Source organism: Mobula birostris, chromosome 8 (assembly GCF_030028105.1).
Source record: "Mobula birostris isolate sMobBir1 chromosome 8, sMobBir1.hap1, whole genome shotgun sequence".
Lineage (NCBI taxonomy): Eukaryota > Metazoa > Chordata > Chondrichthyes > Myliobatiformes > Myliobatidae > Mobula > Mobula birostris.
In genome coordinates, this window is record NC_092377.1 from 3,498,375 (window position 1) to 3,609,217 (window position 110,843).

Consider the following 110,843-nt stretch of genomic DNA (forward strand, 5'->3'; position numbering starts at 1 on the left):
TATTTTACCATTTGAGTATTTCTTCATTTTTGGAATCCACATGTTCTGCACCTTCCTCATTTTCCCCAGAAATGCATGACATTGCTACTGTGCAGACATGCCTGCCAGCAGCTCCTTCCAATTTACTTTGGCTAATTCTTCTCTCATACCACTGTAATTTTCTTTACTCCACTGAAATACTGCTACATCAGACTTTACTTTCTCCCTATCAAATTTCAAGTTGAACACAATCTATTGTGATCACAGGTTCCTAAGGGTTCTTTTACCTTAAGCTCCCTAATTACCCCTGGTTCATTGCGTAACACCCAATCCAGTATAGCTGATCCCCTAGTAGGCTCAACAACAAGCTACTCTAAAAAGCCATTTCTTAGGCTTTCAACAAACTCACTCTCTTGAGAACCATTAACAACCTGATTTTCCCAATTGACCTGCATTTTAAAATCTCCCATGATTATCATAACATTGCCCTTTTGACTCGCCTTTTCTATTTCCTGTTGTAACCTGTGATCCACCTCCCAGCCACTGTTGGGAGGCCTGTATATTACTACCATCAATGTCATATAACCATATAACCATATAACAATTACAGCATGGAAACAGGCCATCTCGGACCTTCTAGTCCATGCTGAACTCTTACTCTCACCTAGTCCCACCGACCTGCACTCAGCCCATAACCCTCCATTCCTCTCCTGTCCATATAGCTGTCCTTTTACCCTTGGAGTTTCTTAACTCAACCCACAAGGATTCAACATCTTCTGATCCTATGTCACATCTTTGTACTGATTTGATGCCATTCTTTACCAGTAGAGCCAACCACCCCCTCTGCCTACGTTCAATATAACGTGTAACCTTGGACGTTCAGCTCCCAACCACAACCATCTTTTAGCCATGATTCAGTGATGGCCACACATCATACCTGGCAATCTGTAAAATTGCAACAAGATCATCCACCTTATTTCTTATACTACGCGAATTTAGATACCCCTGAGTGTCAGGTGAAGTAGTGATCATTACACAGATACCCCTCTGGGCGAGGTGAGGGGGTTTTCCCACACACAGTGGTCATCGTATAGATATCCCTTAGGGTGAGGTCAGCTGTCTGTACAGAATAATTATGGGATTGACTCAAGATTCAAGATTCCCACTCTCCTACACACACACACACACACACACACACACACACACACACACACACACACACACACACACACACACACACACACACACACACGCCACCCAACCCCAGGATCGGCCACCTTTGGGCCTCTAGTTCTTGGCCCTGGACTCGCAAACTTGCAGCTGTTGAGACTCCAACCTCTATCCTCTGGACAGGCAGAACCAGCTTTCTGGGCCACACATTCTGGTGTGTCTAGCTGGTGAGTTAGTTAAGCCCCATCACCCCTACTGGGGCATAGGCTTCCGACAGCAGCTCCCCATGGACCTCTCTCCTGGGCCAGTATTTCATGTTGTTCCCAGGTGTATCCTTCCTCTCCCAGGGATGTGGTCTTTGGAGCTTCTGCTGGCGTTTCTGTAGCTCTGGGTTTTTAGGGGATGAGGTTGCTGGTCCCATGTCCAAACCCCCTCCATTCGCAGATCGTGTCAGAATTCAGCATGAACATGGGTGGTGGTGTAGAGGTACGTCTCTGCTAAAGGAGCTGTAAGGTGCTTCTTCCATCCACTAGTCTGCAGGTCACCTCTGGGCAGGGAGTAGCACCTGCTCAGTCCCTGATCAGGGTCACATGAAGCCATGGGAGTAGGTGGTGGATGGTCGTATGAGAAGCTGATGCATATCACAAGCCCTGGTTATGTGACCACTGACACCAGGCAGACAATCCCTGAAGAGTATTGATAATGGCTGGGGTCACCTGTCTTGTAAAGACACTGGCCAGAAGAAGGCAATGGCAAGGCACTTCTGAAGAATAATTTGCCAGGAACAATCATGGTCATGGAAAGACAATGACCACTCACGTAATACAACACGGCGTGTAATGATGATGAGAGGTTGAATAAGCTTGGGTTGGGAACCAGAGAGGTTCCCGAAGTTTCACTTAATGTATCAGATGAAAGACATTTAATCAGTGAGAAAACAAAGGTTAACCCTGCTCCTCTCTCCACAGAAGCTGCCTGATTGGTCGAGTGTTTCCTGTTTTACCAGAAGTTGTGAAGTCTGGAGGGTTCGGGCTGTGAAAGAGTTAATGCTGTCAAAGTGATGAGCTGTGGTGTCAGGGTCAGAGCGTTCTGCGTAGGCGGTGGACTCCCCTGCAAACAATCTTATTCCATTGGCTGCCTTTTGCCAAGCTGGCTGCTTGCTGAGGCTGGTTAATCTTTACACTTGGAGGGAAGGAGGAAGTGAGAGATCGGCTGGTTTGTCGACCAAAGGTTGGTGTGCTGAAGTTGCAGCAGGTCTGTGCACAGCTGACGATAAACTCTGCCCGGAGCTGTGAGATGTGGAGGCATCATCTTCGCCCATGTCCTTCCCTGCCAGCGACTTCGGCTGCCCACCCCTGAGGAGGAGTTTCGGACTCAGTTACCCCCCCCCCATCCTGGTCAGTGAGTGCAGATTGGGGTCTCTCAGTGGGTTGGTGGCAGGACCTGGGGGAACAAAAGCCAGAGAGAGGCTGGGAGGGGCTAGGGAATAACGTTGAGGGGACTTGGTATGTCAGCAAGACTCAAGCAAATTCCTACAGATGTCCGGTGGAGCATTCCAACTGCTCGTATCACTGTCTGGTATGGAGGCAGTGCACAGGATTAACAAATGCTGCAGAAGGTTGTAGACTCAACCAGATCCATTGTGGGCACTCCTCCCCTCCCCTCCCCACCATCGAGACTATGTTCAAAGGGCAGCGCCCATCATTAACGACCCTCGTCACCCAGGACATGCCCTCTCTCATTGTTACCATCAAGGAGGAGGTATCAGAGCCTGAAGTCACACACTTACTGTTTTAGGAACATCTTCTTCCCCTCTGCCATCAGATTTTTGAATGGAAAATGAACCCATGAACACTACCTCACTATTCCTCTTTTGGACATTTTTAAACTTTGTAATTTGGAGTGATTTAATGTCCTTACGTTGTCCTGCTGCCACAAAACAACAGACTTCACTTCACATCATGCAAAACACTAGAGGAACTCAGCAGGTCAGGCAGCATCTATGGATATGAGTAAACAGTTGACATCTGGGGCCAAGACTCTTCATTAAAACTGGAAAGGAAGGGGCCAGAAGCTGGAATAAGGTGGGGGAAGGGGAGGGGTACAAGCTAGTAGGTGGTTGGTGAGAGCAGGTGAGGGGCAAGGGTTTGAGTGGACATTGACAGTTGTTTATCCATCTTGTTGTGTGTGGTTTTTCATTTATTCTTTTGTGTTTCTTTGTATTTACTGTGAATGCCTGCAAGAAAATAAACACCAGGCTTGTGTATGGTGACATATATGTACTTTGATAATAAATTTACTCTCAACTTTGATTATTTCCCTCCATAGACACTGCCTAACCTGCTGAATTGCTCCAGTGATTTGTGTGTTGTTTTGGTTAACCTGCTGTAGAAACGTTGTCATTAGTCGGAGAATTAAGAGCTAGAGAGTTAAGGTCAATGGGGAAAGATTTAATAAGAATGTGAGTGGCAACTTCATGGGGCATATCAGAATCGGATTTATAATCACTGACATGACGAGAAATTTGTTGTTTTGTGGCAGCAGTACAGTGCAATATTTAAAAATCTCTACAGGTTACAAGATAAATCATGCAAACGAGATTAACCAGGTGTTCATGCATTCACTGTCCATTCAGAAATCTGAAGGCAGAGGGGAAGAAGCTGTTCCTGAAATGTTGAGTGTGTGTCCTCGGGATCCTTCCCCTCCTCCTCGCAATGTGGAATGAGATGCCAAGAGGCAGGTACAGTAATGCCCTGGCACTACCTGGGGTGGCAATGCTATACAGTGCAGACGACTGGGGTTCAATAAGGAGTTTGTACACCCCCCCCGCCCCCAAGACTGCCTGGGGTTCCTCCCACAGTCCAGGTGGTAGGTTAATTTTACATTGCAGATTGTCCTGTGATTAAGCTAGCGTGAGTTCGGGGATTGCTCGGCGGCACAGCTCACAGGGCCAGAAAGGCCATATCCCAATAAATAAACAACATGAAAAGACATTTAGATTGTGCACCATCAGCTCGGGTGTGCCCCAAGCTTGTGTGCTTCGTTCTCTGCTCTACTGATGACTGTGTGGCCCAGCACAGCTCCAACACCATAGTCACGCTTGCTGACCACACTACAGCCATTGGCCAAATCAAAGGTGGTGATGAATCAGCATATCAGAGGGAAGATTGAAAATCTGGCTGAGTGGTGTCACAGCACAAACCTCTTGCCAGGCGACCAAGGAACTGATTGTAGACTTCAAGAGGAGGGACCCAGAGGCCCATGAGTCAGTCCTCATCAGGGGATACGAGGTGGAGAGGGAACTTTACATTTCTCCATGTCATCATTTCAGAGGATGGCTCATAGGCCCAGTGTGCAAGTGCAAGTAGGAAGTATGGCAGCACATCTACTTTCTTGGAAGTTTGCGGAAATGTCATCTAAAGCACAGCGGAGAGCATACTGACTGGCTGTATCACAGCCTGGTATGGGAACACCAACGCCCTTGAATGGAAAATCCTACGAAGAGTAATGGATACAGCTCAGTCCATCATGTGTAAAGCCCTCCCCACCATTGAACACACCTGCACAGAGCAGTATCGCAGGAAAGCTGCATCCATTGTCAGGGGCCCCCGCCACCCAGGTTATGCACTCTTCTCACTGTCGCCATCAGGAAAAAGATACAGGAGCCTCAGGACTTTCACTGCCAGGTTCAGAAACCATTATTACCCCTCAGCCTTCAGGCTGTTGCACCAGTGGGGATAACCCCCTGGAGCAGGGATCCAATCACAGACCCAGTACTGTGCACACAGTGACATTAATTGAGTAACAAATCCCAAGGTGCAAACAAAGTCAGCATCAAAGTTCAGGCAGAGATCAAAACATCCAGAGAAATTCAAAAACTAGAATCAGGAATGGCCAGAGTTGATATTCAGACAGACAGAGTACAGTTACAAATGCTGGAAAGGCTCAGGAAAACTCAATGGCATAATCTGGCAACAAACAGGTGAAAACACAGGACGGAAATACACCGAGCAATAAACAGACAGGCGGATGATAGGTGGAGCACAATGAGACACAATACAGGTAATAGTGAGAAACAGCTGAGAGACTGACTACTCAATAATACAGGGGCCAGCGTAGAGCAGGAGTGGGGACAGGAGCACATGGCAATACAAAACCACAGACTGACAGCTAGGGGGAAACACACAAAAAGACAGAGTTCAACTGGAGGTACTGACACCACTCAACTTAACTTGCCCCATCACTGAAATGTTCCCACAACCAATGGACTCACTTTCAATTCTCTTCATGTTCTCAAGCCAAGCACGCTCATTTGTCAATAGCTAGGAACTTTTGGACTATTCTAGTGGTGTTTAGTATTTTCTGAAGATCTACATAAATATTACTGTGTAGACCCAATTGTTTAATGCTATTGTGTAGTCACTTTGGGATCATACCAGTTGTAAATATTTCTATTGGGACAATGAATAATGCAATCAGATTGTTAACCTGCTACAGGTTCCTGTAATGTGTTGGATTGTTTCTGGTTTTTTTTTGGTATTTTCTACATTTATCATTTGGAATTTGTTGATCTTTTATGATTATTTTAAATAATTTTTGTGTTAAGTGCCTGATCCTGTATTACCACAAGGAACCCCTCTGTGTGTGGGAAGAGTTCTCCAACTCTGTCCCAGGTGTTTGAGGCTTCCTTGTCAGCATCTAGTCTGCTCAGATCGTGGGGCCATCTTCCACAGAGGGTCATCCATTGCCTCTCCATTGGTTAACTTTCTCTTCTATAGTGATAATTTCTTCATTTTTCTGGGTTGTGCTTTCTGTACTTCTGATCAGAATTGCGTATGCTTGCATGGAGCACTGATTATTGTTTCACCATTATTATTATTGTTACACTCACAACACGCTGGAGGAACTCAGCAGGTCGGGCAGCATCCGTGGAAATAATGAGCTGACATTTCGGGCCGGAACCCTTCGTCGGGACTGTAGGGGGAAGGGGCAGAGGCCCTATAAAGAAGGTGGGGGAGGGTGGAAAGGAGAAGGCTGGTAGGTTCAGGTGAAAAACCAGTAAGGGGAAGGACAAACACGATGCAGATTGGGGGACCGCTTCGTTGAGCACCTCCGCTCCGTCCACCACAACAGACAGGATCTTCCGGTAGCCACCCACTTCAACTCTGCTTCCCATTCCCATTCGGATATGTCCATACATGGCCTCCTCTACTGCCATGATGAGGCTAAACTCAGGTTGGAGGAGCAACACCTCATATACCGTCTAGGAAGTCTCCAGCCCCTTGGTATGAACATAGAATTCTTCAACTTCTGGTAATTCCCTCCCCCTCCCTTCCCCTATCCCTATGTCACTCTGCCCCCTCCCCCAGCTGCCTACCACCTCCCTCATGGTTCCGCCTCCTTCTACTACCCATTGTGTTTTCCCCTATTCGTTCTTCACCTTTCCTGCCTATCCCCTCCCTGATTCTCCACCCCACCCCTTTATCTTTCCCCTTACTGGTTTTTTACCTGGAACCTACCAGCCTTCTCCTTCCCACCCTCCCCCCACCTTCTTTATAGGGCCTCTGCCCCTTCCCTCTACAGTCCTGACGAAGGGTCCGGCCCAAAACGTCAACCGATCTTTTCCACGGGTGCTGCCTGACCTGCTGAGTTCCTCCAGCGTGTTGTGAGTGTTGCTTTGACCCCAGCATCTGCAGAGTATTTTGTGTTTATTATTATTGTCATTTTCTTGTTGTATTTGCACTGCTTGTTGCTTTTGGAACAGCGGTCGTTTGCCCTGTTGGGTGTGCTCTTTCATTGATTCAATGGTATTTACTGTGAGTGCATGCAAGGATTGTATATGTACTTTGGTAATAAATTCACTTTGAACTTTGAAGTGAAATACGTACACAAAAGGTGCTTAGAGGGATATTGGCCAAGCGGGACTAGTTTAGACAGGCATGGATGAGCTGGACTGATGGGCTTGTTTCCGTGGTGTGTCCCACAGTGTGGAAATGGGGTATGAAGGACACCGGCCTGCCCGATTGTACTTGCCGCCGATCACTACTGTTCAGGTTACTGGACAGGCCTGTTCCTCAGCTCGCTATTTTCCACACACTAACATCAGCGCTTGCCTGGTCCTGCATTTCAGATGCGCTAAGGACACCACCTGATGGCTCCACCTTCAATTCTGGGCGTAGAGACCTGGGCCGCGAGTGCTGGGGCTTGCGTGGTGACCCTGGACGTGTTCTGTGCCCTGAGTCTCCTGCTTCTAATCCTGCTTGTGATCTCCTGTGGAAACTGCATGAGGTAAGACGGGGGCGATGGCTGGTACAGGGTAACATTACACAGGGCAAGGTTCTCAGGCTGTGTATAATGTCAGCGGTTTTTGGTCTTTTATCTAAGAAAGGATGTGCTGGTGTTGGAGAGGGTGCAGAAGGGGTTCTAGACAACGACCCTGGGAAGGGGCATGGGAGTCCTTGTGCAGGATTCCTAAAGTGTTAACTTGCAGGTTGAGTTAGTGTTGAGGAAGGCAAATGCAGTGTTAGCATTCATTTTGAGACAACTACAATATCAGAATCAGGGTTATTATCACCGGCATGTGTTGTGAAATTTGTTAACTTAGTGGCAGCAGTTCAATGCAATACATAACAGAGAAAAAAAACAGAAAAAAACCCAAAATGAAATAATAATAAATGAATCAATTACAGTATACATATATTGAATAGGTTAAAAAATATGCAAAAACAGAAATACTATATATTAAAAAAAGTGAGGTAGTGTCTAAGGGTTCAATGTCCATTTAGGAATCGGATGGCAGAGGGGAAGAAGCTGTTCCTGAATCACTGAGTGTGTGTCTTCAGGCTTCTGTACCTCCTCTCTGATGGTAACAGTGAGAAAAGGGCATGTCCTGGGTGCTGGAGGTCCTTAATAATGGACACTGCCTTTCTGAGACATTGCTTCCTGAAGATGTCCTGGGTACTTTGTAGGCTAGTACCCAAGATGGAGCTGACCAGATTTACAATCCTCTACAGTACAACTATAGAAGTTTTTGAGTGTACTTGTTGACATACTAAATCTCTTGCAGCTCCTAATGAAGTGTAGTTGCTGTCTTGCCTTCTTTATAACTGCATCGATATGCTGGGACCAGGTTAGATCCTCAGAGATCTTGACACCCAGGAGCTTGAAACGTTCACTCTCTCCACTTCTGATCCCTCTATGAGGATTGGTATGTGTTCCTTCATCTTACCCTTCCTGAAGTTCACAATCAACTTTTTCATCTGACAATTGACACAACAATTGTAGGTCGTATCTTGGGTAATGATGAGTTTGAGTACAGAGAGGAAATTAAGAACCTGGTGGCATGGTGTGAAGACAATAACCTATCCCTCAATGTCAGCAAGACGAAGGAATTGGTTGTTGGCTTCAGAAGGAGTAGCGGACCGCACAACCCAATTTACATCGGTGGTGCGTAAGTGGAACAGGTCAAAAGCTTTAAGTTCCTCGGGGTCAATATCACAAATGACCTGACTTGGTCCAACCAAGCAGAGTCCACTGCCAAGAAGGCCCACCAGTGCCTTTCTTCCTGAGAAAACTAAAGAAATTTGGCCTGTCCCCTAAAACCCTCACTAATTTTTATAAATGCACCGTAGAAAGCATTCTTCTAGGGTGCATCACAACCTGGTATGGAAGTTGTCCTGTCCAAGACCGGAAGAAGCTGCAGAAGGTCGTGAACGCAGTGCAGCACATCACACAAACCAATCTTCCGTCCTTGGACTCACCTTAAACTGTACGCTGTCGGAGCAGTGCTGCCAGGATAATCAAGGACACGACCCACCCAGCCAACACACTTTTCATCCCTCTTCCCTCCGGGAGAAAGCTCAGGAGCTTGAAGACTCGTACGGCCAAATTTGGGAACAGCTTCTTTCCAACTGTGATAAGACTGCTGAATGGATCTTGACCCAGATCTGGGCTGTACCCTCCAAATAACCGGACCTGCCTCTCGGTTTTTTTTTTGCATTACCTTATTTTCCATTTTTCTATTTTCTATTTATGACTTATAATTTAAATTTTTATATTTACTAATTTTTACTATTTTTAATATTTAATATTTGTAACCAGGGAGCGGGAAGCGTAGAATCAAATATCGCTGTGATGATTGTACGTTCTAGTATCAATTGTTTGGCGACAATAAGGTATAAAGTATCTTACTGACATTGAGTGCCAGGTTGTTGGTGTGACACCACTCCACTAGTTGGCATATCTTGCTCCTGTACGCCCTCTTGTATCCATCAGAAACTCTACCAACAATGGTTGTATCATCAGCAAATTTATCGATGGTATTTGAGCTATGCCTAGCCACACAGTCATGTATATATACAGAGTAGAGCAGTGGACTAAGCGCACACCCCTGAGGTGCGCCACTGTTGATTGCCAGCGAGGAGGATATGTTATCACCAATCCACACAGATTGCAGGCTTCCGGTTAGAAAGTCAAGGTTCCAATTGCAGAGGGAGGTACAGAGGCCCAGGTTCAGTAACTTCTCAATTAGGATTCTGAGAATGATGGTATTAAATGCTGAGGTATAATCGATGAACAGCATCCTGACATAGGTGTTTGTGTAGTTCAGGTGGGCTAAAGCAGTGTGGAGAGCCATTGAGATTGCGTCTGCCGTTGACCTATTGTGGCGACAGGCAAATTGCAATGGGTCCAGGTCTTTGCTGAGGCAGGAGTTCAGTCTAGTCATGATCAACCTCTCAAAGCATTTCATCACTGTTGATGTGAGTTCTACCGGGTGATAGTCATTAAGGCAGCTCATGTTATTCTTCTTAGGCACTGGTATAATTGTTGCCTTTTTGAAGCAAGTGGGAACTTCTGCCCATAGCAGTGAGGGGTTGAAATTGTCCTTGGATACTCCCACCAGTTGGTTGGCACAGGTTTTCAGAGCCTTACCAGGTACTCCATCGGGACCTTCTGCCTTGTGAGGGTTCACTCTCTAAAGACAGCCTAACATTGGCCTCTGAGACAGAGATCACAGGTTCACCAGGTGCAGCAGGTAGTTATATTCACAGCTGTAGTTATATTCTTCCTTTCAAAGTGGAAATCGAAGGCAGTGAGATCTTCTGGTAGTGAAGCATCGCTGACATTCATGCTTTTGGGTTTTGCTTTGTAGGAAGTAATGTCTTGCAAATCCTGCCAGAGCTGTTGTGCATCTGATGTCACCTCCAACCTTGTCCAAAATTGTCCCTTCGCCCCTCAAATTTCTCTCTGCAAGTTATACCTGGTTTTCTGGTACAGATCTGGGTTGCCAGCCTTGAAAGCCACAGATCTAGCCTTCAACAGATAATGTAGCTCCTGGTTCATCCACGGTTTTTGGTTTGGGAATGTACAGTAAGTCTTTGTGGGCACACACTCATCCACACAGGTTTTAATGAAGTCAGAAACAACTGCAGCATACTCATCCAGGTTCGAAGATGAATCCCTGAATACAGTCCAGTCCGCTGATTCAAAGCAGTCCTGTAGGCGCTCCTGTGCTTCCCTTGTCCATACTTTCTTGGTCCTCACTGCTGGTGCTGCAGTCTTCAGTCTCTGCCTATACTCAGGGAGTAGAAGTACAGCCAGGTGATCAGACTTCCCAAAGTGAGGGCGTGGAATAGCATGGTAGGCATTCTTGATGGTGGTGTAGCAATGGTCCAGTGTGTTCTTTCCTCTGGTGTTGCAAGTGATCCATTGATGGTAATTGCTTAGTGGATTTTTTTTTTCCCGACTTGTCTGGAATCCCCCAAAACGATGGTGAAGGCGTTAGTGTGCGCTGCTTCGTGCATGTTGATCCCATTGCTCAGATCATCTAAAGCCTGACTGACATTGGCCTGAGGTGGAATGTAAAAGCAAGGATATGATGCTGAGGCTTTAAAAAGCACTGCGAGGCCTCTCTTGGAGTATTGTGAGCAAGTCTGGGCCTTTTATCAAAGAAAAGATGTGCTCATGTTGGAGAGCCTTCAGAGGAGGTTCACGAGAATGGTTTCAGGAAAGAAAGGGTTGTTGTGTGAGGAGCGTTTGATGCCTCTGGGCCTGTACTCCAAAGGTTCGAAGGTCCAATTTAATATCAGAGAAATGTATACAACATACATCCTGAAATGCTTTTTCTTCACAATCATCCATGAACACAGAGGAGTGCCCCAAAGAATGAACAACAGTTAAATGTTAAAACCCTAAAGTCCCTCCAGCTCCCTTCCCTCCCGTGTGTGTACGGCAGCAAGCAACAATCCCCCCTCCCCCCACTGGCAAAAAAATCAAGCTGAGCAAAGCAACAGCAAAGACACAGACTGGCAGCTGCCCCAAAGACTTCGCGTTTCACCCGGCATTCAACGTACCACAGGTTCTCTCTCTCCCTAATAAGGGAGAGGGAGCTGTCTCCATTTTCCCAGCGAGCAGGGAGACATAATAAACAACTCATTGGTTTATGATGTTAAAAATCCATTTCGTCACTTTGTTCAAGCTCTGTGCCTGAAGATCTCAAAGATCCCCAGTCTTTGGGCCCACAGCAGTAGATTTTCCGGCTCCCCCGATGACACACGGGTCTCCTGCTGTGACACCGACTCGCGATCCACCCGTCTCCAGAGCCCGGAGATCCTATGCTTCCAAATACGAGCCGGACTCTCCGGCTGAACACTTGGTGTGCCAAACAACGGCCAGTCCTGAAATCCCTGGGAATGATTCAGCCCTCCACCTTTCTGAATGCTCCATGAACCCAAGAACACTACCTCACTATTTTTGTTCTCTTTTTGCCCTACTTATTGTATATTTTGTTACCACAAAGCTGCAAATATCACGACGTACACCATGCCACAGATAGTAAAGTCGATTCTGATTCCGACTCTAATCCCACTGCACTTAGAGGATTTCCTGCGGACACCCACGTGTCCTGCTTCCTGAGCTGGGACAGCAACAGCAAAGACACAGGACATCCTCGGTGTAGGGATGTCACTGTCCATTCCCAGGAGGTTTGGTAGCCCTACCACTAACCTGCTGGTTGTCTCCTGTAGGTCTGCTCTGCCAGTCCGGGCTGAACACCAACTGGACCTGATGTGGAACTGTCTCCTGGTGACTGGTGCCTCTGTTGGTGACACAATGGTAGAGGTGGCCAGCTAAGCACCCTGCTGGAGTCAATATCCTATCTCCGCATTGATAGTGCCCTTCCTCATGTTGTACAATACAAAAACAGGCTCTTTGGCCCATCTAGTCTATGCCAAACTGTTAACCTACCCAGTCCCATCGACCCGTATTCGTATCATAACCCTACATACCCCTCCCATTCATGTACTGATCCAAATTTTTCTTAAATGTTGAAATCGAAAGTCAGCTCATTCCACACTCTCACCGCCCTCTGAATGAAGAAGTTCCACCTCATGTTCTCCTTAAACAGTTCACCTTTCACCCTTAACCCATGGCTCCTGGTTCTAGTCTCATCCAACCTCAGTGGAAAAAGGCCTGATTACATTTACCCCATCAATATCCCTCAACATTTTGTATATCTCTATCAAATCTCTCATTCTCCTACCCTCCAGGGGATAAAGTCCGAACTTTTCTCTATAAATCAGGTCCTCAAGTCCCAGCAAAATCCTTGTCAATTTTCTCCGCACTCCTTCAATCTTATTGATATCTTTCTAGTAGGTAGGTGACCAGAACCGGACACAACACTCCAAATTAGGCCTCACCAATGTCTTACACAATTCCAACGTAGCATCTCATCGCCTGTACTCAATACTTTGGTTTATGAAGACTAGCTTTCTTTAAGACCCTATCAACCTGAGTAGGGTTGGGTAATAAAATGGATGCGTTCACGGCGCTAGCCAGGCCTCAGAGAACATTTTGGGAGTGCAGTGTTATGTGTTTCACTGGAACAGGGCTGCACGAGGACATACCCGATCAAATCTTTTCCATGGACGGCTTCCAGACCGTTCGGGCTGACCGGAAGTGCACTGAGAGCAGTAAGCGTAAAGGAGTTGGATGCTTACTGTTCTGGTGCAATCCGGGTCATATTACGATCAAGGAACGTGTTTGTAGACCAGATATTGAACTTTTTGCTGTTGGACTCCGGCCATATTCCACTGAGATACAACACTGGGCTTCACGGGAGGTTGTTCCTGCCTGTGGCCATCGAACTTTGCAGCTCCTCCAGTGGAGGGTCAGACACCCTGAGCCAATAGGCTGGTCCTGGACTTATTTCCATCTGGCATAGTTTGCATTTTGTTGTTTGATTGTTTGTGGGTTTTGTATTGCTATATTTATGCTCTATTCTTAGTTGGTGCGGCTGTAACGAAACCCAGTTTCCCTCGGGATCAATAAAGTATATCTATCTATCTAACCTGTGCTGCAACTTTCAATGAAGTACAGACCTGTATTCCAAGATCCCCTTGTACTATGCCATTCCTCGCTGCCCCACCGTTCAGTGTGTAAGACCTACCCTGGTTTCTTTATGACCTGATCTACCTGTGACACCACTTTCAAGGAATTATGTTGTGAGGCTTTGCAGTTGTGCTGAATGGGACAGACTCAGAGTGGATCGGACAGATGACACTGGGATCTCCGTGGACTATCATCACCAGCAGAAACGCACCCCCTTAACCTGTGACCTCCATTACTGGTAGGGGCAGTAGCAGGCAGTCAAAGTCAACATTGAGTTTATTGCCATACGTTTTTTGGCACTTAATCACACATTGCTCTAGTCTGTGCGAGGAGTGGCGCCCCACACAGACTTCCAATCTGCGCCTTGGAAGGCATGAAAATGCCCGACGCAGACCTCTCATGGTCTGAGTTGACATTCCCCTTTTATGCCCGGTGCAATGAATTATGTTTTCCCTCATATTTCATCTCTTCCCTTCTTATGGCTTTTTTAGTTGCCTTTTGTTGGATTTTAAAAACTTTCCAATCAACCAACTTCCCACTCACTTTTACTACATTATATGCCCTTTCCTTGGCTTTTATGCCATCCTTAACTTCCCTTGTCAGCTGCAGTTGCCTACTCCATTTGAGAACTCCTTCCTCTGTGGGACATATGTATCCTGTGCCTTGTGAACTATTCCCAGAAACTTCAGCCACCTCTGCTCTGGTGATGTGAGACTTCAGGTTTTTGTACCTCCTGCCCAATGGATGTGATTGGTTGACAGCTCAGTGAGATTGCAACATAAAGTATTTCTCATCGTAAACACTCATAATTACTTTCTCACTGTAACAGGCTTATTTTTGGAGTAGCATCTGCACCTGCACTCTGGCGGAAGGCCATGGACCAGGTGTTGCAAGGCTGCTGAGGCACTCAGTATTACCTGGATGACATCATTGTAACCGGCAAGGATAACAAGGAACCTCTCCAAAACCTCCAGTCAGTGTTAGAAAGGTTAAATTATGGGATCAGAGCATGACGCGACAGGTGTGAATTCTTTCAAGCAAGCATCACCTACTGTGGTCACGCGATTGACGCACAAGGATTACACAAGTGCACTGAGAACATTCAGGCAGCGTTGGATGCCCCAAGGCTAATGGATGGGTCACATTTGCAGCTCTTTTTGGATTTGTCAATTATTACAACCAGTTCCTACTATTACTGCAGATTGGGAAGGAATGGCAATGGATAAAGAGAAATGAAAAGATGATGTCAGGCACTGTCCTAACACATTGTGATCAACATTGTCCAGTGACACCTGGCTTTATGGTACAGGTTCAGTCATGTCACATCTTGTGAGTGATGGAAGTGAACATAGTCCTTGCATCATGTTCCCTTACCACTGCAGAGAAAAATTATGCCCACATTGACAAAGAGGCTTCGAGTCTCACTTGTGATGTAAGATACTTTAAATAGTATTTATCTGGGAGACAGTTTACCCTCATTACTGATCATCAGCCACTAGTGTCAGTTTTCAATCCACAGACAGGTGTTCCACCCACAACAGCACAAATTCAGAGATGGGCTCTGTTTCTCGGAGGACACAATTACAAGATTGAATTCAAGAGGACAACTAATCATGCAAATGCTGATGGATTATCCCGTTTATTCTTGGAAAAGGAAATACTGGAAACATTTACAAAAAACGACACTGCTTTTGACGTATTCTCCCTAACGCAAATCGGAAGTCTTCCGATTACAGCAGAGGTGACCCAAAGGGAAACCAGAAAATACCCTACACTATCTCAGGTCTCCATCACCACCCAGAATGGCTGGAATATGCAACAGAATGCCCAGTTGCCGCATTTTTACCAATGCTGATGCCGATCTAGGCATCGTTAAAATGAAAGCTGGCTTGAATCTTTGTCTGATGGTCTGGAATAGATCATCAGCTTGCCAAGCATTGTTTGAGATGCCAACGCATCCAGAAGATGCCTCTCCATCCCTGTATTGCCCTGGCAGAGGATTCATGCACTATTTGGGATGCCAACACATCCAGAAGATGCCAAGAGTAGTGCCTCTCCATCTCTGGGAATAGCCTGCATTGCCCTAGCAGAGGAATCAAATTGATTTTGTTGGACTATTCATGGTACATATTTCTGGGTAGTAGTGGATGCAGCTACAAAATGGTCAGAAATGCTCCCAAAAGCCTCCACTACAGCCACACACACTGTTGATCAGTTGAGAAGTCTATTCACAAGGACTGATATTCCAGAACACTTAGCTGGTAATAATGGACCACGGTTTGTTGCAGACCAGTTTCAGTCATTTCTCAAAATGAATGGACTGGAACATATAACACTGACTCTGTACCACCCAGTATTTCATTTGCCACTTCTTTGCCCATTCCCCTAAACTATCTACATTTCTCTGCAGGCTCTCTGTTTCCCCAACACTACCCGCTCCTCCACCTATCTTTGTGTCATCGGCAAGTTTACCCACAAATCCATTAATGCCGTAATCCAAATCGCCCGTTACAATGCCAGAATCTATTGATTCTTGAAAGATCGTCGTTAATGCCTCAGCAATCTCTCCAGCTACTTCTTTCAGAACCTGAGGGTGCATTCCATCATGTCCAGGAAATTTATCCACCCTTAGACCATTAAGCTTTCTGAGTACGTTCTCGGTCGTAATTTTTATTGCACAAACTTCACTTCCCTGACACTCTTGAATGTCCGGTATACTGCAGATGTCTTCCATTGTGAAGACTGATGTGAAATACACATCCTCTGCCATCTCTGCATCTCTCATTACGATATCTCCAGCATCATTTTGTATTGGTCCCATATCTACCCTTGATTCTCTTTTACCCTTTATATACTTAAAAAACCTTTGATATAAGTCACCAGCTTCCTCTCATAATTCATCTTTTCCTTCCGAATGACCTTCTTAGTTTTCTTCTGCAAGTTTTTAAAAGCTCCCCAATCCTCTATCTTCCCGCTAACGCTGGCTTCCTTGTATACCCTCTCTTTTACTTTTACTTTGGCTCTGACTTCACTTGTCAGCCATGGTAGTGTCCTTCTTCCCTTTGAAAACAACCTCTTATTTGGAATATATCTCTCTTACACTTCCCTCATTTTTCGCAGAAAGTCCAGCAATTGCTGCTCTACTGTCCTTCCTGCAAATGTCCCATTCTGGTCAACAATGGCCAGTTCCCCTCTCATGTCATTGTAATTTCCTTTATTCCACTGAAATACTGACACATTGGATTTTATTTATGTGAACTCAATCATATTGTGATCATTGTTCCCTAAGGGTTCCTTAACCTTAAGCTCTCTTATCATCTCTGGATCATTGCACAACACCCAATCCAGCACAGCTGATCCCTTAGTGGGCTCAATAACAAGCTGTTCTAAAAATCTTTCCCTTAGACGTTCTACAAATTCTCTCTCCTGATGTCCAGTACTGGCGTGGTTTTCCTAATTCACATTCATGGTAAAATCCCCAACGATATCGTTGCAATGTATTCTCTATTGAGTTGGAGTTTATAGCTAAGCAGGGAGGAGTGTTGTGTATTTAATATTTCAGTAGCATTTGAGTAATCTTGTATATACAGTGCATTGTTTAATTAAGCATTCTTGTTCATTTAAATAAGTCATTAGAGGTTATATGTAAAAATACGTCAATTGCATACATCATCGCGCTATCATGTGATACGTGTGCACCTCACTTAACGTAAACACCAAGTTAGACTCACATTTCTTCCTTTGAATTACTTTAATGTTTTGAAGGTATTGGCGATGAGGCAATTTCAAAATGAACCCGAAATGGCTATTGGCCTGTTGAAGCGCAACAAGATGTTTGAACTAAAAAAAAATGCAGCTAGGAACAGCAAGTAAAAAACATGGTCCAGCACGTGCAGGGCAGTCGAGTGAAAACAAAAGCAACACCGCTCGTGTTCTTTGGAAGGGAAGACACAATCAAGTTTTTAAAAATGTCAGAAAACGGAAGAATTCACAGTTTCATAAAGAATGAGTACTGGCTGATAATAATCATAAAAAAGAGCAGAAATGGTTGGCTACGTTGGAAGGATTGGCACTTTTGATTCTATGAGATAACTAGATCATGTACACTGAGCTGATTGAATAGTATTTTCAAGTGAATGAAAACAATAAATAAATCAGCAATAAATATCAAGAACATGAGATGAAGAATCCTTGAAAGTGAGTCCAGTTCAGTTCAATGATAGGGTGAGTAAAGGCGAGTGAAGGTTGAGTTGGATGTTAATGCAGTCGATGCACTGCCGCATGTTTCAATGTATATGAATAAATCCGAATCTGATATCAGGGTCGAGGATGTGGGTAATAGTGACAGGCTAAGGACACTAACATGGTTCCCAGTCACAACTGTGGAGTGGGTGATCCACACTGGCTCCCTTTGAGATCCTCATCATTACAGGAGTGGTCTCCAACTGATTCCATTCACAAGATGTGAGGAACAGGCTAAGAGCCCAGTATACAAGAAAGGTCATGGGATCAGACAATGTCCCTCCTGTGGAAATGGAGAAACATATCTAGAAGGGACCAGAGTGCGGTACTGGAGCCCTGTCCATAGAACTGGTTGTGTCTCTGGCCAAGATGTTTTAAGGCCAGGTACAATGATGGTATCCCCTGGAGAATGTGGAGAATTAACCACATACGCCCAGTACACACTGGACATCACAAACACCGTCCAACCAGTCAGTCCACTCTCAGACACATCATTGACAGAGCCAGCGCAATAAGTACAAAATGCTGGAGGAACTCAGTAGATCAGGCAACGTCTACAGAAGAGAGTAAACAGTCAATGTTTCAGACCCAGTCCCTTCATCCAACATTTTGTGTGTGTTGCTTTGGATTTTCAGCATCTGTAGATTTTCTCCTGTTTGTGACTGACAGAGCCAAGAGGGACGCAAAGGCAGCATTAGACCAGGTGTAGCGTCATGGAGCCCTGGTAAATATCTCAGAGGTTTGAGCCATTTATCTCCTGACGATTTTGTAGGAAGGACATACTCTGTTGGGAGTTGCACAGATGTCACAAAGATAAGTGGAGGGGCAGGGAGTCTGCAGAAGGACTGAGACAAATTGGGAGAATGGGCAAAGAAGTGGCAGATGGAATATAGTGTTGTGACGTACATGGTCATGCATTTTGGTAGAGGGAATAAAGGTAAAGACTATTTTCTAAACATTCAAAAATTAGAGGTACATAGGGCTTGGTAGTTCTCATGCAGGATTCCCTAAAGGTTAAATTGCAGGTTGAGTTGGTGGTGAGGAAGGTAAATGGAATAGAATATATAACCATATAACAATTACAGCACGGAAACAGGCCATCTCGGCCCTTCTAGTCCGTGCCGAACTCTTACTCTCACCTAGTCCCACCGACCTGCACTCAGCCCATAACCTTCCATTCTCTTCCTGTCCATATATCTATCCAACTTAACTTTAAATGACAACATCGAACCTGCCTCAACCCTCAACCACTTCTGCTGGAAGCTCGTTCCACACAGCTACCACTCTCTGAGTAAAGAAGTTCCCCCCTCATGTTACCCCAAAACTTTTGTCCTGAAACTCTCAACTCATGTCCTCTTGTTTGAATCTTCCCCACTCTCAATGGAAAAAACCTATCCACGTCAACTCTATCAATCCCCCTCATAATTTTAAACACTTTTATCAAGTCCCCCCTCAACCTTCTACGCTCCAAAGAATAAAGACCTAACTTGTTCAACCTTTCTCTGTAACTTTGGAGATGAAACGCAGACAACATTTTAGTAGATCTCCTCTGTACTCTCTCAATTTTATTGACATCTTTCCTATAACTTGGTGACCAGAACTGTACACAATACTCCAAATTTGGCCTCACCAATGCCTTGTACAATTTCAACATTACATCCCAACTCCTATACTCAATGCTCTGATTTATAAAGGCCAGCATACCAAAAGCTTTCTTTACCACCCTATCCACATGAGATTCCACCTTCAGGGAACTATGCACCATTATTCCTAGATCCCTCTGTTCTACTGCATTCTTCATTGCCCTACCATTTACTATGAATGTCCTATTTTGATTAGTCCTACCAAAATATAAGAGCAAGGTTGTAATTCTGAGGCTTGGTCAGACCTCACTTGGAGTATTGTGAGCAGTTTTGGGTCTCTTCTCTGAGAAAAGATGTGCTGGCATTGGAAAGAGTCCAGAGGAGGTTCAGGGGAATGATTTTGGGAATGAAAGGGTTAACATATGAGTCGTGTTTGATGGCTCAGGCCTTTACACATTGGGATTTAGAAGAATGAGAACCTGTTGAATATTGAAAGGCCTAGATAGAGTGGATGTTTCCTATATGAGCCTGAGTCTCCGGAGGGTTCCTGTACTGTGGAAGATGTCCTGCCTCGTCCCTGTGCAGAAGATGCCGCGCCCCAGCGGCCTCAGTGACTACAGACTGGTGGCATTGACCTCCCACATCATGAAGACCCTGGAGAGACTTGTTCTGGAGCTGCTCCGGCCTATGGTCAGGCCACACTTAGATCCCCTCCAGTTCGCCTACCAGCCCCGACTAGGAGTTGAGGATGCCATCGTCTACCTGCCGAACCGTGTCTAGGCCCACCTGGACAAGCCAGCGAGCACTGTGAGGGTCATGTTTTTTGACTTCTCCAGTGCATTCAACACCATCCGCCCTGCTCTGCTGGGGGAGAAGCTGACAATGATGCAGGTGGATGCTTTCCTGGTGTCATGGATTCTTGATTACCTGACTGGCAGACCACAGTACGTGTGCTTGCAACACTGTGTGTCCGACAGAGTGATCAGCAGCACTGGGGCTCCACAGGGTACTGTCTTGTCTCCCTTTCTCTTCACCATTTACACCTCGGACTTCAACTACTGCACAGAGTCTTGTCATCTTCAGAAGTTTTCGGATGACTCTGCCATAGTTGGATGCATCAGCAAGGGAGATGAGGCTGAGTACAGGGCTACTGTAGGAAACTTTGTCACATGGTGTGAGCAGAATTATCTGCAGCTTAATGTGAAAAAGACTAAGAAGCTGGTGGTAGACCTGAGGAGAGCTAAGGTACCGGTGACCCCTGTTTCCATCCAGGGGGTCAGTGTGGACATGGTGGATGATTACAAATACCTGGGGATACGAATTGACAATAAACTGGACTGGTCAAAGAACACTGAGGCTGTCTACAAGAAGGTTCAGAGCCATCTGTATTTCCTGAGGAGACTGAGGTCCTTTAACATCTGCTGGACGATGCTGAGGATGTTCTACGAGTCTGTGGTGGCCAGTGCTATCATATTTGCTGTTGTGTGCTGGGGCAGCAGGCTGAGGGTAGCAGACACCAACAGGACCAACAAACTCACTCGTAAGGCCAGTGATGTTGTGGGGATGGAACTGGATTCTCTCACGGTGGTGCCTGAAAAGAGGATGCTGTCTAAGTTGCATGCCATCTTGGTCAATGTCTCCCATCCACTACATAATGTACTGGGTGGGCACAGGAGTACATTCAGCCAGAGACTCATTCCTCCAAGATGCAGCACAGAGCGTCATAGGGAGTCATTCCTGCCTGTGGCCATCAAACTTTACAGCTCCTCCCTTGGAGGGTCAGACACCCTGAGCCAATAGGCTGGTCCTGGACTTATTTCATAATTTACTGGCATAATTTACATATTACTATTTAACTATTTATGGTTCTATTACTATTTAACTATTTATAGTTCTATTACTATTTATTATTTATGGTGCAACTGTAACGAAAACCAATTTCCCCCGCATCAATAAAGTATGACTATGACTAAGTCTAGGTCATTTGTACAGGGCCCTGGTGAGACCACACCTGGAGTATTGTGTGCAGTTTTGGTCTCCAGGGTTAAGGAAGGACATCCTGGCTGTGGAGGAGGTGCAGCGTAGGTTCACTAGGTTAATTCCTGGGATGTCCGGACCGTCTTACGCAGAGAGGTTAGAGAGACTGGGCTTGTACACGCTGGAAGTAAGGAGATTGAGGGGGGATCTGATTGAGACATATAAGATTATTAAGGGATTGGACAAGATAGAGGCAGGAGATATGTTCCAGATGCCGAGAGAGTCCAGTACCAGAGGGCATGGTTTAAGAATAAGGGGTAGGTCATTTAGGACAGAGTTGAGGAGGAACTTCTTCTCCCAGAGAGTTGTGGAGGTGTGGAACACGCTGCCTCAGAAGGCAGTGGAGGCCAATTCTCTGGATGCTTTCAAGAAGGAGCTAGATAGGTATCTTATGGATAGTGGAATCAAGGGTTATGGGGTCAAGGCAGGAACGTGGTATTGATAGTAGATGATCAGCCATGATCTCAGAATGGCGGTGCAGGCTCGAAGGGCTGAATGGTCTACTTCTGCACCTATTGTCTATTGTCCATTGGGCACAGCCTCAGAACAGAAGGACATTCACTTAGAACAGAGATGAGAAGGAATTTCTTTAGCCAGAGCGTGGTGAATCTGTGGAATTCACTGCTAAAAACAGCTGTGGAGGCCAAGTCATTGGGTATTTTCAAAGAGGAGGTTGATAGATTCTTGATTAGTAAGGGTGTCAAAGGTTATACGAAAAAGCAGGAGAATGGGGTTGAGAGAGGTAATAAGCCAGCCATGATGTAATGGTGCAGCAGACTCAATGGGCTGAATGGCCTTATACTTGTGCACAGTGGAATGGTGGATGAGGTGAGCTGTATTAGGACTATGGCTGCATGGCTCTGAGCGTGGAATCCTGTACTGGTCCTGGGAAGATCTGCAGGACAGAAATCCCACGCAGACATGGGAGTTTTCTAACATCTGCTGTTCCTCCCTCTTGTAGGAATCCATCTCAGTTCTCAACGGACAGGAACTACACGGAATATACAGAGGGCGAATCACAGCTGATCCGGGTGGTGAGTGTTAAAAGGAGGGACATGGATGTCGTAGTTTTGGGGGTGGAAGGAGGAGGGGATATGTTCCTGCTGCCTCTATCTCTAGCTGGTTCAGTGGACCTCTGGCTGAGAAACCAGTGGGTGGGAGCTAAGGGTCAGACAATGAGGTGGGGCTAATTGGTTTACTCTCACACAGCTACCGAGATAAGGCTGACGTTGATAGATTCTTGGTTACTCAGGGCGTTACAGGTTACAGGGAGAAGGCAAGAAATTGGGGTTGAGAGGGATAGTAAATCAGCCAGACTTAATGGGCTGAATAGCGTAAAATTGCTCCTATGTCAGAGGTTACAGGTATTTGTTTTACACAAGGTACGTGGAATGCACTGTCGGGGGGTGGGGGAGGAGGGTAGAGGCAGGTACATTAAAAGTTTCTTAGCTAGGCCATGGATGATAGAAAAATGGAGGTCTCTATGGGAGGGAAGGGTTAGATTGATCTGCAGTAGGTTAAAGGTCAGCACGACATCATGGGTCGAAGGGCCTATGTTCTGTGGTGCACAAATGTGTCAGTGATGTCCCAGTTCTGGAAACCAGACCTGGAATATCTCGTGATGAAGTGTTGGCCATTTTACCTGACGCAGGAGATTTCAACGATCATTTTGGTAGCGGTATAAATTCCACCTCAGGCCAGTGTCAAACAGGCTTTGGATGATCTGAGCAATACCATCATTCCAAATAAACGGATTCCTAAGCTCCGGAACCTGGGCCTTAGCACTCAGATCTGCAGCTGGATCTTCAACTTCCTCACAGACAGGACCCAGGCTGTAAAAATAGGGGACAAGCTCTTCTCTACGACCACGCTGAGCACCGGTGCCCCACAAGGCTGTGCACTCAGCCCCCTGCTGTGCTCACTGTACACCCATGATTGTGTAGCCAAGTTTCCATCAAACTCAATATATAAGTTTGCTGATGACACAACAATTGTAGGCCGTATCTCGGGTAACGATGAGTTTGAGTACAGAGAGGAAATTAAGAACCTGGTGGCATGGTGCGAAGACAATAACCTATCCCTCAACGTCAGCAAGACAAAGGAATTGGTTGTTGACTTCAGAAGGAGTAGTGGACCGCACAACCCAATTTACATCGGTGGTGCACAAGTGGAACAGGTCAAAAGCTTTAAATTCCTCGGGGTCAAAATCACAAATGACCTGACTTGGTCCAACCAAGCAGAGTCCGCTGCCAAGAAGGCCCACCAGTGCCTTTTCTTCCTGAGAAAACTAAAGAAATTTGGCCTGTCCCCTAAAACCCTCACTAATTTTTATAGATGCACCGTAGAAAGCATTCTTCTAGGGTGCATCACAACCTGGTGTGGAAGTTGTCCTGTCCAAGACCGGAAGAAGCTGCAGAAGATTGTGAACACAGCCCAGCACATCACACAAACCAATCTTCCGTCCTTGGACTCACTTTACACCGCACGCTGTCGGAGCAGTGCTGCCAGGATAATCAAGGACACGACCCACCCAGCCAACACACGTTTCGTCCCTCTTCCCTCCGGGAGAAGGTTCAGGAGCTTGAAGACTTGTACAGCCAGATTTGGGAACAGCTTCTTTCCAACTGTGATAAGACTGCTGAATGGATCCTGACCCGGATCTGGGCCATACCCTCCAAATATCCGGACCTGCCTCTTGGTTTTTTGCACTTCCTTACTTCCCATTTTTCTATTTTCTATTTATGATTTATAATTTAAATTTTTAATATTTACTAATTTAACTATTTTTAATATTTAATATTTGTAATCCAGGGAGTGTGAAGTGCAGAATCAAATATCGCTGTGATGATTGTACGTTGTAGTACCAAGTGTTTGGCGACAATAAAGTATAAGGTATGCATTCAAATGCACCAAAAAGGCCACACTGTTGTCTTCATCATCATTCTGGGGGATTTTAACCAGGCCAGCCTGAGAAAAATTACTAAATAATTCCCATCAATAAATAACACACACGAAAAATGCTGGTGAACGCAGCAGGCCAGGCAGCATCTATAGGAAGAAGTACAGTCGATGTTTCGGGCCGGGTCCCTCCACCAGCATTTTTTGTGTGTGTTGCTTGAATTTGCAGCATCTGCAGATTTCCTTGTGTCCCATCAATAAATCACTTGTCACACCAGAGGAAACAACACACTGGACCACTAAGGTCTGAAATTCCTTCCGTGCTCTTCCATGCCCTCGCTTAGGAAATTCTGATCACCTGGCTGTACTTCTACTCCCTGAGTATAGGCAGAGACTGAAGACTGCAGCACTGGTTATGAGGACCAAGAAGGTTTGGACAAGAGAAGCACAAGAGCACTTTCAGAACTGCTTTGAATTGGTGGACTGAACTGTATTCAGGGATTCATCTTCAAACCTGGATGAGAATGCTGCAGTTCTCACCGTTTTCATTAAAACCTGTGTGGATGAGTGTGTGCCCACTTACTGCACATTCCCGAACCAAAAGCCATAGATGAACCAGGAGGTATGTCGTCTGCTGAAGGCTAGATCTGTGTTATTTAAGTCTGGCGACCCAGGTCTGCACCAGAACGCCAGGTATGACGTGCGGAGGGCTATCTCAAGGTCAAAGAGACAATTTCAAACGAGATTGGAGGTGACGTTGGATGCACGGCAACTCTGGCAAGGTTTGCAAGACCTACAAAGCAAAACCCAATAGCATGAATGGCAGCGACGCTTCACTACCCAACGAACTCAATGCCTTTTATGCCCGCTTTGAGAGGAAGAATACAGCTACAGCTGTGAAGGTCCTTGCTGCACTTGTGGTCTCTGTCTTGGAGGCTGAGCAGGCTGTCTTTCAGGAGGGTTAACCCTCGCAAGGCGGCAGGCCCTGATGGAGAACCTGGTAAGCCTCTGAAAACTTGTGCCTACCAACCAGCGGGAGTATTCAAGGACAGATTCAACCATTTGCTGCTACGGTTGGAAGTTCCCACTTCCTTCAAAAGTGCAACAATTATACCAGTGCCCTAGCAGAGTAGAGTGAGTGCCTTCAATTGGTTTCAATAGGTACATTTAATGTCAGAGAAATGTATACAATATACATCCTGAAATTCTTTTACTTCGCAAACATCCACAAAAACAGAGGAGTGCCCCAAAGAATGAACTGCAAGTAAACATCAGAACGCCAAAGCCCTCCCAGCTCCCCACTCTCACACACACAAGCAGCAGCAAGGCAACGATCTCTCCTCCCCCACCAGCAAAACGGCATTGGCACCTCCCACTGAGCTGCAAAGCACCTGTGAAGACACAGATTTACAGTAACCCAAAGACGACTCGTTCACCCGGTAATTCGACATACCACAGGCTCGCTCTCTCCCTAATAAGGGAGACATAACAAACAACTCGCTGGTTTACAACGTTAAAAGTCTGTTGCGTCGCTTTCTCCGAGCTCTGTGCCCGGAGATTCGGCCCCAGAAAGGCTCAGGTCTCTAGACACACAACCCCTGCAGCTAACCCACCGCTCCTGATGTTCCGTGTTCTCCCACAATGCTTCGGTCAGCAGCACCGGCCTATCATCAGCATGCCCTCAGAGCCACAAAATCCCAGAACCCTCAAGGCATGCTCGTCTTCCAGTCTGCGCCCTTGGGATACCAAAAAGCAGCCGGTCATGAGGCTCTGAGAACGGGTCCCATTCCTGCAAAGAACCAACGTCAGAGTGTAACTCCTGGTCAGGGTCTTCAAAAGAACCCCCCACACCCTGAAAAGGGAAAAAGAGATATCTAAGATAGAAATAGAGCTGTTTCTGAAGATGCAAGGAAAGGAGTCGCCGCTTAGCATCATCTTAACTTCACCCTGCCTTCTGATGACTATTAAACATAGAAACATAGAAAACCTACAGCACAATACAGGCACTTTGGCCCACAAAGCTGTGCCGAACATGCCCTTACCTGAGAAATTACCTAGGGTTACCCATAGCCCTTTATTTTTCTAAGCTCCATGTATCTATCCAGGAGTCTCTTAAAAGATCCTTTCATATCTGCCTCCACCACCATCGCCGGCAGCCCATTCCATGCACTCACCACTTTCTGCGTAAAAGAGACCCCTGACATCTCCTCTGTACCTACTTCCAAGCAGCTTAAAACTATGCCCTCTCATGCTAGCCATTTCAGCTCTGGGAAAACACCTCTGACTATCCACACTATCAATGCCTCTCATCATCTCATACATCTTATATTGTCCGGTAGCACTCACATCTGCAGTGAAGAAATGCTTTGAGAGGTTGTTCATGGCTAGAATAAATTCCTGTCTCAGCAAGGACCTGGACCCACTGCAATTTGCCTATTGCCACAATAGGTCTACGGCAGATGCAATCTCAGTGGGTCTTCATGTGGCCCTAGATCACCCGGACAATACAAACACTTATGTCACGATGCTGTTTATTGACTATAGCTCAGTGTTTATCACCATCATTCCCACAATCCTGATTGAGAAGATGCAGAACCTGGGCCTCTGTACCTCCCTCTGCAACTGAATCCTCGGCTTCCTAACCTGGAGACCACAGTCTGTGTGGACCACATATCCTCCTCACTGATGATCAACACTGGCCCACCACTCGACTTTCTCTACACCCATGACTGTGTGGCTAGGCATAGCACAAATGCCATCCGTAAATTTGCTGATGATACAACCATTGTTTAGACTATGAAGACACGTAGTCCTCTTTTATTGTCATTTAGTAGTGCATGCATTAAGATATGATGCAATATTTTCCCCAGTGTGATATCACAAAACAGAGGACAGACCAAGACTGAAAAAACTGACAAAACCACATAATTATAACATATAGTCACAACAGTGCAACAATACCATAACTTGATGAAGAAGTCCATAAGCACAGTAAAAGTTCAAAGTCTCTCAAATGTCCCACATCTCACGCAGACGGGAGAAGGAAGAACTCTCCCTGCCATGCCGACCACAGTCCAACTCTGAGTCATCCGAAAACTTCGAGCTCTGATCAGCTCTCCGACACCGAGTACTGAGCGCCATCTCTGTCCGAACGATTCGACCTCAACCTCGGTCACCAACAGCAGGCAAAGCCGAGGATATTGAGGCCTACCCTCCGAAAGATTCCTGACCACGCAGTAACGACAGCAGCGAACTGACCTTTCAGAAATTTCTCCAGATGTCCCTCTGTGCTTTCACGTCCATTCTCCATCAAATCCGAATTGTCATTGTTGGTAGAATCTCAGGTGGCGACGCGAGGGTGCAGAGGATTTCTGCTCTATTTTTAATTTAACTATATATATACTTGCCATAATTGTTCCACTTATTTTTGTCTACATTATCATGTACTGCTGTGGCTAAGTTACAAATTTCATGACACCTGCTGGTGATACTAAACCTGATCCTATGTGCTACGCTCAGAATTATTTTGAACGTTGAGGTTGTACAGGGGAAAACTATGAAATCATGCAGAATAAAATGTCACAGTTACAGAGGAAGTGCAGGGAGATGATAAGCTGCAAGGACCACTATGTGGTAGATTGTGAGGACAGGGAGACCATTCCATATTCTGAGCCTGCTGGGATGTGGTTCCCAGCTGTTGTATCTTCTGTCTGATGGGAGAGGGGAGAAGAGGGAATACCAGGGGTGGATGGGGTCTTTGATGACACTGGCTGTTTTACTGAGCCAGTGAGAAGTGTAGACATGGAGGAGAGACTGGTTCCTGTGAAGTGCTGAACTGTGTCCACAATTACATGCGGTCACGAGCAGAGCAGTTTTTAGATTATGAGGACATTCAGTCCTCGCTTATTGTCATTTAGAAATGCATGCATGCATTGAGAAATGATACAATGTTCCTCCAGAGTGATATCACAAAAAAAACAAGACAAACCAAAGACTAACACTGACAAGACCACATAATTATAACATATAGTTACAACAGTGCAAAGCAATACCATAATTTGATCAAGAGCAGACCATGGGAACGGTAAAATAGAAGTCTCAAAGTTCTGATCGACTCCCGATAGTCCCTGATAGCAGGCGGCAGAAGGGAGAAACTCTCTCTGCCATAAACCACCAGGCACCGACAACTTGTCGATGCATTGGAAGCACCCGACCACAGTGGACTCTGAGTCTGTCCGAAAACTTCAAACCTCCGACCAGCCCTTCGACATCGAGCACTGGGCACCGTCTATGCCAAGCGTTTCGACCCCGCCCCGGCCGCCGAGCAACAAGCAAAGCCGAGGACTCGGGGCCTTCTCCTCTAGAGATTCTGGATCACACAGTAGCAGCGGCAGCGAAAAAGGCATTTCAGAAGTTTCTCCATACGTTCCTCTCCGTGCTTTCAAGTCTGTCTCCATCAAATCAGGATTGTGCACGGCACCCTACTTGACAGCTTACAGATATCATTCACTGGAGTGGCTGCGCAAGCTGAGATGTATCCGGATAGGATGCTTTCTATGGTGAATCGATAAAAGTTGCTGAGGGGCAACGGGGACATACTGAATTTCTTGAGCCTCCTGAGGAAGGGTATAACAGTGAGGGTGTGGACCCGGGAGCACCAGCCAACCCGAGGAGCAGACTCACATCTGGGAGTGTGGGGGCTTATTTTCTGTTGGGACAGGGTGGTTGGGGGGATATGGGGAATCCGACCATGGTCAAGCCATAATTAGATGCTCTGTCCTCTTTGCAGGTGAAGCTAGATGATGATGAACAGGCAAAGATCACCTGCAAACCGACGATAAGAGAAGGTACAAGCCTGAGAGAAGGTACACTCTGGTGAGATGTGGGTATTTCTGGTTTGTACTTATAATTATTCTATTTATTTAGATATACAGTGTGGAACAGGCCCTTCCAGGCCTTCGAGCTGTGTTACCTGGCTGCCGATTTAACCCTAGGCTAACCATGGTACAATTTACAATGACCAATTAACCTGCTAACCAGTAGAATTTTGGAGTGTGGGAGGAAACCGGAGCACCTGGAGGAAACCCACGCATTCCATGAGGAGGCTGTCCAAGCTCCGTGTACGTGTAGCTGAGATTACACTCCTAGCTCTGACACTCCGGGTTGAAATAGCCTCGTGCTGATAGCTATTTGACTGTGGCACCAGCATATAGCGGACATTAAGAGGAAGTACAAGACTGGGGTGTTCAATCCAATGTGGCCAACCCCGACATGGCGGGTTTGTGTCTCACCCTCTTGGCTCACGAGGTGCTTTTTTCAGTCCCAGTATCCAAGTGGTGAAGGTACTCCTGAAGAACCAGTCGCAGGACACCCATTCAGGGACAGGACGTAGCTGGGAGGGGAACTGTGGGCGGTGGTGGTCTCCTGGGTGGGAGAGGTGGTGGGTTTGGAGGGACTGCTGGAGTGATCGTGGTGTGTTTCTGTAGATGGCGCCCGTTGCGTTCAAGTGGAAGGAGGGAGTGTTTAAGGGGGGGAAGCAAGGATGTAATACTGAGGTCAGACTGCAATTGGAGTATTGAAAGTGTTTTCGACCTCTTATCTAAGAAAAGATGTGCAAGCATTGGAAAGGGTCCAGAGGAGGTTCGCAAACGTGATCCCAGGAATGAAAGGGTTAACATATGAGGAACATTTAATGGCCCAGGGCCTGTACTTACTGGAGTTTAATAGAACGGGGGCCGGGGGGGGAGGGATTTCATTGAATATTGAAAGGCTAGATAGAGCAGATGTGGAGAAATGTTTCAATAGACAATAGGTGCAGGAGTAGGCCATTCGAGCCAGCACCGCCATTCACTGTGATCATGGCTGATCATCCACAATCAGTATCCAGTTCCTGCCTTATCCCCATAACCTTTGATTCCGCTGTCTTTAAGAGCTCTATCCATCTCTTCCTTGAAAGCATCCAGAGACTTGGCCTCCACAGCCTTCTGGGGCAGAGCATTCCGTATATCCACCACTCTCTGGGTGAAAAAGTTTTTCCTCAACTCCGTCCTAAATGGCCTACCCCTTATTCTTAAACTGTGGCCTCTGGTTCTGGACTCACCCATCAGCAGGAACATGCTTCCTGCCTCCAGCGTGTCCAATCCCTTAATAATCTTATATGTTTCAATCAGATCCCCTCTCATCCTTCTAAATTCCAGAGTATACAAGCCCAGTCGCTCCAATCTTTTGACATATGACAGTCCCGCCATCCCGGGAATTAACCTTGTGAACCTATGCTGCACTCTCTCAATAGCAAGAATGTCCTTCCTCAAATTTGGAGACCAAAACTGCACACAGTACTCCAGGTGTGGTCTCACCAGGGCCCTGTACAGCTGCAGAAGGACTTCTTTGCTCTTATACTCAATTCCCCTTGTAATGAAGGCCAGCATGCCATTAGCTTTCTTCACTGCCTGCTGTACTTGCATGCTTACTTTCAGTGACTGATGTACAGGAACACCTAGATCTCGTTGTGCTTCCCCTTTTCCTAACTTGACTCCGTTTCCTATAGTGGAATGTCCATTTAGAACAGAGATAAGGGTGAGAGGGTGGTGAATCTGTGGAACTTATTGCCACAGACAGCAGTGGAGGACAAGTCATTGAACATATTTAAAGTGGAGGTCGATAGGCTGTTGGTTAGTCAGGGAGACAAAGGGCTAAATCAGCTATGAATGAATGGAGGGGCAGACTTGATGGGCTGAATGGCCTAATTTGCCCCAATGTCTTATGGTGTTATGAAGGGGGGAGCTGTTCGAGCAGGTTGCTCTGTCCTGGATTGTGTTGGACACCCTGAGAGTTGTTGGAGCTGTAATTATCCTGGCTTGTGGGACACAGGGAGTGGCCCAGGCCTGTGCCGCGTAGACGGGGTAAAGGGTTTTGGGGGGTCAGGAGGTGAGCTCCTCGCCAGAGGATCCCCAACTCTTGTAGTCACGAGGCCAGTCCAACAGTACCTGGTGATGGGGAGCCCAGGTTTTCAGACTCTCTGCTGAAGGTGGCAGTGACACGATGTGAGTGCAGTGCTCAGCTGGGGCTGCAGAGAGATCTGAACTCAGTGAACCAGCCCAGTCCTGGAATGTTGGGACTGTCAAGGCACGGAGAGTGCAGAGTCAGCGGATGCAGTGCCGGGCGTGGGGAGGGGACACGGTGAACTGGAACCCGGTTCACTGCTTTGTTCTGTGGGTTTTAACTGTCAGCATCAGATAAAACACTTCCCCCCTCCTGCTGATGTCAACTCTCAGCTCACAGGTAGCTGTCTCTGTGCAGGTGTGCGGGTGTGCGCGTGCGTGTGTGTGTGTGTGTGTGTGTGTCTGAGTTCACCTGTGATTTTGTGTGTGAGTATATGAGTTCATATGTGTGTCTCTGTGTGTACATGTGTGTGAGTGTTTGTGTGTACGCACGTGTGTGTGCGTCTGCGAGTGACAGTGAGTTTGTGTATTCATGTTTGTGAGTGTGTGTATTAATGTGTCTCCCAACCGGGCTGCAGAGGGAGTGTGGTTAACCCAGTCCGTATCTCCCAACCGGGCTGCCGAGGGAGTGCGGTTAACCCAGTCCGTATCTCCCAACCGTGCTGCAGAGGGACTGTGGTTAACCCAGTGTGTATCTCCAACCGGGCTGCAGAGGGACTGTGGTTAACCCAGTCCATATCTATAACCGGGCTGTAGAGGGACTGTGGTTTTCCCAGTCCTTATCTCCCAACCACGCTGCAGAGGGACTGTGGTTAACCCAGTCCGTATCTCTCAACCGTGCTGCAGAGGGACTGTGGTTAACCCAGTCCTTATCTCTCAACCGGGCTGCAGAGGGGTTGTGGTTAACCCAGTCTGTGTCTCCAACCGGGCTGCAGAGGGACTGTGGTTAACCCAGTCCGTATCTTCAACAGGGCTGCAGAGGGACAGTGGTTAACCCAGTCCGTGTCTCCAACCGTGCTGCAGAGGGACTGTGGTTAACCCAGTGTGTATCTCCAACCAGACTGCAGAGGGACTGTGGTTAACCCAGTCCATATCTCCAACAGGGCTGCAGAGAGAGTGTGGTTAACCCAGTCCATATCTCCCAACCGGGCTGCAGAGAGAGTGTGGTTAACCCAGTCCGTATCTCCCAACAGGGCTGCAGAGAGAGTGTGGTTAACCACCGTTGCATCACAGTCTGACTGACTCACTGAGAATTTGTCACTGTTTTCCAAAACGTTTGACACTCATGACTTGTTTCATCATCTGATCTTTTAGCTGTCTCTGACTCATTCATTTCATTTATGAGTAACTGTCTGTAAGGCCTGGGAGCCTCCCCCATTTAGACTATAAGATACAGGACCAGAATTAGGCCATTTGTCCCATTGAGCCATGGCTGATCCATTTTTGCTCTCAGCCCCAATCTCCTGCCTTCTCTCCCTACACCTTCATGCCCTGACCATTCAAAAATCTATCAAGCTCTGCCTTAAATATACATAAAATTTTGGCCTCCACAGCAGAAATTCCATAGATTCACCATCCTCTGGCTCAAGAATATCTACCTCATCTCCATTCTGAAAGGATGCCACTCTATTCTGAGGCTGTGTCCTCTGGTCTTAGACTGTCCCCACCACAGGAAACATCCTCTACACATTCACCGTATCAAGGTCTTTCCCATTTGATAAGTTTCAATGAGGACACCCTTCATTCTTCCGAATTCTGATGAATACAGACCCAGAGCCATTAAACACTCTTCATATGCCAAACCATTCAATCCTGGAATCATTTTCATGAAACTCCTTTGAACCCTCTCCAGTTTCAGCACATCGTTTCTAAGATAAGGGGCCCAAACCTGCTCACAGCACTCCAAGTGAGGCCTCACCAGAACTTTATAAAGTTTCAACATGACAGCTTTGCTTTTATATTCCAGTCCTCTTGAAATGAATGCTAACATCACATTTGCCTTCCTCACCACAGACTGAACCTGCAAATTAATCTACAGGGAACCCTAGATGAGGACTCCCAAGTGCATGACCGTACACTTCCCGACACTGGATTTCATCTGCCGTTTCTTTGTCCATTCTCCTAATCTGTCTGTCGTTCTGTAGCCTATTTCCTCAAAACTACCTGCCCCTCCAGCTATCTTCTTAACATCTTCAAACTTTTCAATAAAGCCATCAGTTCAATTTTCCAGATCAGTGACATCGTAGGTAAGAAGTATTGGTCCTAAAACAGACTGCTGTGGAACACCACTAGTCACCAGCAGACAGTCAGAAAAGGGTCCCTTCTTTGTCTCTTGCCAATCAGCCACTGCTTTATCCATGCTAGAATCTTTCCTGTAATTCCATGGGCTTATAGTTTATTAAACAGCCTCATGTGCAGCACCTTGTCAAAGGCCTTCTGAAAATCGAAGTAGACAACATCAACTGATTCTCCTTTGTCTATCCTGCTTGTTACTTCTTCAAAAAATTCCCACAGATTTGTCAGGCAAGATTTGCCCTTGAGAAAACCATGCTGATAATGGCCAGTTGTATCTCCTGCCTCCAAGTACCCTGACACTTCACCTTTAATAATCGACTCAAACGTCTTCCCAACCACTGAGGTCAGACTGACTGACCTAACAGACTTCCTTTCTTCTGCCTCTCTCCCTTCCTGAAGAGTGAAGTGACATTTGCAATTTTCCAGTCTTCCAGAACCATTCCAGAATCTAGTGACTCTTGAAAGGTCACTACGAATGCCTTCATAATCTCTTCATTCACCTCTTTCAGAACCCTGGGGTGTACGCCATCTGGTCCAGGTGACTTATCTACCCTCAGACCTTTCAGTTTCCCAAGAACCTTCTCCATAGTTATGGCAATTTCACACACTTCTGCCCTTTGACACTCTTGAACTTCCAACGTACTGCTGGGGTCTCCCATAGAGAAGACTGAGGCAAAACACTCATTCAGTTCATCCGCAGTTTCCTTGTCCCCCATTAATACTTCTCCAGCTTCATTTTCCAGTGATCCAATATCCACTCTCACCTCTCTTTTACTTTTTATATAAGTGAAGAAACTTTTGGTATCTTCTTCAATATTACTGGCTAGCTTGCCTTTGTATTAAAAGCTCGTGTACAAAGTCGCATAGAGTAGTGGGAGACTGGAGGATTGGGAAAACTTCAAAAAGCAACAGAGAACAACTGAAGAAGAAATAAGAAAAGGGAAGGAAATAAGGAAAGGGAAGATGGAGTATGAAAGTATAAAAACAGACAGGAAAAGTTTTTATAATGTCCTAGGGGGAGCGTTTGCTACTGTTGCTCAGGAGGATTTAAACTAATGTGGCAGAGGGATGGGAACCAGTGCAGAGAGACAAAGGGGTGTAAAATGAGGGTAGAAGCAAAAAGTAGTAAGGTGAAAAATAAAAGTGGCAGGCAGGCAAATCCAGGGCAAGAATCAAAAAGGGCGACTTTTTAACATAATTGTATAAGGGCTCAGAGTGTTGTAAAAGCGCGCCTGAAGGCTTTGTGTGTCAAGGAGCATTCATAACAAGGTGGATGAATTGAAAGTGCATATAGTTATTAATGAATATGATATAGTTGGGATCACAGAGATATGGCTCCAGGATGACCAAGGGTGGGATGGGATCTCAACATTCAGGGATATTCAATATTCAGGAGGGATAGACATGAAAGAAAAGGAGGTGGGATAGCATTGCTGGTTAGAGAGGAGATTAATGCAATAGAAAGGAAGGGCATTAGCTGGGAGAATGTGTAGAGCTGCATAACACTAAGGGGCAGAAAATGCTGGTGGGAGTTGTGTACAGGCCACCTAACAGTAGAAGTGAGGTTGGGGATGGCATTAAACAGGAAATTAGAAATGCATGCAGTAAAGGAACAGCAGTTATAATGGGTGACTTCAATCTACATATAGATTGGGTAAACCAAATTGGTAAGGGTGCTGAGGAAGAGGATTTCTTGGAATGTATGTGGAATAGTTTTCTGAACCAACATGTTGAGGAACCAACTAGAGAGCAGGCCATTCTAGACTGGGTATTGAACAATGAGGAAGGGTTAATTAGCAATCTTGTCATGAGAGGCCCCTTGGGTAAGAGTGACCATAATATGGTGGAATTCTTTATTAAGATGGAGAGTGACATAGTTAATTCAGAAACAAAGGTTCTGAACTTAAAGAAGGATAACTTTGAAGGTATGAGACGTGAATTAGCTAAGATAGACTGGCAAATGACACTTAAAGGGTTGATGGTGGATATGCAATGGCAAGCATTTAAGGATCGCATGGATGAACTACAACAATTGTTCATCCCAGTTTGGCAAAAGAATAAATCAAGGAAGGTAGTGCACCCGTGGCTGACAAGGGAAATTAGGGATAGTAATCATTTCCAAAGAAGAAGCATATAAATTAGCCAGAAAAAGTGGCTCACCTGAGGACTGGGAGAAATTCAGAGTCCAGCAGAGGAGGACAAAGGGTTTAATTAGGAAAGGGAAAAAAGATTATGAGAGAAAACTGGCAGGGAACATAAAAACTGACTGTAAAAGCTTTTATAGATATGTGAAAAGAAAAAGATTGGTTAAGAAAAATGTAGGTCCCCTACAGTCAGAAACAGGTGAATTGATTATGTGGAACAAGGACATGGCAGACCAATTGAATAACTACACTGGTTCTGTCTTTACTAAGGAGGACATAAATAATCTTCCGGAAATAGTAGGGGACCGAGGGTCCAGTGAGATGGAGGAACTGAGGGATATACATGTTAGTAAGGAAGTGGTGTTAGGTAATTTGAAGGGATTAAAGGCAGATAAATCCCCAGGGCCAGATGGTCTGCATCTTAGAGTGCTTAAGGAAGTAGCCCAAGAAATAGTGGATGCATTAGTGATAATTTTTCAAAACTCTTTAGATTCTGGACTAGTTCCTGAGGATTGGAGGGTGGCTAATGTAACCCTGCTTTTTAAAAAAGGAGGGAGAGAGAAACCGGGGAATTATAGACCGGTTAGCCTAACATCGGTGGTGGGGAAAATGCTAGAGTCAGTTATCAAAGATGTGATAACAGCACATTTGGAAAGCAGTGAAATCATCGGACAAAGTCAGCATGGATTTGTGAAAGGAAAATCATGTCTGACGAATCTAATAGAATTTTTTGAGGATGTAACTAGTAGAGTGGATAGGGGAGAACCAGTGGATGTGGTATATTTGGATTTTCAAAAGGCTTTTGACAAAGTCCCACACAGGAGATTAGTGTGCAAACTTAAAGCACATGGTATTGGGGGTAAGGTATTGATGTGGATAGAGAATTGGTTAGCAGACAGGAAGCAAAGAGTGGGAATAAACGGGACCTTTTCAGAATGGCAGGCGGTGACTAGTGGGGTACCGCAAGGCTCAGTGCTGGGACCCCAGTTGTTTACAATATATATTAATGATTTAGACGAGGGAAGTCCAGAACGAGGGGTCACAGTTTGAGGATAAAGGGGAAGCCTTTTAGGACCATGATGAGGAAAAACTTCTTCACACAGAGAGTGGTGAATCTGTGGAATTCTCTGCCACAGGAAACAGTTGAGGCCAGTTCATTGGCTATATTTAAGAGGGAGTTAGATATGGCCCTTGTGGCTAAAGGGATCAGGGGGTATGGAGGGAAGGCTGGTACAGGGTTCTGAGTTGGATGATCAGCCATGATCATACTGAATGGCGGTGAAGGCTCGAAGGGCTGAATGGCCTACTCCTGCACCTATTTTCTATGTTTCTATGTTTCTAAATATATAAAGCGGAAGAGGGTGGCTAAAGTCAACGTAGGTCCCTTGGAAGACGAGAAGGGGAAATTGATATTGGGTGATAAGAAAATGGCTGAGGCATTAAACGACTGTTTTGTGTCGGTCTTCACGGTAGAGGACAAAGAATGATGTTATGGACAAAATGGGAGGTGAGGACCTCGATAAAATCGCTGTCACTAAAGAGATAGTGATGAGCAAACTAGAAGGCCTGAAGGTAGATAATTCCCCTGATTCTGATGGGATGCATCCCAGGGTGCTGAGGGAATTGGCGGAGGTTATAGTAGATGTGTTGGTAATCATTTATCAAAACTCTCTAGACTCTGGGTAGATCCTGGCGGATTGGAAGACAGCAAATGTCACGCCACTTTTTAAAAAAAGATGTAGGCAAAAGATGGGCAACTCCAGACCAGTTAGCTTAACATCTGTAGTCGGGAAAATGCTTGAAGTTGTCATTAAAGAAGAAATAGCAAAACATTTAGAAAGGAGTGGTTCCATTAGACAGACACAACATGGATTCAGAAAAGGCAGGTCCTGTTTGACAAACTTACTGGAATTCTTCGAGGACATAATGAGTGCAGTGGATAGAGGGGAACAGGTGGATATCGTATACTTGGATTTCCAGAAGGCATTTGATAAGGTGCCACACAAGAGACTTATAAATAAGATACGGATGCATGGAGTCAGAGGAAGTGTATTGGCATGGATAGTGGATTGGTCAACCAGTAGAAGGCAGAGAGTTGGTATAAATGGGAGTTTCCCCGGTTGGCAGTCAGTGGTGAGTGGGGTGCCGCAGGGGTCGGTGCTGGGTCAGCAGCTGTTTACCATTTACATTGATGATTTGGAAGAGGGGACTGAGTGCAGTGTAGCAAAATTTGCTGATGACACTAAACTGAGTGGAAAAGCAAATTATACAGAGGATGTGGAGAGTCTGCAGAGGGATATAGATAGGTTAATTGAGTGGGTCAAGGTCTGGCAGATGGAATACAACATCGGTAAATGTGAGATCATCCACTTTAGAAGGAATAATAGAGGAGCAGATTATTATTTAAATGGTGAAAGATTGCAGCATGCTGTGTGCAGAGGGACTTGGGAGTGCTTATTCATGAATTGCAAAAAGTTGGCTTGCAAGTACAACAGGTTATTAAGAAAGCAAACGGAATGTTGGCCTTCATTGCTAGAGGGATTGAATTCAAGAGCAGGGAGGTCATGCTGCAACTATACAGGGTACTGGTGAGGCCACACCTGGAGTACTGTGTGCTGTTCTGGTCTCCATACTTGAGGAAGGATATACTGGCTTTGGAGGTAATGCAGAGGAGGTTCACCAGGTTGATTCCAGGGATGAAGGAGTTAACCTATGAGGAGAGATTGAGTCGCCTGGGACTATACTCTCTGGAATTCGAGAGAATAAGAGGGGATCTTACAGAAACATACAAAATTTTGAAAGGGATAGAAGTAGGAAAGTTGTTTCCATTGGTAGGTGAGACTAGAACTAGGGGACATTGCCTCAAGATTCAGGGGAGAAGATTTAGGACGGAGATGAGGAGAAACTGTTTTTCCCAGAGAGTGGTGAATCTGTGGAATTCTCTGCCTAGGGAAGCAGTTGAGGCTTCTTCACTAAATATATTTAAGATACAATTGGATAGGTTTTTACATTGTAAGGGAGCTAAGGGTTATGGGAAAAAGGCAGCTAGGTGGAGCTGAGTGTACGGACAGATCAGCCATGGTCTTATTAAATGGCGGGGCCGGCTCGATGGGCCGAATGGCCTACTCCTGCTCCTTGTTCTTATGTTCTTATGGATTCTATCTTTTCCTTTTTTATGACTTATCAGTGGCCTTCTGTTGGTTTTTAAAAGCCTCCCAATCCTCTAACTTCCCTCTGATTTTTGCTCTATTATATGCCCTCTCTTTTTATGTTGGCTTTGACTCCTCTTGTTAGTCATGATTGTGTCACCTTTCCTTTAGAATGCTTCTTCCTCTTTGGGATGTATATATCCTGTGCCTTCCGCATTACTTCCAGAAATTCCAGCCATTGCTGCTCTGCCTTCATCCCTGCCAGTGCTCTTTTCCAATCAGTTCTGATCAACTCCTCTCTCAAGCCTCTGTAGTTCCCTTATAACCACATAACAATAACAGCATGGAAACAGGCCATCTCGGCCCTTCTAGTCCGTGCTGAACTCTTACTCTCACCTAGTCCCACCGACCTCCACTCAGCCCATAACCCTCCATTCCTTTCCTGTCCATATAGCTGTCCAATTTAACTTTAAACGACAACAAACACTTCTGCTGGAAGCTCGTTCCACACAGCTACCACTCTCTGAGCAAAGAAGTTCCCCCTCATGTTACCCCTAAACTTTAACTCTCTTTAACTCTCAACTCATGTCCTCTTGTTTGAATCTCCCCCACTCTCAATGGAAAAAGCCTATCCATGTCAACTCTATCTATCCCTCCTCATAATTTTAAACACCTCTATCAAGTCCCCCCTCAACCTTCCACATTCCAAAGAATAAAGACCCAACTTGTTCAACCTTTCTCTGTAATTTAGGTGATGAAACCCAGGTAACATTCTAGTAAATCTTCTCTGTACTCTCTCTATTTTGTTGACATCTTTCCTGTAATTCGGTGACCAAATCTGTACACAATACTCCAAATTTGGCCTCACCAATGCCTTGTACAATTTCAACATTACATTACCACTCCATTGAGGATTACATTATCTCCACTGTAATCCTGATACATCTGACTTTAGCTTCTCCTTTTCAAGTTTCAGGGTGAATTCAATCATATTATGATCACTTCTCCTCTGGGTTCTTTTAGCTTAAGCTTGCTAATCACTTTCAGTTCATTGCATAACACACAATCTAGAATAGCTGATACTGTAGTTGACTCAACCATGAACTGCTCTGAAAAGCCATTTTGTAGACATTCTAGAAATTCCCCACCTTGGAATCCAGAACCAACCTGATTTTCCCAATCTATCTGCATATTGAAGTCCTCCATAACTATTGTAACATTACCCTTTTGGCATACATTTTCTATCTCCCGTTTTAATTTGTAGACCTCATAGAACATAGAAACATAGAAAACCTACAGCACAATACAGGCCCTTCAGCCCACAATACTGTGCCGAACATGTACTTACTTTAGAAATTACCTAGGGTTACCCATAGCCCTCTATTTTTCTAAGCTCCATGTACCTATCCAGGAGTCTCTTAAAAGACCCTATCACATCTGCCGCCACTACCATTGCCGGCAGCCCATTCCACGCACTCACTACTCTCTGCATAAAATACTTACCCCTGACATCTCCTCTGTACCTACTTCCAAGCACCTTAAAACTGTGCCCTCTCGTGTTAGCCATTTCAGCCCTGGGAAAAAGCCTCTGACTATCCACACGATCAATGCCTCTCATCATCTTATACACCTCTATCAGGTCACCTCTCATCCTCCATCGCTCCAAGGAGAAAAGGCCGAGTTCACTTAACCTGTTTTCATAACGCATGCTCCCCAATACAGGCAACATCCTTGTAAATCTCCTCTGCATCCTTTCTATGGTTTCCACATCCTTCCTGTAGTGAGGCGACCACAACTAAGCACAGTACTCCAAGTGGGGTCTGACCAGGGTCCGATATAGCTGCAACATTACCTCTTGGCTCCTAAAACTCAATCCATGGTTGATGAAGACTAATGCACCATACACCTTCTTAACCACAGAGTCAACCTGCGCGGCAGCTTTGAGTGTCCTATGGACTCAGACCCCAAGATCCCTCTGATCCTCCACACTACCAAGAGTCTTACCGTTAATACTATATTCTCAGAGAGTCAAAGGGTTAAAAAAAAGTTCGAAGTGAATTTATTATCAAATTACATATACATCACCATATACATCCCTGAGATTTGTTTTCTTGCAGGCATTCACAGTAAATACAAAGAACGCAAAAGAATCAATGGAAAACCATACATAACAAAGACAGACAAACAACTGTTGTACAAAAGACAATAAACTGTGCAAATTGAAAAAGGAAAGATGCATAAATAAAGGAATTAAAAAAAAACTAAGTAATGAATCTTGAGAAGCTGAGATGAAGAGTACTTAAAAGTGAGTCCATACCTTGTGGGAGAGTTCAGTGATTGGGCAGGTGAAGCTGAGTGAAGTTATCCCCTCTGGTTCAGGAGCCTGATGGTTGAGGGGTAATAACTGTTCCTGAGCCTGGGGGTGTGAGTCCTGAGTCCTTCCTGAGGGCAGCAGGGAGGAGAGAGCCTGGCCTGGTGGTTCCTGCTGGCTGCTGCTTTTCTGCAACAGTACTCTGTATCGATGTGCCAATGGTGGGGAGGGCTTTACCCATGACAGACTGGGCTGTATCCACTACATCCACTATGTTTTTGGTAGGATTTTCCATTCAAGGGCATTGGTGTTTCTCTATTGGCATGGGAACATCCTCTGTAAGAAGCTAGTACGTCCTCCTTGTCAAATACATGGGTTTCCTCCAGGTACCCTGCTTTCCTCCCACAGTCCTGTTTGATAGTGACTGTAAACTGTCCTGTGATGAGGCTCGGGTCATAGAGGGGGGCTGCTGGGCAGCAGGGCTGGAAGGGCTCATTCCACACTGTATCTAAATAAATCCCAGATTAAAACACACAACTGTGTTTCAGAGCAACACACACAAAATGCTGGCAGAGCTCAGCTGGCTGGGCAGTGTCCGTGGAAAGGAGCAAACAGTCAACGTTTCGGGCCCACCCCAAAGAACCCATTCCGGGCACCCTGCCTCGCCTGCAACACACCCCAAGCTGAAACGACACATTTCAATGTACATGGGATGAATAAAACAAATCTGAAAAACCTGAAATCTGTATAAAAGACCCATCCCACACATCTCATTTCAACTTCCCCGTTCTCACCAGTTGCATTCCCTCAGTTATTTGTATTTCTACCCTTGGAGAGAGATTCTGACTGACAAAGAAAACACAGAACATAGAAAACTTCAGCACAGTACAGGCCATTCAGTCCACAGTGTTGTGCTAACCTTATACCCTACTCCAGCATCAATCTAACCCTTCCCTTCCTACACAGCCCTCTATTCTTCTACCATCTACAGTACAAGACTTTGGTCTGGTAATATATTTTCACTCTGGTGAAAAGCCTCTGACCAAACACACAAGCTCAATAGATGCTGAGTATTTCTCTGTTCCCCTGCTCGGTTTTCGGTAACTCTGCTGTGGTGAAGAGATCAATTTGTTTAATCGGTTTTCGCCGGGGCCTCCGGTTTTAATCGTAAATAGTTAAACTGTCCTATTTATTATTGTCACTGGCAAGTGAATGGGCTCAGATTCCAAAGAAACAGAGCAGCTTGGAAGAGCCAATGGGACTATTAAACTGCTCGGGCGATTGATATATTGGTCAGCCGATTTACTGCGGTCACATGTACCAAGAGACAGTGAAAAGCCTGTCGTGCACATTGTTCACTCAGATCAGTTCACTACACAGTGTATTGAGGAGCGTTACAGTGTCAGAGAGAGTGTCAGGGCCAGAGCCAGGTAGATTGTGTCAATGTTCCCTTGAAGGTGTGAATGTGTGTCTTTTGTTACCAGCACACACAGGAATTTAAATTGCGCACAAAAGGTTGTCACCTTCCACCTCGTTGGCATGTTAAGTATATTTCACGATCGTACACAATCGCATTTTAGAACTGGCTTATTTATACTGTTTGTATTGAAGAAATTATTGATTTATTATGTTGAATTCCAAAGAAGCAAAAGACGTGAAGCTCAAAAGAACTGCGACTTCATTTAAAGCAGATTGGGGCTTAGAAAACTTTCAGGTTTACTTCCATTTAAAAATTCAGAACGCACATGTTGTTATCATTGGGCAAAATATTGCACAGCACAAGATTTTTGTGCACACTGGTCTTTACAAATCAGAGGGAACATTGTCGGGAGCCATACCGGATCTTGTAGAGGCCATAAGTAAAAAGCAAGAAGCTGGGAGCCACAGGACTTTCTGAAAACGTACTTTCTTGGGCCCTTGGCTCCCAGTGGAGCATAGGCCATCCATGACCTCCTGTCTTCATCGTCCCCTGAAGTCAATAGCATGGTTGGAGCTCATCAATGCTTCTGAAACTGTTTGCGTCAACTGTACAGAGGATTGGCATTTTCAGCTTCACCACAGCCCTGTAAACTAGCCTCCCCTGTTTCCACCTCTCACAACAGGGATGTAGGGTTGGACTTTGAGAAGCACAGGAACCATCATCAGTTTCCAGTTTTAATGAAATATTACTAAAATATATAAATGAAACTGAAACAAATATATGTAATTTATTTGGAACCCAGATTGAAATGAATGGGAAAATATGCTAGATGATGCAAGTGAGGCAGCAAAACGCATGTGTGTGTGTGGTTGGGGGGTTAGGGTGCATCAATCGTTATCTTTTCTCCTCCTTGATCGCACGCAAATCACCGTTCACACTCTCCTTGATCACACGCGAATCACCGTTCACACTCTCCTTGATCACACACAAATCACCGTTCACACCCACCTTGATCGCACGTGAATCACCGTTCACACCCACCTTGATCACACGTGAATCACCGTTCACACCCTCCTTGATCACACGCAAATCACCGTTCACACCCTCCTTGATCGCACGCGAATCACCGTTCACACCCTCCTTGATCACACGCGAATCACCGTTCACACTCTCCTTGATCACACGCAAATCACCGTTCACACCCTCCTTGATCACACGCGAATCACCGTTCACACCCTCCTTGATCACACGCAAATCACCATTCACACCCTCCTTGATCACACGCGAATCACCGTTCACACCCACCTTGATCACACGCGAATCACCGTTCACACTCTCCTTGATCACACGCGAATCACCGTTCACACCCACCTTGATCACACGCGAATCACCGTTCACACTCTCCTTGATCACACGCGAATCACCGTTCACACCCACCTTGATCACACGCGAATCACCGTTCACACCCTCCTTGATCACACGCGAATCACCGTTCACACCCACCTTGATCACACGCGAATCACCGTTCACACTCTCCTTGATCACACGCGAATCACCGTTCACACCCACCTTGATCACACGCGAATCACCGTTCACACTCTTCTTGTTCACACACAAATCACTGTTCACACCCTCCTTGACCACACGTGAATCACCGTTCACACCCACCTTAAATCACACGCGAATTACCGTTCACACCCTCCTTGACCACACGTGAATCACCGTTCACACCCTCCTTGACCACACGTAAATCACTGTTCACATCCTCCTTGATTGCATGTGAATCACCGTTCACACCCTCCTTGATCACAGGTGAATCACCGTTCACACCCACCTTGATCACACGTAAATCACTGTTCACACCCTCCTTGATTGCATGTGAATCACCGTTCACACCCTCCTTGATCGCACGTGAATCACCGTTCATACCCTCCTTGACTACACGTAAATCACTGTTCACACCCACCTTGACCACACGTGAATCACCGTTCATACCCACCTTGATCACACGCAAATCACCATTCACACCCTGCAGGGTCGCCGCTGAGCCCCCTTCCACAGGGGCGAATGAAAGTCACAAGATGGCCGAGAGCAGAAGGCGGCTGAGAACCACTGTACTAGAGGACCATTCAACAGTCTTATAACAGCAGGGATAGAGCTATCCTTGAGCCTGGTGGGATGTGCTTTCAGGCTTTTGTATCTTCTGCCTGATGGGAGAGGGGAGAAGGGAGAATATAGGGGGTGGGTGGGGTCTTTGATGATGCTGGCCTCATTACTGAGAGAGAGAGAAGTGTAGACAGAGTCATGGAGGGGAGGCTGGCTTCTGTGACATGCTGAATTCTGCTTAGAGCTGAGGATCAGAGGTACAGTCCTGACTGAATGAATGGGTGTGGGGCTAATCTGAAGGGCTGAGTGGCCTCCTCCTGACCACACACCCTCCTTGGGATAGGTTCGAGAAAGCTAATGGCATGCTGGCCTTCATAACAAGGGGAATTGAGTATAAGAGCAAAGAGGTCCTTCTGCAGCTGTACAGGGTCCTGGTGAGACCACACCTGGAGTACTGTGTGCAGTTTTGGTGTCCAAATTTGAGGAAGGACATTCCTGCTATTGAGGGAGTGCAGCGTAGGTTCACAAGGTTAATTCCTGGGATGGCGGGACTATCACATGTCAAAAGATTGGAGCGACTGGGCTTGTATACTCTGGAATTTAGAAGGATGAGAGGGGATCTTATTGAAACATAAAAGATTATTAAGGGATTGGACACGCTGGAGGCAGGAAGCATGTTCCCACTGATGGGTGAGTCCAGAACCAGAGCCCACAGTTTAAGAATAAGGGGTAGGCCATTTAGAACGGAGTTGAGGAAAAACTTTTTCACCCAGAGAGTGGTGGATCTGTGGAATGTTCTGCCCCAGAAGTCTGTGGAGGCCAAGTCTCTGGATGCTTTCAAGAAAGAGATGGATAGAGCTCTTAAAGACAGCGGAATCAAAGGTTATGGGGATAAGACAGGAACTGGATACTGATTGTGGATGATCAGCCATGATCACAGTGAATGGCGGTGCTGGCTCGAAGGGCCGAATGGCCTACTCCTGCACCTATTGTCTATTGTCTATTGAGGAACCAAGAGAGGCCCATGTCCCAGTTGTAGATTCGTGGCCCCTAGGATGCAGAGGAGATTTATCAGGATGCTGCTTGAAGTAGAGAGTGTGTCTTATGAGGAGAGGTTGAGTGAGCCTGGGCTTTTCTCTCTGGAGTGAGGGAGGATGAGAGGTAACTTGGTAGGGGGGTACAAGATGATAAGAGGCATCGATTGAGTGGGCATTCAGAGACATTTTCCCAGGATGGAGGAGGGAGGACATAATTTTAAGGAGATGAGAGGAAAGTATGGGAGGGTGGGATGTCAGAGGTGGGTTATTTTACACAAGAGTGGTGGCTGTGTGGAATACCCTGCTGGGGTGGTGATAGAGGCAGATACATTAGGGACATTTAGATAAAGTTCTTAGATGGGCACATGGCTGAAAGAAGACAGTAAGACCATAAGTCATAGGATCAGAATTAGGCCATATAGCTCATCATGTCTGCCTCACAAATGGAGGGCTATGTAGGAGTGTTACGTAACCAGCAACAGTGAATATCAACCAAGTCAGGTTATATAAAAACAACCAAACATTTATTAAACACGGATAAACAATAAAAAAAACAAACAAAAACCTTAACCGGAAGTTAACCGCTGTGCAACCGTTCAACAAGTCACCACTCGGTACTGGTTCTTAAAGTGATAAATGCGAAAACAGTTTTTAAAGCAGTCAAGTCAAACACAGTTCTTAAAATGGTGAATTCAAAAGTTCAACAGATTTTAAATTCAATTGGAAGAGACTTCTGGAGAAGGATTTCTTCATAGACGTGACCTTCCTGCTGGTTCTGTCCAAAGGATTCATGGTGAAGGAAATAAACGGCTTGAAACAACTGACCTTTATTTCTAGAGCGCAAACTTTGCATGAACTTCCCTGCTCTTTCGGCAAGAGTTATCTTCGATGCAGGTCGCTACTTCTTCAACGAAGACTCAATAAGGTCGATCTTTCGTTAAACTGCCGAACGATACCAACTCCTCTCAATCCTTCAGGTCCTGTACTTCGATAAAGTCTTCGCTCTCCAATACTACTGAAAAGGTACATCAACAAATCTGGCAGAAATGGGTAAACTGCCAGTCCAGCACTATTGTACCTTACAATAGAACGTAACACTCTGTTTTAAAAATGAAGCTGCGTCATAAAAAAACATGCAACGGAGCGGAGCCTCAGGCTAATGTTGTAGCTGGAAAAAAACTAAACTGCGTCACCAGGGGTCTTCCCTTTTATACCCGTGGTGAACATGTCATCACGTGATCTCACATCGGCGGGAAAATTACATCAGCTGACCTCCAAAAGACCATTACATCATTCTCACAAGAAAGTCACAAGATCTCCTTGAGGTATGTAACAAGGAGGGAAGGGTTAGACTGCTCCTAGAGTAGGTTAAAGGGTCATCAGAACATCATGGGCTGAATGGCCTTTACTGCGTTGTACTGTTCTATATTCACCCTTCACGCTTTCTCCTCAAATCTCCATAGGTTCCTTGCATTCGCAAAAGGTGAGCTGGCAAAATGATTTGCAGGTGCTTGGGTCCCCGTCCCCTGAACTTCCTCATGCCCCTGCTCCACAGAGCAGGGCACTCCCGGACATTCCCACAGGCCCTGTCGGCAAGGAAGACACCGAGGGGAAGGGAGACCCCATCTACCAGACAGCCAGTGAGTTGGACGCCCCCAGCCAAGGTGCAGAGGAGGACCCAAAGGAGCAACCGTACATGGACTCCAGCCAGCCGGCTCCCGATGTGCCAATGACAGATCTGATCATGGAGGAGGAGGAGGGTGGTAGGTCTGCCTCGGGGAAAGTGACGGCTGTCTACGCCCGAGTCAGCAAGAAGGTGAAGAACCCATCGGACGTGGCGGCCTTGGCCCCTTGCCCTCCACCTGGGGAACTGGAGCAGGAGGAACTGCCCCCTCCCATCCCAGAAAAGCTCTTCAGCGATGGAGACATTGGCGGTTCACCAGGTGACCAGGTGAGGCAGGAACTGGTTCAGAGGACCACACCTACACACCCAGGATCAGGTGAATGCAGAACAGCTGGGGAAGGTTTATAAGTCAGTGGTCAGACTACACAGAGTATTGTGAGTAACTTTGGCTCCTTATCTTAGAAAGGATATGCTGGTATTGGGAGACAGTCCAGAGGAGGTTCATGAGAATGATTCCAGAAATGAAAGGGTTAATGTAGGAGGAGTGTTTGATGGCTTTGGGCTGGACTTTAGAAGAATGAGGGAGGATCTCATTAAATATTGAAAGGCCAAGATTGGGTAGATGTCCAGAGGATGTTTCCTATAGTGGGGGAGTCTACAACCAGAGGGCACGGCCTTAGAGAGAGGAACATTTATTTAGAACAGAGATGAGGAAGAATTCTTTGTCCAGTGGGAGGTAAATCTGTGGAATTCATTGCCACGGATGGATATGGAGACCAAGTCAATGGGTAGATTTAAAGCAGAGGTTGAAAGGTTCTTGATTAGTCAGGGTGTCAAAGATTACAGGGAGAATGGATAATAAATCAGCCATGATGGAATGGTGGAGCAGACTCGATGGGCCAAATAGCCTCATTCTGCTCCAATATCTTAAGGAACACACAAAAACACATTACTAGGCACAAAGGGTGGGTACTGGTGCTGCAAGTGGCCGCATGGGATCTAGGGCGGTGGAGGGGTTACAGCCTGCCTGAACAACACACACAATACGTTGGAGGAACTCAGCAGGGCAGGCAGCATCAATGGAGGGGAATAAACAGTCAACGTTTCAGGCCGAGACCTTTCTTCAGGACGGGAAAGAAAGGGACAGGAATACAGAATAAGTCAGTGGTGGGGGGGGGGGGTGCAGAAGGGAGAGTAGGACAAACTGGCAGATGACAGATTCTGCAGATGCTGGATATCCCATGCAACACACACAAAATGCTGAAGGAACTCAGCAGGTCAGGCAGCATCAATGGAAAAGAATAAACGGTTGACATTTCAGGCTGAGACCTTTCACCAGGACTGAGTTCCTCCAGCATTTTCAAAGGTGCAAAAGTTCATTTATTCTCAGAGTATACAACTCTGAAATTTTTCTTCCCCAGATAGTCACGAAACCAAGAAAGAAAAGAACAGCAGCACGATCTACAACCCCCAAATCCCTCCTCCCCGTACCAAAAAATTGGGTGAAAAACTCAAAATATAAAAAACAATAAGACTGAAAAAAGTCTACAGTCCAAGTCCATATCCAAAATGCAGAAAACCTAGGTGAAATTCTCCAGGTATAGCTGCAGGCCTTTCCCTAGTAGAGCGATCTTACCAGCGAGTATTGTTTACAGTCCTGGTTGCCCCACTACAGGAAGGATGTTGAGGCTTCTGAGAGGGTGCAGAAGAGGGGTACCAGGATACTGCCAAGTTTAGAGACCTTGTGAGGCTGGACAAACTTGGGTTGTTTTCTCTGGAGTGGCAGGGGCTGAGGAGAGATCTGATAGAGGTGTACATGATTATGAGAGGCAAAGATAGAGTGGACAGACAGTATCAATTTCTGAGGGTTGAAATGTCCAATACTAGAACGGATGCATTTAAGGTGAGATGTGAGGGGCAAGCCATTTCACACAGAGGGAATTTGCTGCCTGAGTGGTGGTGGAGACAGATTTGACAGAGGCGTTCTAGAGAGGAACCTGAATTTGCAGGGAAAGGCAACTGGAGCAGTTAGAGGGACCCTACACAGTCACAGGGAGGACTTCCTACAGACACCTGCGCGGATTGAATCCAGGCCACTGGCACTGTGATAGCTAACCCAATGCCCCTGATAACATCCCCAGCAGGTTCTCGAACTGTGGTCTCCCGCGTGACAAGTGGATATACTTATCACTGTGCTACCAAGGGCCAGATACTTACCACATCATCACCAAGAACTACAGACCACACTACCACCAGCAACTAGAGACTTACCACACTACCACCAGCAACCAGAGACTTACCACACTATCACCAGGAACTAGAGATTTACCACACTGTCACCAGGAACTAAAGACTTACCACACTATCACCAGGAAATAGAGACTTACCACACTATCACCAGGAATTTGAGCCTAGAGACCATACTATCAGCAGGAACTAGAGACCACACCATCACCAGGAACTAGAGACTTACCACACTATCACCAGGAACTAGAGACTTACCACACCACCACCAGGAACTAGAGACTTACCACACCATCACCAGGAACTAAAGACTTACCACAACCAGGAACTAGAGACCACACCATCACCAGGAACTAAAGACCACTCTATCACCAGGAACTAAAGACTTACTACACTATCACCAGGATCTAGAGACTTACCACACTATCACCAGGAACTAGAGACTTACCACACTATCACTAAGAACTAGAGACCACGCTATCACCAGGAACTAGAGACTTACCACACTAACACCAGGAACTAGAGACCACACTATCAGCAGGAAGTAGAGACTTACCACTAAAGTACCAAGCACTAGAATCTGTGTTTCCTGTTGTGTTCTCCAGGGCTGGGGTGTGAATGTCCCCCAGTGTCCTGCCCTGCTACTCACTCTGTCCTTCCTTTGCAGAGCTGGGGACCGGACAACTGATAACCCCTCCCAGGGGCAGGGTGCGCATGCTGACCCCCTTGAGGAGGGGCGCCATGGATGAACAGGTGCGGCGATTGGACTGGTCAGGCGGAAGGGCTGACTGATGAGGACAGGAGACCAGCACTGCAGGACGGCACCTCTCTCTGGGCTCCTTGTCATCAGTCATCTTGGGCCAGCTCACACCCCCGGCTAACAGCTTCCTGCAGACTTCAGCTCACACACGTCCCTTCCTACATATTATTGGGTTGGGGTGAGCAAGATGGGGGGGGGTAGGGGTTGGAACCCACCCTTTAATGCTCCTTCACCAGCGTGGCTGGCACCATTTGAGAAGGTTGCCAAATCCCGTGTGGAAGAGATCGCCAATGTCCACTGGATAGCACCTTGTGTTATGCTTTCCAGTGCCAGGGATCGAGGTTCGATTCCCACTGCTGTCTGAAGGAGTTTGTACGTTCTCTCTGGGACCGTGTGGATTTCCTCCAGATGCTCCGGTTTCCCCCTGCTCTGTGGGTGAACCTACCCCTGAACTGTCACCTCGGCAACCTGTGCGCTGTTCAGTCCCGCTCTGGGGCAGAGGAACGTCTGATGTGCTGTAACTGTTGGTTACAGAATGGCCTGAAGCAGTTATGTATGGGTTAGATTACAAACGTTTGTGGATCAGGGTCGCTTCTCATATGTACCTCGAAACTTAAATGAAATGCACCATGTGTATCAATGACCAAGAATGTGCAAAACTGTGCTGGGGCAGCCCGCCACGCTTCCTGCCCCAACACAGCTGACTGACCCTAACATGTACATCTTTGGAGGAAACCAGAGCACCCAGAGGAAACCCACGTGGTCATGGGGAGATCGTACAAATTCGTAAAAACAGCAGCGGGAATTGATGCAGCGTCCTGACGAAGGGCCTCGGCCTGAAACGTCGACTGTACCTCTTCCTACAGATGCTGCCTGGCCTGCTGCATTCACCAGCAACTTTGATGTGTGTAGCGGGAATTGAACCCTGATTGGGATAGCTCGCACTGAGAGCGTTACGCTGACCGCTATGCTACCCCGCTGCCTGTGTATCGATGCAGAGCAGAGCCTCGGTGTATAACAGGCAGGGAAACTGGAGGTAGGGAGATGTGTCTATCCCAGAGTGATCCCAGGAGTGCACAGCTCCCTCCCATTTGTCCAGCATTTCCCCCGTGCTTGTCGGTGGTAGGCTGACACAGCGTCACGGAGACAGAGCTCGAGGGCACTGGAACCCAGCAGCAGGACGGGGAGTAATCAGCAGCCCTGACTCCTCATCCTCCAGGCAGTGAATGCTGGTTGTGTGGCATCATACAGCGCAGGAGGCCATTTGACCCGCAGAATCCATTCTGGCCCCATTCACTCCAATCCCATTTCTTCCTTTCCACCAACTCGTCACTTTGCTCTGGTACACCCACATGTCATTTACCCCACTGATGCGCATGTCCTTAGGATGTGGATCGAAACCAGAGCACCCGGGAAAAGCCAATTCAGACACTCCACATAGACAGTACCTGACTTGGGTCCCTGGATCTGTACCAACAGCGTCACCCGGTTGCACGGCTGCTGAGTGTTATTTTTAATATTGTACCAACAGTAAAAAGCATTTACCATTTGTTGAGGGCAATGTCTCAGTCCAAAACATCGACTGTTCATTCCTCTCCAGAGACGCTGCCTGGCCCACTGAAGTTCCTCTGGCATTTTGTGTGTGTTGCTCTGGATTTCCAGCACCTGCAGAATCTCGTGTTTGTAATCTTTTTTTAATTCATTAAAATAAAAGGCAGATATGCAGATGCTGGTGTGTCGAGGGACTGTACAAACACTGAATGTTACAGCAGTGTACACCCACCATGATGTGCTGAACTTTTAACCTGTTCTAAGATCCATCGAACCCTTCCCTCCCACATAGCCCTCCATTCTTCTATCATCCACAGGCCCCAAGAGTTTCTTAGATAACCTAATGTATCTGCCTCTGTCACCACCCCCGGCAGCGCCTTCCACACACCCACCACTCTCTGTAAAGAACTTTCCTCTGACACCCCCTCCCTGACACTTTCCTCCAATCACCGTAAAGTTAAAGTTCAGACGTTCAATTTAGTGTCAGAGAAATGTATACAATATACATCCTGAAATGCTTTTTCTTTGCAAACATCCACAAAAACAGAGAAGTGCCCCAAAGAATGAATGACAGTTAAATGTGAGAACCCCAAAGTCCCCTCCCACGATAAGCAGCAGCAAGTAACGATCTCCCCTCCCCCAGCAAAAAAAAACACACCCGCTACCGAGCACCAAGCGTGAGTTGGGCGATAGCAAAGACACAGACTTGCAGTTACCCCGAAGACTATCGCATTTCATCCAGCATTCGACAAACCACAGGCTCTCTCTCTCCCTAATAAGGGAGAGGGAGGTGTCCCCCATTTTCACAGCGAGCAGGAGACATAACAACAACCCTCTGCTTTACGATGTTAAAAAGTCCGTTTCGTCGCCTTTTTCGAGCTCTGTGCCTGATGGTCGCAAAGATTTTCCAGCCTCCCCGACGACACACGAGTCTCCTGCTGTGACACCAACCTTCGATCCGCCTGCCTCCAGAGCCCCGAGATCTTAGGCTTCCGAATTCGAGCCGGACTCTCAGGCCAAACCCTTTGCATGCTGAACAATAGGCAGTTCTGAAACCCCGAGAGTGGGTCCCATTCCCACAAAGAACCGAAGTCTGCGTGTAACTCCAGGTCAGGGTCTTCAAAAGAGCCCTGAAAGGGAAATATGAAGATATTAAAGATAGAAATCGAGCTGTTTCCGAAGATGCAAGCGAAGGAGTTGCCATTTAGCGCCATCTTAACTCCGCCTCCTTGTATTAGCCCCCTTGTCTCTGACCATTCACCCCATCTCTGCCCCTTATCACCTTGTATACCTCTATCAAGATGCCCCTCATCCAAAGAGAATTGACCTGTCCTGAAGGCCTCACACACAGAAGGATTCTTTTCTGGGAGGTTCATCATCTGAGCAGAGTAAGGGGACAGGTACCTGGCATCATTCATCTTATCATAGGCAAAGCTCCATGGGATCATGGTTCTTAAAGCATGGTGGTTATCACGCAAACTACTACCACTGCAATGCTATCACATATTTTCTAGCACTAGGGGTGTATACCTTGCCAAAAAGCACTATAAGAATTATTCCCCCCAGACGGTACCGGCAGCCCAAATTTGGGGTCCTGGCTTACGGACTATAAATCTCCTCTGCACCCTCTCCAAAGCTTCCACATTTCTCCTATAATGAGACGACCAAAACCGAACACAATATTCCAAGTGTGATCCCACCGGGGTTTTATAGAGCTCTCGAACTCAATTCCCCAACTAATGAAGACCCACACACCACACGCCTTCTGAACGACCCTATCAACTTGCATGGCAACTTTAAGGGAAGCAGTTGGGGTGGACACGGGCCATCACGACTGGACACGGTCAGGCAGCATCACTGGGGAGTGACACAGAGCCAGCGTTTTGGAACAAGGATCCTCCATTGGAACGGGGGAGAAGATTCCACAACTCGCCTGAATTTGAAACAGCCAGGACAGCGCAGGCTGCTCAATCACTACCCTAAATGTCATGGTAGCAGAACGGTCAGCAGGGGTCGGAGTTCAGAGTTCAGGGTTCAATTCCAACATTAACCGTGAAGAGTCTGCATGTCCTCCCTGTGAATGTGTGGGTTTCCTCCAGGTGCTCTGATTTCCTCCCACAGTACAATGAGTACCGGTTGGTCATTGTAGATTGCCCCGTGATTACACTATTGAACATTTTCAACAATTCATGTTCGGTGCGTGTCTGGAGTGGGAGAAGACTGTTGCTGCTGCAGTGACGAACTCCGTATTTCCCAATGACCTCATCCCAGGAGGTGTTGTCACAGCCTACTCTTGCATTGCAGCCTCCGAGGATGATAAACTTGTCCATTTTGGGAACAGTGGCAATAACTGAGTGCACTTCTTCATAGATTGCTGCCTGTGCCTTGCGACAGCGAGGACAGGATGAGAATGAGGTAGCTGATAAATATGTGGCTGAAGAATTGGAGCAGGGGACAGGGATTCGGATTTCTGGATCTGAATCTGGGGCAGGTGTGACCTGTACAAAAGAGAAAGGTTGCACTTTAATCCAAGAGGGACCAAAATCACAAAAGGTTGGTTTGTAGGTGCAGCAGGCTGTCAAGAAGGCAAATGGAATGTTGGCCATCATTGCTAGGGGGATTGAATGTAAAAGCAGGGAGGTCATGCTGCAACTGTACAGGGTACTGGTGAGGCCACATCAGGAGCACTGTGTACAGTTCTGGTCTCCTTACTTGAAGAAAGATATACTGGCTTTGGAGGTGGTGCAGAGGAGGTTCACCGGGGGTTAGACTATGAAGAGAGATTGAGTCGCCTGGGACTGTACTCACTGGAATCCGGAAGAATCAGAGGAGATCTTATAGAAACATATAAAATTATGAAAGGGATAGATAAGATAGAGGCAGGAAAGTTGTTTCCACTGGTAGGTGAGCCTAGAACTAGGGGGCATAGCCTCAAGATTCAGGGGAGTAGATTTAGGACGGAGATGAGGAGGAACTGCTTTTCCCAGAGAGTGGTGAATCAGTGGAATTCTCTGCCCAATGAAGCAGTGGAGGCTACCTCAGTAAATATACTTAAGACAAGGCTGGACAGATTTTTGCATAGTTGGGGAATTAAGGGTTATGGGGAAAGGGCAGGTGGGTGGAGATGAGTTCATGGTCAGATCAGCCATGATCTTATTGAATGGCGGAGCAGGCTCGACGGGCCAGAAGGCCGACTCCTGCCCTATTCGTTATGTTCTTATGTCCTTTCTGGCAGTGTTACGAGAGTTATTGGGAGTGGTTTAATATGGCAGGGAGATGGGAACCAGGATGATAGAGCTGAGGATGAGCCAGCAGGTTTACAAGTAGATGATGGGAGTAACATGAATGTAAGGAAGGATAAGCCAATGATTGGGTACAAATACAGACAGAGCAAAGAGTTCAATTGTACCACAGAGGGAAAATTGAAAAGGGTGACGAATGCAGGACTGAATTTGCTGTATTTAAATGCACGTAGCAGTTGGAATAAGGTGGATGGATTTGTGGCGCATTTAGAGATTGGTCAGGATGATGTTGTCGGCATCACTGAGTTGTGGCTGAAAGAAGGGTCACAGTTGGAAGCTTAATATCAAAGGAAATACTTTGTAATTAAAGAACTGGCAGGAAAACATAGACGGTGGTGTGGTCCTGTTGGTAAGAGATGGAATTACATCTTTAGAAAGAGGTGACAGAGTCAGAAAATGTTGAATCTTTGTGGGTGGAGTTAAGAAACTGCAAGGGTAGAAAAACCATTATGGGAATCATATATAGGCCTCCAAATACAGTGGCATGCAAAAGTTTGGGCACCCTGGTCAAAATTTCTGTTACTGTGAATAGCTAAGTGAGTAGAAGATGAACTGATCTCCAAAAGCCATAAAGTTAAAGATGAAACACTCCTTTCAACATTTTAAGCAAGGTTAGTGTATTACTTTTGTTTTGTACAATTTTAGAGTGAAGAAAAGGAATGGAGCACCATGCAAAAGTTTGGGCACCCCAAGAGATTTGAGCTCTCAGATAACTTTTGCCAAGGTCTCAGATCTTAATTAGCTTGTTAGGGCTATGGCTTATTCACAGTCATCATTAGGAAAGGCCAGGTGATGCAAATTTCAAAGCTTTATAAATACCCTGACTCCTCAAACCTTGTCCCAACAATCAGCAGCCATGGGCTCCTCTAAGCACCTGCCTAGCACTCTGAAAATTAAAATAAATGATGCCCACAAAGCAGGGGAAGGCTATAAGAAGACAGCAAAGTGTTGTCAGGTAGCCATTTCCTCAGTACATAATGTAATTAAGAAATGGCAGTTAACAGGAACGGTGGAGGTCAAGTTGAGGTCTGGAAGACCAAGAAAACTTTCCGAGAGAACTGCTCGTAGGATTGCTAGAAAGGCAAATCAAAACCCCCGTTTGACTGCAAAAGACCTTCAGGAAGATTTAGCAGACTCTGGAATGGTGGTGCACTGTTCTACAGTACAGCGACACCTGCACAAATATGACCTTCATGGAAGAGTCATCAGAAGAAAACCTCTCCTGCGTCCTCACCACAAAATTCAGCATCAGAAATTTGCAAAGCAACATCTAAACAAGCCTGATGCATTTTGGAAACAAGTCCTGTGGACTGATGAAGTTAAAATAGAACTTTTTGGCCACAATGAGCAAAGGTATGTTTGGAGAAAAAAGGGTGCAGAATTTCATGAAAAGAACACCTCTCCAACGGTTAAGCACGGGGGAGGATCGATCATGCTTTGGACTTGTGTTGCAGCCAGTAGCATGGGGAACATCTCACTGGTAGAGGGAAGAATGAATTCAATTAAATACCAGCAAATTCTGGAAGCAAACATCACACCGTCTGTAAAAAAGCTGAAGATGAAAAAAGGATGGCTTCTACAACAGGATAATGATCCTAAACACACCTCAAAATCCACAATGGACTACCTCAAGAGGCGCAAGCTGAAGGTTTTGCCATGGCCCTCACAGTCCCCCGACCTAAACATCATCGAGCATCTGTGGACAGACCTCAAAAGAACCGTGCATGCAAGACGGCCCAAGAATCTCACAGAGCTAGAAGCCTTTTGCAAGGAAGAATGGGCAAAAATCCCCCAAACACGAATTAAAAGACTCTTAGCTGGCTACAGAAAGTGTTTACAAGCTGTGATACTTGCCAAAGGGGGTGTTACTAAGTACTGAACATGCAGGGTGCCCAAACTTTTGCTTCAGGCCCTTTTCCTTTCTTTGTTATTTTGAAACCGTACAAGATGGAAGTAAAAAAGTTTTCTTGCTTAAAGTATTAAAGGAATGTGTCATCTTTAACTTTATGCCTTTCGGAAATCAGGTCAACTTTTACTCGCTTAGCTATTCACAGTAACAGAAATTTTGACCAGGGGTGCCCAAACTTTTGCATACCACTGTAGTAGCCAAGATGTGGGGTTGAGATTGCAAAGGGACCTGGAAAGGGCATGTCATAAGGGTAATGTCACAATTGCAATGGGGAACTTCAATATGCAAGGGGATTGGGAAAATCAGGTTAGGGTCCAATCGCAAGAGAGGGAATTTGTTGAATGCCTATGATATAGCTTTTTAGAGCAGCTTGTGCTTGAGCCTACTTGGAGAAAGCCTATCTTAAATTGGGTGTTCTGTAATAATCCAGAGTTTATTAGGGAGCTTAAGGTAAAGGAACCCTTAGGAGCCAGTGATCATAATATAATTGAATTCATACTGAAGTTTGAGAGAGAGAAGCATAAGTCAGATGTATTAGTATCGCCAAGGAATAAAGGGAATTACAGAGACATGAGAGAGGAGCTTGCTCAGGTGGATTGGAGGGGGATACTGCCGGGGATGACAGAAGAGCAGAAGTGGCTGAAGTTGCTGGGAATAGTTCAGCAAGGCTAGATTTGTCCCACAGAAGAAATTATTCTCAAATGGCAGGGATAGGCAACCATGGCTGACAAAGGAAGTTAAGGACTGTCTAAAAGCTAAGGAAAGGGTATATAAGGTAGCAACAGTGAGTGAGAAGTTAGATGCTTGGGAAGTTTAAAATCCAGCAAAAGGCAACTAAAAAGCCATAAGAAGGGAAAAGATGAATTATGAGGGCAAACTAGACAATAATATAAAGCAGGATACTAAAAGTTTTTTTCAGTTATATAAAGAGCAAAAGGGAGGTGAGAATTGATACTGAACCACTGGAAAATGATGCTGATGAGGTATGTATCTCTTGCTTTGGCTTGCGGCCTAATATAGGGGATGGTAGCCCCCTGACCCAGTCAAACTTAAGAAATCTTGTTTGGGTGGACACCACATGATGTGTCCCCTGTTACAAATCAATACCACGACATAACAAACAGTACACAATATGCAATTAAACGATTGAGCTTTATAATTCTTAATTTGACTCTATGGTTAATAAAAAAAAACAAAAAAAGAAAAACAGCTCATTCTCATGAAACAGTCTATTGCGCAATGTTGGAGCTCACTGATAAGGCCGTTCGTCCACCATCGACCTCCTCCGATCGTCACTGACCTTCAGACCCTCGCTCCAAGTCCACTCCGTCAAAGGCCTACCAACTCTCTGCATTCGCGTCTTCTCTCCTCATCTCTCCCCGGCAAAAGACCGCGAATTCCCAGCTCCCAGACACACAAGAAGGAACAACATGCTGCTCATTGGCTAACATGCCCCGTTATCTCTAGTCATAACCCAAACATTGCTGCTACAGAGAAACCATTACCTTAGCAGTGGAACATTACAGAGAAGCCATTACATTAGCAGTGAAACCTTACAGCGTGTTACAGGTACTAATGAGGACAAAGAAATGGCACATGAATGCAATGGGTGCTTTATATCAGTCTTCACCAGGGAAGACACAAGCAGTGTGCCAGAGATCTGTGAGTATCAGGGAGTAGGAGTGAGTGCCATTGTTATTACAAAGCCAGAAGTGTTAGGGAAACTGAAAGGTCTTCAAGTAGACAAATCGCCTGGACCAGATGGACTACGTCCCAGAGTTCTGAAAGAGTTTGCTGAATAGTTAGCAGATGTATTGATTCTGATCTTTCAAGAATCACTTGCTTCTGGCATGCTTCCAGAGATCTGGAAGTTTGCAATTGTCACCCCATTCTTTAAGAAGGGAGGAAGGCAAAAGAGGAAATTATAGGCCAGTTAGCCTAACCTCAGTGGTTGGGAAAGTGTTGCAGTCTATTATTAATGATGAGGTTTTGGGGTACTTGGAGACTAATGATAAAATACGCCAAAGTCAGCATGGTTTCTGTCAAGGGAAATCTTGCCTGAAAAATCTGTTAGAACTCTTTGAGGAAATAACAAGCAGGGTGGACAAAGGAGAGACAGTGGATGTCATTTACTTGGATTTTCAGAAGGTGTTTGTTAAGGTGCCACACATGAGGCAGTTTAACATGATAAAATCCTATGGCATTACAGGAAAGATACTGGCATGGATAGCAGATTGGCTGACAGGCAGGAGGCAGCGAGTGGGAATAATGGGGCCTTTTCTGGATGGCTGCCGGTGACTAGTGGTGTTCCTCAGGGGTCAGTACTGGGACCACTTACTTTTCACATTGTCAATGATTTGGATAATGGAATTGATGGCTTTGTGTCAAAATTTGCAGATGATACAAAGAAAGGTGGAGGGGTAGGCAGTGCTGAGGAAACAATGTGATTGCAGAAGGACTTAGACAAATAGGAAGAATGGGCAAAAAGGTGGAAGATGGAATACAGTACTGGGCAATGTATGATAATGCATTTTGGTAAAAGGAACAGAAGTGCAGACTATTATCTAAATGGGAAGAAAATTCAAACACCAGAAGTGCAGAGGGACCTATGAGTCCTCGTGAAGACTCACAGAAGGTTAATTTACAGGTTGAGTCTGTGGTAAAGAAGGCAAATGCAATGTTGACATTTATTTCAAGGGGAGGGGAATATACAAGTGAGGAGATAATGCTGAGGCTTTATAAGACACTAGTCAGGCTGCACCTGGAGTATTGTCAACAGATTTGGCCTCCATATCTCAGAAAGGATGTGTTGTCGTTGAAGAGAGTCCAGAGGAGGTTCACGAGGATGATTCTGGGAATGAAGGAGTTAAAATATGAGGAGCATTTGGCATCTTTGGTCCTGTACTCACTGGAATTTAGCAGAATGCAGGCGATCTCATCGAAAACTACTGAATGTTGAAAGGACTAGACAAGGTGGATGTGGAGAGGATGTTTCCTATGGTGGGGGCGTCCAGAACTAGAGGGCACAGCCTCATAATTGAGGGAAACCTTTTAGAACAGGGGTAAGGAGGAATTGTTTTAGCCAAAGAGAGGTAAATCTGTGGAATGCTCTGCCACAGACTGCGGTGGGGGCCAATACCGTGGGTATATTTAAAGCGAAAATTGATAGTTTCCTGATTGGTCAGGGCAAAGGATACAGTGAGAAGGCAGGTGAATGGGGTTGGATTGAGATCTGGGATCAGCCATGATGGATTGGTGCAGCAGACTCGATGGGCTGAATGGCCTAATTCTGCTCCTATGCCTTATGCTCTTACTCCTATTCTAAAGGGACATCTTTGTATTCTGAGGCTGTGCCCTCTGGTCCTTGACTCCCCATCTGTAGGGAACATCCTCCCCACATGGACTCAGTCTAGGCCTTTCAATACCGGGTGGGCTTCAATGAGGCCCTCTCTCATTTTTCTACACTCTAGCGAGTACAGACCCAGAGCCATCAAATGCTCCTCCAACAGTCACTTTTTCATTCCTGGAATCATTTTCGTGAACCTCCTTTGGCCTCAGTCCAATGCCAGTTTTATTAGATAAAACTCCTCACAATACTCCAAATGCTGTCTGACCAACGTCTTATAAAGCCTCAGCAATACATCCTGGCGTTTGTACTCTCAACAGGAATGTTCACTTTGCATTTGCCTTTCTTACCACTGACACGACTCGCAAATTAACCTTTGGGGAATTCAGCACCAAGACTCCCTAAAGGTTAACCTGCAAGTTCAGTCGGTAAGAAGCAAGGTGCAGAGATACACGATCATGTACACACAGATATTCTGTCTGTCTGTCTCTCTATCCCTCCCCCACCTACCACACACTCACATTCACACAGACTTTCTCACTCACCCCCTCCTCGCCCCGCAATCAATCACACACACACACACACACACACACACACACACACACACACACACATAAACACACACACACACACATAAACACACACACACACACACACACACACACACACACACATAAACACACACACACACACACACACACACACACACACACACACAAACACACACACACACACACACACATAAACACACACACACACACACATAAACACACACACACAAACACACACACACACACACACACATAAACACACACACACACACACACACAAACACACACACAAACACACACACACACACACACACACATAAACACACACACACACACACACACACATAAACACACACACACACACACACACACACACACACACACACACACACACACACACTCCCCCTGCCCCTGCTGACTACAGGAGGCGGGGCGGCTGCTCGGGAATGTGAGCTCTGTCACGTCCGCGGGCGGCGTCGGGGAGATCGTGTACCAGGGAACGTACACGGAGAGAGCCCGGAGCCTGCTTGCCGCCAGAACCGCATATGCTGCAGCCAGCGGCCGCTGTAACCTAGACACAGAGCACAGAGCCCCGGCAACACAGTTAAAACCGTCCCGGGCGCGGTGCTCCGGTCCGATACTGTAACGACCTGTCAGTGTTTATGGCAAAATAACCCCCCGCCACCGGTGTCCCGGGTCACATTCCATCCACAACGCCCACATTCCCAATCCATCCTCCCTTTCCCAAAATCATTGCCACAGTATCTCTGTCCCAATCACCCTCTCCCACGCACTCCTACCCTCTCATCCTTCCAGCTCCCCCTTTCCATTCCCTCTCTCTCTCATCCTACTAGCTCTCCCTACTCCCAATTCTCCCTCAGTCTCGACCCTTCCCATTCCCTGTCCCCCCCTTACATTCACTCCCTTCCCAATCCCTCCTTCACTCCCGCTCTCATTCTCACTCCCCGCGTTCCTATTCCCCCTCTTGCATTCCTATCCCCCATTCCATTCCCATTCCACGTATCTATTCCAAACATGCACTCCCATTCCTCCTGCATTCCCATTTTCTCCACTCCCTGTTCCCATTCCCTCCCGCATACCAATTCCGTTCCCCATTCCCATCCTTCCCCATTCCCATTCCTTGCCCACATATCCAGTCCATTCCCATTCCCATTCCCATTCCTTCGCCGTTCTATTCCGTCCCCCCGATTCGGCACACGCAACCTCGTGGTTCTGCTGTTCACAACCGGAGTTGGACAAATCGTAATCGTCCACAAAAGCAGGGACAGAGTTTTCACAATACATGGAGTCATATTCAAAAATTGATTTTACTTGAAATTTATGGAGCAATTTGAAAGCAGCCCTTTGTCACGGGTTTGGATGGGGTGACAATGAGTCAGATGCCGTGGTTAACTCACGCCACCTGACAAGTGAACCCTTGGTTGCCTTAAGTAATTCCGGTATCGTTCTCCGGACGTTCGTAACTGTCTCTATCTCGGGCTCCAGTTAGACGAGCTGAACTCCCGGCCGATTCAGAACGAGTGGGGCTGTCGTGTAGAGAGATAAGAGACAGATAGATAGATAGATAGATATAGAGGCAGAGAGAGCGAGAGAAGACAGAGTGAGTGAGACACACACACACAACGTGCTCTATCCGATCAGTGAGAGTGGCTGGAGATGTGAGAGGTGATCGAACTGTGGCTGGAAAGGCGACGGAACCGATCTCGGAGAGGTGACCGGACAGCGCTCGGAGTGGCCGGAGAGGTGACCGAAGACTGACCGGTGAAGTGACAGGACTTTAGCTCGGACAGTGGCCGGCGTGGCGATTGGAGCGTGGTCAGAGAGGTGACCAGGCAGAAGTCGGAGAGGTGACCGGACATTGGGCAGGTCTTTGCTGGAGCCAGTGCATGATGCCCGGTGGAGAGAGGTATGTCTGAGAGAGAGAGTGCCCAGCGCCGGCGTACTCACCCCGACCCTCCCGTCTCCCACTTCCCCACCGTCCGGGCAACATGTGGGTGCTGGGAAGCCGGCTGCTGCCACCCACAGTCCGAGATGGGTCCGGGCAAGCCCCCGAGCCCACACTCGCAGCTGATCCACACGGCCCCTGCCCTGTCAGTGACCCGGCCCGTCTCTGCCTCCACACCCCCCGCCCCAGCTTCAGTCAACAGTCAGCAGAACAGGTCGCAGCTTGTGTGCTGGAGGTTGTGTTGAACAAACCCTCAGCTCTCTAGACACCAGGTCTGTGTTGTAGCACCCACAGCAGCCGTTTGTCCTACCCTGTGGGTCACTCCACCCCCTCAGTGTGCCCAGTCCCTCCTGGGCGGGAGGGGTCTGTCCTATCTGTGTGACCTCTTTACCCACTCCCTCCCTCCCCTGCCTGTGGAACCTCTGAATTCCACCCCCACACCCCTTTCTCCCATGGCCCACAGTCCCACGGCTTCTCTTCACCTGCCCATCACTTCCCCTTTCTCCCATGCCAAATGAAGTCAAGTGAGGTTATTGTCATTTAACTACACACTGTATATAATGTATATAGAAATGAGAATGCTTCTCCCGACCAGGGTGTAAAACGCATAAACACACATAACACACGATAACTTATGAAGATAAAGATAAAATCTACAGATGAATCACACACAAATAACAAACTAAAATGAATTAATATTAAATATCGTGAGGTACAGAACAGATTAACCAGTGACACATCGACTACCATGCCGCAGGGAGTTCAGAAGCCTATTGGCCTGTGGGAAGAAACCGTTTCTCATCCTGACCGTTCTTGTTTTTATGCATCGTAGTCTCCTGCCGGATGGTAGAAAGTCAAAGAGGATGCTGGATGGATGGGTGGGATCCTTGATAATGCCAAGGGCCCTGCGAATGCAGCGCTCCTGATAAATGTCCCCGATGGATGGTAGGGAGCCCCCTATGATCGTCTCAGTCGTTCTCACTGTGCGTTGTAGGGACTTCTAGTCTGCTGCTTCACTGCTTCTGGACCAGGTGGAGATGCAACTTGCCAGGACGCTCACGCTCCAAACGGTGCTCCGGTAAAACACAGTTAAGATGGTGGGGGGAGCTTTGCTTTCCTCAATGGTTTTAGGAAGTGGAGGCACTGTTGTGCCTTCTTGTTCAGGGAGGTGATATTAAGGGACCAGGTGAAGTCAATAGTGATGTGAACTCTCCTCTCCTACCAGTTTCCTTCTTCTCCAGCCCCATTACCTGCCGGTTTGCACGCACTCCAACCCCTGCTTTCAGCTTCTTATTCTGTCCTCTTCCCCCCGGCTGTCCTGATAGGTCGACTGTTTATCCCGCTCCCTGGATGCTGCCTGACCAGTTGGGTTACTGTAAGGGTCAGCACAACACCCTATAGCCCCAGTGGTTGCAGCTGAATTCTCACTGCTGCCCGTAAGGAATCTGTATGTTCTCCCCATGACTGCAGGAGTTCCCTCCAGGTTTTCCCGTTTCGCCCACATTCCATGGATGTCCGGGTTACGGTTAGTAAGTTGTGGACGCACCATGTTTGTGCCGGAAGCATGGCGAAACTTGTGGGCAGCCTCCAGCACATCCTTGGACTGTGTTGGTTGTTATACAAATGACACATTTCACTGTATGTTTCGATGTACGTGTGACAAATAAATCCCCCTCCCTCCCTCCCTTCTAACCTCTCATCATAAGACACAGGAGCAGAATCAGGCCATTCAGCCCATCGAGTCTGCTCTGCCATTCCATCATGGCTGATTTGCTATCCCTCTCAACCCCATTCTCCTCCTATCTCCCCCATAGCCTTTGATGCCCTGACTAATCAAGAACCTCATAACTTCTGCTTCAAATATGCACAAACACTTGGCCTCCACAGCTCTCCTTGGCAATGAATTCTACAGATTCACCACCCCCCAGCTAAAAAAATCCATCCTCATCTCTGTACTAAATCGACTTCCCTCAGTTCTGAGGTTGTGTCCTCCGGTCCTAGACCTCCCCGCCATAGGAAACATCGTCTCCACATCCACTCTGTCGAGGCCTTTCAATATTCTATAGGTTTCATTGAGATCCCCACCCCCTGATTCTTCTAAACTCCAGCGAATGCAGGCCCAGAGCTATCAAATGTTAACCAGTGCGTTCCTGGGATCATTCGCGTGAACTTCCTATGGGCCCTCTCCAATGTCAGCACATCCTTTCTTCGACAAGGGGCCCAAAACTGCTCACAATACTCCAAGTGTGGTCTGACCAGTGCTTTATAAAGCCTCAGCATTATATCCTTGTTTACCATTCCACCACTGGCACACAGTGTGTGTCATCTACAGAACACACTGTGGTTGCTCACCCACTCTACTCCTTCCAAACTCACCACCACTCTGAATTTTCTCCCCACTTTGAAAATAATCTACACATTTATCCTTTCTGCCGCAGGGTATGTTTTTCCTACACGATATTCTATCTGCCACTCCTTTGCCCATTTTCTTAATCTGTCCAAGCCCTTCCGTAGATTCCCTGCTCCCTCAGCACCATCTGCCCCTCCACCTATCTTCGTGTCATCCACAAACTTGAACACAAAGCCATCAATTCTGTCACCCAAATCTTTCATCTCAGTTCAAGATTGTTTAATGCTATTTTCAGTACACAAGGGTAAAGGAGATTGAAATAATTTACTCTGGATCCAATGCTGTGCACAAAAAATCCAGAAAAAATATATTACCCAACAATAATAAAAAAAACAGTAAATAAAAATACATAACTTATATATGGAGATTGCTTGTATGCCCATGAAGTGACGTTAGGCACAGGACTGTCTGTACAAGGTGACTCTGACAGGAAATGATGAAGTAGTGTGTGGTTGGGGGTGTGGAGGGGTGGGTCAGTGGGTGGAGGTGTTGACCAGTCTTACTGCTTGGGGAAGTAACTGTTTTTGAGTCTGGTGGTCCTGGTGTGGATGCTACATAGCCTCCTCCCTGATGGGAGTGGGACAAACAGTCCTTGAGCAGGGTAGGTGGGATCCCTCATGATGTTACTGGCCCTGTTCCGGCACCGTTCTGTACGTATGACCTTGATGGAGGTGAGGCTGGACATATAGCATGAAAAGAAGCGGTCCCAACACCAGAGGGTCACGAGAGTGTGGAACGAGCTGCCAGCACACATGGTGTATGCGAGCTCGGTTTCAACAGGTACACAGATGGGAGGGGTACAGAGGGCTCTGGTCCAGGTGCAAGTCGATGGGAGGAGGCAGATTAAATAGTTTGGCATGAACTAGATGGGCCAAAGGGCCAGTTCCTGTGCTGAGCTTTTCTACTGCTCTATGATTCTAACTGATCATCTTGTACACCTCTATCAAGTCACTTGTCATCCTCCTTCGTTCCAAAGTGTAAAACCCCAGCTCGCTCACCCTATCATAAGACAAATTATTTGTTCTTCACAAGTTTGTTATAGAAACATAGAAAATAGGTGCAGGAGTAGGCCATTCGACCCTTCGAGCCTGCATCGCCATTCAGTACGATCATGGCTGATCATCCAACTCAGAACCCTGTACCAGCCTTCCTTCCATACCCCCTGATCCCTTTAGCCACAAGGGCCATATCTAACTCCCTCTTAAATATAGCCAATGAACTGGCCTCAACTGTTTCCTGTGGCAGAAAATTCCACAGATTCACCACTCTCTGTGTGAAGAAGTTTTTCCTAATCTCAGTCCTAAAAGGCTTCCCCTCTATCCTCAAACTGTGACCCCTCGTTCTGGACTTCCCCAACATCGGGAACAATCTTCCTGCATCTAGCCTCTCCAATCCCTTTAGGATCTTATACGTTTCAATCAGATCCCCCCTCAATCTTCTAAATTCCAACGAGTATAAGCCTAGTTCATCCAGTCTTTCATCATATGAAAGTCCTGCCATCCCAGGAATCAATCTGGTGAACCTTCTCTGTACTCCCTCTATGGCAAGGATGTCTTTCCTCAGATTAGGGGACCAAAACTACACACAATACTCCAGGTGTGGTCTCACCAAGGCCTTGTACAACTGCAGTAGCAGCTCCCTGCTCCTGTACTCAAATCCTCTTGCTATGAATGCCAGCATACCATTCACCTTTTTCACCACCTGCTGTACCTGCATGCCCACTTTCAATGACTGGTGTATAATGACACCCAGGTCTCGTTGCACCTCCCCTTTTCCTAATTGGCCACCATTTAGATAATAATCTGTTTTCCTGTTTTTGCCACCAAAGTGGATAACCTCACATTTATCCGCATTAAATTGCATCTGCCCTGAATTTGCCCACTCACCTAACCTATCCAAGTCACCTTGCATCCTCTTAGCATCCTCCTCACAGCTAACACTGCCGCCCAGCTTCGTGTCATCCGCAAACTTGGAGATGCTGCATTTAATTCCCTCATCCAAGTCATTAATATATATTGTAAACAACTGGGGTCCCAGCACTGAGCCTTGCAGTACCCCACTAGTCACTGCCTGCCATTCTGAAAAGGTCCCGTTTATTCCAACTCTTTGCTTCCTGTCTGCCTACCAATTCTCTATCCACATCAATACCTTACCCCCAATACCGTGTGCTTTAAGTTTGCACACTAATCTCCTCTGTGGGACCTTGTCAAAAGCCTTTTGAAAATCCAAATATACCATATCCACTGGTTCTCCCCTTTCCACTCTACTAGTTACATCCTCAAAAAATTCTATGAGTTTCGTCAGACATGATTTTCCTTTCACAAATCCATGCTGACTTTGTCCGATGATTTCACCGCTTTCCAAATGTGCTATTATCACATCTTTGATAACTGACTCTAGCAGTTTCCCCACCACCGATGTTAGGCTAACCGGTCTATAATTCCCCGGTTTCTCTCTCCCTCCTTTTTTAAGAAGTGGAGTTACATTAGCCACCCTCCAATCCTCAGGAACTAGTCCAGAATCTAAAGAGTTTTGAAAAATTATCACTAATGCATCCACTATTTCTTGGGCTACTTCCTTAAGCACTCTGGGATGCAGACCATCTGGCCCTGGGGATTTATCTGCCTTTAATCCCTTCAATTTACCTAACACCATTTCCCTACTAACATGTATTTCGCTCAGTTCCTCCATCTCACTGGACCCTCTGTCCCCTACTATTTCTGGAAGATTATTTATGTCCTCCTTAGTGAAGACAGAACCAAAGTAATTATTCAATTGGTCTGCCATGTCCTTGCTCCCCATAATCAATTCACCTGTTTCTGTCTGTAGGGGACCTACACTTGTCTTAACCAGTCTTTTCCTTTTTACATATCTATAAAAGCTTTTACAGTCAGTTTTTATGTTCGCTGCCAGTTTTCTCTCATAATCTTTTTTCCCCTTCCTAATTAAGCCCTTTGTCCTCCTCTGCTGGACTCTGAATTTCTCCCAGTCCTCAGGTGAGCCACTTTTTCTGGCTAATTTGTATGCTTCTTCTTTGGAATTGATACTATCCCTAATTTCCCTTGTCAGCCACTGGTGCAGTACCTTCCTTGATTTATTCTTTTGCCAAACTGGGATGAACAATTGTTGTAGTTCATCCATGCAATCCTTAAATGCTTGCCATTGCATATCCACCATCAATCCTTTAAGTGTCATTTGCCAGTCTATCTTAGCTAATTCACGTCTCATACCTTCAAAGTTACCCCTCTTTAAGTTCAGAACCTTTGTTTCTGAATTAACTATGTCACTCTCCATCTTAATAAAGAATTCCACCATATTACGATCACTCTTACCCAAGGGGCCTCTCATGACAAGATTGCTAATTAACCCTTCCTCATTGCTCAATACCCAGTCTAGAATAGCCTTCTCTCTAGTTGGTTCCTCGACATGTTGGTACAAAAAACCATCCCGCATACATTCCAAGAAATCCTCTTCCTCAGCACCCTTACCAATTTGGTTCACCCAATCTACATGTAGATTGAAGTCATCCATTATAACTGCTGTTCTTTTATGGCACACATTTCTAATTTCCTGTTTAATGCCATCCCCAACCTCACTACTACTGTTAGGTGGCCTGTACACAACTCCCACCAGCGTTTTCTGCCCCTTAGTGTTATGCAGCTCTACCCATATCGATTCCACATCTTCCCGGCTTATGTCCTTCCTTTCTATTGCGTTAATCTCATCTTTAACCAGCAACGCCACCCCACCTCCTTTTCTTTCATGTCTATCCCTCCTGAATATTGAATATCCCTGAATGTTGAGCTCCCATCCTTGGTCACCCTGGAGCCATGTCTCTGTGATCTCAACTATATCATAATCATTAATAACAATCTGCACTTTCAATTCATCCACCTTGTTACAAATGCTCCTTGCATTGACACACAAAGCCTTCAGGCGCTCTTTTACAACACTCTTAGCCCTTATACAATTATGTTGAAAAGTGGCCCTTTTTGATTTTTGCCCTGGATTTGCCTGCCTGCCACTTTTACTTTTCACCTTACTACTTTTTGCTTCTACCCTTATTTTACACCCCTCTGTCTCTCTTCACTGGTTCCCATCCCCGTGTTGTGAACTAACCTCCTCTCTCCTAGTCTCTTTAATTTGATTCCCACCCCCCAACCATTCTAGTTTAAAGTCACCTCAGTAGCCCTCGCAAATCTCCCTGCCAGGATATTGGTCCCCCTAGGATTCAAGTGTAACCCGTCCTTTTTGTACAGGTCACGCCTGCGCCAAAAGAGGTCCCAATGACCCAAAAACTTGAATCCCTGCCTCCTGCTCCAATCCCTCAGCCATGCATTTATCCTCCACCTCATCGCATTCCTACTCTCACTGTCGCGTGGCACAGGCAGTAATCCCGAGATTACTACCTTTGCAGTCCTTTTCCTCAACTCCTTTCCTAACTCCCTATATTCTCCTTTCAGGACCTCTTCCCTTTTCCTACCTATGTCATTGGTACCTATATGTACCACGACCTCTGACTCCTCACCCTCCCACTTCAGGATATCTTGGACATGATCAGAAATATCCCGGACCCTGGCACCAAGGAGGCAAACTACCATCCGGGTCTCTGGACTGCGTCCACAGAATCGCCTATCTGACCCCCTTACTATTGAGTCCCCTATTACAACTGCCCTCCTCTTCCTTGCCCTACCCTTCTGAGCTACAGGGCCGGACTCTGTGCCGGAGGCACGGCCACTGTCGCTTCCCCCGGGTAAGCTGTCCCCCCCAACAGTACTCAAACAGGAGTACCTATTGTCAAGGGGCACAGCCACCGGGGTACTCTCTATTACCTGACTCTTCCCCTTCCCCCTCCTAACCGTGACCCACTGGTCTGCCTCCCGTGGCCCCGGTGTGACCACCTGCCTGTAACTCCTCTCTATCAACTCCTCACTGTCCCTGACCAGACAAAGGTCATCGAGCTGCAGCTCCAGTTCCGTAACGCGGTCCCTTAGGAGCTGCATCTCGGTGCACTTGGCGCAGATGTGGACGTCCGGGAGGCTTGGAGACTCCAGGGCCTCCCACATCCGACACCGAGAACAACAAACTGCCCTCACACTCATACTGCCCCTCTCCTCAAATAACAAAAAAAATGAATACCAAACCTTCCTTGCCTCGCCCGTTTCCGCCTAAGCCCATTGAGCCGAAGTCCTTAAGCCCCAGTTGTTTACAATATATATTAATGACTTAGACAAGGGAATTAAATGCAGCATCTCCAAGTTTGCGGATGACACAAAGCTGGGCGGCAGTGTTAAATGTGAGGAGGATGCTAAGAGGATTCAAGTTTGCCTCTGTAATTGGAGTTGGTACTGGGGTAGAGAGAGAAACTTCATTTTCTACGCCATCCACACACATCACTCCTTCTCGTCAGTGTAGCAGGGTAGTTCCAGGGAAAACAGTAACAACGTAGAGTGAAGTGTAACAGCAACAGAGAAAGTGCAGTGCAGGCAGGCAAAAAGGAGCAAGGCCATAATGAGGTAGATTGTGAGGCCAGGAATCCATCTTATTGTACAACACTCTGATAACAGTGAGGCAGAAGCTGTCCTTGATCCTTGAGTCTAGTGGTACGTGCTTTCAGGCTTTCATACTTTCTGCCCACTGGGAGAGGGGAGACGAGAGAACGTCAGGGGTGGGAGGGGTCATCGATTACGCTGCCTGCTTTACTGAGGTAGACAGAGTCCATGGAGGGGAGGCTGGTCTCTGTGATGTGCTGAGCTGTGTCCACAACTCTCTGCAGGTCCGAGCGTTACGTTTGGATTCCAGGAGCAAGAATGGCCGATTCATGGACTGAGGCGAGGATGTCGTCGGCCCAGGCTTCCGGAGCCTGGCACAGTCCAAACTCCAGCTGGGACAGGAGGTGAGTTCACCCTGAGCCAGCAAACCCCTGCAGGAGCTCGACGGAGAGAGGTGGGGTGGGAGCCCGGGGAGAGGGAGCCTGGAACAGAGTGAGGGAGCCTGAGGCAGAGGGAGACTTTGGGAAGGAGGGAGCCTGACGCAGAGGGAGACTGAGGGAGGGAGGGAGCCAAAGTGAAGGTCTGACCCCTTTGCCTGCTCCATCTGAACCCCTGCTCTCTCTCCAGCAGGGCACCAGCCACAGTCGACCTGGATGAGATCACGGCTGCTTTGGTCCTCAGCAGCCTCTCCTGCAGTCCACGGGTTAACCTTTCGCACCCCACACCAGAACCAGGTAGGACCATTGCCCCATTGTGGAATCTCACTGTACACAGGGTTCAGTGCCAACAGAGTGCACAGGCACACGGCTGTGATCAGGTGTACTATGGATTCATGTGCATGGGGGGAGATATGTGAAAGGGTTCTCCCTGTGACATCATTAAAGACTAAAGATTAGCTTTATTTGTCACATGTACATTGAAGCACACAGTGAAATGCACCATTTGCGTCAACAACCTACACAGTCCGAGGATTTGCTGGGGGCAGCCCGCAAGTGTTGCCATAATGCCAGCACCAATGTAGCATGTCCACAGCCTACTAACTCTAACCGGTACGTCTGTGCAATGTGGGAGGAACCCGGAGCACCCAAAGGAGACACACGCAGTTCACAGGAAGAGCGTACAGACTCCTTCGAAGTTCAAAGTATGTGTGCAGTATTCAACCCCGTGAGATTTGCCTTCTCCAGACAGCCACGAAACAATGAAAACCACAGAACCCGTTCAAAGATAACCCTAACCACCTCCTCACACAAAACAAATCATGCGAATGGCAACAAAATCATCAACAACCCCTCCCAACCCCACATACAGAAAACAAATAGCATAAATGGTAGAGACAGGGGTCTTTCCTCGGGTCGGCGGCAGGAATCGAACCACAGTCGCTGGTCCTGTCACAACACTATGTTAACCACTGCACTCGTCTGCTACCCACGTTTTCCCTGTGTCCTTCTACTTCCTCCCTCACACCAGGTCAGAATCAGAATCAGGTTTATTAGTGTGGGCTTTCAGACCCCTGTAGCTCATCTCGATGGTAGTAATCCATCGTGAGAAGGTACAGGAGGTTCTGCGAGTGTGTGTTACTCGATGGTAGTAATGAGGAGAGGGCATGTCCCAGATGTTGATGGCCCAGAGGAGATTTCATGCGAATGATTCTGGGAACGAACCGGTGAATGTGTGAGGAATATTGGATTGCTTTGATTTTGTACTCACTGGAAATTGCAAGAATGAGGTGGGATCTCATTGAAACCTATCGAGTGTTGAAAGGTCTGGATAGAGTGGATATGAGGAGGGAGCTTCCTTTGGTGGGGGAGTCTAGGACCAGAGGGCACAGTCTTAAAAATGGGCACGTCCACTTAGAACAGAGATGAGGAGGAATTTCTTTAGCAAGGGGGTAGTGAATCTGTGGAATTTCTTGTCACAAATATGGCTGTGTAGGCCAGGTGACTGTGTGCATTAAATGCAGAGGTTGATAGATTCTTGATTATTCAAGGTGTGAAAGGTTACGGGGAAAAGGCTGAAGAATGGGGTTGAGTGGGAAATGGATCAGTCATGATGAATTGACAGGGCAGACTCGATGAACTGAGAAGCAGGACCTCCAGGGTAGTAATTTTTGGATAGTTGCCAGTGAGGGTAGGAACAGGGTGATTTGGCAGATTAATGTGTGGCTGAGAAGCTGGTGCAGGGGCAGGGCTTCAGGTTCTTGGATCATTGGAATCTCTTCTGGAGGTGGTGTGACCTGTTCAAAAGTGACCAGTTGCACCTGAACCCGAGGGGAGCAATATTCTCGTGGGCAGGTTTGTTAGAGCTGTTGGGGAGGGTTTAAACTAACTTGGCAGGGGGGTTGGGAACTGGAGTGAAGGGACTCAGGATAGGACGGATGGTTAAAAAGCAAAGATAGCGTGCAGTCAGACTGTCAGGAAGGGCAGGCAGCTGATGGGACTTTGTTGCAGCCAACAGGTTGAGTATCAAATCATTAGGGATGTAGCCAGAAAGGATAGCAATACAGTACTCAAGGTGTTTTATCTAAATGCGCGTAGTATAAGAAATAAGGAGGATGATCTTGTTGCAATATTACAGATTGTCAGGTATGATGTTGTGGCCATCACTGAATCGTGGCTGAAAGATGGTTGTAGTTGGGAGCTGAGTGTCCAAGGTTACACGTTGTATCAGAGGGATAGGAAGGTAGGCAGAGGGGGTGTTGTGGTTCTACTGGTAAAGAATGGCGTCAAATCAGTAGAAGGATGTGACATAGGATCAGAAGATGTTGAATCCTTGTCGGTTGAGTTAAGAAACTGCAAGGGTAAAAGGCCCCTGATGGCAGTTATATACAGGCCTCCCAACAGTGGCTGGGAGGTGGACCACAGGTTACAACAGAAAATAGAAAAGGCCAGTCAAAAGGGCAATGTTATGGTAGTCATAGGAGATTTTAACATGCAGGTTGATTGGGAAATTCAGGTTGATAATGGATCTCAAGAGAGTGAGTTTGTTGAATGGCTATGAGATGGCTTTTTGTGGTTGAGCCCACTGGGGGATCAGCTATACCGGATTGGGTGTTATGTAATGAACCGGAGGCAATTAGGAAGCTTAAGGTGAAAGAACCCTTAGGAACCAGTGATCACAATGATTGTGTTCAACTTGAAATTTGATGGGAAGAAAGTAAAGTCTGATGTAGCAGTATTTCAGTGGAGTAAGGAAAATTATAGTGGTATGAGAGATGAGCTGGCCAAACTAAATTTTAAAAACTTACAGAGAGCAACTAAAAAATCATTAGAAGGGAAAAGATGAAATATGAAAGCAAGCTAGCAAATAATATCAAAGTGGAGAGTAAAGGTTTTTTCAAGTTTGTTAAAAATAAAAGAGAAATGAGAGTGGATATAGGACCGCTAGAAAATGAGGCAGGAGAAATAATAACGGGTGGCTGAGGGATTGGAGCAGGAGGCAGAGATTCAAGTTTTTGGATCATTGGGACCTCTTTTGGCGCAGGTGTGACCTGTACAAAAAGGATGGGTTGCACTTGAATCCTAGGGGGACCAATATCCTGGCAGGGAGATTAGCGAGGGCTACTGAGGTGACTTTAAACTAGAATGGTTGGGGGGTGGGAATCAAATTAAAGAGGCTAGGAGAGAGGAGGTTAGTTCACAACAGGGGGATGGGAACCAGTGCAGAGAGACAGAGGGGTGTAAAGTGAGGGTAGAAGCAAAAAGTAGTAAGGAGAAAAGTAAAAGTGGCAGGCCGACAAATCCAGGGCTAGCATCAAAAAGGGCCACTTTTCAACATAATTGTATAAGGGCAAAGAGAGTTGTAAAAGAGCGCCTGAAGGCTTTGTGTGTCAATGCAAGGAGCATTCGTAACAAGGTGGATGAATTGAAAGTGCAGATTGTTATTAATGATTATGATATAGTTGAGATCACAGAGACATGGCTCCAGGGTGACCAAGGATGGGAGCTCAACATTCAGGGATATTCAATATTCAGGAGGGATAGACATGAAAGAAAAGGAGGTGGGGTGGCGTTGCTGGTTAAAGATGAGATTAACGCAATAGAAAGGAAGGACATAAGCCGGGAAGATGTGGAATCGATATGGGTAGAGCTGCATAACACTAAGGGGCAGAAAACGCTGGTGGGAGTTGTGTACAGTCCACCTAACAGTAGTAGTGAGGTCGGAGATGGTATTAAACAGGAAATTAGAAATGTGTGCCATAAAAGAACAGCAGTTATAATGGGTGACTTCAATCTACATGTAGATTGGGTGAACCAAATTGGTAAAGGTGCTGAGGAAGAGGATTTCTTGGAGTGTATGCGGGATGGTTTTTTGAACCAACATGTCGAGGAACCAACTAGAGAGCAGGCTATTCTGGACTGGGTTTTGAGCAATGAGGAAGGGTTAAAATTAGCAATCTTGTCGTGAGAGGCCCCTTGGGTAAGGGTGACCATAATATGGTGGAATTCTTCATTAAGATGGAGAGTGACATAGTTAATTCAGAAACAAAGGTTCTGAGTTTAAAGAGGGGTAACTTTGAAGGTATGAGACATGAATTAGCTAAGATAGACTGGCAAATGACACTTAAAGGATTGACGGTGGATATGCAATGGCAAGCATTTAAAGATTGCATGGATGAACTACAACAATTGTTCATCCCAGTTTGGCAAAAGAATAAATCAAGGAAGGTAGTGCACCCGTGGCTGATAAGAGAAATTAGGGATAGTATCAATTCCAAAGAAGAAGCATACAAATTAGCCAGAAAAAGTGGCTCACCTGAGGACTGGGAGAAATTCAGAGTTCAGCAGAGGAGGACAAAGGGCTTAATTAGGAAGGGGAAAAAAGATTATGAGAGAAAACTGGCAGGGAACGTAAAAACTGACTGTAAAAGCTTTTATAGATATGTAAAAAGGAAAAGACTGGTAAAGACAAATGTAGGTCCTCTACAGACAGAAACAGATGAGTTGATTATGGGGAGCAAGGACATGGCAGACCAATTGAATAATTACTTTGGTTCTGTCTTCACTAAGGAGGACATAAATAATCTTCCAGAAATAGTAGGGGACAGAGGGTCCAGTGAGATGGAGGAACTGAGCGAAATACATGTTAGTAGGGAAGTGGTGTTAGGTAAATTGAAGGGATTGAAGGCAGATAAATCCCCAGGGGCAGATGGTCTGCATCCCAGAGTGCTTAGGGAAGTAGCCCAAGAAATAGTGGATGCATTAGTGATAATTTTTCAAAACTCGTTAGATTCTGGACTAGTTCCTGAGGATTGGAGGGTGGCTAATGTAATCCCACTTTTTAAAAATGGAGGGAGAGAGAAACCGGGGAATTATAGACCGGTTAGCCTAACGTCGGTGGTGGGGAAACTGCCGGAGTCAGTTATCAAAGATGTGATAACAGCGCATTTGGAAAGCGGTGAAATGATCGGACAAAGTCAGCATGGATTTGTGAAAGGAAAATCATGTCTGACGAATCTCATAGAATTTTTTGAGGATGTAACTAGTAGAGTGGATAGGGGAGAACCAGTGGATGTGGTATATTTGGATTTTCAAAAGGCTTTTGACAAGGTCCCACACAGGAGATTAGTGTGCAAACTTAAAGCACACGGTATTGGGGATAAGGTATTGATGTGGATAGAGAATTGGTTAGCAGACAGGAAGCAAAGAGTGGGAATAAACGGGACCTTTTCAGAATGGCAGGCAGTGACTAATGGGGTACCGCAAGGCTCAGTGCTGGGACCCCAGTTGTTTACAATATATATTAATGACTTGGATGAGGGAATTAAATGCAGCATCTCCAAGTTTGCGGATGACACGAAGCTGGGCGGCAGTGTTAGCTGTGAGGAGGATGCTAAGAGGATGCAGGGTGACTTGGATAGGTTGGGTGAGTGGGCAAATTCATGGCAGATGCAATTTAATGTGGATAAATGTGAAGTTATCCACTTTGGTGGCAAAAATAGGAAAACACATTATTATCTGAATGGTGGCCGATTAGGAAAATGGGAGGTGCAATGAGACCTGGGTGTCATTATACACCAGTCATTGAAAGTGGGCATGCAGGTACAGCAGGCGGTGAAAAAGGCGAATGGTATGCTGGCATTTATAGCGAGAGGATTCGAGTACAGGAGCAGGGAGGTACTACTGCAGTTGTACAAGGCCTTGGTGAGACCACACCTGGAGTATTGTATGCAGTTTTGGTCCCCTAATCTGAGGAAAGACATCCTTGTCATAGAGGGAGTACAAAGAAGGTTCACCAGATCGATTCCTGGGATGGCAGGACTTTCATATGAAGAAAGACTGGATGAACTGGGCTTGTACTCGTTGGAATTTAGAAGATTGAGGGGGGATCTGATTGAAACGTATAAAATCCTAAAGGGATTGGACAGGCTAGATGCAGGAAGATTGTTCCCGATGTTGGGGAAGTCCAGAACGAGGGGTCACAGTTTGAGGATAAGGGGGAAGCCTTTTAGGACTGAGATTAGGAAAAACTTCTTCACTCAGAGAGTGGTGAATCTGTGGAATTCTCTGCCACAGGAAACAGTTGAGGCCAGTTCATTGGCTATATTTAAGAGGGAGTTAGATATGGCCCTTGTGGCTACGGGGATCAGGGGGTATGGAGGTAAGGCTGGTGCAGGGTTCTGTGTTGGATGATCAGCCATGATCATAATAAATGGCGGTGCAGGCTCGAAGAGCCAAATGGCCTACTCCTGCACCTATTTTCTATGTTTCTATGTTTCTATGTGACAAGGAGATGGATGATGAACTAAGTGAGTTATTTGCATCAGTCTTCACTGTGGAGAACACTAGCAGTGTGCCTGATGTTGTAGTGTGTGAAGGAAGAGAAGTGAGTGCAGTTACTGTTACAAGAGACAAAGCGCTCAAAAAGCTGGAAGTTCTAAAAGTACATAAGTCACCCAGACCAGATGAACTGCACCCTATTGTTCTGAAAGGGGTAGCGTTAGAGACTGTGGTGGCATTAGAAATGATCTTTCAAAAATCATTGGACTCTGGCATGATGCCAGAGGACTGGAAAATTGCAAATGTCACTCCACTCATTAAGAAAGGAAGGCAGCAGAAAGGAAATTATAGACTAATTAGTCTGACCTCAGTGGTTGAGAAGATGTTAGAGTCAATTGTTAGGGATGAGGCGATGGAGAACTTGGTGACACAGGACAAGATAGTACAAAGTCAGCATGGTTTCCTTCGGGGAAAATCCTGCCTGAGGAACCTGTTGGAATTCTTTGAGGAGATTACAAGTAGGATAGATAAAGGGGATGCGGTGGTTGTTGTATATTTGGACTTTCAGAAGGCCTTTGACAAGGTGCCACACATGAGGCTGCTTACCAAGTTAAGAGCCCATGGTATTACAGGAAAGTTACTAACATGGTTAGAGCATTGGCTGATTGGTAGGAGGCAGAGAGTAGAAATAAAAGGATCCTTGTCTGGTTGGCTGCCCGTGACTAGTGGTGTTCTGCAGGGGTCGGTGTTGGGACCACTTCTTTTTATGCTGTATATCAATGATTTAGATGATGACATAGGTGGCTTTGTTACCAAGTTTGAAGATGATATGAAGATTGGTGGAGGGGCAGGTAGTGTTGAGGAAACAGGTAGGATGCAGAAGGACTTAGACAAATTAGGAGAATGGGCAAGAAAATGGCAAATGAAATACAATGTTGGAACATGCATGGTCATGCACTTTGGTAGTAGAAATAAATGTGTGCACTATCTTCTAAAAGGGAGAAAATTCAAAAATCTGAGCTGCAAAGGGACTTGAGAGTCCTTGTGCAGAACACCTTAAAGGTTAACTTGCAGATTGATTTGGTGGTGAGGAAGGCAAATGCAATGTTAGCATTCATTTCAAAAGGTCTAGAATACAAGAGCAGGGTTGTGATGCTGAGGATTTATAAGGCACTGGTGAGACCTCACCTTCAGTATTGTGAACAGTTTTGGGCCTCTCATCTCAGAAAAGATGTGCTGAAAGGATATTTCCCATGGTGGGAGAGTCTAGAACAAAAGGGCACGGTCTCAGGATAGAGGGATAGAGGGATAGAGGGATGCCCTTTCACAACAGAGAAGCAGAGAAATTTCTTTAGCCAAGGGTGGTGAACTTGTGGAATTTGTTGCCACGTGCAGCTGTGGAGACTAGGTTGTTGGGTGTATTTAAGGCAGAAATTGGTAGGATCTTGACTGGACATGGCATCAAAGATTACAGGGAGAAGGCTGGTGAGTGTGGCTGAGAATGGGAAAAAGGATCAGCTTTGATTGAATGGCGGAGCAGACTGGATGGGCCAGATGGCCTAATTCTGCTACCACGTCTTATGGTCTTATTGTCATTGACATAGTCATGAAATTGGTTGTTTTGCAGCAACAGTACAGTGTAAGGTATGAAAATATTTCTACAAATTACAATAAATAATAATTAATTCATTAGTGTGGGGAAAAGGAGCAGATGTAGAGAGTAGAGGCATCTGATGGCAGCTCTTCCTGGATCGCTGAGTGTCTGCCTTCTTCCCGCTGGCATCTCCTCGATGGGGAGGCTCCTTACTGATGGACACTTCCTTCTCGAGCTGGCTGTTCAGATGTGATTACAGACACGTTGGGCTGAAGGAACTGAGTCCATTTCACGTGCTGATCCTGTGTCCTCTCACACGCATCCCTCCACACATGCTGGTTTATTCCTGTTACAGTGAAAAGCCTTTGTTACATAGAAACATAGAAAATAGGTGCAGGAGTAGGCCATTCAGCCCTTTGAGCCTGCACCGCCATTTATTATGATCATGGCTGATCATCCAACTCAGAACCCCGTCCCAGCCTTCCCTCCATACCCCCTGATCCCCGTAGCCACAAGGGCCATATCTAACTCCCTCTTAAATATAGCCAATGAACTGGCCTCAACTGTTTCCTGTGGCAGAGAATTCCACAGATTCACCACTCTCTGAGTGAAGAAGTCTTTCCTAATCTCGGTCCTAAAAGGCTTCCCCTCTATCCTCAAACTGTGGCCCCTCGTTCTGGACTTCCCCAACATCGGGAACAATCTTCCTGCATCTAGCCTGTCCAATCCCTTTAGGATTTTATACGTTTCAGTCAGATCCCCCCTCAATCTTCTAAATTCCAACGAGTACAAGCCCAGTTCATCCAGTCTTTCTTCATATGAAAGTCCTGCCATCCCAGGAATCAATCTGGTGAACCTTCTCTATACTCCCTCTATGGCAAGGATGTCTTTCCTCAGATTAGGGGACCAAAACTGCACACAATACTCCAGGTGTGGTCTCACCAAGGCCTTGTACAACTGCAGTAGTACCTCCCTGCTCCTGTACTCAAATCCTCTCGCTATAAATGCCAGCATACCATTCGCCTTTTTCACCGCCTGCTGTACCTGCATGTCCACTTTCAATGACTGGTGTATAATGACACCCAGGTCTCGTTGCACCTCCCCTTTTCCTAATCGGCCACCATTCGGATAATAATCTGTTTTCCTATTTTTGCCACCAAAGTGGATAACTTCACATTTATCCACATTAAATTGCATCTGCCATGAATTTGCCCACTCACCCAACCTATCCAAGTCACTCTGCATCCTCTTAGCATCCTCCTCACAGCTAACACTGCCGCCCAGCTTCGTGTCACCCGCAAACTTGGAGATCTGCCCATCCGATCCATACCTTGAGTTTATTTGAAAGAAGGACAGAGTGCGGAATAAAGAGTGACATGTACAGGCAGAGTGCGGTGCAGGCAGACAACAGGGTGCAAGGACCATGACAAGGTAGGTGGCAAAAATCAATCTATTTATTTATTTCGAGATACAATGAGGAACAGTCCCTTCTGACCCACCGACTTGCACCCACTGATTTTAACCCTAACCTAGTCATGGGGCAACTTGCAATGACCACTTTACCTACTTTGGACATTGGGAGGGAACCAGAGCACGTGGAGAAAACCCACATGCACATGAGAAGGAATGTACAAACTTGCTCACTGAGGTCGCTGGAATTGAACTCTGAGCTCTGACGCCCCAGCTTGTAATGGGGTTGCGCTAACCGCCATGTTACCATTACAGCCATGAAGAGTTCATCTTTATTGGGAATTGGCTTGTTATTGTCACTACCGAGGCACAGCGGAAAACTTCAGTTCTGCATGTCGTCCACACAGATCATTTGATCACAAGATGAATTCAGGCATTACAAGGGAAACAATACCCGAATGCAGAATGAAGTGTAACAGCTACAGAGAGAGTGCAGAGCAGGCAGACAGACAGGTGCAACTTCGTAACGAGGTCTAGAGTCTATCTTTCGTAATAGGAACTTCTGGTTTAAGATGGCACACGCGACAACGTACTAGTGTTTCCCAAAACAAGAAATACAAATAAATCATTCATTAACAAGACTTTTTCTGTAAAGAATTATGTAAGCAACCACTGCGACCAGTGTAGAGGTGAGTGAAGGTGGGGCTGAGTCAGGGGCTGAATTGTGCATGTGGGAGGGAGATCAAGGCACGTTCGAGATGGTGTCTGAGCCAGAGCAGAGAAAAGTCAGAGCTGTGGAGACTTGAATCCCCTCCACCTAAACCAAGAGCGGAGCTTGATCAATCTACGCGCCAGGCTGATTTGGAAAGGTCGGTTATGGACCAAAATTTGGCGGCGAGATCCAGGTCCAGAGTGTATCGATGCAACAGGGCCGGGGTCTTAGAGCTCAGAATGACCCGATGCTTGGACGATTTAAACACTGGGCCAGATGGATTGAAAAGGCAGGGTATCGGATCCAGAGGCGAGGCTGGTTCCGCTTGCTGCTCCACGAAAATTACTCCACTCGTCACTGAGCTGAGGCTGTGGGCCTGCCCGGCTGCTTCAGGCTTCCTGTCTGCTGTGGTGTTCGTTGTGAGGGAGAGCACAGACACACACCGAGGCTGTGGGCCTGCCCGGCTGCTGCAGGCTTCCTGTCTGCTGTGGTGTTCGTTGTGAGGGAGAGCACAGACAAACACCACACACCCAGAGGCAACCTGCAGGGCTGTTCCACTGAACTTCATTGACAACACTGCTTGTACAATATGCAAACTCCTCCATGTAGGAATGGCTCACCGAATGGCATTAACCCATTAACTACCACTACATCTGCGAGCTCCATGACGTTTACTCCGCTATGATGAACTGAGGCTCAGGCTGTGGCCTCCCCTGGCTTCTCTGGACTTCGTGTCTGAGGACCCACTTTCTTTCTAAGTGATATTTGGCCACACATTTTAATTCCACGTCCCATTCCCATTCTGACATGTCTATCCACGGCCTCCTCTACTGTAAAGATGAAGCCACACTCAGGTTGGAGGAACAACACCTTATATTCCGTCTGGGTAGTCTCCAACCTGATGGCATGAACATCGACTTCTCTAACTTCCGCTAATGCCCCACCTCCCCCTCGTACCCCACCCGTTATTTATTTTTATACACACATTCTTTCTCTCTCTCTCCTTTTTCTCCCTCTGTCCCTCTGAATATACCCCTTGCCCATCCTCTGGGTACCCCCCCCCCCTTGTCTTTCTTCCCGGACCTCCTGTCCCATAATCCTCTCATATCCCTTTTGCCTATCACCTGTCCAGCTCTTGGCTCCATCCCTCCCCCTCCTGTCTTCTCCTATCATTTTGGATCTCCCCCTCCCCCTCCAACTTTCAAATCCCTTATCACTCTTCCTTCAGTTAGTCCTGACGAAGGGTCTCGGCCTGAAACGTCGACTGCACCTCTTCCTAGAGATGCTGCCTGGCCTGCTGCATTCACCAGCAACTTTGATGTCTGTTGCTTGAATTTCCAGCATCTGCAGAATTCCTCGTGTCTGCGTCGATTGTTTGCCTGATTTGTTTTTTCTGCCTATTGGATGTTTCTTGGTCTTTTTTTATAGGTTATTTCAGTTCGTGTTTTGTGGCTGTCTGTAAGGAGACAAATCTCAAGGTTGTATAATGTCTACCTACTTCGATAATGAGTGTACCTTGAACTTTGAACTTCAGGGGATCGTTCAATAGACTGTCCCTGAATCTGGTTGTCCTGTACTCAATGTCTGTACCCTCTACCCAACACACTTGAGTTTTCACATTAGAACTGATCACACTGGCACTGCCTGTGGACACACGCGTGTGCACTGCATGTGAGCAGGTGTAGGATGTGCAAATCCGTCTGTTCAATTCATCTGCAGTGCTGGAAGACTCCAGGAAGAGATCGGGAAGTGGGAACAGCAGTGGCTGCTGGACTGGTGAGTCCTCCTCCCCGTCACCCCCTCCACTCACCGCCGCCCCCCGAGGGGATGGAGTTACCCTGTGTGACCCACGACCTCTGTCGCCCAAGGAGTCGGAGCCTCGCAAGTGTAAAGTATGGACTGCTGGCGGGACGCAGGGCGGGGTACATGGGTTGGGGTTGCCTGGCAGGGGATGGGGACATGGAGAGAGTAAGTGGGCGCAGGGACAGGAATGGGAGTAGAGGAGAAATCGGGGCAACAGGCAGCGGGCGTCAAGGAACAGGGAGATGGGGTGGGCGGGAGACCGGAATGATGTCAGATCAGCAGTGAGTGAGGAGACAGAGTGGATGGAATGGGCAGAGGGATGGAAAGTAGGGGCAGACGAGGAGTGGGGGTAGATGAGGAATGGGGGCAGCAAGTAGGGGCAGATGAGTGGGGGAAGGAAGTGGGGGCCGATGAGGAAGGGGAGGCACCTCAGGAAGACAGGGTGGATGCGGGTGGCACCAGGCAGGGAGGGATCCTGGTTAGCAGAGTTGGGTGTTGGTAGACAGGATCGGAGCTGGGGTCAGGTCCAGTGCAACATGATTCACTGTGGCCAGGGTGCTTCAACCAAGCATTGGGCTACATGGTGTGTCTCTGAGTTCAACTTGAAATTTGATAGGGAGAAAGTAAAGTCTAATATAGCAGTATTTCAGTGGAGTGAGGGAAATTACAGTGGTATGAGAGAGGAGTTGGAAGGAGCTGCTGGCAGGGATGACAGCAGAGCAGCAATGCGTGCGTTTCTGGAAAAAATGAGGAAGGTGCAGGATAGATGTATTTCAAAAACGAAGAAATACTCAAATGGTAAAATAGTACAATGTGGCTGACAAGGGTAGTCAAAGCTAATGTAAAAGCAAAAGAAAAGGCATACAACAAAGCAAAAATTATCAGGAAGACAGGGGATTGGGAAGCTTTTAAAAACATACAGCAAGCAACTAAAAGGATCATCAGGAAGGAAAAGATGAAATATGAAAGCAGGCTAGCAAGCAATATCAAAGTGGGTGTTAAAAACTTTTTCCAGTTTGTAAATAAAAGAGAAATGAGAGTGGATATAGGACCATGAGAAAAAGAGGCTGGAGAAATAATAACAGGGACAAGGGGGTGGATGATGAACTAAATGAGTATTTTGCATCAGTCTTCACTGTGGAAGACACTAGCCGTGTGCCAGATGTTGAAGGGTGTGAGGGAAGAGAAGTGAGTGCAGTTACTATTACAAGGGAGAAGGTGCTCAAAAAGCTGAAAGTTCTAAAAGTACATAAGTCACCTGGACCAGATGAAGTGCATCCCAGGGTTCTGAAAGAGGTAGCGTTAGAAATTGTGGAGGCATTAGTAATGATCTTTCAAAAATCATTGGATTCTGGGATAGTGCCAGAGGACTGGAAAATTGCAAATGTCACTCGATTCTTTAAGAAAGGAGGAAGACAGTAGAAAGGAAATTATAGACCAGTTGGCCTGACCTCAGTGGTTGGGAGGATGTTAAAGTCAGTTGTTAAGGATGAGGTGATGGAGTACTTGGTGACACAAGACAAGATAGTACAAAGTCAGCATGGTTTCCTTCAGGGAAAATCCTGCCTGACGAACCTGTTGGAATTCTTTGAGGAGATTACACGTAGGATAGATAAAGAGGATGCAGTGCATGTTGTATATTTGACTTTCAGAAGGCCTTTGACAAGATGCCACACATGAGGCTGCTTACCAAGTTAAGAAAAGTTACTAACATGGTTAGAGCATTGGCTGATTGGTAGGAGGAGGCAGCGAGTGGGAATAAAAGGATCCTTTTCTGATTGGCTGCCAGTGACTAGTGGTGTTCCACAGGGGTCGGTGTTGGGACCACTTCTTTTTATGCTGTATGTAAATAATTTAGATGATGAAATAGATGGCTTTGTTGCCAAGTTTGCAGATGATACAAAGATTGGTGGAGGGGCCGGTAATGTTGAGGAAGCAGGTAGGATGCAGAAGGACAGACAGATTAGGAGAATGAGCAAGAAAGTGGCAAATGAAATACAATGTTGGAAAATGCATGGTCATGCACTTTGGTCGAAGAAATAAATATAGAAAAGATGTGCTGACATTGGAGAGGATCCAGAGGAGGTTTGCAAGGATGATTCCAGGAATGAAAGGGTTATCATTAAGGCAGAGATTAATGGTTCTTGATTGGACACGGCATCAAAGGTGACAGGGAGAAGGCCGGGGAGCGGGGCTGAGGAGGGGGAGAAAGGATCAGCCAAGATTTAAAGGCGGAGCAGACTCGATGGGCCAAATGGCCTAATTCTGCTCCTATGTCTTATGCCATTATGGTCTAATGCCCCATGCTTGTCCTGTCCCACCAGAACTCAGTGAAGCCGTTGTATCGCTGTATGTGGCCCTGCTGCAGCAAATGTCTCTCGTCCACTGTGGGAATACGGAGGCACGTACGAACCATCCACCTCGGGTATGGCACACCTCCAGAAGCGGCTGGGATCCGCTGGTAGAGCTGGGTTAAGGGGACTGGTAAAACAACAGTCAGGCATAAAGTGAAGCTCCCTCTACACCATCCCATCACACGCTCCCAGGGTCAGACACAGAGTGAATCTCCCTCCGCACCGTCCCATCACACACTCCCGGGGTCAGACACAGAGTGAAGCTCCCTCCGCACCGTCCCATCACACACTCCCAGGGTCAGACACAGAGTGAAGCTCCCTCCGCACCGTCCCATCACACACTCCCGGGGTCAGACACAGAGTGAATCTCCCTCCGCACCGTCCCATCACACACTCCCGGGGTCAGACGCAGAGTGAAGCTCCCTCCGCACCGTCCCATCACACACTCCCAGGGTCAGACACGGAGTGAAGCTCCCTCCGCACCGTCCCATCACACACTCCCGGGGTCAGACACAGAGTGAAGCTCCCTCCACACCATCCCATCACACACTCCCGGGGTCAGAGACAGAGTGAAGGTCTCTCTCTACACTGTCCCATCACACACTCCCAGGGTCAGACACAAAGTGAAACTCCTACCATATCGGATTGACTCTATGATTTTATCTTTTATTTGGAATAATAAAAGACCAAGAATTAGTAAATATCACTTACAAAAGTTGAAAAAGGATGGAGGTCTAGCTTTGCCTAATTTAAGAATGTATTACTGGGCTGTTAATGTGCGATACATGTCCTTTTGGTTATATTGGGTTGATAAGAGTAATCGCCGAATTTGGGTAGACTTGGAATTGAAAGCTGTGAAACAGTTTTATTTAACCTCGTTATTGGGAGCTGCTTTACCTATACAGTTAGCTAAAGTTGCTAATTTAAACTAATACCCTGTGATTAAGCATTCTTTACAAATTTGGCTCCAGTTCCGCAATTTTTTTAATCTTAAAAAATTTTAACTTTGTAGTTTAATTTATCGAAATTACTTTTTTAAGCCTTCTTTGAGTGATCCAATTTTTTTACTTTGGAAAAATAAAGGTATTAATTATTTTTTGGATTTTTTTAAAGAAAATAGACTAACGTCTTTTGAACAATTAATTGATAAATATTCTCTTTCATACACTTTTTAAAATACCTTCAAGTTAGACATTTCTTACAGAAATATTTAAGTAATTTTCCTTACATATTGGAGGCTGACCTGTTAGATACTATTATGAGTATGAACTCTTCGATGAAGGGTTCCATTGGAAGAATTTATAATTTACTATTACAATGGGATGTGTCCTTTATTTAAGATTAAACAAGATTGGGAAAAGGAACTCAATTTGACTTTTATGACGGAGGATTGGACGCGGATTCTGAAGCTGGTTAATTCTTTGATTTGCGCTAGTCATTCACTGATTCAATTTAAAATTGTACATCGTTACCATCTGACGAAGGAGAGACTGTCTAAAATATTCCCTGATGTTGATAGTTATCGTGATAGATGTAAAACTGAGATAGCTACACTGACACACATGTTTTGGTCCTGTTCTATATTGGAACAGTTCTGGAAGTCAGTTTTTTTGACAATTTCTAAAACACTTAAAATTAATTTACAACCTAACAAATTAACTATGCTTTTTGGAGTAATTCCTCAAAATATCCGTGGTATCTCTGTGTCTGACCAACATGTTATTGCATTTGTTATATTGATAGCCAGGAGGACCATTTTGTTGAAGTGGAAGGATACATCAGCTCCCACTTTGTCACAATGGTTCTCTCAAGTGATGCTATGTCTTAGTTTGGACAAAATTAAAAGTCGAACCTTTGAACCTATGTTTGATTTTGAGAAAAGATAGGGTTAATTTGCTCGTTATTATCATTTGAGTTAATTGATAGATTTCCTCCATGATCTAATTGTAAATTTTTGGTACTTTTTTTTCTTGCTGGCGGTTTGATGTTTCTCTTTAGAAGTTTTTTGTATGACGCATGGCCCTGGGGTTGAACACCTAATGGAGTTTCTTTTTTTCCCCACTTTTTCTTGCTTAGTAGGGTGTTTTTTAAATCACCAAAATTTTTTCAATCTTTAAAATAATGTTTTTTTTCTTGAGACATTGGAAGTGTTGCTTACTTCGATGTACTCGTGTTAATTTTGGATAATAATAAAAAGATTTGAAAAGAAAGAAAGCAACTCCTACCAGACCATCCCATCACACATTCCCAGGGTCAGACACTGAGTGAAACTCCCTCAGGGGAGTGCAACCTAACTAGAGTTTTATAAACTTACAACATATCTTCCCAACTCTTGAAACACAAGTTTTCTCTGCAGGGCCACACACACAAAATGCTGGAGGAACTCGGCAGATCAGGCAACATCTGTGGAAATGAATGAACAGTCAATGTTTTGGGCCGAGATCCTTAATCGGGATGTGGATGTCGACCAAAATGTAGACTGTTTTTCATCTCCACAGATGCCCTAGGTTTTGTTGAGTTCCTCCCATATTTTGTGTGTGTGCTCAACACTCTAGAATAATGAAGCAAATGTGCCATACACCCTATCAACCCGTGTAGCCAATACCTGACTTTTCTCTAAATAATATATTCCTGACTGGCTGTGGGTTGCAGACTCTGTGACGGCGTTGGGGTAAGTGTTCGTCAGACACAGCCGCAGACCGACAGCAGCTACAGGAGACAGGCCACAGACTCGGAATGAAATGCTGAGCTGTGTCTCCCCCAGGTGGCAGAGCCAGGTACTGCAGAGCCCACCATGTGTCTGATTCATGCAGACTGATGTGGCTATTAGGATCAAATTTATTGTCCCTGACATGAAATGCATTCTTTTGCAGCAACAGTACAGTGAAAAGGCATAAAACTACCAAAAATTACAAAGCTTGGGGTGACAATGTAGCGTAACGCTACAGGGTTGCCGAATGCTGTTTTGTTTCCTGTCGGGGTCTATGATGCGTATTGATGTTCTCCCGGGGACCACATGGGTTTCTTCTGGGTGCCCTGGTTTCCTCCTAAGGATGTACAGGTTAGGAGGTCAATTGGTTACGTGGGTGTATGCTTGCTGAGTCAAGACCCTTCATCGGGACTCGGAACAGTCCCAGAGTAACGGGTTGGCCGTCTGGGACAGAGAGGCAGAGAAATTCCGTTGTGTGAAGAGTGGTGGGTTTTGGAATTCAAGATCAAGTTTGACTGTACACATATCCAACCAAAGGGCACGGTAAACAGCTCGCTGTCCTAGTGACGGGACTCGGTGTTAACAGGGTATTCATTAGCCTCACAGCCCGGGGGAAGTAGCTGTTACCCAGCTCTCGGCAATTTTCACTATCCTCTGTAGGATCTTGCACAATGACGCAGCCCAGATAGGACTCGCTGGATGATGTACTGTACCTGTAGGAAGCTGCAATTGATTTAGCATTTCTCCACCCTCAGGGCTGTGCTCACTCTCCAAAATGCAGATCCGCATATTCCTGGGCATTTTGGGAATCAGAACTCAGGATTTATGGTCACTGTCATATGTCATGAATCTTGTTGTTTTGTGGCAGCAGTACAGGGCAATATGTAAAAATCACAATAAGTTACAATCAGAAATAGATAAAAACAAGTAAATAGTGTGAAAAGAGAGCAAAATACTGAGGTGGTGTATGTGGGTTCATTGTCCATTCAGAAATCTGATGACAGAGGGGAAGAACCTGTGGCTAAAAAGTTGAATGTTTGTCTTCAGGCTCCTGTACCTGCCTCCTGATGGTGGTAATGAGAAAAGGGCATGTCCTGGGCCACGGGGGCATTAGTGATGCCACCTTCCTGAGGCACGGGCTGTTGAACATGTCTTTGATGGTGGGGAGGCCAGTGACTGACTTTACAACTTCCAGCAGCTTTTCCCTGCCCTGTGATACAACCAGTCACAGTGCTCTGCATGGTACATCTGTAGAAACGGAGGGAGCTGGGGAGTGGGGACCGTACAGGGAAATGAGGTGGCACACCAGGCATCATAAGACCATAAAACAATAAGACAAAGGAGCAGAAGTCAGCCATTCGGCCCATCGAGTCTGCTCCGCCATTTTATCATGAGCTGATCCATTCTTCCATTTAGTCCCACTCCCCCGCCTTCTCACCATAACCTTGATGCCCTGGCTACTCAGATACCTATCAATCTCTGCCTTAAACACACCCAATGACTTGGCCTCCACTGCTGTCCGTGGCAACAAAGTCCATAGATTCACCACCCTCTGACTAAAGAAATTTCCTCGCATCCCTGTTCTGAACGGGCCCCCTTCAATCCTTAAGTCATCTTGGGGAAATGTGCTGCAGGTTAGAAGGCTCGCCTCCGCTGCCTTCTTATCAAAGTTTCACAGAGGAAGCATGGAAGGAGGCCTGTTGGCCCAGTGGCTCTGTGCTGACCCACTTTGCATAATCCCCTTTCTGTTACTCTTGACATTCCACATAGTTCTCCCCTCCCCCTCCGGGCTGTACGCCTCACCCACACACTGGGGACAGTTTGCAATGGCCACTACTACACTGACCTCCATGTCACTAGGGTATGGGAGGGAAGCAAAGGACCTGGGGTCACGGGGTGAACATGCAAATTCATCATAGGCAGTGCTGGAGGTCAGGAGGCAACCACAAGCAATTTATTTTGTAGTGAGCGGAACTGTTTGGCAAGTTTTTTCAGAGCTAGCACAAGCACGATGGGCTGAATAATCCACTCTGGCATTGAATGGAGAGCTGCTGCTCACCCATCCTACAGCTTAATACTCCGACACTTCCCGAGGATTGTCCAGTCGAGGGGGCGGTTTGGTTCGGTGGGATGTGACTGAATGCCACCCCTCTCACCTGTCTAGGCTTAGACATCTGTACACCATCCTTGGGTGGGTGTGAGGAAGGGAATCTCCTTGAGAGGATGCAATGGGACTGTTAGTTGGGTTTTGGTTTTTGGGGATTGGATTTTGGGGTTGGAAGTGGTATTGAGGCTGTGTTGTGCTGTTGGCTTCTTGGTGTTTTTTGAGATTGAGTTTGGTTTTTGGGGTTGGGCTACCTTTTACGATTGGGATTGGTCTTTGGGGTTGGATTTGGTGTTTAGTGTGGGGATTTGGGATTGGGGTTGGATTTTGTGTTTAGTGTGGGGATTTGGCGTTTAGTATGGGGATTTGGGATTGGGGTTGGATTTGGTTTTTATTGTGGGTATTTGGGATGGGGGTTGGATTTGGTTTTTATTGTGGGTATTTGGGATGGGGGTTGGATTTGGTGTTTAGTGTGGAATTTGGGATTGGGGTTGGATTTGGTTTTTATTGTGGGTATTTGGGATGGGGGTTGGATTTGGTTTTTATTGTGGGTATTTGGGATGGGGGTTGGATTTGGTGTTTAGTGTGGGGATTTGGGATTGGGGTTGGATTTCGTTTTTAGTGTGGGGATTTGGGATTGGGGTTGGATTTGGTTTTTATTGTGGGGATTTGGGATTGGGGTTGAATGGTGTTTAGTGTGGGGATTTGCGATTGGGGTTGGATTTGGTTTTTAGTGTGGGGATTTGGGATTGGGGATGGATTTGATGTTTAGTGTGGGGATTTGGGATTGGAGTTAGATTTGGGGTTTAGTGTGGGGATTTGGGATTGGGGTTGGATTTGGTGTTTAGTGTGGGGATTTGGGATTGGGGTTGAATGGTGTTTAGTGTGGGGATTTGGGATTGGGGTTGGATTTGGTGTGCAGTATGGGGATTTGGGATTGGGGTTGGATTTGGTGTTTAGTGTGGGGATTTGGGATTGGGGTTGGATTTGGGGTTTAGTGTGGGGATTTGGGATTGGGGTTGAATGGTGTTTAGTGTGGGGATTTGGGATTGGGGTTGAATGGTGTTTAGTGTGGGGATTTGGGATTGGGGTTAGATTTGGGGTTTAGTGTGGGGATTTGGGATTGGGGTTGAATGGTGTTTAGTGTGGGGATTTGGGATTGGGGTTGAATGGTGTTTAGTGTGGGGATTTGGGATTGGGGTTGGATTTGGTGTGCAGTATGGGGATTTGGGATTGGGGTTGGATTTGGTTTTTAATGTGGGGATTTGGCATTGGGGTCGGATTTGGGTATTAGTGTTGAGATTTGCAGTGGGGTGTGGTTTTTGGGGTTGGGAGTTAGGTTTAGAGGTGAGATCCAGAATTTCAGTTGTGGTTCCTCTTCTGTTTCTGTCCAACAGCCATGGTGACTCTGAGCACAGCAATGGGGAGGAAGACTTCTACTACACCGAGATCCAGGCAGGAGCGGATTGGTGCTCAGAGAGTCCAGGAGTTCCTCACTGTGCGTCTCCATTCCTCGCTCCGCCGTTCACCGAGGCCGTTGGACCGCAGCCACTTGGCACACCAGATGTCTCAGCCCCCACCACACCCACTCTGAGTCAGTCTGCACCCAGCTGCCTGAGGCAGGTCTGTGTGGACCGCACATACCAGGTAGAACCAGGAACCAGGGATGTGGAGCGGATCTCCCTTGCCTACTGATTGTCCGTCAGCAGCAACCCTTGACCCCATAGACCTGGGTGACCCATGCAATGGTGGCCCCAGGTCCGCGTATCAAACACAGATCCCCAACTCTCTGTATCAGTTGGAGATCCCAGCGGCCTGTGTGTTGATTAAAGGAAGGCTTTGGGGAGGGTTCAGGAGAGGTTCACCAGGATGCTATCTGGATTACAGGGTGTGTGCTGTGAGAGGCCAGATAAACTTGGATTGTCGGAGGCTGAGAGGAGATCTGATAGAGGTTTATAAGATTATGAGAGGCTTAGAAAGAGTAGACAAGGTCATAGAGTCATAGAGGGCTACAACACAGAACCAGGCCACGTCAGCCTAATCTTCTGATCCGTCCCATTGACCCGCACCCAGACCAAACCCTCCACAGCCCTCTCATCCATGCACCTATCCAAACTTCTCTTAAATGTTGCAATCAAACCCACATCCACACTTCCCTGGCAGCTCGTTCCACATTCTCACCATCTCTGAAGGAAGAAGATCCCCCTCATGTTCCCCTTAAACATTTCACCTTTCACCCTTAACCCACGACCTCCAGTTCTGGTCTCACTCTACCTCAGAGGGAAGAATCTCCTTGCATTTACCCTATCTATACCCCTCCTAATTTTGTATGTCTCTGTCAAATCTCCCCTCATTCTCCTGGGCTTGAGGGAGGAGAGACCCCACCTTGTCAACTTTCCCCCGGGTTGGAATGTCAAATTCTTAAGGGTGTTTATTGAAGGAGAGGGGGAGCAGCTTAAAGGAGATGTGTGGGGCAGTGTTTTCGTTGACACACGGTGGAGGCTGCCTGGAACATTCTGCCGGGGCGTGGTGGAGGCAGAGAGGCCAGTGCTGTTTGAGGTTTTTAGATAGGCATATGAACAGGGAGGGAATGGAGGGATATAGACCATGTGCAGGCAGACAGGGTTAGTTTAACTGGGCATCATTGTTGGCACAGACAGGATGGGCTGAACTTCCTGTTCCTGTACTATCCTGATCTGGGCTCGACAACAAGACACAGGAGCAGAATCAGGCCATTCTTCCCATCGAATCTGTTCCACCATTCCATCTTGGCTGATTTATTATCCCTCTCAAATCCATTCTCTCCATAAACTTTGGCACCCTGACTAATGAAGAACCCACGAACCTCTGCTTTAGATGTACCGTGGCCTCCTCAGCCACCTGTGGCAGTGAATTCCACAGATCCACCCCCCCCAACTGGCTAAAAAAGTTGTTCCTCACCTGTGTTCTTAATGGACATCCCCCTATCCCCCTGTTCTATGGTCATCCCCCTGTTTTATGGTCATCTCTCTGTTCTATGGTCATCCCCTGTTCTATGGACATCTCTCTGTTCTATGGACATCCCCCTGTTCTATGGACATCTCTCTGCTCTATGGTCGATTGAACCCGTGGCCTGTATATTGAGCGGAGGCCTCAGCTTGAGGTTTACATAGGGTCTCTGATCTGACCAACACTGTGATCCACTCTCCTTCATTCCCAGGCTTCCCCGGAGTCCGGCCGCAGCTTCATGCTTGTCAGTTTCTGCAGTCCGCCACAGGAGGCTCTTCTCAAACCGCGGATCGTATTTGCATCCTCGCCAGCAATACTCCACGGAGGCAAGTAAGTGAAGGAAGGGCAGTTGTATAGGTAATTGGCGAGGCTACGATTCAAGTTGAAATTTTCAAAGATTCTTTTATTGTCAAAGTACGTATCCATATAAAGCTCTGAGCTTTGTCTCCTCCAGATAGCCACGAACAAAGAAAGAACATGAAAGTCCTTCAGAGAGAAACATCAAACCCATCCCCCATCTCAATCATCAACCCCCCAAAACCCCCCAAACTCACCCTCAAACAAAATAAAACATCTCAATCATCAACCCCCCCAAAACTCCCCTCCTCCCACGCAAAATGGAATTGGAAAGACAACCACTCCCCACAGAGGGGCACCCCACAGTCCAGCTACAACAGCGACAGGCTGCTCAGAGCTTCCTTCTCCTTCTGCTGCGGCGATCAGCAGGAAGGCAGTCGACACTGAGCTCCCGCTCGCCTCGGAGCGCACTGTCATTTAACCATACACATGTATTCATGTAAGTGAAACAGTTCCCTCAGGGGCCAGCGGGCAGACAGTCACACACAGCACGTATAAGGTGGTTACGATCCAGCACACAATAATGTTCGCACAAGTCCCTGGGCAACGTGACCTGCAGATTGACAGGTTGATAGAAAGTGTGAGGTGCGTGTTTATGAGAAACAGGATGATGTCACTGACATGTTAAAATAAACCAAGCAGTCATGCAGAAATGTGAAACAGCAGCGATAAAAGATGAAAAGTGACCCAAGCAGGATGGGAGTGTGTCTGTGAGTTGGTGGGTGGGGGGAGGTGACTGAACATGCGTACTGGGTGACAGCAGGATGTTCTCTGTCCGTCAGAGAAAGCAGGATCTCCCAGTGGCCACACATTTTAATTCCACATCCCATTCCCATTCTGACATGTCTATCCACGGCCTCCTCTACTGTAAAGATGAAGCCACACTCAGGTTGGAGGACCAACACCTTATATTCCGTCTGGGTAGCCTCCAACCTGATGGCATGAACATCGACTTCTCTAACTTCCGCTAAGGCCCCACCTCCCCCTCGTAACCCATCTGTTATTTATTTTTATACACATATTCTTTATCTCTCTCTCCTTTTTCTCCCTCTGTCCCTCTGACTATACCCCTTGTCCATCCTCTGGGTTTCCCCCCCTCCCCCTTTTTTTTCTCCCTGGGCCTCCTGTCCCATGATCTTCTCATACTCCCTTTGCCAATCACCTGTCCAGCTCTTGGCTCCATCCCTCCCCCTCCTGTCTTCTCCTATCATTTCGGATCTCCCCCCCAACCTCCCACTTTCAAATCTCTTACTAACTCTTCCTTCAGTTAGTCCTGACGAAGGGTCAGGACTGTACCTCTTCCTAGAGATGCTGCCTGGCCTGCTGCGTTCACCAGCAACTTTGATGTGTGTTGCTTGAAATTCCAGCATCTGCAGAATTCCTGGTGTTAACAAGTCTGACAGCCTGGGGAACAAGCTGTTACTCAGCCAATTGAAGAATGTTTCAAGAGAACATAGAAGATTTGGGTGGGGAAGGTGACTGACCATGTGTACTGGGTGACAGCAGGGTGCTAAGAAGTCTAACAGCCCGGGGATAGAATCTGATACTTAGCTGGACAGTTCTAGTTCTTACACTGTGGTACCTTCTGCATGATGTCAGGAGGTCAAAGAGATTGTGGGAAGGATGGTGGGGTGTTTGACAATACTGGAGTACTGCATATACAGCACTTCTGATATACCGAGCCTTTAAAAAGTATTCACTCCCTTGGAAGTTCTCGTGTTTTATTGTTTTACAACATTGAATCACAGTGGATTTAATTTGGCTTTTTTGACATTGATCAACAAGAAAAGGCTTCTCCGTGTCAAAGTGAAAACAGATCTCTATGAAGTGATCTAAATTTATTACAAATATAAAACACAGAATAATTGATTGCATAATTACTCACCCCCTTCAAGTCAGTATTTAGCAGATGCACCTTTGGCAGCAATTACAGCCTTGAATCTGTGTGGACAGATCTCTATCAGCTCTGCACATATGGACACTGAACTTTTCCCCCATTCTTCTTTACCAAACTGCTCAATCTCTGTCAGATTACATGGGGATCGTGAGTGATCAGCCCTTTTCAAGTCCAGCCACAAATTCTGAATTGGATTGAGGTCTGGATTCTGACTTGGCCACTCCAGGACATTAACTTCGTTTTTAAGCCTTTCCTGTGTAACGTTGGCTTTATGCTTAGGGTCATTGTCTTGCTGGAAAACAAATCGTCTCACAAGCTGCAGTTCTCTTGTAGACTGCATCAGGTTTTCCTCCAGGATTTCCCTGTATTTTGCTGCATTCATTTTACCCTCTACCTTCACAAGCCTTCCAGGGCCTGCTGCAGTGAAGCATCCCCACAGCATGATGTAGCCACCACCATGCATCATGGTAGGGACGGTGTGTTTTTGATGATGTGCGGTGTTTGTCTTACACCAAACATTGCTTTTAGTCTGATGGCCAAAAATGCAATTTTGGTTTCATCAGGCCATAGAACCTTCTTCCAGCTGATTTCGGAGTCACCCATATACATTCTGGCTGTCTCCAGCTGAGATTTCATGTGAGTTTTTTTTCCAACAATGGCTTTCTCTTTGCCGCTCTCCCATAAAGCTGCAACTGGTGAAGAACCTGGGTCACTGCTGTTCTATGCGCAGTCTCTCCCATCTCAGTCACTAAAACTTGTAACTCCTCCAGAGTTGTCATAGGTCTCTTGGTGTCCTCCCTCACTGGTCCCCTTCTTGCACGGTCTCTCAGTTTTTGAGGACGGCCTGCTCAAGGCAGATGTACAGCTGTGCCAAATTCTTCCCATTTCTTGATGATTATCTGTTCTCTAAACGATATTCAATGACTTGGAAATATTCTTGTATCCCTCTCCTGACTTGTACTTTTCAATAATCTTTTCTTGGAGTTGTTGGAGTATTCTTTGGTCTTCATGGTGTAGTTTTTGCCAGGATATTGACTCACCAGCAGATGGACCTTCCAGATACAGGTGTATTTTTACTACAGTCAATTGAAACACCTTGACTGTACAAAAATCTCCAAAAACAGATCTCCATTTAACTTATCAATCATGTGACTTCTCTTTCAATAATTTTATTATTGTATAAATTGCATAAATACAAATACAAAATTCATAAGGATACAAATAAGTAATATGAATTGCTTTACATTTAAATCACAGTAATATGATCACAGTATCCCTTATTCCAAATCAACCATGTAGGAAAAAAATTGAATTATGAAATGAAGTAAGATCAGATAATTGACTTCTAAAACCAACTGGCTGCATCAGTGATGATTTGGTGTTATATTAAAGGGGATAAATACTGATGTAATCAATTATTTTGTGTTTTATATTTGAAATTAATTTAGATCACTTTGTAGAGATCTGTTTTCACTTTGACACAAGAGACTTTTTCTGTTGATCGGTGTCAAAAAAGCCAAATTAAATTCACTGCGATTCAATGTTGTAAAACAATAAAAGATGAAAACTTCCAAGGGGATGAATGCTTTATCGAGGCAATGTATGACCTGTATGAGGGTGGGAGGGGTGGTAAGACTCAGTACAGTGCAGAGCTTTGGCCATCCTGTTGTGGTTAAACTGGAGAGAGAAGATTTATGAGAATGCTGCAAGGATGAGATGGACCGAATTAATGGGAGTGGTTGGTCAGCCTGAATCCTTATTCTTGGAATGTAGGAGAATGAGGGGTGACCTTAGAGTTCATGACATTATACAGATAAGCTGAAAGTTTGCAGTCTTTTCTCCAAGATAGAGGAGCCCAGAACTAGGAGATATAGGCTTACAGTGAGAGGGTTAAGATTTAAAAGGAACCCGAGGGACAACAATTTTTCACACAGAGGGTGGTGAGGAGATGGAACGAGATGTCAGAGGGTGGGAGTGGATGGAACGAGATGTCAGAGGGTGGTGGGAGTGGATGGAACGAGATGTCAGAGGGTGGTGGGAGTGGATGGAACGAGATGTCAGAGGGTGGTGGGAGTGGATGGAACGAGATGTCAGAAGGTGGGAGTGCATGGAACGAGATGTCACAGGGTGGTGGGAGTGGATGGAATGAGATGTCAGAGGGTGGGAGTGGATGGAACGAGATGTCAGAGGGTGGGAGTGGATGGAACGAGATGTCAGAGGGTGGTGGGAGTGGATGGAACGAGATGTCAGAGGGTGGTGGGAGCAGATGGAACGAGATGTCGGAAGGTGGTGGGAGCGGATGGAACGAGATGTCGGAGGGTGGTGGGAGTGGATGGAACGAGATGTCGGAGGGTGGTGGGAGTGGATGGAACGAGATGTCGGAGGGTGGTGGGAGTGGATGGAACGAGATGTCGGAGGGTGGGAGTGGATGGAACGAGATGTCGGACGGTGGGAGTGGATGGAACGAGATGTCAGAGGGTGGTGGGAGTGGATGGAACGAGATGTCAGACGGTGGGAGTGGATGGAATGAGATGTCGTAGGGTGGTAGTGGATGGAACAAGATGCCAAAGTTAGTGGTTGAGTCGTGTACAATAATATCATTTGAGAAACACTTGGATAGGTACAAGGCGAGGGAAGAGTTTGGAGGGATGTGGGCTGAATACAGGAAATTCGGACCAGCTGGTTGTGCACCGTGGCTAGCATGGAGTGGATGGGCTGATGGGCCTGTATCTGTGCTCGATTGCTTGAGGACTCTGGGGGTGTTTGTGGAGGGGAGAGTGATCAGGTGACTGGAGCTCACACGGAGGGGAAGTGTGGGTGGGCTCCTGGAGCCATAATGGGGTGTTGAAACTGGTAGAAGAATACAACAGAGGCTCTTTGGCTCAGCTTTTCACTGACCAAGAGTAAATCCTGGCTTTCGTCTCGTTGGCAGGAAGGTGCGCGGTGAAGCGAAGAAATGCCGGAAAGTCTATGGTGTGGAGAACCGCAGCCAGTGGTGTACGGCCTGCAGGTGGAAGAAGGCTTGCCAGCGCTTCCATGACTGAGCGCTGATGACTGACCACCTCCCCAGGGCTTCTCTCTTCTCCCCTGTGGGCCAGCTTGGTGTGTGGCTGATGCTGGGTTTCTGCTGAAGGGTTGAGGGGTGGTGGCAGCTTCTGGTTCTCCAGGGCTGGACGTCTGCAGTAGGTGGGAGATCATTAGGGCCATGCGCTTGGCCCTGCCACTCGTGTTTTCCTGTCCCGGAGATTTTGTTCCAATGGAACCGGGCTGCTTCTGGTGTGTGTGGCTGTGTGTCACTGTGTGTCTGTGTGTGTGTGTGTATATACAGTTTTTTTGTGTACATGTGAATGAATATGTACCATGTGTGTGCGTACCGTGAGTGCACGTGTGTGTATGTGTGCGTGCGCGTGCATGTGTGCGACTGTGCGTGTGTGTGTGCATGTGTGTGAGTGTGCGTGTGAGTGCATGTGTGCACGTGTGTGTGTGTGTGTGCATGTGTGTGAGTGTGCATGTGAGTGCATGTGTGCACGTGTGTGTGTGTGTGTGTGTGTGTGTGTGTGTGTGTGTGCGTGTGTGTGTGTGTGTGACTGCCTTTGCTCATGGTGCAGGCACCATTTCGGAGTGTGTGTGTGCATAGCACACTATCTCTGCTGTGACACGCTCCCTCCCTCTGAGGCTTTGCCCACACCCACCAATCCAGCAGTGCAGCCAGCGGTGCGCTTGCGCAGTTCCTGTAGGTGGGGCAGGAGACGGAAGGAGGACCACACCATTGTCCGGTCTGGAACTGTGCTAACCTGGTCATTGATATGTGATCCGTTGGTGTACTTGTTTCTGAACTGGGATTTGTTTTGGAGTGATCTGACCCTTGTACAATGGGGGTGTTCTGATCTGTGGTGCTGTGGAGCCAGGGTCAGTATGGCACCCGGACAGTTCCGGGACAAACAGCTAGGCCCGTGCAAGCATTCACTCTTCAGTCTTTGCCCAACTGTCCTGTCGTTAGATCCCGACAGTCTCATTTTGTATATTTACAAATCTTTGTGATTTTAAATAAAAAAATTAAAGATGGTGATCTGGAATTGAGTATTTTTCTTCTCTTTCTCAGTGTTGGCTTTGCTGAAAAGGCCAGCTTTTCTGCCTGACGGCCCCTTGAGCAGGTAGTGGGGTGAGCCGCCTTTCTGAAGCCCCCACACTGCTGTTGAGGAGGGAGGCCCAGGTTTAGGCCCAGGTGGTGCTCCAGGTCAGGATTTATTTACCATTACGCGAGGATCCTGGAGCCGAGAGTCTGTGCTGTTCACCAACCCCTCCCCGGCTCGGCCCCACATGCCCAGGATGTTTGTGATCTTGTCACAGCCGGTTCCCGCGGCTGTTGCTGTTGTGACGCTGCGCTGGGTGGTCTCGAAGCCGGGACACCCCAACAGCCATTTCTATATCATCCGGATTCTATTAGAGAACTTAGCACTGATCAAACACAAAGTAGGCAAAGACCTCGAAGCTAGTTACCGCCTTTATTTCGTGAATTCATGGGAGCCATTCTGCCCGTCTCTGCCAACGCAAGGTTACAATTCCAATTTATACAGTGGATCTATCCACACAAGTCCAACCGGTCTCCAGACACTGTTTCTGCAATTTATATAACGTTAGCAGCTATACACAAACAAGACAGAATCTGCAGATGCCAGAAATCCAAGCAACACACACACAAAAAGCTGGACAAACTCAGTGGCCAGGCAGCATCTATGGAAAAAAGTACAGTTGATGTTTTGGGACGAGACCCTTCGGCAGGACTGGCACCAATACAACAGATTCGTCATCGATCATTGTACCAAACAAACCGTCAATCACGTTGTTTCTCAGACCACTATCGATGAAACATAGAAACACAGAAAACCTACAGCACAATACAGGCCCTTCAGCCCACAAAGCTGTACCGAACATGTCCTTACCTTACAAATCACCTAGGCCCTCTATTTTTCTAAGCTCCATGTACTGTAGAAAGCAGCCAGTGAGTGAGTGGGCCAGTGAAGGAGTGGAGCTTTGAGGCTTTGACTCGAGAGATTCTGGCAGTTTTGGCAATTGGACTGTACAATCAAGTCAATCAAGATTTGAATAGCTCACACTCAGCAGAAAGCAGTATAAGTAATGAACCAGGTCAGGTCACAATCTCTCAGTGGGTGAGCATCTGGGCAACAGTGACCACCACTCCCTGGCCTTTAACATCATCATGGAAAAGTATAAAATCAGAGAGGACAGGAAAATTTTTAATTGGGGAAGGGCAAATTATGAGGCTATAAGGCTAGAACTTGCGGGTGTGAATTGGGATGATGTTTTTGCAGGGAAATGTACTATGGACATATGGTCAATGTTTAGAGATCTCTTGCAGGATGTTAGGGATAAATTTGTCCCGGTGAGGAAGATAAAGAATGGTAGGGTGAAGGAACCATGGGTGACAAGTGAGGTGGAGAATCTAGTCAGGTGGAAGAAGGCAGCATACATGAGGTTTAGGAAGCAAGGATCAGATGGGTCTATTGAGGAATATAGGGAAGCAAGAAAGGAGCTTAAGAAGGGGCTGAGAAGAGCAAGAAGGGGGCATGAGAAGGCCTTGGCGAGTAGGGTAAAGGAAAACCCCAAGGCACTCTTCAATTATGTGAAGAAAAAAAGGATGACAGGAGTGAAGGTAGGACCGATTAGAGATAAAGGTGGGAAGATGTGCCTGGAGGCTGTGGAAGTGAGCGAGGTCCTCAGTGAATACTTCTCTTCGGTATTCACCAATGAGAGGGAACTTGATGATGGTGAGGACAGTACGAGTGAGGTTGATGTTCTGGACCATGTTGATATTAAGGGAGAGGAGGTGTTGGAGTTGCTAAAATACATTAGGACAGATAAGTCCCCGGGGCCTGATGAAATATTCCCCAGGCTGCTCCATGAGGCGAGGGAAGAGATTGCTGAGCCTCTGGCTAGGATCTTTATGTCCTAGTTGTCCACGTGACTGGTACCGTGTCATAAGGCGGTGGCTGGGAATGGAGCCAAGTACAAGACACAGACAATGAAGTACTAGGGACAGGACTAGGATACAGGGCGATGGCAAGGACATGAACAGGAAAACTAGGAACCTGGAACAGAACTGGACAAGAGAGCTAGGAGCCTGGGCTTGGAATCTGAGCCAGAGACTGGACAAGGACCCAGTACCTGCATCTTGCCTCTGGCTTGGACCCCAGAACTAGTCAAGGACGAGGCTGGAGACTTCAGGCTTGAAGCTAGAGGCTAGAGACTTGGCTTGGCAAGAGGCTTGAGGTAGGCAGGATGCTGGGGTCTTCAGGCTGGAGGCTGGAGACTTGAGGCGAGGCGTGGCTGGAGGCTGGAGCAGGAGACGAGGCGAGGCGAGGCTGGAGGCTGGAGCAGGAGACGAGGCGAGGCGAGGCGGGAGGCTGGAGACTTGAGGCGAGGCGAGGCTGGAGGCTGGAGACTTGAGGCGAGGCGAGGCTGGAGGCTGGAGACTTGAGGCGAGGCGAGGCTGGAGGCTGGAGACTTGAGGCGAGGCGAGGCTGGAGGCTGGAGACTTGAGGCGAGGCGAGGCTGGAGGCTGGAGACTTGAGGCGAGGCGAGGCTGGAGGCTGGAGACTTGAGGCGAGGCGAGGCTGGAGGCTGGAGACTTGAGGCGAGGCGAGGCTGGAGGCTGGAGACTTGAGGCGAGGCGAGGCTGGAGGCTGGAGACTTGAGGCGAGGCGAGGCTGGAGGCTGGAGACTTGAGGCGAGGCGAGGCTGGAGGCTGGAGACTTGAGGCGAGGCGAGGCTGGAGGCTGGAGACTTGAGGCGAGGCGAGGCTGGAGGCTGGAGACTTGAGGCGAGGCGAGGCTGGAGGCTGGAGACTTGAGGCGAGGCGAGGCTGGAGGCTGGAGACTTGAGGCGAGGCGAGGCTGGAGGCTGGAGACTTGAGGCGAGGCGAGGCTGGAGGCTGGAGACTTGAGGCGAGGCGAGGCTGGAGGCTGGAGACTTGAGGCGAGGCGAGGCTGGAGACTTGAGGCGAGGCGAGGCTGGAGACTTGAGGCGAGGCAGGAGACGAGGCGAGGCTGGAGCAGGAGACGAGGTGAGGCGAGGCGAGGCGAGATGAGGTGAGGTGAGGCTGGAGGCTGGAGATTTGAGGCGAGGCGAGGCTGGAGGCTGGAGACTTGAGGCGAGGCGAGGCTGGAGGCTGGAGACTTGAGGCGAGGCGAGGCTGGAGGCTGGAGACTTGAGGCGAGGCGAGGCTGGAGGCTGGAGACTTGAGGCGAGGCGAGGCTGGAGGCTGGAGACTTGAGGCGAGGCGAGGCTGGAGGCTGGAGACTTGAGGCGAGGCAGGAGACGAGGCGAGGCTGGAGCAGGAGACGAGGTGAGGCGAGGCGAGGCGAGATGAGGTGAGGTGAGGCTGGAGGCTGGAGACTTGAGGCGAGGCGAGGCTGGAGGCTGGAGCAGGAGACGAGGCGAGGCGAGGCTGGAGGCTGGAGCAGGAGACGAGGCGAGGCGAGGCTGGAGGCTGGAGCAGGAGACGAGGCGAGGCGAGGCGGGAGGCTGGAGACTTGAGGCGAGGCGAGGCTGGAGGCTGGAGACTTGAGGCGAGGCGAGGCTGGAGGCTGGAGACTTGAGGCGAGGCGAGGCTGGAGGCTGGAGACTTGAGGCGAGGCGAGGCTGGAGGCTGGAGACTTGAGGCGAGGCGAGGCTGGAGGCTGGAGACTTGAGGCGAGGCGAGGCTGGAGGCTGGAGACTTGAGGCGAGGCGAGGCTGGAGGCTGGAGACTTGAGGCGAGGCGAGGCTGGAGGCTGGAGACTTGAGGCGAGGCGAGGCTGGAGGCTGGAGACTTGAGGCGAGGCGAGGCTGGAGGCTGGAGACTTGAGGCGAGGCGAGGCTGGAGGCTGGAGACTTGAGGCGAGGCGAGGCTGGAGGCTGGAGACTTGAGGCGAGGCGAGGCTGGAGGCTGGAGACTTGAGGCGAGGCGAGGCTGGAGGCTGGAGACTTGAGGCGAGGCGAGGCTGGAGGCTGGAGACTTGAGGCGAGGCGAGGCTGGAGGCTGGAGACTTGAGGCGAGGCGAGGCTGGAGGCTGGAGACTTGAGGCGAGGCGAGGCTGGAGGCTGGAGACTTGAGGCGAGGCGAGGCTGGAGGCTGGAGACTTGAGGCGAGGCGAGGCTGGAGGCTGGAGACTTGAGGCGAGGCGAGGCTGGAGGCTGGAGACTTGAGGCGAGGCGAGGCTGGAGGCTGGAGACTTGAGGCGAGGCGAGGCTGGAGGCTGGAGACTTGAGGCGAGGCGAGGCTGGAGGCTGGAGACTTGAGGCGAGGCGAGGCTGGAGGCTGGAGACTTGAGGCGAGGCGAGGCTGGAGGCTGGAGACTTGAGGCGAGGCGAGGCTGGAGGCTGGAGACTTGAGGCGAGGCGAGGCTGGAGGCTGGAGACTTGAGGCGAGGCGAGGCTGGAGGCTGGAGCAGGAGACGAGGCGAGGCGAGGCGAGGCTGGAGGCTGGAGACTTGAGGCGAGGCGAGGCTGGAGGCTGGAGACTTGAGGCTCCTCCCGGGCGGGGCATGGTTCACCACCCGACAGAGGCAAGGGACAGGAAGGGACAGAACCAACCCCAGGTAATAGTGAGACGGCCTGGCTTACCTGGGCAGAGGCAAGGGACAGGAAGAGAGCTAGGTACGGGGTGGCTCCAGGACAAGACTACAGGTGAGACGAGGTGAGAGTTACCAGCAAGACAAGGCAAGGTTTCTGGCAAGGCAAGGCGAGACGAGAACTTCAGGCAAGGCGAGAATTACCGGCAAGACAAGGCAGGGCTTCAGGCGAGGAAACAGAAGGCAGAGAAAGGGATACAAGGAGTAAGGACAAGAACAATCCAGCAGCCACGCCCTGGTCTCTGGAGGTATTTATGCAGCCAGCCTCAACGATCATCAGCTGCCTCAATTAGCTCAACAAGAACAGAGACAGGGTAGATAGGAAAATCTGGAGCAAGGGTTGATGGACCGGACCGTGAACCGGAATACGACTTTACGGACCGGACTATGACATACCGGAGGATTGGAGGGAGGCGAATGTTGTCCCCTTGTTCAGAAAAGGTAGTAGGGATAGTTTGGGTAATTATAGACCAGTGAGCCTTACGCCTGTGGTGGGAAAGCTGTTGGAAAAGGTTCTTAGAGATAGGATCTATGGGCATTTAGAGAATCATGCTCTGATCAGGGACAGTCAGCATGGCTTTGTGAGGACAGATTGTGTCTAACAAGCCTGATAGAGTTCTTTGAGGAGGTGACCAGGCATTTAGATGAGGGTAGTGTAGTGGATGTGATCTATATGGATCTTAGTAAGGCATTTGACAAGGTTCCACACGGTAGGCTTATTCAGAAAGTCAGAAGGTATGGGATCCAGGGAAATTTGGCCAGGTGGATTCAGAATTGGCTTGCCTGTAGAAGGCAGAGGGTGGTGGTGGAGGGAGTACATTCGGATTGGAGGGTTGTGACTAGTGGTGTCCCAGAAGGATCGGTTCTGGGACCTCTACTTTTCGTGATTTTTATTAACGACCTGGATGTGGGGGTAGAAGGGTGGGTTGGCAAGTTTGTAGAAGACACAAAGGTTGGTGGTGTTGTAGATAGTGTAGAGGATCGTCAAAGATTGCAGTGAGACATTGATAGGATGCAGAAGTGGGCTGAGAAATGGCAGATGGTGTTCAACCCAGAGAAGTGTGAGGTGGTACACTTTGGAAGGACAAACTCCAAGGCAGAGTACGAAGTAAGTGGCAGGATACTTGGTAGTGTGGAGGAGCAGAGGGATCTGGGGGTACATGTCCACAGATCCCTGAAAGTTGCCTCATAGGTAGATAGGGTAGTTAAGAAAGCTTATGGGGTGTTAGCTTTCATAAGTCGAGGGACAGAGTTTAAGAGTCGCGAGGTAATGATGCAGTTCTATAAAACTCTGTTTAGGCCACAATTGGAATACTGTGTCCAGTTCTGGTCGCCTCACTATAGGAAGGTTGTGGAAGCATTGGAAAGGGTACAGAGGATATTTACCAGGATGCTGCCTGGTTTAGAGAGTATGCATCATGATCAGAGGTTAAGGGAGCTAGGGCTTTACTCTTTGGAGAGAAGGAGGATGAGAGGAGACATGATAGAGGTATACAAGATATTAAGAGGAATAGATAGCGTGGATAGCCAGCACCTCTTCCCCAGGGCACCACTGCTCATTACAAGAGGACATGGCTTTAAGATAAGGGGTGGGAAGTTCAAGGGGGATATTAGAGGAAGGTTTTTTATTCAGACAGTGGTTGGTGCGTGGAATGCACTGCCTGAGTCAGTGGTGGAGGCAGATACACTAGTGAAGTTTAAGAGACTACTAGACAGGTATATGGAGGAATTTAAGGTGGGGAGTTATATGGGAGGCAGGGTTTGAGGGTCAACACAACATTGTGGGCAGAAGGGCTTGTACTGTGCGGTACTATTCTATGTACTCCAGGAGTATCTTAAAAGACCCAATGGTATCCACCTACACCACCGTTGCCGGCAGCCCATTCCATGCACTCACCAGTCTCTGTGTAAGAAACTTACCCGATCTTTCGGCTCCTCATTGGTCATTGTACCAAACAAGCTGCTAATCACGTTGTCCCTCAGACCACTATCGCCGATACAATCGATTCCTCATTGATGAAATGATCTATTGTTAGTACAAAGAAGACAGACCCATTCTGTTTCTATATCACGCTCTCCCCATGACCCCAGTCCTCACGCTGAACCCCTTTCCTCCCCAGATTGGTTGCTGGGAAGTGCAGGCTCATTGAGCCAGATGGGCCTGTTCCGTGCCGTATCTCTAAATAAATAATCATTGCTGTCTCGGCCTGTGTAAGGGGTTTCTTCTTTTATGTTACTGTGTATGTTCATCAAGATGGCTTCTTTGTTATGTTAAATGCTGAGAAAGTTCTCTCGCTAGCAGCTTGTCTGGGTTATATCATCGATAAGAGAGCAAATGGACCAATGGGTGTCCATGTTATTCTTTTTTGGAGTGATATTCTGTCTCATGCGGTTGGGAAATGGTGTTTTTGGTGGGCTTTTGGAGGAGAGACCGGGAGTAAGATGGATGTGCTGGGAGCGCTCTGTTCGATCACCTTGGGTGTTCCCGAGCGGCGAGTCGAGGGGGTCGGAGTGGATCGCAGGGTGAAGAGAGAAAACCCCGGGTATTTGAGCTCCAACTGTGTGCACGAAGAAATTGAACTTTGATAAGTCTGGTGCCTTTTTCTTTTCCTTTTATATTGTATCTCTATTAATCTCATAGTCCTAGTAAGATTTATGAAGTGTAATCTGTAAAGTGTACATTGTGTGCTGGCTGATGATTGATGTTTGAGGTCGAATCAGGTGGCATTGCACAGCAACCGACACAACCGGGAGACACGGTCAGGTGGCGGACGGGGATTTCCCCTGGATAAATACGAGCCGATATAGCTGAGCGTTATACCTGTTCCGCGGTGTATCTCTAAATAAATAATCATTGCTGTCATATCTGCTTCCAGTATTGCCCCAACACCCACCACTCTCTGTAAAAAAATAAACTTTCTCCAAATATCTTCTTTAAACTCCCCCCTCCCACCACACCTTTAATGCATGTTTGAAGGCAGCGCGAGGCTGGACAGAATCTTTTTCCTCAGGGTGGAAAGATCAGACAGCAGAAGGCGTGCGTTCAAGGTGAGAGGTGAGCAGGTGAAAGGAGAGGTGCAGAGTGAGTTATTTGGTGGGGGCCTGGAATATGCCACCAGGAAAGCTGGTGGAGGAAGATGTGACAGCAGTGTTTAAGAGGCTGTTCGATACAGAAATGAACACAGGTAGGGAATGGAGAGAGATGGACCCTGTACAGGCAGAATGGATTAGTTTCAACTGCAGAGACATGGTGGGTTGAAGGGATATGTGGAGAGCATTGTTCGGGAGTCAGGGGCCTGACAACAGTGAGTCTGACAATCTGGGGCCAAGGACTGGAAGCACGGAGGCAGCCTGTCCTGGGGCCAGAGACCTGTATCTGGGTATGGGTACGGGAGAGGAGAGGGGCTTGTTCTGCTGTTATTGTTTAAGTTCAAGTTTATTTGTCATTCCACCATACATGAATACCCACGCATGCAGCCAGACAAAACAGTGTTATTCCAGAGCCAAGGTACAAAACACAATACCAACAGTCATACACATCACAAGGCACACATAAGATAGCAAACACATATAGGTTAGCAAGCATATGTAAAATAAAATAAGCACATATAGGATAGCAAGCACATATAAAATAGCAAGCACATATACAATGGCAAGCACATATAGGATAACCAGCACACATAGGATAACAAGCACATATAGGATAGCCAGCACATATAGGATAGCCAGCACATATAAGATAGCAAGCACATATAGGATAGGCAGTACATATAGGATAACAAGCACATATAGGATAACAAGAATATATAGGATAGCCAGCACATATAGGATAACCAGCATACATATAGGATAACAAGAACATATAGGATAACAAGAATAAGACAGTAAGCACATATAGGATGTGAACATTTGCACATTTTGTTGTATTCCATGCTCTACAAGCTCTTTCATTGATCCGGTTATAAGGCTATAAGACCATAAGATAAAGGAGAAGAATTAAGCCATTTGGCCCATCAAGTCTGCTCTGCCATTTCATCTTGGCTGATCTAATTTTCCTCTCACCTCCAATCTCCCTATATGCCTTCATGACGTAACCGATCAAGAATCTGTCAACCTCTGCCTTAAGTATACAGAAGGACTTGGCCTCCACAGCTGCCTGAGGCAAAGAATTCCATAGATTCACCATTCTCTAGCTAAAGAAATTCCTCCTCATCTTCATTCTTATATGATGCCTCTGTATTCCGAGGCTGTCCTCCTCATCCCTGTACTAACTGGACATCCTTCTACTCTGAGGCTGTGTCCTCTGGTCTTAGACTCACTCACTATAGGAAACATCCTCTCCACATCCACTCTTTCAAGGCCTTTCACCATTTAATAAGTTCCAATGAGGGCACCCTTCATTTTTCTGAATTCCAGTGAATACAACTCAGAGTGAGCAAATGCTCTTCATATTGACAAACCATTCAAAACTCATCTTAAGCTAAGGGGCCCAAAACAGTTCACAAGAGAGGCCTTACCAGTGCTTTATGGAGTCTCAGAATTACATCCTTGCTTTTATATTCTAGTCCTCTTGAAATGAATGTTAACATTGCATTTCCCTTCTTCACCACAGACTCAACAACCAAATTAACCTTTAGGGAATCCTATACGAGGATTCTTAAGTCCCTTTGCACCTCAGTATTTTATGTATTTTCTCTCCATTTAGAAAATAATCAATCCTTTAATTTCTTTGACCAAAGTCACTTCTCAACATTGTATTTCATCTACCATTTCTTTTCCCATTCTCCAAATCTCCCTAAGTCCCTCTACATCCTCTCTACTTTCTCCAAACTACCTGCCTCTCCATCTATCTATATATCCTAAGACCATGAGACCGTAAGACGTAGGAGCAGAAGTAAGCCATTCGGCCCATTGAGTCTGCTCCACCATTCAATCATGGGCTGATCCAACTCTTCCAGTCATCCCCACTCCCCTGCCTTCTTCCCATACCGTTTGATGCCCTGGCTAATCAAGAACCCATCTATCTCTGCCTTAATTGCATCCAATGACTTGGCCTCCACAGCCGCTCGTAGCACCAAATTCCACAGATTTACCACCCTCAGACTAAAGTAATTCTCCACATCTCTGTTCTAAATGGACATCCTTCAATCCTGAAATCATGCCCTTTGTCTTAGACTCCCTTGCCATGGGGAATAACTTTGCCATATCTAATCTGTTCAGGCCTTTTAACATTCAGAATGTTTCTATGAGATTCCCATCAATCTCCTGAACTCCAGGGAACACAGCCCTAGAGTTGCCAAGACGTTTCTCATATGGTAACCTTTCATTCCTGGAATCATTCTTGTGAATGTTCTCTGAGCCCTCTCCAATGTCAGTATATCTTTTCTAAAATAAGGAGATGAAAACTGCACACTGTACTCCAAGTGAATATCATCTGCAAACTTTGTGACAAAACCATCAATTCTATCATCCAAATCATTGAATCGGTCCCAACACAGAGCCCTGCGTAACTCCACAAGTCATTAGCAGCTAGCCAGAAAAGGCTCTCTCTATCTCCACTTTTTGCCTCCTGTCATTCAGCCACTGCTTTATCCATGCTAGAATTTTTCCGACAATACCATGGGTTCGAACTTGTTAAGCAGCCTCATGTGCGGCATCTTGTCAAAGGCCTCCTGAAAATCCAAGTACACAACATCAAACAATTCTCCTTTGTCTATCCTGCTTGTTATTTCTTCAAAGAATTCCAACAGATTTGTCAGGCAAGATTTTTATTGAGGAAACTATGCTGCCTATGGCATTCAAGTGCCCTGTGACCTCATCCTTAATAATCAATTCCAGCATCTTCCCAATCACAGAGGTCAGGTTAACTGGCCAATAGTTTCTTTTCTTCTGCCTCTCTCCTTTCTGGAAGAGAGAAGTGTTTGGGGTCTGTATAGAACTCACATTAGGGAGTTTCTAACCTTGCAGTTCCTTAGCTCCATCAACAATGATTCAACACCTTCCGGCTCCATGTAATCTCTCTCTAATGATTTGATTTAATTTTTCACCAACAGAGCAATGCTGCCCCCTAACTAATGAATCTCCTATCTCTACAGCATGCCTCTTCTCCCCACTTCCCTTCTGAGACACAGGGGCAGAGACGTGACCACTGCGACTTTCTTCTGTTAGGTCATCCCTCTCGACAGAATCCAAAGTGATATACCTGTTGTTGAGTGGGATAGTCATGGGGGAACTCTGCACTGGCTCCTTAACCCCCTTCCCTTTCCAGACTAGCACCCAGTTTCCTGTGTCCTGTACCTTGGACGTAACTAGCTCCCTATATGTCCTATCTATCACCCCTCAGCCTCCTGAATGATCCGGAATTCATCCAGTTCCAGCTCCATATTCTCAATACAGTTTGTTCGAAGCTGCAGTTGGATGTGCTTCTCGCAGTTGTGGCTGTCAGGGAGACTGGAGGTCTCCCTGCCCCCCACATCCCGCAGGAGGAGCATTCCACCATCATGCCTGATGTTGCGACTGTCGTAGCTACTGACCCACTGCTGTCTTTTATCTTTGGGCAGTGGATCTGATTGAAGTCCCCTCCTCTCAAAACTTCCGGTTTCATGATTGCCACTGGTCACAGTTATAGTTTCTATTCTGAAGGTTTGCAGAGTATGCCCACGGGAAAAATAATCAGGGTTATATGTGGTGACATGCATGTGCTCTGAAAAC

The 110,843-nt window shown here is 46.9% G+C and overlaps 2 protein-coding genes across 5 annotated transcripts; both read left to right on the plus strand.

The window, feature by feature from the left end:
• Positions 1–7,287: 7,287 nt before the first annotated feature.
• On the plus strand, positions 7,288–55,010 carry LOC140201109 (uncharacterized). Of its 2 annotated transcripts, none has more exons than XM_072264717.1 (5): positions 7,288–7,437; positions 22,360–22,432; positions 29,086–29,161; positions 47,163–47,650; positions 50,235–55,010. In XM_072264717.1, the coding sequence occupies exons 1-5, from the start codon at positions 7,301–7,303 to the stop codon at positions 50,253–50,255; spliced, it is 795 nt and encodes a 264-aa protein (XP_072120818.1). In that variant the 5' UTR covers positions 7,288–7,300; the 3' UTR covers positions 50,256–55,010. The 2 variants fall into 2 exon arrangements, with proteins under 2 accessions (XP_072120818.1, XP_072120819.1); XM_072264718.1 differs by having other exon boundaries at positions 29,086–29,143.
• Positions 55,011–61,681: 6,671 nt separating this feature from the next.
• LOC140201108 (zinc finger protein 395-like) lies at positions 61,682–99,569 on the plus strand. 3 transcript variants are annotated; one of them, XM_072264715.1, is made up of 8 exons: positions 61,682–62,913; positions 71,139–71,258; positions 71,482–71,588; positions 83,006–83,178; positions 85,414–85,514; positions 91,655–91,904; positions 93,457–93,575; positions 98,432–99,569. In XM_072264715.1, exons 1-8 carry the CDS (start codon positions 62,894–62,896, stop codon positions 98,541–98,543), a joined length of 1,002 nt encoding a protein of 333 aa, XP_072120816.1. In that variant the 5' UTR covers positions 61,682–62,893; the 3' UTR covers positions 98,544–99,569. The 3 variants fall into 3 exon arrangements, with proteins under 3 accessions (XP_072120816.1, XP_072120814.1, XP_072120815.1); XM_072264713.1 differs by lacking the exon at positions 61,682–62,913 and adding an exon at positions 63,797–64,030; XM_072264714.1 differs by lacking the exon at positions 61,682–62,913 and adding an exon at positions 63,797–64,030 and having other exon boundaries at positions 71,485–71,588.
• Positions 99,570–110,843: the final 11,274 nt, after the last annotated feature.

What these genes read in the sequence shown, in the direction of transcription:
- LOC140201109 (XM_072264717.1), top strand. Translation starts at nt 7,301, where the DNA reads ATGGCTCCACCTTCAATTCTGGGCGTAGAGACCTGGGCCGCGAGTGCT. An exon ending in TCCTGTGGAAACTGCATGAG is followed by an intron (nt 7,438 to 22,359) that starts GTAAGACGGGGG and finishes TCCCTCTTGTAG; the next exon opens with GAATCCATCTCAGTTCTCAA. An exon ending in AGGTACAAGCCTGAGAGAAG is followed by an intron (nt 29,162 to 47,162) that starts GTACACTCTGGT and finishes AAATCTCCATAG; the next exon opens with GTTCCTTGCATTCGCAAAAG.
- LOC140201108 (XM_072264713.1), top strand. Translation starts at nt 63,990, where the DNA reads ATGCAACTTGCCAGGACGCTCACGCTCCAAACGGTGCTCCG. An exon ending in CGGAGCCTCGCAAGTGTAAA is followed by an intron (nt 83,179 to 85,413) that starts GTATGGACTGCT and finishes CTGTCCCACCAG; the next exon opens with AACTCAGTGAAGCCGTTGTA. An exon ending in GTACGAACCATCCACCTCGG is followed by an intron (nt 85,515 to 91,654) that starts GTATGGCACACC and finishes TCTGTCCAACAG; the next exon opens with CCATGGTGACTCTGAGCACA.